The 144,179-nt window shown below is 42.9% G+C and overlaps 1 long non-coding RNA gene across 1 annotated transcript; it reads left to right on the forward strand.

Annotated features, from left to right (window-relative positions):
- The first annotated feature begins 8,255 nt into the window (after positions 1 to 8,255).
- On the forward strand, positions 8,256 to 91,224 carry LOC122939123. The gene is made up of 3 exons (XR_006390090.1): positions 8,256 to 8,327; positions 89,946 to 90,122; positions 90,232 to 91,224. It is a non-coding gene; the product is annotated as an uncharacterized LOC122939123 (long non-coding RNA).
- The last annotated feature ends 52,955 nt before the right edge of the window (positions 91,225 to 144,179 follow it).

The raw sequence follows: 144,179 nt of genomic DNA on the forward strand, positions 1-144,179 counted from the left end.
GATTGCCTTTTTTGAAAAAAAAGAATTCTGTCCGGGTACCTTCCACTGTGGTGTCCCAATAGCGACAAATTTTTTGAATGCCTCAGACTCCACCAGCTGGTATGGTAAAAGCTGGCGGGCTAAGAGTTCCGTGAAGCCAGCTGTCAGACGCCGGGCAAGGGGGTGACTCTGTGACATTGGCTTCTTACACTCAAACATTTCCTTTACAGACACTTGACTGTGGGCAGATGAGATGGAACTGCTGAAGGTGAGAGGCGGAGTGGCCGGTTTTTTGAGAGGGGCAAGGAGGACAGCAGTGGTTGACATGGCTGAAGATGCTGGACCAGGAGGAGGATGGTGGCTTTGAGTTTGTGTGCTGCTTGTACTCATGTGTTGATCCCATTGGCATTTGTGATGTGAGATCATGTGCCTTCGCAAAGCAGTTGTACCGAGGTGGGTGTTGTACTTCCCACGACTCAGTTTCTTTTGGCACAGGTTGCAAATGGCATTGCTGTTATCAGAGGCAGACACACACAAAAAAAATGCCACACTGCTGAGCTTTGCAATGACAGCATTCTGGTGGTGGCAACAGCATGCGTTGATTGGCGTGCTGTCTGGATGACCCCGGGTGCCGATACATGCTGTCTGACTGTGCACTAGCTCCTTGCGACGACTCTCCCCCTGCTTCCAACTCGTCTCCTCCTTCTCTCTGTCTCCCCTTCTGAACTTCCCCCTCTTCTTCTTCTCTTCGAGCAGGCACCCACGTGGCATCCACGGACACATCGTCATCAACCACTTCACTTGTATCTGACACCTCAGCAAAGGAAGCAGCAGCGGCTACAACATCATCATCATCATCACGCTGTACGTCCATGTGTGTAATGCTGCCTGACTGAGACATATCCCTGTTATCTACATCCTCTGGCAATAATGGTTGCACATCACTAATTTCATCCAACTTATGTGTAAATAACTCCTCTGAGGGATCAAGTGAAGCGGCTGTGGTGGTTGTGGTGGTAGTGGTGGTGGTGGCGGCGGGCGGGAGAGTGGTAACTTGAGAGCAGGTGACCAAAGCTGAGCTGGAGGAGGATGGTGCGTCAAGGTTCTTAGCGGAAGCTGTTGAAGATTGGGTGTCCTGTGTAAGCCAGTCAACTATTTTCTCCGAATTTTTTGGGTTCAGGGTACGTGGCCTCTGAACATTGGGCATTATTCCAGGGCCAGTGGAAATCACAGCACCACGACCACGACGGCCCCTGCGGGGTGGCCTGTCTCTGCCTGTCATTTTTTTTTTTTAGATACGTGGTACTATGGGTGCAAGGTACTGTGCCACCCTATATAAGTGGTGGGCAGTGGGCACAGTACAGTCTGTGTGGGCCTGACACACACAGGCTTGCATCTGTGATTATATCACAGAAAAATATTAAATATAATTTTTTTATCTGCAAGGTATTTGAGTGAATGACACCCTGTAACGGGATGAGTGGAGGCCTAGCCACTAGCCAGTTTCCACAATACAGTCTATGTGGGCTTGACACACACGGGCTTGCAACTGTGATTATATCACAGAGAAATATTAAATATATATATTTTTTTTATCTGCAAGGTATTTTCTGCCACACCCTGTATAAATAGTGTGCACACAGTGCTGTCTGTGACTGAGCCTGCAGCCTCTCACACACGGCCGGGCAGCCAGGCAACTGCAATATATATATATATATATATATAATAAAAAAGGAATGTGGGCAGCACCACTATCTGTGTAGTATACTCGGAGTGCCAGCGGCTGAGTAGGCGATCCACCTCCAACGATATAAAATAAAAGAATTCCGCAGCACATCCACGTAGTAAAGAAAATGAAAAAAAAAACTTTATTCACCAAGCATGCGACGTTTCAATCCTCTCAATGGGATTTTCCTCAAGCAGTGACATAGTGGGCAGTGCTCTATGCCTATTTAAGCACAATCTCATAATTGAACAATCCATAGTTAAATTACATTCATTACTAGTAATATATATAAAAAAAATCATAATACAAGCAGTGTCAATAGTATATTAATACAATCAAATCCTATCACAGATATATGTGCAGTGATACAGTGTACATAATACCCCTAACCTGTCTAATATACAATATACAAAGACAATACTTTAATAACGATCATAATTGATTCAGGTGTCGATCATATAAAAAACTAAAATGTGCAGGTGTACCTTCAGTAGAATGATGAACAACATTGTAGAGACGTACGGAGGGGTCAGTACTCGTGGATGCCGGCGTCTCAGGCATACCATTGTGCATGTCTGAAGGACCTTCCTGGGACTTCCAATCACCTGATCTCTCATCTCAGACATGCATTACACTGCGCATGTCTAAGGACCTTCAGGAATGTAGACACTCCCCCGGTCATGTGTTAGAGTATATCACATGATCGGAATAGACAACCAGGAACTCCAAGTGTTTGATAATGATACAGGCATATGTGTGACTCTGTTCATATGTTAATATAGATGTTAAAGATGTGAATATATAAACATATAAACAATGCACACATTAAATTCCTAGGCCGCACTGTCTATATTAAAGATATATAGCCATCCCAAAAAAGATTTTTTTGGGGGGGATCAAGAATACAGGCATAAGGAAAAATATATCAACAATGCGACTTGGCAGAGACTAATCGCACTCCACATTGTGTCGACTCACCCGGAAAGAAACATGTATGAGCTAATGATCTCTCAGGGAGAAATACGTGACCCTATATAACTGGAAGTACCATTATTATATGCGGTAAGGCTTTATGTGATAAGCGAAAAATTTCGCCGCTTCTCCAATGCAATCTTAGATTCAGTATAGTTATTATTCAGTGGTCCCCTAGTCTAATCGAGGAGTTCAGTACATGTGACTGATGTTGTCATCATACAGTCACAAGCTGAGTTACCCCCCTGTTTGTTGGATACCATTCCTGGAATTCCAACATGGCAGATCGGGATCATCCTCTAGATTACGGGGTACACTATCTATATCCACTATCTATATCCGTAAAAATTGTCACTTCTCTCCCCGAGATCAGTCACTCAAAGGGTCAATCCATATGTGAATCTAAACTTGTGGATGTATCGATCAGATAACCCCAAGTCACATAGCTCCTTCACATATACCCATATGCATGTATATAGATCCAAAAGAACGCATAACTGGACAAAGCAGCCAAGGAAATAATCGATCAATTTGTAAGGATAACCTGTTTATATATTAGATCAAGTCATAAGTAGTGCCACGTGCAAAGCATGTTCACGTGTCTTGCTGTGCTCAGAGCACAACTCTATAAGTGTTTGTAAACAAAATTTGTTCTTGAAAACAATGTTGTTCATCATTCTACTGAAGGTACACCTGCACATTTTAGTTTTTTATATGATCGACACCTGAATCAATTATGATCGTTATTAAAGTATTGTCTTTGTATATTGTATATTAGACAGGTTAGGGGTATTATGTACACTGTATCACTGCACATATATCTGTGATAGGATTTGATTGTATTAATATACTATTGACACTGCTTGTATTATGATTTTTTTTATATATATTACTAGTAATGAATGTAATTTAACTATGGATTGTTCAATTATGAGATTGTGCTTAAATAGGCATAGAGCACTGCCCACTATGTCACTGCTTGAGGAAAATCCCATTGAGAGGATTGAAACGTCGCATGCTTGGTGAATAAAGTTTTTTTTTTCATTTTCTTTACTACGTGGATGTGCTGCGGAATTATTTTATTTTATATCGTTGGAGGTGGATCGCCTACTCAGCCGCTGGCACTCCGAGTATACTACACAGATAGTGGTGCTGCCCACATTCCTTTTTTATTGTTATTGAATCTAGTGGAGCTGAGCACACCAAGATTTACCAGATGACTTCGGATACAAATCTTCCCACTGAGGACTTTTCTACACCAGGCGTCTTTTCTTATTCCCAGGAGCAGGCAAGCAGAATCCTTGGTGCACACAAAGGAGATGCAGAGTTTTTGTCCACTCCCAATATTACGGATACGAAACGGGACTTTGAAAGAATTACCAAAAAATTGGTGAGTTTGGATTTGCACCTCACTACATTGAGTGAGTATTTTAAAACCGGCAGGATACCTCGTGGTTTAAGGACACATTCTCAACCAACCATGTACATGCATGAAAATGAATTTCGTTTGAAGTATGAATCCATTGCGAACAAATTTGCATTGGATCTCATATTATTAAATATGGAATTTTTGCAAAAGGATTTGGCCGACACTACAGAAAAACATGATTCTTTACAAGGTACACTGAGTTCGTTATTATCCACAGATGAATATCGGGATTATTTGTCCAAGTTACAGCCACACCTGGATAAATTAAAAGTTGAAATTCAGGATACCAAACGCAGCAAATGGCAACGTGATGCGTTGGATTATAACTCAGGGAATGTGTATAATTGGACAATTAACCATCAGTCACAACAACGCACTCAAAAGATTGGAAAGAAAAATCTGAAAAGGGACTTGACTCAAACTCAAAATTCACAGAATAATGCCTCTACAGAACCTTTTTTAGAGGATACAATGAACTTGTTAGGAAGAAGCGAACGAGACGTGGAGGAAGGAAACGCCACCGCTTCCGACACAAAAACAAGGAGCAAAAGAATATTGACCAAAAAACGCAATTAAATGATAACAACACTGTGGTAAATATCTCCTCCCATGTTTTATCAGACACACAGTTGGATGTCTTGGCCAAGGGTCTAAGCTTCTGTCCCAACAGTAACACTGATTGGTTACAACTAGAAGCTGATTTACATCAGTTTTTCCGTAGACTGAGGCTTAGGACCTGGTTTTCAACACATCCTTCTGTGGGTAACATGTGTAGTAATACTGAATTGAAATTGAGTGATTATAAATTGTTTAACAAAAGTGACTTTATTCCACCTGTGTCATCTCCTGCTATTGATTTATTTGCTGAAGCGGTAATGAAAGACATTAACATGTTGAAATTGAAGGAAAGGAAAGGGTTTTTGCATCCAAACATCACACAGACGGAGTGGCGTGCTATTGATGAGTTGGTCCATGACCACAGTCTTACCATCAAGCCTGCTGATAAGGGCGGGGCGACTGTGGTCATGGACACTCACCAATACATTGCAGAGGCCAACAGACAGCTGAATGATTGTGAGGTGTACCAGAGGTTGCACACGGATCCAAAATGGGACATTGAACGGAGGATTCAGAGCTTGCTACAGGAAGCCAGCACAGCTGGCATCATTGATGACAAGCTCAGAACCTTCCTTTCTATTTCACATCCTGTTACACCTCTTTTGTACTTATTACCCAAGATCCATAAATGTCTTAATAACCCTCCCGGAAGGCCCATTGTGTCTGGCCGGGGATCCCTTTTGTCCAACATTTCTATCTTTCTTGATAGAGTGTTGAGACAATATGCATTGTCGGCTCAGTCATACATTCAAGACACCTCAGATTTCTTAAAGAAATTACAAGAGATTACTTTAACATCAGATATTATTTTAGCATCGCTTGATATTACTAGTCTGTATACCTCGATTCGACATGAATTTGGGATTGAGGTAGTAACTAAGGCCTTATCCCAGTCCACCTTCTCAGCTGAATGTCAAGATTTTTTACTACAGCTTTTACATGTGGTATTAACTTGTAACTATTTTCTGTTTGGAGACCATTTTTATCTCCAGAGAAAGGGGACCGCCATGGGGTCCAATGTGGCCCCGACTTACGCCAACATGGCGGTCTCCTTCCTCGAGGAGACATACATCTATGTATCGCCCCACTTCCGACAAGTTCTGAGGTGGTGGCGATACATAGATGATATTTTTTTGATCTGGACGGGGTCGGAGGATGCACTTATGGAATTTTTTCAATTTCTCAACACCATTGATCCTGATATCAAATTTACGTCGGAACACTCGTGTGAAAAAATACATTTTTTGGACACGGTTGTTTCCTTACATGATCGTGTGCTATCAACGAGCTTATATACTAAGCCTACCGATCGTAATACATTATTGAGATACAACAGTGCACACCCCAGAGCCATGGTCAAATCCCTTCCGTTGAGTCAATTTTACCGCGCAAAACGTATAGTGAGCAATAATGATGAATTATCAGGGGTTTTAAAAGATATGACACAGTCCTTTCTAGACAGGGACTATCCAGTATCCCTATTGGAACAACATCTCATTTCTATTCAGGACAAATCACGTGCCGACCTCCTGACTAAAAGGGACAACAACATTAACAAACAAAACAAGAGAATTCCTCTAGTGACGGTATACACAGAAGAAAGTACACACATTCGACAAATCATTTTAAAACATTGGTCGGTCTTGAAGAGTGGACATGAGGGGATTGAGGAATTCCACCTTCCTCCCCTCATGTCATATAAAAGAACCAAGAACCTTAAGGATAGATTAATCCACACTGATATAGGTCCACAAAAAGAGCTGGGCCAAACTTTTTTGCGTAAGCCCAAATTGGGAAGTTTTCCATGTTTAAACTGCATTAATTGTAGATACATGCAAAAAGGCGGTGTTTTTGTACATCCGCAGACACAGAAAAAATACTACATAAAGCACTTTTTGACATGTGAATCCTCATTTGTTATATACATCCTTTGGTGCCCATGTCAATTATTATATATTGGAGAGACCTCATGGGACTTCAAAAGTAGAATTAACCAGCACCGCTACACCATCCGTAAAAAACGGATGGATCTTCCAGTCCCAAAACATTTTACTGATATGGGCCACAAGGAGAGGGACCTTAAATGCATGTTAGTCGATCATATTCCTACTCCACGGAGGGGTGGGGATAGACATGCTCTTCTCAAAAAATGTGAGATGCAATGGATTGCTAAACTCAATACAGTAAGACCACAGGGATTAAATGTGGACTATAGGCCCTGGTTATTGTCCTAGGTGATTGCACCCATGATTCTGCTTGTCTGCTCTTGAATGGAATAATATGTGGTTGTGCCCCCTGCTCATTGAACAGGGAGATCTTATGTTTTACATATTGTTTTTATTACCCTCAGGACTATGGTGAACATTATGCGCATTTACAGTAGAGACGAACGATGGAAGGTCTACTCATTGGACTATCATGGGACTCATGTATACAGATTTTTTTATTTTCCCTGTTTTCAAGAACAAATTTTGTTTACAAACACTTATAGAGTTGTGCTCTGAGCACAGCAAGACACGTGAACATGCTTTGCACGTGGCACTACTTATGACTTGATCTAATATATAAACAGGTTATCCTTACAAATTGATCGATTATTTCCTTGGCTGCTTTGTCCAGTTATGCGTTCTTTTGGATCTATATACATGCATATGGGTATATGTGAAGGAGCTATGTGACTTGGGGTTATCTGATCGATACATCCACAAGTTTAGATTCACATATGGATTGACCCTTTGAGTGACTGATCTCGGGGAGAGAAGTGACAATTTTTACGGATATAGATAGTGGATATAGATAGTGTACCCCGTAATCTAGAGGATGATCCCGATCTGCCATGTTGGAATTCCAGGAATGGTATCCAACAAACAGGGGGGTAACTCAGCTTGTGACTGTATGATGACAACATCAGTCACATGTACTGAACTCCTCGATTAGACTAGGGGACCACTGAATAATAACTATACTGAATCTAAGATTGCATTGGAGAAGCGGCGAAATTTTTCGCTTATCACATAAAGCCTCTCCGCATATAATAATGGTACTTCCAGTTATATAGGGTCACGTATTTCTCCCTGAGAGATCATTAGCTCATACATGTTTCTTTCCGGGTGAGTCGACACAATGTGGAGTGCGATTAGTCTCTGCCAAGTCGCATTGTTGATATATTTTTCCTTATGCCTGTATTCTTGATCCCCCCCAAAAAAATCTTTTTTGGGATGGCTATATATCTTTAATATAGACAGTGCGGCCTAGGAATTTAATGTGTGCATTGTTTATATGTTTATATATTCACATCTTTAACATCTATATTAACATATGAACAGAGTCACACATATGCCTGTATCATTATCAAACACTTGGAGTTCCTGGTTGTCTATTCCGATCATGTGATATACTCTAACACATGACCGGGGGAGTGTCTACATTCCTGAAGGTCCTTAGACATGCGCAGTGTAATGCATGTCTGAGATGAGAGATCAGGTGATTGGAAGTCCCAGGAAGGTCCTTCAGACATGCGCAATGGTATGCCTGAGACGCCGGCATCCACAAGTACTGACCCCTCCGTACGTCTCTACAATGTTGTTCATCATTCTACTGAAGGTACACCTGCACATTTTAGTTTTTTATATGATCGACACCTGAATCAATTATGATCGTTATTAAAGTATTGTCTTTGTATATTGTATATTAGACAGGTTAGGGGTATTATGTACACTGTATCACTGCACATATATGTGTGATAGGATTTGATTGTATTAATATACTATTGACACTGCTTGTATTATGATTTTTTTTATATATATTACTAGTAATGAATGTAATTTAACTATGGATTGTTCAATTATGAGATTGTGCTTAAATAGGCATAGAGCACTGCCCACTATGTCACTGCTTGAGGAAAATCCCATTGAGAGGATTGAAACATCGCATGCTTGGTGAATAAAGTTTTTTTTCATTTTCTTTACTACGTGGATGTGCTGCGGAATTCTTTTATTTTATATATATATATATATATATATATATATATATAGTAATATGGGGGAAGATCGCTCCAATAAACCAGGTGCATGAGCCAGCCCAGGGTTAAGGAAAACAGATATTTATTTTTCAAAATGAAAATAGGTACAGCTTCCAGCAGCCAAGGTCCAAACAAACCCAACTTAAAGTCCGCTTAGTTCAGTACAACATAATCAATAGAACAGTCCGCTCAAAATAAAGGTATTTTTACCCTGGGTTCTTTTTAGTCCGTGGTAGATTCCAGTCGGCTTTCTTGCCAAACTTTCCACATGTCCTCAGTTTCCAGCTCTGTTCACAGCCAGCCACAGTAGTGTGTCCACCACACCACACCACCCTCACTCACTTCCTTTTCCTTTTATCAGGAGAGTGAGTTAACCCTGTGGTTACCGGATCCTAGGTAGTGCCTCTTAAAGGCACCACAACCCAAATAATGGTGATACATATCTGTCACTGAGGACCCAACCTTGGCGTCCTTTACAATATATATATATATATATATATATATATACATTTATATATATAAAATAAATTTAAAAAAAGCACACTGATGTACCAGCCCTGAAAAGGGCTTTTTGGGGTGCTGTCTGGACGCTGTCCTTACAGCAGATGAGTCTGTGGACACAGAACAATGCCCTAGCTAACGCTTTCCCTATTGAATCAGCAGCAGCAGCACTCTCCCTCCTCTCACTGAGAATGCAGCTTCCGAATGAATCTAAAATGGATGCTGTCCTGGAGGTGGGAGGGTCTGGGAGGGAGGGTCTGCTGCTGATTGGCTGGAATGTGTCTGCTGACTGTGAGGTACAGGGTCAAAGTTTACTCAATGATGATGTATAGGGGGCGGACCGAACATCCATATGTGACCGCAAACAAGCTATGTTCGCCGGGAACTGTTCGCCAGCGAATAGTTCGGGACATCACTAATGCTGGAGCCATTATGTTGAATAATAATGAAATAGATGAATGTTGACACTCAATGAGGATACTCCTTGCACCTGTTGTGGAGGAGGTAGTGTGCTGAAGGAATGGGGTTGTAAACTGATTGGGTTGTAAACATGTGACCGTTTTATGAATGAAAAATGTGGATACATTGGTATTAATAGAAACGAAGGAGTAATTTTGTGACTTTTACTGTGGATCTTATTGTGGATTTTATGGGTTCAGATAAGAGGGTGGGTCAGATGGCTGCTTAAGTGTTTTAGATTTTGTTTTATATTGTTCTATATTGTAATGGCAGGTGGGGGAGGGGGGTGGGGGTTTAAAAGGACATGCCTCCGAATGTCCATAGATTTCGCCCCGACAAAGCTTGAGTGTGAAACCCGGGTCAGGCAGCAGATTGTTACTACCAGGATTTTATATATGCTATATATTTTAGCTCATTTGTGAGTATAATAAACCACAAGTTGTTTCACCTGTATCCAAAGTGCTTCACTATGGTGTGATTTTTTTGGTGCCCTGCAGAGGAATCCAGGAGGTGTGTTTGGAATCCAAAGCTGGGAGGCACTGTTATCCTGTATCAACTCGGTGGGCTTAGAGCACAGTTGGAAAAATTCCTTTTTAAGGCAGCGCGGTTCTTTACTTTAACACATTGTAAACTGGTGTGAATTGACCCACAACACTACAGGGACCTGCAGTGCAAGTACTCAATATTATCTAAAAGAACTACGTGACTGACTTTCTTTTACTAGACATCAATTAAACAAGGTGGGCACCCCAATAAAAGTAGAAGTAGACCATTCAGTGATAAATTAGCTCTTTTTCGCGGGTCATTCTCACAATTTTCTCCACAACAGCCGGTTTGCAACTCCAAACATCAGGTTTATTTTCACAACAGCCAAACAAAAATATAACAAAACAAACTCCTTACCCATCTGGGCTCAAACTAAACAGAAATAATTCTACCTCACTTGTACCACCCATTCACACAAGGTACCAACATACAGCTTTTCCAGCCTATACTCCAGCACTTCCAGGCTGTAAAAAAGTCCAGTACGTTTGGGGGATTGTGGCCCAGAAGTCTGCCTGACTCTGGTCTAGCGACTGTCGATTCCCAGACCTTGCGGAGCCCCCCTAAGTTCAGGCTAACACCTAGCCCCATGGCCCCTCAACCAGCCTGTCGTAGACCACCCTTACAGAGCCTCTAGCAGGGCCTCTGTTGCATCAAGACTCTCTCTCTCTTGACTAACAGTCTGGGTTGGGCTCTTATCCCAGACTGATTGTGGCACCTGGTGCTGCCTCAGAATTGATGACTGACGGGGAAGACATGGAAACTCCTGACATGAATCTCCCCTAGCAGCCATGAGTTTATTACAGAGCTGAAAAGACCAATGAGATTGTCTTGCCCATCTCATGAGCCGGTACTCTCTTTCTAGATTTCCTGGCTTCTCCACATGCTTGTCACGTCCTTTTTTGGACTGCTGCAGCTCTGGACCTAACAGGTCCCTTATCTGCACTCGCTTCTTTTACGTGGCTCGGATTCACGTCTTCCTTCTTTCCAGCAGTTGTTTCTCCCGCTTTGGCGGCAGTTTTAGAGACCTCTGCTTCTTTAGTGGTCTATTCCACTTTCTCACCGAGATAGGAGGTACTGGGGATGCCAGGAACTTCACCAGACTTGTCGACTTATGGCATTTTCTCCAGAGGCTCACTTAGGACATAGTTCTCCTTTCGGGAAGCATTCAGGAGAGTCAGCCCATCGTAGTAAACAGGATCCACATACTGGTCGTCCATCTCCTCGTTCTTCTTCTCCAGCATTCTGCTAGCTACTTGGAAGGCCTTATAGGGGGAGGGGACGCCTTTCCTTACCAGGTCCTGGCTACACACTGCCATGAGCCTCTTGGCCTCTGCATCCATGTTAGCGACATCAACGGGCTCAGCAGAAAGCTCTTCCATCTTCTCTGACTTGGCCGACACTGCAATGCCACCATCTCCAGACCCATTCTTAACAGGGTCTGGCTTAGACTTCTCCAGCTCATAGACGTTCTTACCGACATCATCGTTTGAGCTTATGAGACCCTCCATCTCTGCTCTAAGTTGCTTGTTCAGCCTCTCAAACTCTTCTCATTCCTCAAACGCTTCTTCAAGTGCTCTAGCCAAGGAAAGAGCCTTGATCTCCTTTCCCCTAGCACCAGCCTCCGCTCGGTCACATTCTTCGGCATATCAAGCCAAGATGTATTTCTCTTCAGCCAGGAGCTGGTCAAACTTCTTCTGTTTCTTCTCTATCTTAGACACAATTTGTCTCTGGTGGTCCAGGTCCACCATTCGATCACATAACTCTTGGTTAAGTTGAGCAATCCTGGCTTCCAAAAGTCTTGCTGTTTGAGACCTCATCAGCCAGCTCATACATTTCCGAGTCCGCATGACATCTGGATCACTCAGAAGCTGCAAGTTCTTCTTGAAGTTGGAGAATTTCCGCTTCAATTTGTGACTCTAGATCCTCCAGTTTATTCAACTCTTTCTGAATCTCCTCCTTTGACTCCTCTGGAGCTTTCTCCAGTTGCTCTGCGAGGCAAGCTAGTCCCTCTAGTGTATCTAGGGACTGTGTGGAGTGAGTGAAAACATCTTTAAGTTTGTAGCTGTACTAACGTGGCAGGTCATTTACCACGTCCTGGGTAGGAATCTCAGACACTAGGCTGACATCTCCCCACTTAACTCTCATCATGTCAGATACAACTGTTATCTGGTCGCTACTAGCAACCACCTCAACTTTGCAAGACTTCAACCTTGTAGCTTCTCTCTCGGAGTTGCTAATGGTAACAGTACATACATCACCTATGCCGCTCATGTCATTAACTATGACCTCTAGGGGCACTGACGAGTTAATCCCTACCTGGGACATTACCTTATTGACCATAGAACACTGTGGAGACTGCATATCCACCTCTGGCACGTGTGGCACACCCTCCAGGACTGCCCCCCTTTTTTGCTCTTTCACTAGAGTAGGATTGCTCCGCTCTGTGCTTACAATATTTATCAACCCTTCTGCCTTTATTTTTATTTTTTTCTCCAAGGGGCGCTATTCCCCCGACCACATCCTGCAACGGAAAAGGCATGTCATTATCATCACCTATTTCACAAGTTGTCACATTTTCATTTTGCACTTTATCAGCACCATTGTTTCTAATGGTCACTTCATTTAAAGGGCTAGACACCACTTCTGCAGGAGTTTCACCACTAGCTGCAGAAGTGTTTCCCCACAGTCCCCATCCCAAAAGGAAACCACGGCCCCACTTCACCTCATGTACGAGCACCTTAACATCAAGTTCACATCTTTTGCAAAAAACCATTGCATCTTATCTGCACCCTTGTTCTCAATGTGCAGCTCCTTCACATTATCATTTAAAGGGACAGGTACAGGTTCTGCAGGAGTTTTGTCTCTCAAAACCTCCAAACATAAGGGAAAATTACGGCCCACCATTCCCTCATGTATGAGTGTATTTGTAACATCAGGTTCACAAGTCCCAGTTCTCGCTGGAGACTCCCCCTCAGTGAGAACCACCTGATAGTCCGTATTATCCACATAATTATCCCTAACATTTAACATTCTATCAGTCTCTCAGGAGGCTATCATGCTACCTCTTACCCGGGCTAGCATGGGATGTCTGACTTTCACCACCCCAAATCTAGCTTTGATCACAGGCTCTTACAGCCTATATAAATAACAGATAAATTACACAGCTTATTCAATTTGCGAATCAAAGCCTAATAGAGTTGTTTATATAATAAACAAGGTGGGCACCCCAATAACAGTTAAATAAAACAGCTTAGGGTACTTTCACACTTGTGGCAGTGTGATCCGGTGGGCAGTTCCGTCGTCGGAACTGCCCGTTGGATCCACCGATCTGCCGCTGACTGAAAGCATTTGTGAGACGGATCTGGATCCATTGTAAGGACAGATCTGTCTCTCCGCTTGACATGCGGAAAAACGGATCTGTCTTGTACATTTTTTCACATTTGCGCATGCTGGAATGACGGATCCGGCACTCCGGTATTCTGAATGCCGGATCCGGCGCTAATACATTCCTATGGGAAAAAAATGCCGGATCCGGCGTTCAGGCAAGTCTTCAGTTTATTTCGGCGGAGAGAAAACCGTAGCATGCTGCGGTTTTCTCTTTTGCCTGATCAGTCAAAACGACTAAACTGAAGACATCCTGATGCAAACTGAGCAGATTACTCTCCATTCAGAATGTATGGGGATAAAACTAATCAGTTCTTTTCCGGTAGCCCCTGTGACGGAACTCTATACCGGAAAAGAAAAACACAAGTGTGAAAGTACCCTTATTCACCACAATTTGAGAACCAAGGCCTAATAGAATTGCTTACCTATTTAACAAGGAGCACACCCCAATAACATTTAAAATAGCTTATTCACTCCAATTTGACAACTAAGGCCTAATAGAATTGCTTAGCTATGAAACAAGATGAACAACCCAATAACAGTAAAATTTGCTTATTCACACCAATTTGAGACTCAAGGCATAATCAAATTACTTATCTAAGAAACAAGATGCACACCCCAATAATAGTTAAATTGCACAGCTTATTCACCCCAATTTGAGAATCAAGGCCTAATGGAATTGCTTATCTATTAAAAAGGTGGACACTGTTCGGTTAGGGATTGATGCAAAGTGGGCTGTGTCCTATGGATCCCTTCAGCTTCAGATTACATAGCATGCACCGTCCCTGCAATCTCCTATGCTCACCCTACAGTGTGTAAAAACTCTCCCTACAATCTCACTGCATTCTCCCTATCCAATATTCCAAAATTAAAGACTTCTTGTACAATGTCCTTAGTGCATGAGCGCTTGCCATGTCTCTCCTATGCTGATCACAGTGACATGGTGGATACTGCTTGGGATGAGGCTTTTAAAAGGTTGTGATATCATAGGTGATGGCCATCTGCTGATTGGCTGGATGCATAGCATTGTGGGTCATATTGCGTTTCCAGGCTTGTTACTTTCACTTTGCAACAAGCGTAGCTGCCATTTTAGGGGGAAAAAAATATATGATTTGTTACCAAGAACCTCAAGGACATTTTGTTTCATTGCAAATCAAATTTTTCCTAAACTTTGGATTGAAATCCACTTTAGGTGCTAACACTAGTTATAATTATATAGCCTCATATAAAGGTTTAAGATGGCAATTGTTTAACAAGGATATCCCACAGATATGGTATATACCTTAAAATTAAAGGTAGCATTTGTGAGACGGATCTGGATCCATTGTAAGGACAGATCTGTCTCTCCGCTTGACATGCGGAAAAACGGATCTGTCTTGTACATTTTTTCACATTTGCGCATGCTGGAATGACGTATTACTTTACTGAGAGGGTAGTGGATGCATGGAATAGCCTTCCTGCAGAAGTGGTAGCTGCAAATACAGTGAAGGAGTTTAAGCATGCATGGGATAGGCATAAGGCCATCCTTCATATAAGATAGGGCCGGGGCTATTCATAGGATTCAGATATATTGGGCAGACTAGATGGGCCAAATGGTTCTTATCTGCCGACACATTCTATGTTTCTATGTTTCTATGTATAACCCCAATGAAATAACGTTGTGGAAAAGCTATCAAAGAAATGGAATCACCGTAATAATTAAACAATGGAATAAAAAAAAAAATCCATGCCAACTGTCTTGCTGCCAGGAACTGAGGCTGTAGTATTGATGACAACCTAAAAGTGTCATATACAACATTAAAGCATAATCCTGACACATGTATTGGTTCAAGGGACAGAACCCTATAAGCTATCACTATTTATTTGTTTAATCAAATAAGACCAGCATTAAGGTATTTCCCAACTCCCCCATACACATACATGTGTGGCTGAGCATGTGCCCCCCCCCATCATATGTGTAAAGTGAAACATTGCCATGCCATTATAAAGCTGATCAGCCTGTGCAAGAGTAGCCACACAGCAGATCATTTGCTAAAGTGCATAAAGCAGCAAACATCTGGCTGTCTGTCTTCACGCCAACTCAACTGGGCAATGTGATGACAGGAACATTGTAGCCACACTGCATTTCGGGTAAGTCCATGCTACCTACATGGCACACATGCTAAATTGCAACACTTGCAGAGGGTGCTGGCTATGTCCAAGAAACCATCCTCACATTTCAGCTAATCTTATGTGGCAAGAAACTCCCTACAGGACTTGCAGCGACTTAACAGTCTGCCATTGTACCATCTGAACAGCAACAGTCCAACTTTCTTGAATTCCATCTTGCATACGATAGAGGTACAGATTTTGGCATGCACCAGACCACCTCAGCAGGAAGCATGCGTTGTTTTGAGGCCAGGCAGTGGCAGCTCAAAGACACGTGTTGTGTACTCAGACTCTTCAAAGAGGCCACCATATTTGTCAGTAGGGACAACTGTGGCATCAAAGATGTATCTCCCCTGATATTTATCTTAGAGCAGACTCTCATGTTGATGCAACAAGGGTCAGAGGAAGGAAAACAGCTTCCACGTCTTGCTGGCTGCCCTGTAACTGTTGGGGGACCTACACAGAGAAAGTCTGATAGAGAAGGAAGTAGAGGAAGAGGAGCTACCATTGGAGGATGAGCAGGAGGAAGTGGAGTTGCTTTTGCAGGAGGAGGATGCTGATGATGATGATGATGACAACAACACTGGTCGTGATGACCAATCATTTCAGCGCTGGAGCTGGAAAGGACTGGGTCATTAGGCACAGTTATGAGCATGGCAAGGTGTATGCTGTCTTCTTTACTTACTGACAGGCTTATTGATATCATGGCGCAATCTGATGATCACTGGAAAGCCATACTTTGAGACCCTCGCTATCAAAGTAAAATGGGGGAATGATTTCCTGTTGGCGAAATGATATTGCTTTATTTCCAGGAAACACTGTATGCAGCTTGCCACAGATTTCATCGATCAGACGCTTAATGCTCATGTTTATAACAAGGAAACCCCTCTACACCACCTGCCATGTCACCTACCCTCCACTATCTCTGCTACCAGAAGCAGCAGAAACCATAGCAGCCAGTTCAGGCTGATGCAAATCAGCAAATGGAGACATACCACCTGAACAACCTAGTTCAGCCCTACCTGTACTGCAGCCTTTCTTTCTTTTGGAACAGTGTCCATAACTTGCCCAGATTGCTCTATTATACTATCTTGCACAGCCTCCAATGTCATCAATGAATCAGACTTGGATCTTTGAGGAATTTCACATGCCTCTGACTGAGGCCAATAAATAGTTCTACCATTGCTGGTTGTGTGTGCACCATCACGCCACTGCAGCTGTCTGCCTGCCTACCATCATGTTCTATACCATATGGCTAATTCTGCCACCACTGCCTCAGCTGCTAATCTCTGCTGCTAATCCAGCTACTGTCCCTTCCATTACAACTACTGCCACTGCCGCTTACAGCTACATAGCTGGCATTACTAGTGCCATTACCCCAACAGAGCTGCACACACATCTACTTGCAGCCTTGTCGGTTCCATGCTGTGTTTCTACTGCTGCTGCTACTATTGATGCCAATTAATACCCCTACAGAATCTACCATTTCCGCATACCCACTGTGCTGCTGCTCCCAAATAAAAGATTTGTTCAACTTTAGAACAAGCCACAGATTATTATTTTTTTCTGACAAATAACACCTGTGTGTATAAATATGAGCAGGTTTTTGGCCCTGTTAATGCATAATTTTTTGGACGCTTGTGCAGCAGAACAAGCCAATGTTTCCTTTGTCACAAACATATGTGTATAAACAGAGGCAGAGACCCTGTTAAGGTATACATTTTTAACGTTTATCCCCAACAAGTCACAGTTTTTTTTTTTTTTAGCACCATAATATCACTATCTTCCCAATAATGGTCAATATTTGATGATTTCTAGCATTAAAAAGCATAACAAATGCAATGGTGCAGTGTGTTTTTTGGCAACAGTGTCAACCATGTATTCACCCATAGCTATATATGTCAGTATCACTGTAATATTATTTGCCATTGTTGTCATTGTGTTAAAGAGTTTAAAAGGGGGAGGGAGAAAGAGCAAAAATAGATTAAAAAAATAACAAAAACAGATAACATCTTTTCATTAAAAACATCCTTAAAGTTTTAAAGAGACTAGACCAATTTTCAGGACCATTTGAACTTTGATTTGTGTACAAGTTCATTATTTTTTTTAATTGATTTATTATACAAATCAGACAAAATGAAATTCAAAAGGTTTGTTGATCTTGAACATATTAGATAGATAGATCAAGATGGCAATCCCCATAACTATTTTCAATGCATAGAATAAAAAAAAAATTATCTAATATCAGAAAGTTAAAATATTAGAAAAAGATGTCACTATCTGGTTTTAACTGGCTTACCCTTTAAAGGTGTATGTTTTCATTTGAACACAGTTTGATATCTAATATTATTCTAAATGGCAAGCTTCACAATTATCTAAACACATTGCATTACTTGTACTACTCCTAAATTGCACAACTTCGCTGCTTCAGACCTCAATGTCTACACATAGCTTGCCCTGGTAGCTTATATTGTGGAAATTGTAGTTTTTGCATTGTGGACTGTAATAATATGAAATATATAAGAGCTGAATTAATTTGTAGAGAAATCAGTAGGTAAATGTAAGACTACTTTCACACTAGCGTTCGATCGGATCCGTTCTGAACGGATCCGATCATATTAATGCAGATGGTGGCTCAGTTCAGAACGGATCCGTCTGCATTATATTGGCAAAAAAAAGCTAAGTGTGAAATTAGCCTGAGCGGATCCGTCCAGACTTTTACATTGAAAGTCAATGGGGGACGGATCCGTTTGAAGATTGAGCCATATTGTGGCATCTTCAAATGGATCCATCCCCATTGACTTACATTGTAAGTCTGGACGGATCCGCACGCCTCCGCACGGCCAGGCGGACACCCGAACGCTGCAAGCAGCGTTCAGGTGTCCGCCTGCTGAGCGGAGCGGAGGCTGAACGCTGCCAGACTGATGCAGTCTGAACGGATCCGCATCCATTCAGACTGCATCAGGGCTGGACGGATGCGTTCGGGTCCGCTCGTGAGCCCCTTCAAACGGAGCTCACGAGCGGACAAGCCGAACGCTAGTGTGAAACTAGCCTAACCCTGTGCTATAAGGGTTAGTGTTGAGCGAACCCAAACGGTAATGTTCGGGTCCGTAACAAACTTTGCCAGAAAAGTTCAGGTTTGAGTTTTGTGTTCAGGCATTTAATAAAGCTTTTGAAAGGCTGCAGGGCAGCCAATCAACAAGCTTTGGGCTGTGGGCAATTAGAAGCCATCATAGCCATGCCTAGCAATGGAATAGCTGTAATTGGCCGATGCATCATGTGACCCAGCCTCTATACAAGCTGGATCACGTGTTCACCGCCCATCAGCTCTGAGTAGTGCAGGGACAGGAAGCAGGCAGCTGAAGCGTGGGAGAGTGTTAGGAATCTGGCTATTTGTTCTGTGGGTGACCTATAATGATTTTTTTGTGGGTGCAATAGACAAGCTTTCCACCCCTGACACAAAAATATAATAGTTAATCTGTCTGTTAGGTCAAGGGGTGACATATACCCATTTTTGGTGTGACTTTATACGTGACAGGGAAATTAATATAGTTAATCCGTCTGTTCTTTTGGTGGGTGACATATTCCCATTTTTGGTGTGAGGTACACCTGCACTGCATACGCGACAGGGAAATTAATATAGTTAATCCGTCTGTTAGTTCGTTGGGTGACATATGCCCATTTTTGGTGTGAGATATACATGCACTTTATACATGACAGGGAAATTAATATAGTTATTCTGACTGTTCGGTCGGTAACATATACCCATTTTTGGAGTGAGATACACGTGCACTGCATATGTGATAGAAAAAATGTATATAGCTAATCAGTCTGTTAGTTCGGTGGGTGACACATACCCATTTTTGGTGTGAGGTACAACTGCACTGCATAAGTGACAGGGGAATTAATATAGTTAATCTGGCTGTTATTTCTGTGGGTGACATATACCCATTTTTGGTGTGAGGTGCACCTGCACTGCATACGTGACAGGTAAATTTAATATAGTTATAGTTATATATCTGTCTGTTAGTTCGGTGGGTGACATCAAAGAATGAGGGGATCATCAAATAATGGACGTGACCCTGGTCGAGGTGCTGCTGGTGGAGCTCCTGTTGCAGGGAGAGGACGTGGTCAATCTGTACCAGCTACAAGCCCAAATAAAACACCTTCCGCAGGTGCATGTAGGCGACAGGACGTTATGCGTCATTTTGTAGGCCTGAATACCGGTGTATGAATGGTGAGGCCAGCACAAGTAGAGGCGGTGGTAGATTGGATGGCTGACAGTGCCTCCACTTCCTTCAAATTGTCTCCCACCCGGTCCTCTGCTGAAACCACAGAGTTGGCACCTGCAGCTCATGGGCATCTGTCTTTTACCTCACCCCCTTGCAAATCAGCCAAGCAGTCTGAGCCCCAAGTCATGCAGCAGTCTCTTATGATTTTTGATGACTCTGCTGGTGGGGTTTCTGTGGGCCATCCACCTAGCCCTGCCCCAGAAGTGGAAGAGATTGAGTGCACCGATGCCCAACCACTTATGTTTTAGGATGGGGACATGGGAGGACCACCGCAGCACATCTCTGATGACAAAACACAGGTGCCAATGACTGAGGCTTTCTGCTGTAAGCAGAACGGCAAGGAGTGCAGGGGTGAAGAGTGGGTGGAAGATGATGTGGAGGATGATGAGGTCCTAGACCCCACATGGAATCAAGGTCATGCAAGTGATGTGTGCAGTTCAGAGGAAGAGGTGGTGGCCACACAGCACCAGCCGCACAGAAAAAAAGGGAGCAGAGTGCAAAAGCAGAGTGGCCATCCCCTAGCCTTTATGCATGCTACTGCCCACCATACCCAGGAACTGAGCACATCAAAGCCAGCCCCAAGAAGTTGCCTGGTGTTGTAGTTCTTCAGAAAATGTGCTGATGACGAGATGTGAGTGGTTTGCACGCTGTGCAATCAGAACCTGAAGTGAGGCATAAATGTTATAAACCTGAGTACCACCTGCATGACCAGGCATCTAAATGCAAAGTACGAGCTGCAGTGGAGTACATACCTGAAAAACCACAAAAGATTTTTTAGAAGGTCAGATCAGCAGCAGCCCCTCACCCCAATGTTTTAGATGGTCAGCTCAGAAGTAGATCCTCGGCACCAATTTTTTAGATGGTCAGATCAGCAGCAGACCCTCACCCCTAAATTTTGAGATGGTTAGATCAGCAGTAGGCCCTCACCCCTAATGTTTTAGAGGGTCACCAGCAGGCCATCGATCATAATTTTTCAAGGGTGTGTATGATGCCCTCTTTTATGTGCAATAAAGGGTGTATTGGAGTGCTGATTCCTTGTAATTTTTGGCAGCCCTTTCACTTAGTGCATAAGCTTTATAAGTGTAGGAGTCCCACTATCTGAACAATTGTACCACTATGTGAATGAGGCCCTCCTTTATGTCATATGCAGGTTGTATTGGAGTGCCTCTTCCTTGTAATTTAAAACTATGTCCCCTATAGCAGTTTTTCTTCTTTTCAATATTCTCTCCTCTTTTACTGTGTTGATTCCCTTTATGTATTTCAAAGTTTCTATCATATCCCCTCTGTCTCGTATTTCTTCCAATATATACATGTTAAGGTCATTTAACCTTTCCTGGTAAGTTTTATCCTGCAATCCATGTACTAGTTTAGTAGCTCTTCTCTGAACTCTCTCCAAAGTATCAATATCCTTCTGGAGATATGGTCTCTAGAACTGTGCACAATACTCCAAACAAGGTCTCACTAGTGCTCTGTAGAAGATCATGAGCACCTCCCTCTTTCTACTGTTAATGCCTCTCCCTATACACCCAAGCATTCTGCTAGCATTTCCTGCTGCTCTATCACATTTTCTGTCTACCTTTTAAGTCTTCTGAAATAATAACCTCAAAATCCCATTCCTCAGATACTGAGGTTAGGACTGTATCACTGATTTTATATTCGGCTCTTGGGTTTTTACCCCCAGGTGCATTATCTTGAACTTATCAACATTAAATTTTAGTTGCCAGATTTTTGACCATTCCTCTAGTTTTCCTAAATCCTTTTACATTTTGTGTATCCCTCCAGGAACATCAACCCTGTTACAAATCTTTGCGTCATCAGCAAAAAGACACACCTTACCATCGAGGCCTTCTGCAATTTCGCTGATAAAGATATTAAACAATATGGGTCCCATAACAGATCCCTGAGGTATCCCGCTGGTAACAAGACCATGGTCTGAATATACTCCATTGACTACAATCCTCTGTTTTCTGTCCCTCAGCCACTACCTAATCCATTCAACAATAAGGGAGTACAAGCTCAAAAACTGCAGTTTATTGATAAGCCTTCTATGTGTGACAGTATTAAAAGCCTTACTAAAGTCTAGATAAGCAATGTCTACTGCAACTCTGCCATCTATTATTTTAGTCACCCAATCAAAAAAATCAATAAGATTAGTTTGACATGATCTCCCTGAAGTAAATCCATGGTGTTTTTCATCTTTCAGTCCATGGGATTTTAGATGTTCCACAATCCTCTCCTTAAGTATGGTTCCCATTAATTTCCCCACTATTGATGTCAGGCTTACTGGCCTATAGTTGCCCGATTCCTCCCTACTACCTTTCTTGTGAATTGGCACAACATTTGCTAATTTCCAATCTTCTGGGACGACTCCTGTTACCAGTGAATGGTTAAAAAAATCTGTTAATTGTTTTGCTAGTACATTGTTAAGCTCTTTTAATAGCTTTGGGTGTATCCCATCAGGCCCCTGTGACTTATTTGTATTAATTTTAGACAGCTGACTTAGAACCTCTTCCTCTGTAAAACACTTGCATAAAAAGATTCATTAGTCTTCCTCCCTAAGGTCATTTTCCTTCATTTTCCTTTGTAAAAACTGAACAGAAGTATTCATTGAGGCAGTCAGTTAGTTCTTTATCTTCTTCCCTATACCTTCCTTCTTTTGTTTTTAATTTGGTAATTCCTGTTTTAATTTCCTTTTTTTCATTTATGTATCTGAAGAATGTCTTATAACCTTATTCACTGACTGAGCTAATTTCTCTTCCAGAAGTGGAACAGTGAGTGAGCCACCATTTTTTTCTAATTTCTCTTCTGCCTGAGCTTTAGAAGCTCTTATAACTTGCTTGGCCTCTCTCTGCCTAATCTTATAAATTTCCCTGTCACCCTCTTTTTTTATATTTATAATTACTAAATGCTATCTTTTTGTTTTTAATTATTTTGGCCAATTCTGCTGAGTACCACAGTGGTCTCTTCCTTTTTTTGCTTTTACTGACAAGCCTAATGCAATTATCTGTTGCCTTCAATAGTGCCACTTTTAAGTAGTTCCATTTCTCCTGTACTCCATTGCAACTGTTACAGTCTGATAGGGACTCATATACCACTAATCTTATTTTAGAAAAGTCAGTTTTTCTAAAATCTAAATCTTTTGTTTTTCTGTGGTGTCATTCAGTCACAGTATTTATAGTAAACCACACTGACTGGTGATCACTAGATCCAAAGCTTTCCCCCACAGTAATATCAGATGCCAAATTCCCATTTGTGAATACTATATCTAAAATGGACTCCTTCCGGGTTGGCTCCTCAACCAATTTCTGCATCCCAAAGTGTTCTACTCGAGCACCCGAGCACTTTGGTGCTCGATCAACACTAATTTGCACATTTTATACCCCTTAAAAAATCTTCTGGAGCTTGTAGTGAATATAGAGATTGCCATCTAAAGTCAGTCTAATACACAAAATAGCTCTCCAACTAATGCTTATTTAGCCATCTACTATTTCCACTAACTCTACTATAATCATGCCCACTTGACTTGGAAGAGCATGCATGTTTACTTTAATGGGAATAGGGAATTAATTACTGCTAGAAGGAACAAAGCATGGGCATATTGACATCCAACATCCCTCTTTCCGCTATCTGCTGCCATCAAGAGATAGTTGACAAATTTACATGCACATGAGCTTGTTGGCTAATCTCATAGATCATGAGTCAGCAACCTCCAGCACTCAAGCTGTTGAGAAACTACAACTCATGCTCCATTTATTTCTATGGAAATTCTGAGAACAGCAAAGCAAGTGTTCATGCAAGAAGTCAAAGTTTCACCACAGCTAGATTATTGAAGGTTGCTGATCCCTCCCATAGATAGTGGCAGATTCAGCCATTCCTTTTTATCATGTGTGTTGCCACATTAGCAATAAAAATGTTTATTCAGGATGCATACTAAGAAATTGTATTATTAAATGCAGTCCTAGAATCTAGGCCCTTATTGAGTTTACAGCTACATCTGCAGTATGTTGATCAAGGACAGGAGTGATACTTACAAAAGTGGTTACACATGTCGTCATTCTTGAATATTGAAAAAAACACTTTACCAAACTCTGCCAAATTCTAGCTGTGTGGTTCTGGTCCAAGAAGTGGAAAAGTACCTTACACATGAAACATCAGTGACTATTGGATCCCTTTAAATTGGATACATTTGCCAACATAACAAAAATCAGTTTTCAGTCCCGTTGTCATTGTCTAAAATAATCACATTTTATTTATCTAAAAGTTCTGATCATTTTTATTTTTTCTGAAACAAAACTACACATAATAAAGATTCTTTCAAAGTACCCAGTGAAAGCTATTGACTATCTGTATGGATGAGCCAGGTTCATCATAACTAAGGGGTACCCCTTTTTTGTGATGATATTTTATGGTATAAATACCACATGTCTCTTTTTAGCATGTATTCTTTTAGGTTTCACAGTAACCTACTTTATCTTTCATTTATCTACCAAACATATTAATGACCATTTTCCTTGCTTCTATTCATTGGCTAAATCACCAGGTGTCTCCAGGGAGAATGCCTTGCCATTTTAATGTGTTACATTTTAAAATGCAGTCAGTAGTGTATCCAACTTTTTTTTTTTTTTTACCCCATAGGTCCCCTTAAATAAATCTCAAGAGTGGCCTTTTCCTCTTCATTACAAAGTGACCTTTTGCTCTTTATTATAGTAAACCATCCACTTATGCTTCCTACTGAAAGCTTATTTTGACCAACATACAGTTGGAGATTCTTGTATTCAGTAAGTCAGGGAAGAATCAAAGGATGGCAATGCCTAGGCAAACTGCTATGTTTCCGTGAAAATAGTCTCTTAAAAAAGGAAATGTCACACAAGAGTGTGAGGTAAACAGAGGTATATCGTTAGAGCAGCATGCTGGGACTGTGGAAACACTGTCTGCAAATGACTTTGATTCCCTGGTGTGATGAATCATGGAGTCGCAAATCCTTTTTAGCTAATTGCTATCAGCTTGTGAGTTTTTCCTTCCATGTTCAATATCAATTTTCAGGGCCATAGGAGATAGCACTTTTCCCATGAGCATGCTGGCGACTTGCTGATAAAGCCTGCAGTTGCACCACTTAAAGGTTTAAAAAAGAGATCTATCTTTTATGCAGGTCCTAGCATTAAATGAGGGAAATGATGAGGCAACTACTACATCATGACTGAATCTGGCTCTGGCCAATTGTGGTCCCTTAGCACAAATATTTTAGATGTCTCATAAGCTTCTAACCTATTGTTGATCTAGCAGGCACATAAATAACAGGTTAAATAAAAAAATAAAAATAAAAAAAAATATATAAAAAAAAGAGGCTGAGTTTAACTGCTACTTTAATAACACCTTCAAAACCAGGCCTATTTTCATATTTACATTTTTGATTTTTCCTCCTCATGTTCCTAAAGCCATAACTTTTTTATTTTTCTGTTCACATAGCTTAAGGGCTTATTTTTTGCTGGAGAAGATGCATTTTTTAATGTCACCATTTAATTTACCAGGTCTTGTATTACATAAAAATAGAAAAATTATTTGTGTGGCAAAATTGAAAAAAAAATATATATTCCACCAAGCTTTTTGGGGTTTTGACATCACAGCGTTCACTATGTGCGATCGCCACTTCCTGTCAGTGCGGCCGGATGCTGGCTGTATCATACAACTGGTACATAGCGTATGGAGCGGTCTCACTGCAGGGGCCCGCTCCATACATCCCCTGGCACGCAATGACGTACATGTATATCAAAATGCTGTTGAACAACGAGTGTTTTATATAACCCCTTCCCGATACATGACGTACTATTACACGCGATCACTGCAGAGGCCCGGCAGTCGCTGGTATCTGGGCCTCTGCTGTATCCGCCGTAAAAGCTGATGCCAGCGGATTAACCCCTTCTATGCCACGGTCCTCGCTGACCGCAATATAGAAGGGGTTTGTGTCGGGTGAGGGAGAGCATCAAGTCCCCGCGCTGCTGTGGCAGGAGAACTTTATGTGTCAGAAGGCAGCTTGATGCTGTGCAGAGTCTTCCCAATGCCTTACACGGCATCGGGACTTGCCTTCTACAGGTGCCGAGGAGATCCAGCCTCAGGCTGGGTCTCCTAGGCTACCTGTTTGTGTACTACTCACTGTAGTATACGAACAGTCAATGCATTACAATACAGATGTATTGTAATGCATTACAGAGGGGATCAGACCTCCAAAAGTGAACATCAGAAATAAGGTAGAGAAAAAAAAGTAAAAAAAAAAGGGTTTTTAATAAAATTAATAAAGTAATAAAATAAATTAAGACAAAAACACCCCTTTCCCCTTATTTTATAATAAAAAACAGAAAAAAAAACAAACACACATATTAGGTATCACCGCGTCTGTAATGACCAGCTCTATGAATATATCACATGATCTACCCTGTCCGATAAACAACATAAAAAAATTAAAACGGTGTAAAAAAAATGCTATTTTGTCACCTTAACCACCTCCGGACCGCCTAACGCACATGTGCGTTCCGGAGGTGGCAGCGCTGCGCACAGTCACGCATATACGTGTCATCTCGCGAGACGCGAGATGACGCGAATATGCGCGCGCGCATGCGCAGTTCGCCCCGGCATTTCACACAGCAGTATTTCGTCAGCAACCTGCCAGCCAATGATCGTGGCTGGCAGGTTGCTGATTTTTAAAAAATCCAATCAAAGTGCCAGATAGCAGATCATATTAGTAAATATGATCTGTTATATGGCTGCCTGCTCCTCTGCTGGTTCTTTTCGTCGGTTGGATCCAGCAGAGGAGCAGGCTTCACAGTGAGTACACCAAACACTACACTATAGCCCCTGATCACCCCCCTGAACCCCAATTAACCCTTTGATCACCCCTTTGATCACCCCTGTCAATCACAAGTGAAAAGAAAAAAGTGATCAGTGCAAATTGTCACTTTTTTTTTTCACTGTTATTGACCGTTAGGTTTTAGGTATAGTTTAGGTCCCTTGGTTAGGTAGTTAGCGATCAGTTAGCGCCCAGCCCACCGCACCGCAGTCCGTTATTCGCTGATTAGCGTATCGCTAATCAGCATTTGTACTTTTATAGTATCTGGAAGTGATCAAAACTGATCACGGTCAGATCTATAATTGTATTAGTGTCACTTTAGTTCGCCCTCCACCCAAAACGCAGTGTTTGCCCGATCAGGCCTGATCGGTCGCCCACACGTGCGTTCGCCCACACCCGCCCCACCGCAGTGACAAAAAAAAAATATTTTTTTGATCACTGCACATTCACTTTACACGCACTGCGGCGATAAAAAAATCAGTTTTGATATTTTTTATCAACCGCAGCGGCCTCCGGTACTTCGCTAGCCTCCCCTTTGTAAGACAGGCTTGCTTTTTTTTTCTTGGGTAGTCTCAGGGAATACCCCTAAATTTAGTTGCCCACATGTCTAACAGGGGGTATTCCTCTGAAGAGGCCTACAGGCTTCTGACCCAGTCGGATGAGGAGTGGGAACCCTCATCTGATGAATCCAGCGGGTCAGAATACGAACCTGTAGAAAGCAGTGGCTCTCTGACCCAAAGTTCGGACGAGGAGGCTGAGGTCCCTGATACCACCAGGCGTACCCGGCCCCGTGTCGCTAGACCGCAGGTTGCGCAGGATCCGCTTCAAGAGCAGCAGAGTGGGGCTGGTGCTGTCGGATTACGTGGTGAGGCATACACCAGCAGCCCAGCCCTCCCTGGACCTAGTACCAGCACTGCCGTACAACCTGGTGAAGTAGCGAGCACCAGAAGGGCAGTTGAAGCTGGTACGGTGGCACGTGCAGTAGTGACCCCGTCGCAGCCACCGCAAAGACGTGCCCGTAGAGCCCCTAGAATCCCAGAGGTGCTGGCAAACCCTGATTGGCAGTCCCCAACTTCAGCCGCACCTGTAGTTTTCCCTTTCACTGCCCAGTCTGGAGTTTGGGTTGAGACGGCTCAGATCGGTTCGGCCCTGGGATTTTTTGAGCTGTTCTTGACTGCGGAGCTTTTAGACATAGTTGTGGCCGAAACAAACAGGTATGCCACACAATTTATCACCGCTAACCCGGGAAGCTTTTATGCCCAGCCTTTCCGGTGGAAACCAGTCCAAGTTTCCGAACTTAAAACTTTTCTGGGCCTCCTCCTCAACATGGGCCTGACAAAAAAGCATGAATTGCGGTCATATTGGTCCACGAACCCGATTCATCACATGCCCATGTTCTCTGCTGCCATGTCCAGGGCACGTTTTGAGGCCATCCTGCGGTTCGTGCACTTTAGTGACAACACCGCCTCCCGTCCCAGGGGCCACCCTGCTTTTGACCGGCTCCACAAAATTCGGCCCCTCATAGACCATTTCAACCAGAAATTTGCAGATATTTATACCCCAGAGCAAAACATCTGCATAGACGAGTCCCTGATACATTTTACCGGGCGCCTTGGCTTCAAACAATACATCCCAAGCAAGCGCGCCCGGTATGGGGTCAAATTGTATAAGCTCTGTGAAAGGGCCACAGGCTATACCCACAAATTTCGGGTCTATGAGGGAAAAGATCAGACCCTGGAGCCGGTCGGTTGCCCTGACTACCTGGGGAGCAGTGGGAAGACAGTTTGGGACTTGGTGTCACCCTTATTCGGCAAGGGGTACCATCTTTATGTGGACAATTTTTACACAAGTGTGGCCCTCTTTAGGCATTTGTTTCTAGAACGGATTGGCGCCTGTGGTACCGCGCGAACTAGTCGCACGGGCTTCCCCCAACGGCTCGTTACCAAAATTTTACAGCTGAAAGTGAAAAATGTCATTTTTTTGCAAAAAAATCGTTACATTTTGATTAATAACAAAAAAAGTAAAAATGCCAGCAGCAATGAAATACCACCAGATGAAAGCTCTATTAGTGAGAAGAAAAGGAGGTAAAATTCATTTGTATGGTAAGTTGCATGACCGAGCGATAAACGGTGAAATTAGTGTAGTGCCGAAGTGTAAAAAGTGCTCTGGTCATGAAGGGGGTTTCACCTAGCGGGGCTGAAGTGGTTAAATCACAAAAAGTGCAACACCAAGTGATCAAAAAGGCGTATGTCCTAAAAATGGTATCAATAAGACCGTCACCTTATCCCACAAATAATGAGCCCCTACCTAAGACAATCGTCCAAAAAATAAAACTATAGCTCTCACAACATGGAGACACTAAAACATTTTTTTGTTTCAAAACTGCTATTATTGTGCTAAAGTGAAATACATTGAAAAAAATTTACTTATTAGGCATCGCCATGTCCATAACAACCAGCTCTATAAAAATATCATATCACCTTACATCACAAAAGTTGCAACAGCAAGTGATCAGAAAGGCGTATGTCCTCCAAAATAGTACCAAACCGTCACCTCATCCCGCAAAAAATGAGACCTATTGGTCAAAAAAATATAAAAGCTAGCACTCTCAGACAATAGAGACACTAAAATATGATTATTTTTGGCTTCAAAACTGCTATTATTGTGCTCAAGTTAAATAAATAAAAAAGTAAACATATTAGGTATCGCCACGTTCATAACAACCAGCTCTATAAAAATATCACATGACCTAACCCCTCAGGTGAACACTGCAAAACAAAAACAAAACAAAAAAAGTGTAAAAAAAAAAAAAAAGCTATTTTACAACTTACATCACGTAAATTGCAACACCAATCAAAAAGGCATATACCGATCAAAATAGTACCAATTAAACCATCACCTCCTCCCGCTAAAAATTTGTCCTTACCTAAGACAATTGGTCAAAAAATATAAAAGCTATGGCTCTCAGACTATGGATATGTTGGTCTCAGACTATGGATACACTAAAATATCTTTATTTTGGTTTCAAAAATGCTATTATTGTGTAAAACTTAAATAAATAAGGAAAAGTAGACATATTCGGTATTGCCACGTCCATAACGATCTTCTATATAAAAAAGTCACATGAGCTAATCCCTCAGGTAAACTCTGTAAAAATAAATAAATAAAAACGTGGCAAAACAACCAATTTTTGGTCACCTTGCCCTATAAAGTGTAATAATGACTGATCAAAAAATCATATGTACCCAAAAATGATAGCAATAAAAACGTCAACTCTTCCTGCAAAAAACGAGCCCTTGCACAAGACGATTGGCAGAAAAATAAATAATAGGGCGTTCAGAAAATGGAGATACAAAAACCTAATTTTTGTTTTAAAAAATGCTTTATTACCTAAAACTGACAAACATCATAGAAAGTAGACATTTTTGATTTCATTGCATCTGTAACAACCTGCTCTATGCAAATAGCACATGATTTAACCTGTCAGATGAATGCTGTTAAAATAAAAACTTTAAACGGTGCCAAAACATAATTTTTTTGGTTATCTTGCCTCACAAACGTAATATAGAGCAATTAAAAATCATATGTACCCCAAAATAGTACCAATAAGGCCTCTTTCACACGACAGTATGTCCATTTCAGTGTTTTGCGGTCCGTTTTTCACGGATCCGTTGTTCCGTTTTTTGCTTCCGTTGTGGTTCCGTTTCCGTTCCGTTGTTCCGTTCCGTTTTTCCGTATGGCAAATACAGTATACAGTAATTTCATATAAAAAATTGGGCTGGGCATAACATTTTCAATAGATGGTTCCGCAAAAAACGGAACGGATACGGAAGACATACGGATGCATTTCCGTATGCATTCCGTTTTTTTGCGGACCCATAGACTTTAATGGAGCCACGGAACGTGATTTGCGGCCAAATATAGGACATGTTCTATCCTTAAACGGAACGGAAAAACGGAAATACGGAAACGGAATGCACACGGAGTACATTCAGTTTTTTTTGCGGAACCATTGAAATGAATGGTTCCGTATACGGACCGTATACGGACCGCAAAAAACGGCCCGCAAAACGGAAAAAAAAAACGGTCGTGTGAAAGAGGCCTAAAACTGTCACCTTATCCTGTAGTTTTCAAAATGTGGTCCCATTTTTAGTTTCTACTGTAATGGTGCATCCCCCTGATGCACCCTTACAGTAGAAACTAAAAAAGGGACCACATTTTGAAAACTACACTTACTATTATTCCTTCCGGGGCGCTGCTCCATTCTCCCGCTATGTCCTTCGGTATTTTCGCTGACTTGGTAACACTGGGAGGATTTCTCCTGGGCGTTCCTTCTCCTAGGCTGTGAGCTCTGTGCTGCGATTGGACAGCGCTACGGCCAGGGAGAAGGAATGCCCAGGGAGAAACAGGGCAGACTTCTTCCAGTTTTACCAAGTCAGTGAAAATACTGGGGGACATAGTAGGAGCTCTACACAGCCTGATAGTTATCTTACAATGTTTGGATCGATGAAAGGTCCTCTAAGTTGTGAGGTGGGGCCTCCATGAGACTTCAAGATGACTACGTTTACAGCATCTAAAGCAGGGGCGCACAACCTTTTCTGGTTGGGGGCCACATTGTCAACCTGAACCAATTCCAAGTGCCGACAATAAACTTTAAAGGGGTATTACCAAGTGAAATACTATATTTATGTCATATTGAACTTACAGTATATATCATAAATGCCTAGTTGCACTTATAGTACTCCCATCTAATGGGACAATACATGAAAGATTCATGTGAGCAGCCACAAGACATAGACATACATGTCTGCTACCAGATGTTTGGGGGCCGCATAGAATAGTATTGAGGGCCGCATATGGCCCCCGGGCCGCAGGTTGTGCACCCCTGATCTAAAGGATTCATAAATCTGGCCCAATGTCTATAAGTGGGTTTACACGGGTGAGCTAACACTCCCTTCCCAACAGTTGTGTGCTCATTTAGTGAAAGAGATTGCTGCCTTTACATCCAGTGATCTCCTTCACACTATGAGGAGAAGGGATCACAATTGCAATCTCTCTTCATCGTACACCTGCACTGTTTCTGGGCAGCAGATCACTGTTTAGACCACACAATCTGCTGCCCAGAAATTATAATTGATATGCCTGTATAAATGGAAGGAACACCTGATAAGCATGCATTTTGCTTGTTCATCAGGTGATCGGCAAATTTAGACATGCAGATTTTCAGGAATGAGTGTTTGCAGGAACATTCATTACCGATGATTTGCCCGACTATAGGGGCATGTAAATCCACTTTATTGGTCTCACAAAGAAAACAAAGCACATTCTTGGTTGTCTCTATCAGTCCCATATTGAATCAAACAGCAAGACACATACTGTACATAACCACTGTTCTCATGATGGCTAGAGGCCCTCAATAAGGAAGTTATGGCATATCCTGTTGATAGAAGACAAATATGTTTGTGGGTTTATCCCTTTCATGAGATTATTCCATTATAAACATTGATGATGATGACTTCAATAAGACAGCAATAACTTATCTTTTGGAGACCACCTACTGTGAACCATAAAACATCTTAAAACAAGGGGCCATAGTTATTTTTCACTTTCTAAAACAGTGCTATTTGTGTTGCACATTTTCTAACAATTTCATTCAAGGAAGTTTAAGGTGTTCAAAGGTTCTAATACACATAAGATTATTGTCAGCAGACCCAATCTTTTCAATGGGATTAGCAGTCAATCTAATGTGTTTGGGCCTCCTGAGTCTCTCAAGACAGATGCTAATGATAAATTTCAACAACAAATCCTTTTGATATCTGGGAGACAAGTCACTACTACAGGTGTCTGGCAGTGATTTCTTTCTTCGTTGAAAATATAAACATGCTGAGACAAGTCAAGTGTGTTTGATTATGTGCTACATGGAAGAGATAACTGGCTGCTGAATGAGCATTTGACCGACAGGTATTGAAGGTGTATGGGCACCTTAACTCTGTTTTCCCTTTATTGAGTACTATAATATGGTCTCCATCAAGACCAGATTGAGATTGATGAAGTTACTGAAGCTACAAAAATAAAAAATAAAAATAGTAGCCATACTTTACATGTATAAACAAGCAATAACATGAACCTGAAATAACATGCACCTCTCCACTTGAAGACAACTCAGGGTACAATTTCTTTAGATTTCAGTCAACCATATGCAGAGCCATCTATTATAGTCTGGATAAAATGATAACATAGCCATCATATAGTATTGGTGTTTGAGGTCCCCTAGGTCCCTAAACTAGTGGAACCACCAGGGCATTTGCTTTTCCTATAACCTGACCTGGTTTTCATAGTGTAGCAGATAGTCGCTGTTATCTCCATTACACTTTTCTAGCTGTACCAGGAAATGTGTCAAACATATGTTAAAGGGGTTGTCCCATGAAAAATATTCTACAGTTTTCAAACCAGCACCTGGATCTGAATACTTTTGTAATTGCATGTAATTAAAGATTTAGCATAGCCGCTGAGTTCTTCAATAAAATGTACCTGTATAGCGCCACCTGCTGTTTTTTTATTTTATCTATTTCTTTGATTTGCTCCCTGAGAATGCCACACATGCTCATATTTATCCTTCAACTGCCTCGTGAGCTGTGATTGGGAGAGCATGGACACACCCCCTTTGCTTCAGCAGAAAAGACACTCCCCTTGAGCTGTCAGCTTGATATAACTCTAGTACAGCAATTAATGGAGAGATCTCTGGATCCATGTGAGGTACCAAGCTGGTTCTAGCTTCTTTAGAAAGAGGTTCACATTTACTAGATGATGTCCGATTTTCATATTTTAAATTAATCATAACTCCTTTAAATACTTTAATCTTTTGTTACCTTTTCTTATACAGGTGTCAGTTGGCAGGTGCACATAACCATGGGACAGCAAAGCTATGTCTAGAATGCTTCATTCACATGTCAGGATTTTGTTCAGTGATTTGCATCAGTGATTGTGAGCTAAAACCAGGTGTGGCTCTAAACACAGAAAAGGGTCAGATATTTCCCTTATACCTTATGTCTGTGGAGGTTCCAATCCTGGTTTTGGCTAACAATCACTGATGGAAATCACTGACCAAAACAGTGACATGTGAATAAGGTTTAAGAAAGTTTTAAAATGGCAGATGAATATGATTCATATAAAATTGAAAATATGCTGTTTAGAAATCTCCATACTACAACTAAAAAGTTTAATGTTATATAGAGTTTTATGAATGTATTGAATTTTGTGAAGCTTTATTTGGAGAAGGTCCATTACAATATGGAACCTACAAAGTGTACAGTCTGTCTCTATACCTTATTAGTATTGACGTATGGTCATTTTTAATTTACCCGTGACCCCTAACCCTTGTCTGGTAACTCTCCTTATTGATTCGCAATGACCTTTGAGTCAAGCTATGCCTAGAACCATTCCCTGTATCGTGAACACTGTCATTTTATTTAACAACTTGATCAATGTATTCACTCCAATAGAAATAGATCCCACTTTGGTGGTCGTGGTGAAAATCACCTTCTTCCAGTTATTATTATTTCTGAATGTTAACCTGGGAGCTCTCTATCTCCCATAAAACCTTTAGTTCAAAGATTTTTATTTTATTTACTACCAGAATTACCTCTTTTTATATGGGTCTATTTTGTTTGTGTGGGGTTAAAATATATTCCCAGTAAGGTCTCATGCAAATGACTGTTGTTGTTTTGCAGCCTGTTTTTCATGGATCCGTTGTTCCATATCTGAAGTTTTTTTTTTCTCTGATTTAAGTCTTCTTCTGTTCCATTATTCCACAAAACATATCCGTATGGTTTCCGTATGTGATCCGTTTTTTTGTGAAACGGAAACAGTAACTTATTAATGACTAAACACATAAGCAATATGGGATGGACATAGCATTTCTACAGTATGGATCCGCAAAATACGGATGACATATGGATGTGTTCCGTGTGCGTTTCATATTTTTTGTTGACCCATTGACTTGAATGGGGCCTTGGACCATGATTTGCGGACAATAATAGGACATGCACCATTTTTTTGCGGAACGGAAATCTGGAAATGGAAAGCACACGGAGTACCTTCTGTTGTTTTCGTGGACCCATTGAAGTGAATAGTTACGCATATGGTCCGCAAAAAAACGGAATGGAAGCAGAAAGAAAATACATTTGCGTGCATGAGCCCTAAGAATAAGCAAATTGATTCTACTGATTTGGAATTCATACAGAATTTCACAAAAAAACTTTGGAATCTAACAAAGAAAGAAACAGAGACTCTTTCTCATTATAGAGAGATTATAGTATGCGTAGTACATGTATGAAGTATTGTAATCCAGGCGATGCTACTCTGGTTTCTGGGCAAAATATTCAAATTAGCTTTACTAAGCCTATCTGATGCCAGCAGATATGAGATGTGCTAATTTTCACATATCTTCCCAGAAACCCAGAGGAACATTGACTGGCTGATGATACTACTCATGCATACTCAATGCCCTCCATAAGGATAACTAATACCCCAACCAAGGCCTTTCAGGCAGCAAAATAAACTTTCTTTGTTAAGCAATATTAAATGATAGTTATCCAGAATAAACTGGATTTCTGTTATAAGACACTCATTGTTCCTTTAGAAACCTAGCTCGTGTGTCTTTTTTTTTTTTTTTTTTCCTGAGAAGCATTTTGTTGAGATACAATCACAGTAATAAAAAATAAATAAATAAATAAATAAAAAAAAAGGAAAATACACTAACTGAACAGTTTTAGGCTACCACCAAAAAGTTAGTGTAAAAAAGAGAAAACATTGATCTTTTAGGCACAAAGAAGTATGCATAAATACAGGTACTAGAGATAAACAAATCAAGTCTATCAATTTAGAAGTCATCATGAATTTTCAGAAAAAAATTGTATTCTGAAAAGCCCAAACATTTTGAAATTCATTTCAGGAGAAAAATCTACTTTTGAAACAGCATGTGAAATTCATCTCTCTTTAGTAAATAATAATGAGCTGAGTACTTCATAACTATAGCACAGACTTGATAGAATAAGCAGGATAACAGCTCTTCCAGGACAAATGCCCTTTTTTCAAAATGGAACAATTAGCATGTGCTTTTCAAGTTGAGGCCATGGGAAAACCTCTGTCTCTATTATGGAAACCCCTTAGTATATGTGATGGCTATTCTAGACTAGACAATGCTCCACCTGGTTTCTTGTAAAAAATAAAATAAAAATAATAATAAATAAAAATATGCAAAATAATAAATCCTTGCCTGGATAGACACTCACTATACAGAGGTTTTCTCTAACTCACCTCTAGCTCAGTGTTCACACTGGTATTCAGCTTCACTCAGGCATTTGATCCAACAGCTTCCTAGCTGTGACCAATAAAACCCTTTGGGGTCTTGGTCCATCCTCCTGAAGGTGACCACACAATACCTTGGGGGATATGGTCCAGCAGTCCTCCCGACTCTGACCATGTGACACCTCTTTTCCTCCAGCGTCGCTGGGCCCCTCCTGGTTGGGACCACACTCTCACACACTAATGCCTCATTCACACAGTCAGTGTTTGGTCAGTGATTTCCATCAGTGACTGTGAGCCAAAACCAGGTGTGACTCTAAACACAGAACAAGTGCAGATCTTTCCCTTATACCTTATGTCTGTGGAGGCTCTACTCCTGGTTTTGGCTCACAATCACTGATGGAAATCACTGACCAAACACTGACATGTGAATGAGGCTTAAGGATTGTTTTATCCATCAGTGATTAATCACAGCTGGCCTCACCTATGCCAGGGGAACCTGTAGTGGACTAGGGGTGTGGACTAAGATATACATCCCCACCAGACCTCTACCGTGTACTTCACATATATATAATTAGTATGCTGACGTTAGTTGGCATCAGAAAGAATTCCTTAATTTTTTTGCGTAGCTTTGGATTTTTTAGGTAAATATCCAAATGATCTTTTCTGACAAAAAGGACAAGAAAGATACTTCTTTCTGACACCAGCTCATGTTAAGAAAAGGGGGTTAGTCAGCACATCCCAATGCGCAGGTGCACGCTGCCATGGCAAAAAACATAGAAAAAAAAAGACAATGCAATAGCACCCTGCATACCAGATAAAGTACAATAATGCCAAAGTCACAAAAAATATTATAGTGCTAATGCTATTCTTATTTATAAAGTGAGATGCTTGGCAAATGCATTTTGTACAAAACCATCTGAGCCGGTCTGCTGAATGTCAAGGCGATCTCTGTAAGACGGTTCCTAACCCTAAATACTACCTGTTATGTGCCATAATGGCCACCATAAAGTTCAGGAAGTGTTGGATCCACTCCATACCTTTCCTTGTGCCAGACAGCTTCCAATGAATGTAGTGAGAGCAGGCTACAGCTTTATACTGAGACTAATTAAAATCAGCCTATGGGGCAGACAGGCTAATCAGGAGTGCACGACTCGCTGGATTGCCACATCTCCAGCACTGTAAATCTGCAAAAAAAAGGGGTTAGTCAGCACATCCCAATGCGCAGGTGCACGCTGCCATGGCAAAAACATAGAGAAAAAAAGACAATGCAACAGCACCCTGCATACCAGATAAAATACAATAATGCCATAGTCACAAAATAATATTATAGTGCTAATGCTACGCTTATTTATAAAGTGAGATGCTTGGCAAATGCATTTTGTACAAAACAGACAGCTTCCAATGAATGATTAGCCCCATAGGCTGATTTTAATTAGTCTCAGTATAAAGCTGAGAATAATTAAATGTTGCATCCACTATACAAAGCATCCTCACTTGGAATACGCTGTTCAGTTCTGGGCATCCATAAAAAGGATGCCCCGGTGTTAGAGAAAGTGCAAAGGAGAGCAACTTAACTCATAAAGGGCCTGGAAGGTCTTAGCTATGAGCAAAGAGTCAACAAACTGAATTTGTTTAGCCTTGAAAAAAAGACATCTAAGAGGGGACATGATTCATCTGTACAAATATATTTTGTACAAACAAAAAATATCAAGGGAAGCTATTCTGTGTTAAAACCCCTTAAAAAACAAAGGGCCACTGCCTACGCCTGGAAAAAAAAAAGAAAAAGATTCAGTCAAAAGAGGCAACAAGTATTCTTTACAGTAAGGTTTGTGAATCTCTAGACTAGCCTGCCATACAAGCTGGTCACAGCAAATACAGTAGATGGGTTAAAAAAGGTTTAGATGACTTTTTAATTCAAAATAACATTGAAGCTAATGAAAATGTGTAGAATTCATGTTCTACACACCCTTTCCCTTTTTAAAAAGAATATGGACATTGATCCAAGGATTTGTTCCGTGGATCCATATAGCATGATTAAAGGTTGGACTTAAAGGATTTTTGTCTTTTTCCAACCTTAACAAATATATAGTTGGGAGCTGGAAAAAAAAAATCCAAATGGAGTGAAATTGGAAACAAAATGCAATTCTGTAACAGTTTTATTGGTTTGAATTTTAAGGCATTTCCTATATGGTAAAACTGATCAGTTACTTTGATTCTTCAAGTTAGTATGATTATGGCAAGACAACATATGTATAGTTTTTCTTATGTTTTTATACTGAAAAAATAATAATAATAAAAAACTTGAAAAATTTTTTTTTTTTCTTTTCATTGCCATATTTGGACCCCTATAACTTTTTTGTAGTTATGTGTATGGAGCTGTATGAGGGCAAATTTTTTATTGATAGCATTTTGGGGTGTGTACAACTTGTTCACTTTTTATTAAATTTTTTGTGGGAGGAGAAGCTGCCAAAAAAAAACAGTGAAACGTTTTGAACATTTTATACTTTCCCCATTTTCTTTATGGAATAAATATTTTTATATTTTATTAGTGCAGGGGGATTTTGCATGCGGCGATACACATGATGTATATTTTTTTAATTTTATTTTTATTTTTTTTAATTTTTATTTTGGGAAAAGGGGGTGATTTTAATTTTTAGATTTTTTTTTATTTTTAACAATATTTTTTTTTAGAGATCCTATAGGGAAATTTATTTTCTCATTTCAAATATATATCCCTGTGTTTCATAGACCAATTATTTCCAATACATTTTTGATGCTAGCCTCAAACTGTTCAATAAGCATTATATTTATTTATAATACTTCTCTGAAAAAGAAATATGCAAGCTAATTTACTCTCCAAAAAGAAAGGAATCTAGCTCTTTCTGGGTAAGCTAAGTGACAAAGGTTTTCTTGGCTGCATGAGAGGCCATGGTTCAGGTATTATTTCAACTTATGGAGGCTGCAGAGCATGCATAAGGAGTATTATTTGTCGTAAGCCAGTCAAAACTCCTCTGGGTTTCTGTGAAAAATATATGAAAATCAGCCTATTTTATGTCTGCTGGCATGAGATGGTCTTAGGAAAGTATCTTATTAGAGAAGCTAATTTGAATATGTTTCCCAGAAAGCTAAGAGGCATTGTCTGACGTGCAATACTACACACACATATTATGCATACTAGGCAGTTTCCATAATTAGAAAAAGTACCCCCTAGACCAGGGATCAGCAACCTTCCACACTCCAGCGGCATGCTCCATTCATTTCTATTTGAGTTCTTAGAAGAGCAGAGCAAGTATGCATGCTGGAAGTTGTAGTTTCTCAACAGCTGGAGTGCCGGAGGTTGCCTACCCCTGCCCTAGACAATGCATATACAGTGTATTGCCAAGAAACTCAGAACAGCATATTAGGTTCTCTATTGAAATCCACAGTTTGTTATTTAAACCTGGTCAAAAACAATGGGGGTTATTTATTAAGTCTGGTGTTTTAGACGCTGATCTTGATACCTCTTTAGCTGGCAGTAGAAGCACCGGCCTCTACATAACTTTGCCATATCCACTGTCTGTCTAAATCTACACAAGATTCCTTGCTGGTGTGGATTTTGACCATTTTCTACGCCTAAAACAAGAGTAAAAAATGATAAATGAGACGGGCCTGCTGGCCTTCCCCTTTCTCCATCCATGCTACTCCCCCTTTTTTAAACCTGGTGTGAGTGGGGAAAAGTTGAAAATTGCAGCTAATATGGGTGATTGTGCCATATTTGCTTTATATTATGATTTTGTGTGTGTATCTCAAGAACGGTAGGTCCTAGAGAGCTGAAACCCAGTCTAAAAGCTCCAGAAACAACTTACCTTATTTACCTGTATGCCAAATTAGGTGCAGATTGGGCTTCATATGGCCATAAATAAAGAACAGTCAACGGACACCAAATAAATTAAGTGTAAAAATAAAGTGCACAAATACAGATGGAACTTAGGAGTACAATAACATTTACCAATAACTATGTAGCCGAAAAATGAAAATTAGAACTTATATCTTATACCTCTATGTTAGACAATTCTTTTGACAATTAATATATTAATATATCTGCTCTTGCAGAGTACATATGCTTTATTTCATTTGCCGTTATGACTTCATATTATTCATATCATATCATATTATTATTAAGTGACTCTCCAGTAAAAAAAAATAATATGTGTCAACGGATCCGCAAAACACAGACACCGGCAATGTGCGTTCCACATTTGTGCGTTCTAATTTGTACAAAATTCTGTCCGCATTTCCGGATCCGGACAGCACATTGTGCGGCCCCATAGAAATGAATAGGTCCCCAATTCCGTTCTGCAAAATGCGGAACAGAATTGCGGACGTGTGAATGGACCCTAACTGGGGAAAGAGCAGAACACGGTCACCTACTTTTCATCTTTTTAGCTGCAGAACTGCTAATTCTCAGGCTCCTCTTCTGCTATTCAAGATGGCGAACTGATGCACGCTGTGCATTTGAATCCCATGACACTTCCTATTTGTCCAGCCCACAAGTACAGTGCTGGCCCATACAAGGGCAGCAGCAAGCATCTTCTGCTTATAAATGCACAGTATGCATCAGACAGTTTGATAAGTGGTGCAATCATCTTGGATGCCAGAAAGAAGCCAATAATTGATGCATGTCCAGCCATAAAGATTAAAAGGAGGGAAACATGTACGGCTAGGTTCTCATAACCATTTAATTTTCTGAGGACTCTTTTCCTGTATGAAATAACGGATCTCAGATGGAAATGGCTAAAACAGTTGCAAAATGAGCATAACTGAGCATAACGGATGTTTAGAATTAAGGATCCATTTTATTTTCTGTTCTTTTGATCAGAAGAATGGAAAACAAAATGGTGACATAGCCTAGCCAAAAGTCTTCTTTTCTTTATCCAGTTAATGTGAATTTCGTTTTTTTCTGGAGCTAAAGTTTGCTTTAATTATGATGTTCTGTGTTTTTCAAAATTATATATCTGACTCACAAAATATGCAACCTCCAAATAATACTTTTTTATACGAATCAATATCAAATAGCCAAATTTAAAAACAGTCTCTGGTACGTTGCCTTGACTTTCACTGCTGCAGGTCCCAGAAGTGACGTGGGTCAATTCACGCTATAGTTGAATGTGTTTACATATAGGACCGAGCTGCAAGTTTTCTTGGAATCCTTTCCTCCAACCAAGGCTCTCCTCAGTCTGTCCGTACATGGAAAACACACAATTTCCTCAGGTAACCTCCCCTCCTCCAACAGAAACCTGCAGGATATCAAGGGGTTGCACTGATATTTCCTACGTCTTAAATAAAATAATTTATTGTACTCACAATGACTTGTAAAAGGCATATCACAAATTCAAATCCTCACATTGCCCGACCCGGGTTTCGTTCATGCGCTTCGTCAGGGGCGTCTCCTACGAGGCTGCCTTTAATCCACAACTCAATCCCACTCTCCCCAAGTCCCACCCATACATCAACAAAAATGCGGACATGGGAACAAGGACTTAAATCCACCAGAACTCATTCCCCCAATCCACACAACCTATAGGATAATAAGGGGTTTGCAAGATAGTAAAGCACTGCCTAGATAAAAATGGTTTATTATACTCACAAGTATCTACTTGTAACAGGCATATCACAAAGGTAAAAGATAAAAGATCTCCAAGCTGCCCAATCCGGGTTTCGCAATTAAGCTTCGTCATTGTCAGACACGTGTGCGATCCTAACCAATCCCTATTTGGACTCCACCTACCACAAAGGTCCTACAGTCTATTCAAGCTACATGAGTGATAACCTCAATCTTAGTATGTAACCTTATCCTAGACTAGACATTGCTTAATATTGCATTCTATATTTAATCCATGTGGTTGGAGGGTGTCCAATTTATACATCCATTCCACCTCACATCTATTGATCTTCACCATGGGATCCCCACCTCCTATGATTGCCTTCTCAACCTCCACCCCCACCAACCGCAACCCTCTAGGATTCTTTTGGTGAACCTGTTTAAAGTGTAAGGACACTGCCTGAGTCCTTACAGTCTACAGTCTAGTCTAGGATAAGGTTACATACAAAGATTGAGGTTATTGCTCACGTAGCTTGGATAGACTGTAGGACCTTTGTGTCAGGTGGAGTCTGAATAGGGATTGGTTAGGATCGCACACGTGTCTGACAACACGTGATATGTGACATTGGGGATATGATAGAAACTTTTAAATACATAAAGGGAATCAACAAGGTAAAAGAGGAGAGAATATTTAAAAGAAGAAAAACTGCTACAAGAGGACATAGTTTTAAATTAGAGGGGCAAGGGTTTAAAAGTAATATCAGGAAGTATAATTTTACTGAGAGAGTACTGGATGCATGGAATAGCCTTCCTGCAGAAGTGGTAGCTGCAAATACAGTGAAGGAGTTTAAGCATGCATGGGATAGGCATAAGGCCATCCTTCATATAAGATAGGGCCAAGGGCTATTCATAGTATTCAGTATATAGGGTAGACTAGATAAAACATTTTATCTAAAACGGACAAGGCGGTGCTTCACTATCTTGCGAACCCCTTGTTATCCTACAGGTTGTGTGGATTGGGGAGTGAGTTCTGGTGGATTTAAGTCCTTGTTCCCATGTCCAGGTTACCAGAAATGAGCATTATGGTTTAAAGAGGAATCGGATGAGAGAAATTTGGCAGTGCGGTCCTATACAAGATTCACAAGGAATGACATGGTGACTTTGACTCACGTCACTTTTTAGGATCAGCAGCACCAAGAATCCAAGCAATGTATCAGAGACTTCTGTTTTGTGACTTTTACTTACAAGAATACGGACAGCACGGCATCAAAACCACATAAAACAATCTAAAAATGAATTAATAAAGCATGATCCATTCCACCAATATTTAATTAAGACATTGTTTTACTAATATCCCCCCTACAATCACTTCAAAGATACTCCCCATCATCATTCATAAAACTCTTACCCTACGTCACAAGTCAGGTGATTTCTTCAGGGTTTACTACCAATCACTAGCCCAATTCCATCTGCCCAAGGTCCTCCAACCACCAGTCATATGTGAACAGGGTTTACAGATATTGTGCTTATCGCGAATTTGTTTTAAACAATACATGGCTTGATGTCACATTCTATATTCAATCCCTGAGGTTGGAGGGTCCCCAACTTAAACATCCATTCCACCTCTTGCTTGTTAATGTTAGCAATAGGGTCACCACCACGTACATGAGCTTTCACAAATTTGACGACCCCTATAAACCGCAACCCACTAGGGTTTTTCCGTAGACGGTGTCCACTTCTGACAGTGATCTAACCAGGACCACATCTGCAGTATAACGTGTGTGCTTCAAAATTTTATCTGTAGTGTACTATGTCAATAGACAGTGTCTGCTTCTGACAGTGACATTACCAGAGCCACATCTGCAGTGTAACATGTATGCTTCAAAAATGTATCTGTGTCATACAGTGTACTTTTTCCATAGACAGTGTCCGCTTCTGACAGTGACCTTACCAGCGCCACATCTGCAGTGTAACGTGTGCGCTTCAAAAATGTATCTGTGACATATAGTGTACTTTTTGCGAAGATGCTGTGGACAGTGACATTACCGGTGGTACCTCTACTGTATAAGGTTTCCTCATCCCAAAGACCTGTGACATTCCCTGTAATATTTCATTAGCCACTGGTGACAGCATTGACATTATCTGCGGGATATCTCCTGTGGGACCTTTCCACATTCAAAATACCTTTTTAAATTTGTTTGCGCATACACTTCCAAATCCTACGCTACTGTAAGTGTGACATACTTTCGATCATCTATAACATTTAATATGAAGAAGGCAAGCAGTAAAAAACGGGGCAGTGGCCGTGATGCTGATGGTGCATGCAAAGGCCGTGGACACTGGGCGTGGTGAAACTGTGCCTACTGCAAGAGCACAAGGAAAACAATAATTCACGATACATAACTTCATTTCCCAGTTTGCAGGGCTGCGCAGGACACCACTCTTGAAGTCAGACCAGTGCGACCAGGTGCCGGTTTAATAGCAGCAGATAATGATTCTGTAACACCCCAGAGTATGTCACTAGACTCTGTCTCCCTGCTACAATATGTCAAGTGTATATTTATTGTCATTTTGTGTAGTCAAACTTTGCATTTTCCTGCATATGTACTTTCCAGGCTTGTATTATGTATTTGCTGTAATTTCCCTGTTAGGTGGCAGCAATATGTAAGCAGACCATGGTTAGTTAGTATATCTAGTCTGGAATAGTCCATTCCAGTCTAGCCACCCCTGTGTGAGCAGAAGTGGGACGTTCCCATGTCCTGTTTCATGAGGAGGAGAGGAAGTTTAGTGAGTGTACCAGCCACCCCTGCCAGGGGCAGGCTGTGTTGGTAGGAGCTCCCAGAACCAGGGATCCCAACCCTGGATCCCGCCTCGACTGAGGCAAGGATCCATTTTCCCAGCCTGAGTCGTCTATCTCAGCTGGTGACAAGCAAGCAACAAGCTCCAGAACTTCAGATCTCCAGAACGACATCATTCCCTGCGAGCAGTGCTGTAAGTACATATCCAGAGTCCAGGAGAAGCCAAATTCCTCCTCAGCTAGTCAGGCCCACTACCAGCAGAAGACAGACAGAGCAGAAGATAAATACCTGCCAGATTCACTAGGCATATGATCAGAAACAGAATATATATAAATTCCTGCCACATATTGCCAATACCTGCTGGGACCCAAAAAGACTATTGCTGTAACTCGTACGGATATCTGTTGCCATTAAGTAAAGACAAGTTGGATTATATCTCCTGTCTGGTTCTCAATCATTCCTCCATAACTCCTACTGACTACACTCAATTTATTGCAAGTGAGCCAGGATCCAGGCATGGTAGGAGACACAGTTGACACTACCATATCTGCTATACAGAGACATTATCCCCCTCTGGCATTCCTCACCTGGTACGTGAGTTATAAGTGAGTTATCTTAAAGGGCCCTGCTACAATACCTGCACAAGCTGCAATTGGCGTCACAAACTACTACACATATATACTGACCCACTGCATAGCTGACCCACTGTACCAGTGTCCTGCTCATTGCATAAGTGGCGTCACTGGGAACAGGATCGGATTGAATTGTGTGCCTACCCCTGTCCAACAGAACCGGATCCAAACGTGTGTGTGAACAGATCCCATTGCATGTTTCACAGTATTGCAAGCGCTACCGCTTGTGAAAAGACCTTGAAAAGTGACTTTATTACTGTATTGCTGTGCCAGAAAGCGCTGGACGTGCACTCCAGCATTCAAAGAGTTCATCTTCATGCCCAGAAGCGTGGAAAGAAAGGAACGCCCTCTCAGGAGCGCGAAAATGCCGAGTACGCGCCCCAGAAGCGGGAAAACTTAGTGACTCCCCCTCAAGAGCGCAAAGATATCGAATACGCCCCTCTGGGAGACGGAAAAATAGAGACTGCCTTCCATGAACTTGTTACTGAGACCCGAGGTGATAAAGACTCCTCCCTCTACGCCCCACCTTTAGTCCTGGCAGTTTGTGTGCTCCAGAAAGACACAGCCATGGCGTATCCATGTCCCAATTGGAGTCAGATGATGATTGGCGATGAACTGGCGCACGAGGAGTACCCTTTGGAGATCCAGGTCTCCCAACTAATAACGCAAAGGGGTCCCTCGGTATTCACTATAATGCCGGAGGCTGTGGATTCCTCCCTGCAACAAAAAGCCAAGCCGCCTACCTTATCCAGCATCCTGGAGGTTCCGGAGAAGGCCACTGCTGAGGTCCCAGTACCTGCTCCAAAAGATCCGGACTTGATGGAGTTCCCGGAGGCAGTGGATCCCTCCGCCACGTCAAGTGCCCCAGCGGAAGGCGACGCGCCTATGAGAATGGAGGTAGACATCAAGCCAGCACCAGCTACTCACGCCGTGGACGAGCCAGCGAACCAGATGGCACCCGAAGTCCATAATGGCATCCAGGAGGCACCGGAACCGGTCCATTTCCGCCCTGCACTGCGTCCTGCGACCCCAGACAACATTACCAGACCCGAGCCTGCCACGCAGAAGGCTGCTCTGCCTTCTTTTCTCTTTACTCCTCCCCAGCCTCTTCCTTTGCCCTATCGATGAGGCAAGAGACTTGGAGGGCGGACAAAGGCAGAGACTGGGGAGGAGTAAAGAGAAAAGAAGGCAGAGCAGCCTGGGCACTTACACACTGAACTCCTCCCCTGGGCACTTGCGAGTGCTCATTTGCATATTAATTAAACTTCGTTTTTCCTGCTTGTGCAAGTCTAAAGAAAAGAACAAAGGTACTGTTACAATTCTAAGAAAAAATATGGGGGATTCAGCCCACACAACCCCTAGCAGGTGCAGATTGCTATGGCGAAATACAGATACAAACGCAAAAACACAAAATGCAATCACACACTGCAACCAGCACTCTGCCCTGCCTTTATGCTGGATGTTGATGATGTACATTTTGGCCAAAGCGTAATAAGCCACTCGCCACGTCAAGGTCGCCTTAATGAGTGGTCCCTAACACTAGTTCCTACCTTTTATGGGCCATGACAGCCAAACAAAGTCCAGGGAGCACAGGTACAGCATGCATGCCAAGCACAATCTGCTTTAAACCCCGTCCGGTGCCATTACAGCTTTCATCGGATCCAGGGATGCAAGTACCAACATGCATGCTGAGCCCACTATATACGTCTCCTGGAGCCTAATGGCTACTGGTAGGTGCTATATAAGCAGACTCAGTTTTATACTGACTTTAAAACCAGCCTTCAGGGCATACTAGCTGGTCAGGTGTGCATGACTGCTTGGAGATCGCCACGCCTCCAATATATACTACAAAGAAAAAATATGGGGGATTCAGCCCGCACAACCCCTAGCAGGTGCAGATTGCTATGGCAAAATACAGATACAAACGCAAAAACACAAAATGCAATCACACACTGCAACCAGCACTCTGCCCTGCCTTTATGCTGGATGTTGAAAAAGGCATTGGTGTACATTTTGGCCAAAGCGTAATAAGCCACTCACCACGTCAAGGTCGCCTTAATGAGTGGTCCCTAACACTAGTTCCTACCTTTTATGGGCCATGACAGCCACACAAAGTCCAGGGAGCGCAGGTACAGCATGCACGCCAAGCACAATCTGCTTTTAACCCCGTCCGGTGCCATTACAGCTTTCATCGGATCCAGGGATGCAAGTACCAACATGCATGCTGAGCCCACTATATACTTCTCCTGGAGCCTAATGGCTACTGGTAGGTGCTATATAAGCAGACTCAGAATCCTGTATAGGTGTGCTACAGAGCCATGTAAGCACTGTATATGGCCATATGGAGGTGACAGACTCCCTTTAAGCACCACCCTCTCCTCCACCAAGTCCAGTCTCAGAAGCCTAGAGTCTGCTCAACCCAATCCTCACCCTGATCCTCCCACCATGGAGAGTCTGGGCAAACAAGTTGTCCCACACTCGAATATTCCGAGGAGCTCTTTTCAGCGCCATTCCTTGATTTGGCCCTCTCACCAAGCATGCTTGAAGAGGGACAGATCTTGGGCCCTGATTCCCAAACTCTTGAGCATCCACAGTCACAAGAAGATGACAGCGGGGAACGGCAATTACTGTTTAATGAGGTGGATGATGATGAGACACAGTTCCCAATAACTCAACGGCAATTACTGTCTCAAAAGGTTGATGAGACACAGTTGTCGATCACTGAGGTAGTGGTTAGGTCAACAAGTCAGGAAGATGAGCAGAGTGAGGAAGTGGAAGAGGAGGTGGTCGACGATGAAGTCACTGACCCAACCTGGGAAGGTGGAAAACCGAGTGAGGACAGCAGTATAGAGGGGCAGGGATCTGCTTCACCGCAACAGGCTGGAAGAGGCAGTGGCGTGGCAAAATGGAGAAGGCGGGCCACACCAAACAGGCCCACAACTGTTCCACGGAGGACACCCTTGCGGAAATCTCCCTTGCCAAGGGGTAGGTGTTCCGCAGTCTGGCGCTTTTTTGAGGAAAGTGCGGACGACAAAAGAATTGTAATTTGCAACCTCTGCCATACAAAAATGAGCTGGGGCATGAACACTAGCAACCTCACCACCACCAGCATGATCCGCCACATGGGTCCACAATCTGTGTTTGCAGGTCACACCATTGCCTCCTCTTTCCCTGTGTTACGTGCTGGCCAATCCACTGTCGAGAGGCAGGCCCGGATGCCTCCCGCCCTGCACCTGGACCTTCGCAAGCACCATCAGTGACCACATCCACTTCCGTGTCCCAGTGCAGTGTACAAATGTCCTTACCCCGGGCATTTGAACGCTAGCGCAAATACCCAGCCACCCACCCACAGGCCATAGCACTAAATGCACAGCTTTCCAAATTACTAGCCATTTAGGCTTGTTGACACTGAGGCCTTCACTGCGGTGCTCGATTAACATTACTAATGACCTTTACAACAAAACAATAATTCCTCATATTAACTAATTGTTATCCAAATGGGTTATCCAAATGTGACCATAATCTTTTTTAAAAAAAATAAGATCTGCCACTCTTTTATTTTGTTACCTTATTTCACACCTGCCTGCCTCCAAACATGCAAAACAAAGAGAAACCCATTGGATGTAGAAAACAGCTAGAGCTTCATTCTTTTATCTATTTTAAGATGCATCACATGATTATTCTGTAAATGTAGCAATTTTATTGTGAGTCGCCAATGGAGCTTTACTTAAATACCTTAGAACTGCCATCCTGCTGCCACGTGGACACAAATGAAATCCTGCGCTTCACTTGAAACATCATTTCAATGAGGCAGTGTTAAATAACCATAAAAGCTAGGAAAGCGTAAAGCTTTAGTGGATTCAGCACAGTTAGATCTCCCTGAATTAAATAAGAGTCAAGATGCAATTCCTAAGCATCAAGACATAGGGCCGCATTTATCAACTCTAACAGGAAAACTGTATTAGTTGCCCATAGCAACCAATCAGAGCTCAGCTTTCTTTTTTCCAGAACACTTTAAGAAATGAATGGAGAACTCTGGTTGCTATGAGCAACTAAGACAGTTTTTTTTTTTTAGAGAGTTTTGATAAATGAGGCTCATAGTCCCTTTAAATATGACCTGTCACCTCTCTTGACGTGTCTCTTTTAGTAACAACTGCTTTCATTCCCCATGTAATAACAACTGGAGCTTTTATTCTTATGGTTCTATGTTGTGCCATTCCCATATTATTACTGCTAAATTGCCAGCAGTCAGCATTTAAGGTACTATTGGGTGTTACCAGTAGCTGGTGTGTATTTCTCGTTCCAATCAGTGATGCTGGTGTCAGACTGTGCAGAGACACAGTGGTAACAGCCATGTGTACCTTTACTGCAAGCTGCTGACCGTTCACAAACGTTTAGTAACAATAATAGAGGAATGACAAAACATAGAGTGATAAGAATAGAAGCTCCAGAATTGTTATTTCATGGGCGATGGCAAGTATTACTACTACAGACATGTCGGGAGAGGAGACATTTCCTCTTTCACAGGCTTAACTTTGCTATTCAGTCCTACTGTATGCATATTAAACAATGCCTGCTGTCTATCTACCCTGCTTGCATGAGAACAAAAGCCAGAAGTAAAATAGAAATTGACCTTTTTACATTTTACTGTATATACTTTGAAATGTGTAGATTTGTAATTTGTCAGCTAGCTCAGTTCATAATGTGAGCTAGGACTTCATGCAATGCACTTTGTATCACATTAAGAAGCACTATTTCAATAGTGGAATAAGAAAGACTATGCTTATTTTCACATGTGAACTATGGCTACATATTTCACCTAGTGCCAGTTAATTAAAGAGGACCTTTCACTACAGCATAAACTACAAACTAACTAGATCAGCTGGCAGAGCGGACCTTTCACTTTATGCTGTAGTAAAAGGTCCTCTTTAAGTTAAAAATGATCATGCACATTCTGCAAAACACGAATACCTGCAGTGTGCATTCCTCATTTTGCAGAACGGAATGGCTAATAGAACAGTCTGTTGACGTCTGTGCCGTGGACAATAATAGGACAAACCTCAACATTTATTTATCTATTTTCAAAATAATTTTGTGGGGGGATTTTATAAATCAACAGTACAAAATAATACTGCTACAAGTCTAATTTCAATATTTTTACTCTGACATATTTACCACATCCTTATGTAGGTTCTAGTGGGTACTGAAATGTCATAAATAGTGTTGAGCATGAATATTCGAAAAGCAAATTTTGATCTCGAATATCGCCACTTCAAGAATTTGTGAATATTAAGAATATAGTGCTACATATTCATTATATTGGATATTCGTCATTTTTTCCATCTGAACACATGATTCCTCCCTGCTGCTTGCTTGAGGGCCAATGAGTCATTGGCCCACAAGCAACTTAAGCAGGGAGGAATCATGACTTCAGATGAAAAAAATGACGAATATTCTAAAAAACAAATATATAGCACTATATTGAATATAGTGCTATATACATTAACCTAAAGAATTATTAGGAACACCATACTAATACGGTGTTGGACCCCCTTTTGCCTTCAGAACCTCCTTAATTCTACGTGGCATTGATTCAACAAGGTGCTGATAGCATTCTTTTGAAATGTTGGCCCATATTGATAGGATAGCATCTTGCAGTTGATGGAGATTTGAGGGATGCACATCCAGGGCATAAAGCTCCCGTTCCACCACATCCCAAAGATGCTCTATTGGGTTGAAATCTGGTGACTGTGGGGGCCATTTTAGTACAGTGAACTCATTGTCATGTTCAAGAAACCAATTTGAAATTATTCAAGCTTTGTGACATGGTGCATTATCCTGCTGGAAGTAGCCATCAGAGGATGGGTACATGGTGGTCATGAAGCGATAGACATGGTCAGAAACAATGCTCAGGTAGCCCGTGGCATTTAAACGATGGCCAATTGGCACTGAGGGGCCTAAACTGTGCCCAGAAAACATCCCCCACACCATTACACCACCAGCCTGCATAGTGGTAACAAGGCATGATGGATACATGTTTTCATTCTGTTTACGCCAAATTCGGACTCTACCATTTGAATGTCTTAACAAAAATCGAGACTCATCAGACCAGGCAACATTTTTCCAGTCTTCAACAGTCCAATTTTGGTGAGCCTATGCAAATTGTAGCCTCTTTTTCCTATTTGTAGTGGAGATGAGTGGTACCCGGTGGGGTCTTCTGCTGTTGTAGCCCATCCGCCTCAAGGTTGTGCATGTTGTGGCTTCACAAATGCTTTGCTGCATACCTCGGTTGTAACGAGTGGTTATTTCAGTAAACGTTGCTCTTCTATGAGCTTGAATCAGTCGACCCATTCTCCTCTGACCTCTAGCATCAACAAGGCATTTTCGCCCCACAGGACTGCCGCATACTGGATGTTTTTCCCTTTTCACACCATTCTTTGTAAACCCTAGAAATGGTTGTGCGTGAAAATCCCAGTAACTGAGCAGATTAATAAATACTCAGACCGGCCCGTCTGGCACCAACAACCATGCCACGCTCAAAATTGCTTAAGTCACCTTTCTTTCCCATTCTGACATTCAGTTTGGAGTTCAGGAGATTGTCTTGACCAGGACCACAACCCTACATGCATTGAAGCAACTCCCATGTGATTGGCTGACTAGATAATCGCATTAATGAGAAATAGAACAGGTGTTCCTAATAATTCTTTAGGTGAGTGTATTTGTATTGTAGAATATTCGTAATTTTTTTCCATCTGAATTGAAGACTGAACATTGTTCACTTAAGATGGAAAAAAATGCTGAATATTCTAAAATACAAACATATAGCACTATATTGAATATTGTGGTATATATATGTTCTTTTGAATATTCGTCAATTTTTTTACATCTGAAGTCATGATTCCTCCGTGCTTAAGTTGCTTGTGGGCCAATGACTCATTGGCCCACAAGCAAGAAGCAGGGAAGGAATCATGTGTTCAGATGGAAAAAATGACGACTCTTCAATATAACGAATATATAGCACTATATTCTATAGTGCTATATATTCGTTTTTGACCCACGCCTGTATCGACTGCATATTATTCGCATATTACGCAATAACTACCTTGCCGATTTTCGAGTAAAAAGAATGTAGAGTATAACAAATATCATAAACTGCTGTTTTGGTTCAGGGTTCAGAAGGGGAAGACCACCTTTTGGCTTTTGCAGTATACATTTTGATGGATTGGTTTAGAGCGCCTATGTTGCATTTGACCAGCCTCTGGAGTAGTAGTACAACCATTTTCTGAGAACCATACATTATTTAAATTTTTTCTCTTGTGAGGGCTTTTTTTTTTACATGAGGCGTTACCATTATGATTGGTACTATTTTAGAGTACATACAATGTATTTGATTGTTTTTTTGGCTTTTCTTATTAAGACACAATAAGCAAAACATATTGAAAAAAAAAAAAAAAAAACATGTTTTACAACCCCATTTTCTGGAAGACATCACTTTTTTATTTTTCTGTCAATGATCTTGTGTGAGGGCTTAGGCAATATTGTCACTGGTACCTTTTTCGGGTACATATATATATATATATATATATATATATATATATATACTTGATATGATTTTTGGGAGGCAAGGTTGGCAAGGCTGTACTGGCATAATTCTTATTTACTTATTAATTTACAGCGTTCACCTGATGGGTTAGGTCATTGTGATATTTTTATAGAGCTGGTTTTTACAGATGCTGCAATATCAAGTATGTTTTTTTGGGGGGTTGTAAAAAATGTAAATAATAAAAAAAAAAAAAAACATTTCTGGGGATGGTCTTATGTGAGGTTTTTTTGTGGGATGAGATAGTGGTTTTCATTGCCCCCATGTTAGGGTACATGCAGGGGAGGACACAGACAGCAGAGGGCCCCTGTGTAAAGAATGTGACTGGGACCCCCCCCCCCCCATGCCAAATCCTCAAACTAACCTATTCTCTCCTAATATTACATACAGCAATACAAAACATACAGGGTAAGGATACTTTAACACCTAAGGCACTACGATCCGGCCACCTGATCCAGCAGAGAATGCAAGGAATCGGCCAGACACAAACTGCAGCATGCAGCAGTTTGTGTCCCACTGATTCTCTGCATTTTTGCCAGATTGTGGCCGGATCTCTGCCAGACCCATTATAGTTAATGGGGTCGGCTGGCATTTCATCTGCATCCAACAGTGATCCAATGAATCTCTGACGCAGATGTGAAGGTAGCCTAATACAGCACCACATACCTCTTTTATCCAATGACATCTTCTTTGATGTAGATGTTCTCTTTAATTATCTTCTCCATTCAGACCACTGTGATGAATTCTTTCAGCCATCTTTTAGAGTTTGACAAACATACATCTTAGTTTCTTACTTTTCCATCAGTCTCCCCACCTTCTTAGTATCCCATCATGCACCCCAAATACTGTGCCCACTGTGCTCCCCAATACTATGCTGCAGAAACAGATACAACCCCTGAAAATATTAGTACCTCACACAGGGCCGGCCTTAGGCCTTTAGGCGCCCTGTGCGAGAAAGCTTTACAGCGCCCCATAGTGACCACACCCCTCAGTAACCACACCCTTTCAGTGGTCACACCCACAGTGTAGAGGTATACTGTGTGTCACAGTGTAGAGGTATACTGTGTGGCACAGTGTAGAGGTATACTGTATATTGTGTGGCACAGTGTAGCGGTATACTGTATATTGTGGGGCACAGTGTATGTTATATGTGTATAACATAAACATATTTCACATGAACACTTACAGTTACTTGGCTTGGCCCTTAGGGATCTCGGACGCCACTTACACACTTTGGCCGGGGGCTCGGCGGAGCTGATGTTGTGCTTTATCCTAATGAGAAAGATTTCATAATAAGGATTTGGAGAAGGGGCAGAGGGATAGCAGAGCAGAGAGAGACTGGTGCTGCTACTAGGGGGTCATATCATGGGGGGGTAATAAAGCCCACCATTATGCCCCCCAGTAGAAATAATTCTCCTTATAATGTGACAATGCAAAAAATACCCCCTTATGCCCCCAGTTGAGCTCATGCCCCCCATAATGTGCCAGTATAAAATACCCCTATATAGTGCCCCCATAGTGCTCCTCTCCCCCTTCCTCCTTGTGCCCCCCATAATGTACCAGTATAAAATGCCCCAGTAGATGCCCTCAGTGTCCCCCATAATTTGCAAGTATAAATTACCCCTTCTTAGTGCCCCCGTAGATGACTCCATAGTACTCCTCTCCCCCCTTCCCCATAGTACCCACCATAATGTGTCCCAGTATAAAATGCTACTGTACAGAGCCCCCCATATAAAACACCCCTTCTTTGTGTTGCCTCAGTAGATGCCCCTATAGTGCCCACCAATAATGTACCAGTAATAAGCCCCCCATTACGTGCCAGTAATAAGCCCCCCATTACGTGCCAGTAATAAGCCCCCCATCATCTGTCAGTATTAAGCCCCCCCATCATGTGCCAGTATTAAGGACCCCCCATCATGTGCCAGTATTAAGGACCCCCCATCATATGCCAGTATTAAGGACCCCCCATCATGTGCCAGTATTAAGGGCCCCCATCATGTGCCAGTATTAAGTAAGTCCCCCCATCATGTGCCATTATTAAGTCCCCCCCAATGTGCCATTAATAAGTCCCCCCATCATGTGCCATTATTAAGTAATTCCCCCCCATCATGTGCCATTATTAAGTAAGTCCCCCCCATCATGTGCCATTATTAAGTAAGTCCCCCCCCATCATGTGCCATTATTAAGTAAGTCCCCCCCCATCATGTGCCATTATTTAGTCCCCCCCCATCATGTGCCATTATTAAGTAAGTCCCCCCCATCATGTGCCATTATTAAGTAAGTCGTCCCCCCATCATGTGCCATTATTAAGTAAGTCCCCCCCATCATGTGCCATTATTAAGTAAGTCCCCCCCATCATGTGCCATTATTAAGTAAGTCCCCCCATCATGTGCCATTATTAAGTAAGTCGTCCCCCCATCATGTGCCATTATTAAGTAAGTCCCCCCATCATGTGCCATTATTAAGTAAGTCCCCCCCATCATGTGCCATTATTAAGTAAGTCGTCCCCCCATCATGTGCCATTATTAAGTAAGTCGTCCCCCCATCATGTGCCATTATTAAGTAAGTCGTCCCCCCATCATGTGCCATTATTAAGTAAGTCGCCCCCCCCCCATCATGTGCCATTATTAAGTAAGTCGTCCCCCCCCGTATCACTATTGTAAAGAAAAATTAAAAAAAATAACACATACTTACCTCAAACCTCAGTGTCAGCGATGCGATGCAAGCCTCTTCTGGCCTGTGTCCCACGCTGTATGGCTCAGGCAGCGCGATGACGTCATCGCGCCGCCTGCGCCGGCCTCTGATAGGCTGCCGGCCTAGTGCCTGCAGCCTATCAGAGCAAGGGGAAGGGACACGCCTCTCCCTCCCCTGCACCGCCGCTGGCACAGGCATTTTAGTTGGCGGGGCACATGAAGTAGACTGACTTCACTTAGAGTTCGGCGGGCTGTGTCGGCCGCCCGGCGCCCCTGTTGCTATGGCGCCCTGTGCAGCCGCACAGCCCGCACACCCCAAAGGCCGGCCCTGACCTCACAGATAGTGCTCCTTCAATAATTATTGGCAGAAAGTGCCCTAAAAAATAACTGCACCCAGAAAATAGTTTCCCTGACACAAAAATAATTGTGCAATGCTGACACTGTGCCAGAGTATCCCCCACATTAATACTGCTCCCAAAGTCCCAATAATAGTAATAATTCTCTGCCAGAGTGAACTTAGTAGTAATAGTGCTCCTACAGTGCCCCCAAAAGTAATAATGCCCCAAGGTGTCCTAGAAATAATAATGCAACCATAGTGCCCATACTAGTATTCATGTTCCCCACAGTCCCCCTGGTTGTAAAAATTCTCTTTATAATGTGTGATAGTAGAACAATGTCCCCTATAATGTGCTCCAAGTACAAAAAATGCCCACTTATAATGTTTGCCAGTACAAAAAAAAACAAAAAAAACACAGAGGTGTGGCAGTAAAAAAACATATCTCCTATTAGTGCCCCCTGTAGAGCCAATGTCCCCATAGTGACCTCATGTGTGCCAATGCCCCTTACTATGTGCCAGTAAAAAAAAGCTTTTCTTAGTGCCCCTAGTTGAGCTTAGTGCCTATAGTGCCCCTATAATTTGTGCCAGTATAAAACACTCCTATATAGTGCCCCCAGTAAATGCCCCATAGTGCTTCCCCATCCCATAGTGCCCCCCATAATTCGCCAGTATAAAATGCCCCTATAGAGTGCCCTGAGTAGATGCCTCCAAAATGTTCCTTCTCCCCAACTTCTCCATAGAGCCCTTCATAATGTGTGCCAGTATATAATGCCTTCCAGTAGATGCCCCAAAAGTGCTCCTCCCACCTATTTCTCCAAAGTGCCACCCATTAAGTGTGCCAGTATATAGGGCCCCCAGAAAATGCACCCATAGTGCTCCTCTCCCCCCTTCCCCATACTGGGCAAAAGCATAGTGTAAAAAGAATGAAAAAAATAATAATAAACTGCAGGCCTGGAGATCTTTCTAAGGCTTCTCGGTGCTAGAGAAACTATTGGCACCTTGTGATTGCATCACGAGGAGATGTCATAGAGAGGGAGCTCCCTTTCTTTGTATACCTTTAACATTCCGCAGTCAGCATTGACAGCTGCATCTAAGGGGTTAATCCACAGGGATGCCAGCAGATGCAGCAGAGGCCTGTTTGTCAGTAACAGCCAGACCCCTGTACTAATTGAGTGAGCACAGTTTCTGTGTCCGTTCGATCAGTGCACCGCACATGTATGGGAAGTCACTTCCTGCTGCACTATACATGTATGCCGCATGTCGGGAAGGGTTTACTCACCAGTTGTCTATTTTTTATTGCAAAAATGTCCCCTTTTTGATTGCAGCATTCTATTGAAGGTGGTATTTAAGTTCAGTTAAAGCATAGTTTAAGATGGAAATTTGGGAACCCAAATGTTGGCACAACATTGTGTTACAAATTTAGCCATCCAATAGGTGGTATATTGGGAAGAGTGTCTGTGATGAATTGAATTCATCTTTAGATGGGTCAGTAAATAGAATGGGAAAGAGGGTGTATCTAAACCATGCAAAATGAAAACTGCTTGCCTCCGGAAAAGAAACTGTCTTAAAATAAAAATACCACAACAAGCCCTGGCAAATCTGTGAAAGTTTCTTGCTAAAAAAACTGAGCATAAATTCAGTGGGAGATGACAGATTACTTCATATACCATGCAAGCAAGCTCAGACAATAGCTTTAGCCATGACTGATTGCCTTGCTGTAACCCACTTTATGTTAAATGCATTCTTGCTGTTCAATTCCACAACTGTAATTTTGTTCTTCTGCATCACTCGGCCCTCTATGGACTAACTAGGTTCCTTCAGTAATGATTTCTTTTCTATTGTATTGTTTTCTGCATAATCAAGTTGGTAGGCAGGGGTTTAGGTGACACGGCCATCTGTCAAGTTCATTTGCTCTGAAAATACAAGAAATAATGGCATCTACAACTCGGGGCTATCGGTTATGAAAGGAGAATATCAGTTTTAACCTTGCTCCATATTCTCATCTTTTTAAATTACGATTTGACCAGCACACTGCTGTATTGGGCATATGGATCCCTTGATGCGGTCATGTTAAAATAAACAGGATCAACATCTATCAAATGTCCACAAGCTCCACAATTTATGCAAGTAATCCAATTAAGGTGAAACGTTTAACACTGTTGCAAAAATATGCCTGTCATAAAAAGAAAAGAGGCAGCGGGAGCAGGCTTCATCGGTTTAAGACTTTCTTTTCCCATTCCCCTCTATAGCATTTGTCAATGCAATATTTTAGAGAAGTGTACATTTTGTGTATGTAAAATGTATTTTCTGTGTATAGATTTGTAATAAAGCATATTTTAAAATATTAAAGGAAGGTACACAGCTACAGAGAAAATTGCAATAATAAATCTATTGTAAGAAATGAAACTGGCACATATTATAAGGCCTCATGCACACAACTGTAGTTTCCTACAGTGTGCTATTCACATTAATTGCAGATAGCACACTGACCCATTTATTTCTATGGGGCCAAGCATATATCCATATTTTTGGTGGATTCATGTGGCCTTTATGCACATTATATAACATATCTAACATTCTTGACAAGAATACCCCTTTCTATTAAGGCTATGCACATTATAAGCACCAAAGTATGGACACAGCCTTGTGCATAAGGGCTCATAGAAAACAGATATCGGCTGTGTTCTGCATTTTACGGAATCAACAAGAATAGGACATGTTTTATTTTTTTCTCCCTGACTGCCGTTTACAAGATGCAGGCACTTTTTTGCAAGATTTTTTTCTTGGTAAAAAGTGTGTCTTATAAAGGAACAAATGTGGCATATAATGTTATGGGGGGAAAAAATCATTATAGTAATTTATTCATTTTTCTGAACTCAGTGGGCAACTGGGTGGTCCTGCTGAGTGATTGAGAGATATGTCTGTATACAAGGTGCCAATCACTTATAACTAGAGTTGAGCGAACACCTGGATGTTCGGGTTCGAGAAGTTCGGCCGAACTTCCCGAAAATGTTCGGGTTCGGGATCCGAACCCGATCCGAACTTCGTCCCGAAACCGAACCCCATTGAAGTCAATGGGGACCCGAACTTTTCGGCACTAAAAAGGCTGTAAAACAGCCCAGGAAAGGGCTAGAGGGCTGCAAAAGGCAGCAACATGTAGGAAAATCCCCTGCAAACAAATGTGGATAGGGAAATGAATTAAAATAAAAATTAAATAAATAAAATTAACCAAAATCAATTGGAGAGTGGGCCCATAGCAGAGAATCTGGCTTCCCGTCACCCACCACTGGAACAGTCCATTCTCAGATATTTAGGCCCCGGAACCCAGGCAGAGGAGAGAGGTCCCGTAACAGAGAATCTGGCTTCATGTCAGCAGAGAATTAGTCTACATGCCATAGCAGAGAATGAGGCTTCACGTCAGCCACCACTGCAACAGTCCATTGGCATATATTTAGGCCCAGCACCCAGGCAGAGGAGAGAGGTCCCGTAACAGACAATCTGGCTTCATGTCAGCAGAGAATTAGTCTGCATGTCATAGCAGAGAATGAGGCTTCATGTCAGCCACCACTGCAACAGTCCATTGGCATATATTTAGGCCCAGAACCCAGGCAGAGGAGAGAGGTCCCGTAACAGACAATCTGGCTTCATGTCAGCAGAGAATCAGTCTTCATGTCATAGCAGAGAATCTGGCTTCCCGTCACCCACCACTGGAACAGTCCATTCTCAGATATTTAGGCCCCGGAACCCAGGCAGAGGAGAGAGGTCCCGTAACAGACAATCTGGCTTCATGTCAGCAGAGAATTAGTCTGCATGTCATAGCAGAGAATGAGGCTTCACGTCAGCCACCACTGCAACAGTCCATTGGCATATATTTAGGCCCAGCACCCAGGCAGAGGAGAGAGGTCCCGTAACAGACTATCTGGCTTCATGTCAGCAGAGAATCAGTCTTCATGTCATAGCAGAGAATCAGGCTTCACGTCAGCCACCACTGTAAGAGTCCATTTTCATAAGTTTAGGCCCAGCACCCAGGCAGAGGAGAGAGGTCCCGTAACAGACAATCTGGCTTCATGTCAGCAGAGAATCAGTCTGCATGTCATAGCAGAGAATCAGGCTTCACGTCACCCAACATTGGAACAGTCCATTGGCATATATTTAGGCCCCGGCACCCAGACAGAGGAGAGGTTCATTCAACTTTGGGTAGCCTCGCAATATAATGGTAAAATGAAAATAAAAATAGGATTGAATGAGGAAGTGCCCTGGAGTCCAATAATATATGGTTAAGGGGAGGTAGTTAATGTCTAATCTGGACAAGGGACGGACAGATCCTGTGGGATCCATGCCTGGTTCATTTTCATGAACGTCAGCTTGTCCACATTGGCTGTAGACAGGCGGCTGCGTTTGTCTGTAATGACGCCCCCTGCCGTGCTGAATACACGTTCAGACAAAACGCTGGTCGCCGGGCAGGCCAGCACCTCCAAGGCATAAAAGGCTAGCTCTGGCCACGTGGACAATTTAGAGACCCAGAAGTTGAATGGGGCCGAACCATCAGTCAGTACGTGGAGGGGTGTGCACATGTACTGTTCCACCATGTTAGTGAAATGTGACAGAATTAGACTTGGAAATGCACAGTAGTGTGTGTGTGAAGTTATTCTGAATGACCCTATGTGCACCTTGAATATTATATACCCTTTTAGGGATAGATTTCAAATAGCTCTGATATAGCAGAAACCACTAAATTATGAAATTGCTAAATTGGGAATTGTATTTCAACCCAGAACAAGAAATGTGCTTTGACGGACACTAAATAACTTTCCCAGCCACAACAGGACAGCGGTAACGAGAGATTTAGCGGGATATAAATTTGAGGCCTAGTATTTAGGCGCTGGGTGACTGGTATGGATTTACTAACAGAATTAGACTTGGAAATGCACAGTAGCGTGTGTGTGAAGTTATTCTGAATGACCCTATGTGCACCTTGAATATTATATACCCTTTTAGGGATAGATTTCAAATAGCTCTGATATAGCAGGAACCACTAAATTATGAAATTGCTAAATTGGGAATTGTATTTCAACCCAGAACAAAAAATGTGCTTTGACGGACACTAAATAACTTTCCCAGCCACAACAGTACAGCGGTAACGAGAGATTTAGCGGGATATAAATTTGAGGCCTAGTATTTAGGCGCTGGGTGACCGGTATGGATTTACTAACACAATTGGACTTGGAAATGCACAGTAGCGTGTGTGTGAAGTTATTCTGAATGACCCTATGTGCACCTTGAATATTTTATACCCTTTTAGGGATAGATTTCAAATAGCTCTGATACAGCAGAAACCACTAAATTAGGAAATTGCTAAATTGGGAATTGTATTTCAACCCAGAACAAAAAATGTGCTTTGACGGACACTAAATAACTTTCCCGCTGGGTGACCGGTATGGATTTAGTGACAGAATTAGACTGGGATATGGCCAAAAAATAACCACACTATTGCTGGTTAAATGCACTTGGTGACGGGCGCAGCTTGCCCCTGATGTAGTATATGGCCAAAAAATGAACAGACTATTGCTGGTTAAATGCGCTTGGTGTCACAGCTTCACCCTGATGTAGGCTTTAGCCAAAAAACAACCACACCATTGAGGGTTAAATGCACTTGGTGACGGGCGCAGCTTGCCCCTGATGTGGTATATGGCCAAAAAATAAACAGACTATTGCTGGTTAAATGCACTTGGTGTGACAGCTTCACCCTGATGTAGGCTTTAGCCAAAAAACAACCACACCATTGAGGGTTAAATGCACTTGGTGACAGGCGCAGCTTGCCCCTGATGTAGTATATGGCCAAAAAATAAACAGACTATTGCTGGTTAAATGCACTTGGTGTGACAGCTTCACCCTGATGTAGGCTTTAGCCAAAAAACAACCACACCATTGAGGGTTAAATGCACTTGGTGACAGGCGCAGCTTGCCCCTGATGTAGTATATGGCCAAAAAATAAACAGACTATTGCTGGTTAAATGCACTTGGTGTGACAGCTTCACCCTGATGTAGGCTTTAGCCAAAAAACAACCACACCATTGAGGGTTAAATGCACTTGGTGACAGGCGCAGCTTGCCCCTGATGTAGTATATGGCCAAAAAATAAACAGACTATTGCTGGTTAAATGCACTTGGTGTGACAGCTTCACCCTGATGTAGGCTTTAGCCAAAAAACAACCACACCATTGAGGGTTAAATGCACTTGGTCACAGCTTGTGCTGGCGCACCACAAGACACAAAATGGCCGCCGATCACCCCAGAAAAATGTGACTGACAAACGGTCTGGGCAGCCTAAAAACAGTGAGCAATTGAGTATCAGCAGCTCAATGACCCACAGCTGCAGATCGATCAATAATCAAGTCCTTTGGAGGAGTTAATCTGCCTAATCTCGCCCTACTGTCGCAGCCGCAACCTCACCCTACGCAAATCAGAGCAAAGTGACGGGCGGCGCTATGTGACTCCAGCTTAAATAGAGGCTGGGTCACATGGTGCTCTGGCCAATCACAGCCATGCCAATAGTAGGCATGGCTGTGACGGCCTCTTGGGGCAAGTAGTATGACGCTTGTTGATTGGCTGCTTTGCAGCCTTTCAAAAAGCGTCAAGAAAGCGTCACAAAAGCGCCAAGAAAGCGACGAACACCGAACCCGAACCCGGACTTTTACGAAAATGTCCGGGTTCGGGTCCGTGTCACGGACACCCCAAAAATTCGGTACGAACCCGAACTATACAGTTCGAGTTCGCTCATCCCTACTTATAACACCTCCCACATGACTCCTAAGCAAAGAATGAGCACAGGTTTAAATTAATAAATTGCAAGTTAATTTGAGTAATATCACACAAAACTATATATCAATCTTCCCAGCTTATCTTGCTTTATCACCGGGGTAGGCAACCTCCAGCACTTCAGCTGTTGTTGAAACTACAACTCCTAGCATGCATACTTGCTCTGTTCTTGCTGATAGTATTGGCATACAATTGGTTACATTCAGTGGTCTGCTTCCATCTAACAACTGTGAAATGTACTATGAACCTGGCCTTATATTGGTCTTTTTAACTTTAGCAGCTGTGTAGATTTAAATGATTTCTGCAAATATTCTGCTGCATGAATAAACATTTCAAAGTAGACATAATTATGCATGGGGCAAACAACATATTAGATGGTTGGTAGATGATTAATAATTGTTTGATTTGGCCATATATTTCTTTCTAGACTTTCTTTATTGTCCCTTTCTTAGATTTGTAAAAAATGCCATGGTGTTTATTTTTCACATACATTTTTTCAGGTGTTTTATCCTCTGCTGAAAAGTCTATGGGAAAATGGAAAAATAAATAAATAAAAAAACACATACCTAGAGGATGCTGTGTTTTGAAAAATATGCCATGAATCCAGAAAAACTCAACAAGTGAGGAAAAATGCCACAAAAAACCTGCACTGCATTTGGTCATTGATTTTATTGCTGCAAAAATGCCCACAAAAATATACTTATTTTTTTCAAGAAAGTACATGCCAAACCGGTTTTAACTAAGTATTAATTCCCTAGATATTTGCTATTTCACTCCTTACAAAAGGGTATATTTACCGCACCCGGCATATGGTAGTACTAAGGGCATTAACAGCAGTAATCAAAACTAGTCTTTTTCCTGTTGAATGAATATGTTCAAGAGCAAGGTGAAGGGATTAGGGTAGAAAGCAGGACTGTGTCTTAAATAGGATACTATGCTTGCCTGCATTCATTGCGCAAAAAATGGAGTGATGTTGTGAATGGTATTAAGGAAGCATCTGTCACTTCCATATTATTTTCTAACTTCTATAGTTGTAAAGGATTAGAAGGCTAAATATTTATGCAGCAGAGGGGACTTGACTAATTTAGTGCCTACTAGCAATATCAGTCTAAATAGAGTAGTTTACATGTGTACATTGTCCGACCACATCCTCAGATGTTGAGTGACAGAATAAATGTTCAGTTCAGCAGCATACTCCAACAGCGTTCATAAGACAAGATTCAGCCATATACTGTAACTGCTTTGATTATATAGAGTAGATCAGTGCAAGCTTTTCTGCATCTTTTCATATGAAATAAATGGCCCCATAACATAAGCACTGTACACATACCTTCAAATACCCAACTCATAGAAACTCTATGTGATCTTTAAAGTCTTATCTAGAGATGAGTAAAGTTTTGAATAATTCAACTTGGCCGATTCGCCAAAGTTCGCCAAGAAATGTTATTAGTTCTGAATGAATTCATCATGAATTGCTATACATCAAGTATACCCAGGTCATTCTGCCTAATCATATTCTTCCTACTTAATGTCCCAATATCAGTGTAAAGGCTTGGAAGTTAACCCTTTCCCGACCGCCGACCGTCGGCAGTCTGGCATTTAAAAATGGCACCTGCTGGCACATGCAGCAGGTGCCATGGCCGCCAGGTGTCTGCTGTTTTAAAGAGCGGTAATGCCAGTCATGGACTTTTAACCATCCCCCAGTGGGGAAGGGTGAAGCTGGAGCATGTATGCAGCAGCCCCTGTCCTCCTGTGTGATGGTATCAGAGATGGTACACAGCATTGAGGAGGGAAAACCTTCCACAAAGCAAAACAAATTGAGGGATTCACAACAGGGATTACCAGGTTGTTCAGTGGTTAGCACTGATGCTTTGCAGCGCTGAAGTCCTAATTTTCAAATCGGACCACGGACAATATCTGCATAGAGTTTATATGCTCTCACTTTGTTTGTGTTGGTTTCCTCCGTGAACTCCGGTTTCCTCCCACACTCCAAAGATTTACTGATAGAGACCTTAGATTGTGAGCTCCATTAGGGACAGTGTGATGCCAATGTCTGTGAAGCACTGCGGAATATAGCAGTGCTATATAAGGGAAAAATTTTAAAAAAAATAAGATCTGGGCTCCCTCCTTACTCTGAACCCAGTGGTATTTTTCTTTTAAAATTATTAGGTATAAGACCAGATAGCTGAACATGGTGGATGGATCAAACATGGCTGCAGGATTATTGCAGCAACACTGTTCCTAGTGCATGAGTGCTTGCCATATCTCTCTCTATGCTCAGCTCACAGGGCAATGCTGCCGACTGTGCAGGATCAGGGTTTTATAGGGCTGTGACATCACAGTGGATGGCTACCAGCGGATTGCCTGGCTGCATTGAATTGTGGGTCATATTGTGTTCCCTGGCTTTTTGCTTTCACTTTGTAACACGTGCAGCTGCCATTTTAGGAAAAACTGATTCATTACCACAAAGGAGTGACAGACTGCTAAAATTACCGGGTCAGTCACTACACTATTCTGCCCTCATTAAAGACAACACAGGGATGCAGCTGAGCATTGTGGCCAGATGACAACTGGTAAACATAAGGAGTAGAGTTGAGCGGACACCTGGATGTTCAGGTTCGACGGGTTCAGACGAACTTGAGAAAAAAGTTTGGGACCCAAACTTGACCCCGAACCCGAAATATCCAAAATACAAGAATGAGCATTTGTGCTGCAGTATAACAATGGCTGCTTAGTGCCGGTATACATGTCTTTTCTGCGCAAGGTACGGACAAGTCCTGAGGGATCCATGCCTGGTTCATTTTAATGAACGTGAGCTTGTTCACATTGGCTTTCGACAGGCGGATGCACATGTCTGTGATGACGCCCCCTGCTGTGCTAAACACACGTTCAGACAATACACTGGCTGCAGGGCAGGCCAGCACCTCTAAGGCGTAAAGGGCAAGCTCAGGCCATGTGCCCAATTTATCCTAATTTATCCTAAGCCTTTCTGAGGTGCTGGTGGTGCATCAGCTGCGTTGGTGACCTCTTCCTCATCCTCTGCCTTCACCTTGTGCTTCCACTGTGCCCCCTCTGTCAGGTGGGAATGCCACCAGCAGCGCATCTACCAGCGTGCGCTTGTACTCGCACATCTTACGATCATGCTTCAGTGAGGGAATTAAGGACGGTACGTTGTCCTTGTAACGGGGATCCATCAGCGTAGCCACCCAGTAATCAGCACGGGACACTGCAGTATGTAATCGCTCATGTGTGCCAGGCTGCCCAGAAGCAACGAAAAGCTGTCCTCTGTGGGAGGTGTATCGTCTGTGTCCTCTGTATCCTCCCATCCACGCACCAGTGATGGCCATGAGCTGGTCTGTGTGCCACCCTGCTGTGAACATGGTTCCTCCTCCTCCATATCCTCCTCCTCATCCTCCACCTCGTCATCCTCCAGAACTGTGCCCTGTCTGGACAATTGTATGGCGTTTGTGTGTGCAGGTAACCACCCTTTGAGCCACTTGGGAATGACTGGCTGGAAACCCTACGAAATGAACCCCTCTTCCTCCTCCTCCTCCTGTGCCACATCCTCTTCCATCATCGCCAGAAGCGTTTTTTTAAGGAGGCATAGAAGTGGGATAGTAACTCTGAGAACGGCGTTATCGGCACTGGCCATGTTGGTGGAGTACTTGAAACAGCACAACAAGGAACACAGGTCTCGCATGGAGGCCCAGTCATTGGTGGTGCAGTGGTACTGTTCCGCCGAGTGACTCACCTGTGCGTGCTGCAGCTGAAACTCCACTATCGCCTGCTGCTGCTCGCACAGTCTGTCCAGAATGTGCAAGGTGGAGTTCCACCTTGTGGGCACGTCGCCTATGAGGCGGTGAGCGGGAAGGCCAAAGTTACGCTGCAGTGCTGACAGGCGAGCAACAGCAGGGTGAGAATGCTGAAAGCATGCACAGACGGCCCGCAGCTCTGACATATTGGGGTAATTTTTAAGGAATCTCTGTACCACCAAATTCAGCATATGCACCAGGCAAGGGATGTGCGTCAAACCGGCTAGTCCCAGAGCTGCTACGAGATTTCACACATTATCGCACACCACCAGGCCGGGCTTGAGGCTGACTGGCACAAACCACTCATCGGTCTGTTGTTCAAGGCCCATCCACAGCTCCTGCGCGGTGTGGGGTTTGTCCCCCAAACAGATACATTTTAAAATTGCCTGCTGTCATTTTCCCCTGGCTGTGCTGAAGTTGGTAGTGAAGGTGTTACACTGACCGGATGAGGAGCTGGTAGAGGATGAGGAAGCAGAGTAGGAGAAGGAAGCAACAGGAGACAAACTGAAGCACCCTGCAATCCTCGGTGGTGGAAGGACATGCGCCAAACTGCTATCCGCCTCAGGCCCAGCCGCCACTACATTTACCCAGTGTGCTGTTATGGAGATGTAACGTCCCTGACCATGCTTACTGGTCCACGTATCCGTAATGAGGTGCAGCTTGGCACAGATGGCAGTTGCTCGGTGCACACCTGATTTTGTCCCCTACTTGGTTGTGCAGGGAAGGGATGGCTCACCTTGAAAAGTAGTGGCAGCTGGGCACGACGTACAGTGGGACAGCCACCACCATAAGGCCTTTAAAACTATCAGTCTCCACCAGACGGAATGACAGCATTTTAAAGGCCAGTAATTTAGAAATGCTAGCATTCAGGGCTAGGGATCGCGGGTGGGTAGGGGGGTACTTCCTCTTCCTCTCCAGGGTTTGGGAGATAGTAAGCTGAACCCTTCCTTGGGACATTGTGAAGATGCTTGGTGACCCAGGTGTTGGTGTTGCTGGCAGATCCTCTGTTGTTGAGGTGACAGGTTGCACTGTCACTCCAGAGGTGGCCGAGACTGCAGCAGAAGAGGGACCAGGAGGAGCTAGAGACCTTTTTTGGTTTTTGAGGTGTCTACTCAACTGCAGCTCATGCTTTGCACTTAAATGCCTGGTCATGCAGGTTGTGCTTAGGTTGAGAACGTTTATGCCTCGCTTCAGGCTCTGATTGCACAGCGTGCAAACCACTTGTGTCTTGTCGTCAGCACATTGTCTGAAGAACTGCCAAGCCAGGGAACTCCTTAAAGGTGGCTTTGGTGTGCTTGGTTCCTTGCTGCGGTGAGCAGTAGCAGGCGTACTGTCAAGAGGACGGCCGCTCCGCTTTTGCGCCCTACTCCCTCTTATGCTGTGCTGGTCGCTCTGTGCCACCACCGCCTCTTACTCCGAACTACATAGGTCACTCGCATGACCTTGATTCCATGTGGGGTCAAGGACCTCATCGTCCTCCACATCATCTTCCACCCAGTCTTCACCCCTGCCTTCCTTGTCGGTCTGCACACTTTCGAAAGCCCCAGCAGTTGGCACCTGTGTTTCGTCATCATCCGAGACGTGCTGCGATGGTCCTCCCTTGTACTTATCTTTTTTTTTTTTTTTTTTTTATTGTAAATTTTTATAACAAGAAACCAAGGTAAAGGCTCGCAGGCCAAGCAAATGCAAGACATCGATATGAGACATGGATATGAGACATGGATATGAGACATGGAGTAGGCATACATCAATAATTAGCAGAGAGGCACTGGGCGTTATTTGGGGTAAAGTCGACACACAATCGAGACATAGCTAAGCCAAGTAAAGAAGTGGTGGGGAGAGGTCAGCATCTGATCCCAAGAAGGCAGGTAAGGCCTGAAGGGAGACGTGGAGGTACGCACAACGAGGCTAGGAGATTACCCCTAAAGAGTATGACACATGATGGTCAAAAATGTAAGAAAACTACCCACATGGGCTACACTCAGAAAAGATAAATTACGGCTTGGGAGACCTAAATTTGGACCATAAGGACCATTTCTTGAGGAAAGACCCATGAACGCGTGCTTCCCAGGCTGACAACTCCTCAAATCTATGTATCTGGTCAATTTTTAGAAGCCACTGTTCCAGGGTTGGAACATCAGGGCGGAGCCAGAATTTAGGAATGAGAAGACGGGCCGCTATCAACATCTGAGTGAATACGAATGGAGGTTTAGCATCCTCTTTAGATTGAGGGAGGGACAGAAGGGCTATTTGAGGTGACAGAGTGATCGAGGTGCTGCAAACTTTGTTAGCGAGTGAGAAGACCTCACTCCACCATGTATGGATAAGGGGACAAGTCCACCATATGTGTAGGAAAGTCCCTCTCTCCCCAAGGCATCTCCAGCAAGCGTCAGAAGCAGATCTGGCGTACCTTGATGTTTTATCTGGCGTGTTGTACCATCTAGTAAGGATTTTGTAACCATTTTCTTGGATTCTGACGCAGCGAGAGGTCCCGTGGGGAGATTCCAGCAAAGTAGGCAGTAAATCAAATGGGATTGTAGTGTTTAGATCCAACTCCCAATGTGCAATAAATGATGGTTTAGCTAGCATAGGGGGTGAGCGGAGTTTGCTATAGATCCGCGAGATTAGTTTCTTTGGTATCTGACACTGAGATATCAGAGATTCAAGCCAAACCCACGGACGCGTAAGGTCTCCTAGGGTGACATGTTGTTTCAGGTAGGATCTAATGTAGGTAACAGAGAAAAAATCACGCGGATGAGGATTCAGAAGGGCAATCATGTCCTTAAAATCCATCCATTCTCCAGACTGAAGTGCTAGAGAAATTATATGGGTCTTGGATGACGAGAGCTCCGAAGAGGTCGCCCTCCTCAGTTCCGAGGGGGCCGTGTTTAATATATCAGATACGGACAGGAGTGGAGAGGGGAAAGGAATAGAGCAATGCGTGGAGGACAGCCATTTCCAAGCCTCTAAGGTGGCTTTAAGTATTGGGTAATAGGTCATGGGGCAAGGAGGGACTTGTTTGTGGCCTAGAAGGAGCGCCCTGGCTGGGCTATTCAGAACGTCTAGTTCCATCTGAACCACTATGGGTGGTGGAGAAGGGCGTAACCAAGCCAAGGCCCGTGAGATTTGGATGGCTCTTCCGTATAGTTCAGGATTTGGCAGACCAATTCCCCCTGCCTGTCTAGGCTTGGTGAGGAGAGTACTGGATAGTCTCGCCTTTTTTCCATTCCAAATAAAGAACCTGAATTTCTGCATTATGGAATCATAATAATGTTTAGAGACCGATATGGGCAGAACTTGTTGCAAATATGTGAGTCGTGGAAGTATTAGGGACATGATTAGGTTTTTGCGACCAAACCAAGACAGTGTGGGATTGTTTCGAGCTAGGTGATCAATGGCTTCAAAGAGTGACTGCTTCAGTGGAGTGTAGTTGAGGGAGAATAGGTCCGATACGTTAGAGCTAATCTTGACTCCAAGATAGGTAATAGAGGGGGAAGACCAGTTAAAAGGGGAGTTTATCATCAACTGATGTTTAGTTGTTAGTGGGACGCCTAGGCAGAGAACTAGTGATTTATTAGAATTGATTTTGAAGTCCGAAAGGTTGCTATATTCATTTAGATGGAACTGAATTCGGGGTAGGGAAGTCTTGGGGTTGACCGTCATCACAAGGACGTCGTCAGCAAAGGCAGCTAACTTCTGTTCCCTGCCTCCCAAACATAGACCCATTACCTCCCGGTCCAATCTTATGGTGGCCAGTAGGGGCTCCAGGGCCAAGATAAAGAGAAGGGGTGATAGGGGGCAACCCTGACGCGTTCCATTTCTAATGGAAAATGGAGAGGATATTGTGCCATTGACTAGGACAGCTGCTGATGCACACTCATACATCGCTTGAGAAAAAGAGTCAGGAATGCCAAAGATCCGTAATACGTGTCTTAGATATGACCAATTGACCCTATCGAATGCTTTTTCGGCATCTGTGCTAAGTAAAAGTAACGGGGAGGACACTCGTTTGGCATGGCACAAGATATTAATCACTCTTGTAGTGTTGTCTTTGCCTTCCCTATTGCGGATGAAACCAACCTGGTCTCCATGGATCAAATGAGGCAGGAGGATAGCTAACCTATTGGCCAGCATCTTGGCCAGGAGTTTGAGGTCTATGTTTAGGAGGGAAATAGGCCTATAATTGGCACAAATTTTAGCATCTTTCCCTTCTTTGGGTATGAGAGTGATGTTGGCCGCGGTCATGTCCCTGGACAAGGGGATTCCTCGCAGGGTCTGGTTACATACTTTCAGGAGATGAGGTAGGAGAATTTCATGAAATGTTTTGTAATAGGCCAGCGGGAGACCATCAGGGCCTGGGCTTTTCCCTAGTGGCATTTGATTCATTGCTGTTTTAAGCTCAGTAAGGGAAAAAGGGGCCTCAAGACACGATTTCTGTTCTGGGGAAACGCTAGGGAGGTTAGCAGCCTCTAGGAAAGAGGATATAGCCGAGGAGCGGGGTTCCGCAGCCATTTTTGGGGGGAGATTATATAAATCTTTGTAGAAGGATCGAAATTGGGCCGCAATTTGGGATGCAGAATATATGGGAGTCCCATCTTGAGAGGAGAGCTGGTGAACATAATTCTCGGATCTTCTCCCTTTGATCCTGTTCATGACAAATTTGGTGGCCTTATCGCCATGCGCAAAGAATTTATGTTGGGAGCTCATGTAAAACTTGGCTGCTCTAGCGTTTAGGAGGAGTTTGAGTTCGGCTCTATATTTTGAAAGTTCACTAAATTGGGGGTCAGTCGGTTTAATTTTGTGGGCGGACTCAAGCCTTTGGATGTTTTTCAGAGTCATATCTATTTCCTTTTCCCTGTTTTTCTTTTGGAAGGAGCCAATGTTGATGAACTGTCCCCTAATTACCGGTTTGTGGGCATCCCAGATAGTATTAATTTGGAGTTCCGGACTGTCATTTAGGGAGAAATACTCCTTGATGTGTTTAGCTATCCTCTCGGACTTGGTGGCTTAAAAGGGATTCATTTAAGCGCCAATTGAAGCACGAGGGGGATTCATTGGGAGCCCTAACAGTTACAAAGATTGGGGAATGGTCTGACAAATGAATTGAGCCAATTGAAGATTTCTGACACAGGTGTAGATGTTCCTTGGAAACAAACAAGTAATCGATCCTGTGATATGTACCATGTAGGGACGAGTAAAACGTATAGTCTAAGTCATTGGGATGTTGGGTACGCCACACGTCAATCAGATGTAGATCCCACAAGGAGCTCCTAATTGCCTTCATAGATCTATTGGAGTGAGAAGATTTATGCGTGGAGACATCAAGTTGCGGCCATAGAGCCACATTTAAGTCCCCTCCTGCGATCACAATGCCCTCCTTGAAGGACTCTATTAAAGGGAATATAGTAAAGAGCCAGCGGGCCTGGTGAGAATTTGGGGCGTATAAATTGATAAAGGTATCGGTCTGTGGTCCTATTGTACCTTTGAGTAGCAAATATCTCTCATCTGGATCTATAACCTGATCAACAAATTTAAAGGGGATTCTCCTCTGTAGCCCTATACTGACCCCACTGGAAGCTGAGGAGCTTCCGCCACAGTGATACCAGTTGGAGTAGTGTGAAAACCTCATGTCAGGATAGTGGTTGAAGCGGTAATGTGTCTCCTGTAGGAAGATCACCCCGGCTCCGGTTTTTCTTAGAATGGCAAAGATTTGGCTCCTTTTTGAAGGGGAGTGGAAGCCTTTGACATTGTAAGAAGCTATTGATAAATCAGCCATTAGGTGTGGTGTAGGTGGAATTACCTCGACGCCGGTGTGACCTTCCCCAGAGTAGCACTTCAAAGTTATGCGAAACCTTTGTCCCAAATGTTGTAGGGGTCGTGCAGGATAGAGGCTTATTCCATGTCAATGCAAGAGACAGGTACCTTGGAGTAGGGGAAAAAAGGGAAAACATAACATAAACGGAAGAACATTCATAAAACAGGAACATGGACATATTGGGATATGTCATAATCGAAGGGGGGTAGTTTGGTCAGTAGACCAATTTAGGAGACCGTTTAACGCCTCGGGAATGGCCTTAGATAGACAAGAAGAGGGAAAGAGACCTCATAAGAAATAGGATTCCACAAAGTCCTAGTAGTAATGGGACTCCAACTATTGCCGCGACCACACTATAGAAGTATCGCAAGAGTCCACAACTGCAGACAGAGATCTCATGAGTCCAATCAGTGTTCCTGTGACAGACTTCTTGGGGTGAGATGCTGGCCCCTTTTCTTTGAACGGGAGGTCTTCGGCGTACGAAGCAATTCAAAAGGGACCACCTTGGGGACATCCGGCAGAATACTTAAATCTTGGAAAAGTTCCCAGTTTTCGATCGGCATAGGAGGCACATTCAGTAGCTCGTAAACTGCTATAAGATCCGAAAATGATGAGACGTTCACTCTCTTGCCCATATATGAAAAAGACAGGCCAAACGGGTATGACCAGCGGTACAGTACCTTGTGGGACCGAAGCCAATCAGTCAATGGCTTGAGAGCTCTGCGTTTCTTCAATGTGGGGGGTGCCAGGTCCTGGTATATGTCTATCTTGGAATCTTCGTATCTCAGATCTTGACGAGAGCGTGCAGCTTCCAGGATGGCCATTTTCACTTGAAAGTTGAGGAACCTGCAAATGACATCTCTGGGGGGTTCGGCGGGTTTAGGCTTGGGTCTCAGAGCTCTATGTGCTCGTTCTATAACAATGTCATGCGGGTGATCGGGTCCCAGCAGGGATCCGCATAACTCAATGATGGCAGCAGGGATTTCACCCGGAGCAACAGACTCTGGCATTCCCCTAAATCTCAAATTGTTCCTGTGCCCCCTGTTTTCCTGGTCCTCTAGGGAGTTATGCAGGTCGTTCAGATACAGGGCGCACCGGCGAAAGGAGTCTGAAACTGCTGACTGGTGGTTCAGGATTTCCACCTGGTGTGTTTCAAGGGCCTCCACGCGCTCCCCCACCTGCCTCACCTCGTGTCTGCACGCCGACAGTTCCGCAAGCATCGGCTCCAGTACCCTGTTCAGAGCACGGTCGAGGTATTTCCTAGTGATCGGGAGTTCAGCGCTGGGCTGGCAGGCCTCTGAGTCGCTCTCCCCGTCTGAGTCTGCTGAGGCACGCTTCGGAGCTTTAGGCTGTGGCGTCAGCGCCATCTTGGATTCTTTTGCAGCGATCGTGCCAGCAGCTTTTTTCAGAAACTTCTCCATTTCTCCGCTTGAGACTTGATTTTTAGAGGGAGCAGGAGGGTCACCGTGTCTAGCGTTCCCGATCTTGACCATTCTTGCCTATATTAGCTTAAGTTAGCTGGCGTTAGGGACGGTTCTCCTTACAGAGCAGAGCGCTATGCCACCATTCTCATCCGGTGCTAGCTCCGCCCCCCCCCCTTGTACTTATCTTGAAAGATAAGTGATTGGGCATCGGTGCAATCAATCTCTTCCACTTCTGGGGCAGGGCTAGGTGGATAGCCCTGAGAAACCCTGATAACAGAGTCATCAAAAAGCAGAAGAGACTGCTGCATGACTTGGGCTCAGACTGCTTGCTGTACCAGTGTAGGCAGAAATTCAATATTTCTTTGCCCAAAATGGTTGTATTTCAAATGGCTGTATTTCAAATGCCTGAAACAAATCCCTGGATGTAGAGGGTGTATCTCACAGGGCCTGCACCAGTGTAGGCCTGAATTAAATATTTATTTGCCCAAAATGGTTGTATTTCAAATGGCTGTATTTCAAATGCCTGAATCAAACCCCTGTATGTAGAAGGTGTATGTCACAGGGCCTGAACCAGTGTAGGCCTAAATTAAGGATTTATTTGCCCAAAATGGCTTTATTTCAAAAAGCTGTATTTCAAATGCCTGAATCTAACCCCTGTATGTGGAGAGTGTATTTCACATGGTCTGAACCATACTAGGCCTTAATTCAAGATTTCTTTGCCCAAAATGGTTGTATTTCAAATGGCTGTATTTCAAATGCCTGAATCAAATCCCTGAATGTAGATGGTGTATCTCACAGGGCCTGCACCAGTGTAGACCTGAATTAAAGATTTCTTTGCCCAAAATGGCTGTATTTCAAATGCCTGAATCAAACCCTTGTATGTAGAGGGTGCATCTCACACGGCCTGAATCAGTGTAGGCCTGAATTAAATATTTCTTTGCCCAAAATGGCTGTATTTCAAATGCCTGAATCAAAAACCCTGTATGTAGAGGGTGTATCTCACACTGTCTGAACCAGTGTAGGCCTGAATTAAAGATTTCTTTGCCCAAACGGGTGTAATTCAAATGACTGTATTTCAAATGCCTGAATCAAACCCCTGAATGTTGAGGGTGTATCACAAATGACCTGAATCAGTGTAGGCCGGAATTAAATATTTCTTTGCCCAAAAGGGCTTTATTTAAAATGGCTGTATTTCAAATGTCTGAATCAAACCCCTGTATGTAGAGGGTGTATCTCACATGGCCTGAACCAGTGCAGGCCTAAATTAACGTTTTATTTGCCCAAAATGGCTGTATTTCAAATGCCTGAATCTAACCTCTGTATGTAGAGGGTGTATCTCACATGGTCTGAACCAGTGTAGGCCTGAATTAAATATTTCTTTGCCCAAAATGGCTGCATTTCAAATGGCTCTATTTCAAATGCCTGAATCAAACCCCTGTATGTTGAGGGTGTATCCCACAGGGCCGGAACCAGTGTAGGCCTAAATTAAAGATTTCTTGGCCCAAAATGGCTGTATTTCAAATGGCTGTATTTTAAATGCCTGAATCAAACCCCTGTATTTAGAGGGTGTATCTCACACGGCCTGAACCAGACTAGGCCTCGATTAAGGATTTCTTTGCCCAAAATGGCTGTATTTCAAATGGATGTATTTCAAATGCCTGAATCAAACCCCTGTATGTAGAGGGTGTATCTCATAGGGCCTGAACCAGTGTAGGCCTAAATTAAAGATTTCTTTGCCCAAAATGGCTTTATTTCAAAATTAATTATTTCAAATGCCTGAATCAAACTACTGTATGTAGAGGGTGTATCTCACAGGGCCTGAACTTGTGTAGGCCTAAATAAAAGATTTATTTGCCTAAAATGGCTTTATTTCAAATGCCTGAATTAAACCCCTATTTGTAGAGGGTGTATCTCACACGGCCTGAAATAGTGTAGGTCCGAATTAAAGATTTATTTGCCAAAAATAGCCATATTTCAAATACCTGAATCAAACCCCTGTATGTAGAGGGTGTATCTCACAGGGCCTGAACCAGTGTAGGCCTAAATTAAAGATTTATTTGTCCAAAATGGCTGTATTTCAAATGCCTGAATCAAACCCCTGTATGTAGAGGGTGTAGGTCACATGACCTGAACCAGTGTAGGCCTGAATTAAAGATTTCTTTGCCCAAAATGGCTGTATTTTCAAATGCCTGAATCAAACCCCTGGATGTATAGGGTGTATCTCTTATGGCCTGAATCAGTGCAGGCCTGGATTAAAGATTTCTTTGCCCAAAATGGCTGTATTTCAAATGACTAAATCAAACCCCTGTATGTAGAGGTTGTAGCTCATAGTGCCTGAACCAGTGTAGGGCTAAATTAAAGATTTGTTTGCCAAAAATGTCTGTATTTTAAATGGCTATATTTCAAATGCCTGAATAATACCCCTGTATGTAGAGTGGGTATCTCACATGGCCTGAACCAGTGTAGGCCTGAAATAAATATTTCTTTGCCCAAAATGGCTGTATTTCAAATGTCTGAATCAAACCCCTGGATGTAGAGGGTGTATCTCACACGGCCTGAACCTGTGTAGTCCTGAATTCAATATTGGTGCACCAAATGGCAGTATGCCAACTTTCTGAATCTAACCCAAATGTATATGGCCATATACAGCGCTTACATGGCTCTGTAGCACACCTATACAGGATTGTAACGGTACCTTTGTCTTTAGACTTGCACCAGCAGGAAAAACAGAGTTGAATTCATATGCAAATGAGCACTCGCAAGTGCCCAGGGAGGAGTTCAGTGTGTAAGAGCCCAGGCTGCTCTGCCTTCTTTTCACTTTACTCCTCCCCAGCCTCTTCCTTTGCCCGCCCTCAAGTCCGGACCTATCAATGAGGCAAGAGACTTGGAAGGCGGGCAAAGGCAGAGGCTGGGGAGGAGTAAAGTGAAAAGAAGGCAGAGCAGCCTGGGCTCCTACACACTGAACTCCTCCCTGGGCACTTGCAAGTGCTCATTTGCATATGAATTAAACTCAGTTTTTCCTGCCGGTGCAAGTCTAAAGACAAAGACAAAGGTACCATTACAATCCCGTGTATGTGTGCTACAGAGCCATGTAAGCACTGTATATGGCCATATATGGAGGTGACAATGATTGGTGTATTTCTAGCTGGGTGTATTTCTAGCTTAAATTGCACACTGACTAATTCAGCTGTTGTAGATTGCCGAAAAATTGTTTTTTTGGTAACAAAATATGAAAGCTGTATATTTTAAACTTGAATTCAACACTTGCAGATCAGGAAAATACAGATTTTTAGCAAAAAGTATGTTTTTAAAATCACAGAAAATGATGGCTGTATTTCTAGCTTAAATTGCACACTAACTAATCCAGATGTTGTAGATTGCCAAAGCATTGTTTTCTTGATAACATAATATGAAAGTTGTATATATTAAACTTGAATTTAACACTTGCAGATCAGGAAAATACAGTTGTTGTTTGTTTGTTTTTGTGGGCAAAAAAAGTGTGTTTTTAAATCCCCGGAAAATGATGGGTGTATTTCTAGCTTAAATTGCACACTGACTAATCCAGATGTTGTAGATTGCAAAAAAAGTGTTTTTTGTTTTTTTGGGTAACAGAATATGAAAGCTGTATATATTAAACTTGAATTTGACACTTGCAGATCAGGAAGATACAGCTTTTTGGCAAAAAAGTGTGTTTTTAAAACCCTACAAAATGATGGGTGTATTTCTAGCTTAAATTGCACACTGACTAATCCAGATGTTGTAGATTTCCAAAACAGTGTTTTTTTTTGGTAACAGAATGTGAAAGCTGTATATATTAAACTTAAATTTAACACTTGCAGATCAGGAAAATACAGTTTTTTGGAGGGCAAAAAAGTGTGTTTTTAAAACCTCAGAAAATGATGGGTGTATTTCTACCTTAAATTGCACACTGACTAATCCAGATGTTGTAGATTGCCAAACAAATGTTGATTTGCAATGTCCCAAAAGCTCAGATGCAGTGCTGGTGCACTGAGCTTGCATAAAATGGCCGCCGCCGCCCACCGAACTAACAGAATTATAAAAGTTTTTTTTTTTGTCAATGGGCTGAGGGCATGGTAAAACGATTGTGCCCTGCGCCCACACAACTATTTCTCTGTAGATCGCTGAGTTAGATTCTCTCCTATTATCTCTCTGAAATCACAAGTCCAGCAGCATACTCTCCCTACACTTGTAACAGCAGAGTCATGTGCAGCTCTATGTGACTCAAGCTTATATAGAGCCTGGGTCACATGCTGCTCTGGCCAATAACAGCCATGCCATTAGTAGGCATGGCTGTGAGGGCTTCTAAGGTCAGACAGTTAACTGCTTGTTGATTGGCTGCTCTGCAGCCTTTAAAAAAGCGCCAAGAAAGCGGCGAACATCGAACCTGAACTTTTACTGAAATGCTCGGGTTCGGGTCTGGGGTCCAAAATTCCTAAAGTTCGGTACGAACCCGAACTTTACAGTTCGGGATCACTCAACCCTAATAAGGATGAAGATGCACAGAGGGTCTTAAAGGGGTTGTGCCATAAACTACTTTTCACTCTAAAGTTTATATTCATCAATGCTCCCTTTCCTCCTTGAATTGTTAACACACACACCAATTTGCCTCATTTGCAGTTTTCTCTTATTCCCCATGCTTGAATTCGATTTCTTAGTTTGTCATGTTTGTCACATGGGCAGTGACAGATGTTCTGACATCAGCAGATCATGTGACACTAACACCACCCCTTGTTCTTATCAACGAGGCTTCTTTTGTCCTGCATTAGCGTCTGAATCAAAACTGATTTGCCACAGGTGGTATGTTAAACTAATAACCTTTGAATAATCTGCTTTTATAAATTTTGGTATTTTGGGAAAGTAATATAACAGTGATAACTAGGGATGAGCTAATCGACTGAAAACTTAGTTTGAATACTGTATGGAGTGAGCGGTCCGTACAGTATTAGAATGTATTGGTCCCTATGAGCCAAAGTTATTACTTCACGAAGTCTTGCGAGACTTCGGGTTAATAACTTCATAAATTGATTTCTACTGTAAAAAACTATTTCCCGAACTTGGGTTTGGTTCCAAGGGGTACTGCTCACCCCTAGTGATAACCGTTGGGCAGGATACATTTAAATTAGTGGCACAACCCCCTTAAGTTGAACTAAGTTGAATGTATAAGATCAATGGAACTTTGCAACTGTGCATAGAGAAATATAGGTATACATACACACACATACACACAGTCACATGGCTGAGAGTCACTCAGTAAGTTCCAACTCCTGGTCCTTATGGTGATAATCTGCTCCACTGTAGCGTGTCAATCCACTGTTATGGACTATTGAAACAATACGGATACTTGCTTGTTTTATACACTTGCGTCAAACTGCTCAGACACCGCTTAGTAGAAAAATCCTGCTTCCTGGATGTACCACCAGGCACACAGCTTTTCCACTATGTTGAAGATGGGAGGCGGAAAGGAGCGAATTCCAAAGCCCTATGTACATGTCAGTGAGAAGGGGTTGCGGAGCTGCGATGTGAAGCTAATGTCTTAAATCAGCCTGATGGAAAAGAAGTGTAAGATTAACCCAATAAATGCTTGCTATTATTTCCCAGTAACCAATAAAATGCACCACATTTAGTCACTTCCCACGGGTATATTCTGTGTGAACACTCACAATAAAATAGCGATTTGCTTTAACTCCACTCGGGTGCATCAGAGTTTGATTTCTCTGTGCACGTTAAGATAATTTACTATTAATTTGGAGCAGTACATCAACCTACCTGGTATCCTGACCAGATCCAAAACATTGCCAAGGATTGCATGCAGGTCTGCCTCTTCTTCTTCTACTCTATCCTCAGTCTCCTCCTCAGCTGACATCTCATTTTCCACTGCTACTGCCTCTTCCGTGCACCCCCCAAGCTCCCCAGTACCTATTCGACATGCCAGGTGAGACGTATGCCATGCTGTGCTGCGGCTATTCTGCCTGGAAGCCAAGAGCCACACCGGTCCTGCACTTATTTCAGGTCCGAGGTCACAGGCCGATCATTGGCTAACCCTGCTCAATTTGAAAATTGGTAACGTGGTGTGCAACAACGGTGCCAATATGCTGAGCGCGCTGAAACAGGGCAAAATGACACACGTGCCATGCAAGGCACACGTCCTAAACCTAGTCGTGCAGCGATTAGTTGCCAAATACCCCGGGCTCCAGGATGTCTTGCAGCAGGCCAGGAAAATCTTTGGCCATTTTAGAAGATATTAAACGACCATGGCTCGCCTTGCTGACATTCAGCGGCGACACAAAGTGCCCATCAGACGTTTGATTAGTGACAGCACGACGCGCTGAAACTCCACCTTATATATCAGGGATCAGCAACCTTCGGCACTCAAGCTGTGGTGAAACTATGACTCCCAGCATGCACACTGGCTTAGCTATTTTCAGAACTCCCATAAAAGTGAATGGAGCATGCTGGGAGTCGTAGTTTCAACACATCTGGAGTGCTGAAGGTTGCTGACTGCTGTTATATATGCTTGATAGGCTGCTCCAGCAGCAACATGCCATTAATGACTACCTGTACAAACTCTGCAGCAGGACAGGTTTTATGGAACTTAGTTTCTTTTCACTGCTCCAGTGGCTGCTCATGCGCGACACATGCAGACTTTGCAGCCATTTGATGAGATCACCAAACTGTTCCGTCACAGCCAGAGCACCATCAGTGAAATTGTACCTTACGCCTTCTTTCTGGAGCATGCATTGCGTTGTGTCATTGATCAAGCCATCGAGGAGCAGGAGCTGGAAGATGAGTAATTTGCAATGCTGAATGAATTCCCAGGGCAGGTTACTCCATCTGAGACAAGTCAGCAGGAGTCTGAAGAGGAGTCAGAGGAGGATGGTGGCTGGAAGGAGGAGGAGGAGCAAGAAGAGTAAACTTTGAGGGGGACTTTAAACCTTTTTGGGATCCCTGGTGTTGTCCATGGCTGGGGGGAGGAGACCGAGGACGAAATTCTCCTGGGTGATGTGCAGGAGCCAGGGTGATCCACCGCTTCCAATTAAGTACAAAGAGGGGCCTTCATGCTCCAGTGTTTAAAGAGGGACCCACATATAAAAAGCTTAAAGGGCAAGGACCAGTACTGGGTGGCAACGTACTTAGAGCCCCAGTACAAACACATCACAGAGGGCTGGCAGAATGCAACATTTCCAGGTCTTGCTGCGAGAGATGCTGCATTCTGCTGTTGCCGATTCTGGTAGAGGAATTTCCACCCACAGCAAAACAGGTGCGGGTACCAATCCTACATGTGTTGGTCACTTCTGATATGAGATAATTCTTGCAGCTAACCCATTGACAGCTGCCCTCCATAGCCAGCCTGAAGGAAGGCCTATACTGACAGGTGTCTGACTACATCGGGTTAACAGCCAATGTGGACGCTCTGAGAAGCGAGGAAGCCCTGGACTACTAGGTGTGCAGGCTTGACCAGAGTGGAAACAATTTGCCATGAAACTCTTGGCTTGCCCCTCGTCGAGTGTCCTGTCGGAAAGGACGTTCAGCGCAGCAACGGGTATAGCGACCGATAAGCGCACTCGCCTAGCTCACGACAGTGTGGAATACCTCACATTTCTAAAAATGCAAGAGACATGGATCCCAGCCCACACATATCTGCCACTACCCAGAACAAAGAAAGTTCCTTGTATTATGTATATAAATTGGCATAAAAGGCCTTTTCTGTTAGGTGAATGCCTAACGGGCCCTCTACTGCAGTGGTGCACAGTAAAATTGTTATCCTGTGACCGCCTAATGTACCCCCAGCCACATAATAACTTGTTATTTTCCGCCAAGTGAATGCCAATTTTTTTTGGGCTGTACTGGCCTAAAGTAAAATTGTTATCCAGTGACCATCTAATATACGTCCAGCCACATAATCACTTGTTCTTTTCTTCCGGAAAATGCCTAATGTTTGGGCCCTGTACTCCACTGGCGTGCAGTAAAATTGTTATCAACTAACCGTCTAATATACCTCCAGCCACATAATCACTTGATATTTTCTATCCAGTGAATGCATAATTTTTAGGGCCTGTACTCCACTGTCCTACAGAAAAATTGTTATCCACTGACTGCCTAATATACCTCCACCCACATAATCACTTGTTCTTTTCTGTCTACTGAATGAATAATTTGAGGGGCCTGTACTCCACTGGCCTACACTAACATTGTTATCCACTGACCACCTAATATACCTCCAGCCACATAATTGCTTGTTATTTTCTGTCTGGTGAATGCCTAATGTTTGGGCCCTGTACTCCACTGGCCTGCAGAAAAATTGTTATCCTCTGACCATCTAAAATACCTCCAGCCACATAATCACTTTTTTCTTTTCTGTCCTGTGAATGCCTAATGTTTGGGGCCTGTACTCTACTGGCCTGCAGAAAAATTGTTATCCAGTGACCGTCTAAAATACCTCCAGCCACATAATCACTTTTTTCTTTTCTGTTCGGTGAATGCCTAATGTTTGGGGCCTGTACTCTACTGGCCTGCAGTAAAATTTGTATCCTTTGACCGTCTAATATAAATCCAGCAAGATAATCACTTGTTCATTTCTGTCCAGTGAATGCCTAATTTTTGTGGCCTGTTTGCCACTGGCCTGCAGCAAAATTGCTATTCACTGACTGCCTAATATACCTCCAGCCACATAATCACTTGTTCTTTTCTGCCCTGTGAATGCATAATTTGTGAGGCCTGTACTCCACTGACCTACAGTAAAATTGTTATCCAATGACCACCTAATGTACCTCCAGCCACATAATCACTTTTTATTTTCTGTCCGGTGAATGCCTAATGTTTGGGGCCTGTACTCCACTGGCCTGCATTAAAACTGTTATCCAGAGACCGTCTAATATACCTACAGCCACATAATCGCTTGATCTTTTCTATTCAGTGAATGCTTAATTTTTGGGGCCTGTACTCCACTGGACTGTAGTAAAATTGTTATCCACTTACCGTCTAATATACCTCCAGCCACATAATCACTTGTTCTTTTCTCTCCAGTGAATAGCTAATGTTTGTGGCCTGTTCGCCACTGGCCTGCAGTAAAATTGTTATCAACTGACCGCCTAATAATATACCTCCAGCCACATAATCACTTTTTCTTTTCTATCAATTGAATGCATAATTTTTTGGGGCCTGTACTCCACTGGCCTACAGTAAAATTGTTATTTACTGACCACCTAATATACCTCCAGCCACGTAATCACTTGTTCTTTTCTGTCAGGTGAATGCCTAATTTTTGGGGCCCGTACTCCCGTGACCTAAAATAAAAAATTTCTAGGCTCCAGCAGTGCACATTTTTCAGAGTTTCCCTTTAAGACGCATACAAATTTCCCCTGATTAAAATACATATTTTTTGTGGGAATTTTTGCCATTGATCTCCCTCTGGTATGTCACTGTCCATGTTGTGGGACTATTTGTGCACTCTTTGTAAGTATTTGGTGGCTGCAAATATGACCTGAAGGTTATTCAGTTTTGCCTGCCATTAAAGTGAATGGGGCCCGCCACAAACGCGCGGTTCGCGGATATTTGATCTTGCGTTTGCGAAACGTCCCGGCCGATGTTTATCCATCACTAATTTTCAATACTGTTAGAAATAGCATCCAGATGTTAACTTGGCAGATGTTTGCCCTATAACTTTGTAACTTTGTGTACATCAATGGAGACATTTAGATTACATCAGATAAAGCACATAAATATTGTGTGAACAGAGTCTAGCAATGAGTATAGGTATGCTGTTGTGATAATGCACCTTTACACCTCTTTAATTTGATTAATTTCATTAAAAAAATACTGGTAAGTCTCTGGACTCCTGGCCCTGAGAATAATTTATATTCCACGCTCATAAATAACAATTCAGAATTCACTAGTTACAGTCCATCAGAAAAATAAAACAGTGTTGAGAAGTATGAAGTAGACTATTTTTCACCCTCTAGGACGCACCGGCCCATAAGACGTACATAGATTTTAGAGGAGGACAATAAGAAAAAATATAATTTTCATTAGACCTCAGGTCATACAACCAGTCATACCCCCAGTGCTAATCAGACCTTAGATGGCAGCCATAATCAGACCTCCAATGTTAATAAGGCCCCAATAAGACCTGAGATTAGACTTCCAATCAGACCTCAGCTCAGACCGCGATGTGAATGACCCCCAATCAGACCTCAGATAAGAGCCCCCTGCCTCTCTTGAGCCCTCATATCAGCCCCCATGCCTCCGATCAGCCCCCATATGCCTCTCATCAGCCCCCATTTCAGCCACCATTGCCATATTTCACCCCCATAATAGACCCCATTGCCATATTTTAGCCCCATGGCCATATTTCAGCCCACATCACCATATTTCTGCCCCTATGGCCATATGTCAGTCCCCATTGCCAAATTTTAGCCCTCATTATCAGGCCCCATGGCCATATTTCTGCCCCCATATCAGCATCCATTGTCATGTTTCAGCCTCCATCGCGATATTTCAGCTCCCATGCCTCTCATCAGTCAGAGAACACAAAACAAAACAAAAAACACTTACCTCTCCTGCTCCCAGACGTGTCTGCTCCTCTCCTCCAGCGTAATCCTCTTATTCTTATTCCTGCTGTCGGCTGTGCTGTGAACTGGCGCACACAGGTGAGGTCACAGAGCGCCCTCACATTGTGCGTACCCCCTGCACAGCCGACAGCTGAGGACCAGGAAGTGTTGAGTACAGAGCCTTCACCTCTTCCCGGTCCTCTGGTACTAATGAGCAGTGATGGCCAGTTTGCATTGTTCACCTGCGAACATATGCGGGCTGCCATCTTTTTTCACAAGTCCGGGGAGGCACAGGTAAGCCCTTAACTGTGCCTGTGCCGTGAGCCGGTCTGAAAACAAATGCGGTCACCGGGAGCAGGCAGTTCCGAGAACAGCCACCGAGGACCTTCATCGGGCTGTTCTGGGAACTGCCTGCTCCCGCTGACTGCACTTGTCTTCAGACCGGCTCGCGCACAGGCCTCCCCGGACTTATGAAAAAAGATGGCAGCCCGCATATGTTCGCAGGTGAACAATGCGAACTGACCATCACTTCTAATGAGCGCTTCCAAGATAGAAGTGCTCATTAGTATTCACCCCATAAGATGCAGGGGGGGCGAAAAATATGGTAGTCTCCCTTTTCAGCCAAATAACATATTTCTGCACTACTTTGATGCGTAGATTTTCATCAGACACGCTTTTAAAGTCCAGGTGAGTAAGCTGTTCCACGCCTATGCTTTAAGGAAAGAAAAGAAGGCAGGTTTTGCATGATAAAGGTGGGAAGGTCACACAGTTAACAGTAGGAGATGCAATTGATTCTCATGTTAAAGGAAAGAGAGAGGAAAATGATCACTGTATTGTATTCAGCGTCTACTCCTCCCATGTCACCTATTCATTCTACAATGGAATTCTTTACACAAGCCTTGTGTCTTATACCAGGATATCACACGCCTGTCATGAGCCAACCTGCAAACAATGAAGACAGGCAATTGCTGGAGAGGATGAGTCTATGGCAGAGAGAGATGTGATCCTCACATTAAAAGGCCTGTAGATGTAAGGAAAAGCAATAGATGTGATATAGAAATATAAATCCCTATATCACCAACTTTTATGGATGTCAGAAAGGTGTTTGGAAATGCTACACAAAGCAAAGCTGCACATTAGTCTGACATACTCCTAGCAGTTGAGAAACATAGTATGTGTTATGAACAGTTCTATGATCAAGCCAGTAGCTATGTAGCACACTTATAAATAGAGAACATCATATTCAATTATTTGTATATGACACTGCACAAGCTTTGTAAGATGTGTTCACAAATATGTGCATAATGCATTGTAATAATGTAAGCATATATATCTTCATTCACTGTGATAAAAAATACTTGCTTAATTAAAATAGATATTAAAATGGTATCTCACCTAAGCAGCAATAGTAACTTGAATCTGATAACTAAAGGTCATTTGATTAGTCACAAATCCAAATTTCTTGGTTCTTCGTGGTACTGAATCAACTTTTCCTGAAATGGTGGTAAATAAAAATGCATACTTACCTCATCACTAATGATATCAATGCGCCTGCCCAGTGTGATGATTTGGTGACATCACACGTCAGGAAACACAAGAGTCAATTTTCTTCAATCAAGCTGGCTCCAATGGCCTCTCCGCGATCAAATTGATGAAGTATTTAGTTGTTTTAACCCCTGATTAACCGCCTGATAGGCTGAATGTGACACTCAGATGAAACGACCAGTGTTGAACGCGGCATCTGAGGAGTTAAATGGTGGGAAGTGGCGTGATCGCCGATACCTGTCATTGCACTCACCCCAAACAATATGATTTGTTACAGAGTAATTTGTAACAAATCAAATTTCTTGTTTAAGTTCGGCAAAGCAGCTGAATCAAACTTTTGAAAACGTATTAACAAGTTATCTAACTTATCTCTAGTTATTAGTGTTGATCGAGCACTAAAGTGCTCCGGTATTCGGGTGATCGAGTAGAATATCTCGGGATTCTTGAGTGCTCTACTGAGCACCCGGGCATAATGGAAGTCAATGGGAGAACCTAAGCATTAAACCAGGCACCCCTGCTCTGAAGAGGAGAGGGTGTCTGATTCACAGGGAAAAAAGGTCAGAAATTGATGGAAACACCACTGAAATGGTTTGGGAACAGCACGGGGAGGATGTCTGGATGCATCTTGGACTCCCAGGTTGCTGCTGGGAATGATGTTGTCCGAGTAGTATGCCACTTTTACGGACTGACAATAATACGCACCAAACCAAAGATAAAATAGATTTTAGATGAAAAATTGTTAGGAAACATTCTTTGTTGTATTTTTACTTGTATATAAAGTGCAAATGCTGTCAAAAATTGCAAGGAAGAGACACTCCAATACAACCTGTATATCACATAAAGGAAGGCATCATTCACACGGTTGAAAATTATGATTGATGGCCTGCTGGTGACCCTCAAAAACATTAGGAGCAAGGGCCTGCTAGTGACCATCTAAAACATTACAGGCGTGGGCTTGCTGCTGATCTGCCCATTTAAAACATTAGGGGTGAGGGTCTGCTGCTGAGCTGACCCTCTAAAACATTAAGGGAGAGGGCCTGCTGCTGATCTGACCATCTAAAACATTATGGGTAAGGGCCTGCTGCTGATCTGACCATGGAAAAAATTATCGTTGAGGGCCTGCTGCTGAGCTGACCATCGGAAAAATTATGGTTGAGAGCCTGCTGCTGAGATGACCATCAAAAAAATTATGATTGAGGGTCTCCTGCTGAGCTGATCATAAAAAAAAAAAACTATGGTTGAGGGCCTGCTGCTGAGCTGACCCTCTGAAACTTTAGGAGTGAGGGCAGCCTAATAAGCATGTTGATATGATGAAGGAGGAGGAAAAGAAAAGGAATATTGAACCATATACCCTTTTTTGTGGTGGAAGGGATGCATGGGAATAAAGTGTATTCAATACACCATAAAAGCCACGTTTAAAGTGCCTTTATGTTCAGCCGCTTTCCTCTGGTGGAGTAGAGTATTATGCCACAAGCAACACTAAATAACTGCTGACTAAAACGCTGGCTGCAGGGCAGGTCAGCACCTCCAAGGTGTAGAGCGCCAGTTTGTGCCATGTGTCCAGCTTGGACACCCAATAGTTGTAAAGCACAGAGGTATCATTGAGGACGCTGACATGGTCTGCTACGTACTCCTTCACCATCTTCCAAAACTTTTCTCTCCAATTGAGACTAGGCCGCGCATTAGGGTGAGGTTGCTGGTGGGGTGTCATGAAACTTTCCCAGGCCTTGGAGAGTGTTGCATTACCGCTGTTGGAACTGCTGTGTGTTCCCCTCGTCTCCCCTCCTCGGTTGCCCAGGGAACTACGTACTCTACTGCCAGCGTTGTCAGTTGGAAATTTTTGAAGCAATTTTTCCACAAGGACCTTCTGGCATTGCACCTTTTTGCTAGTCCTCTCCACCACAAGAATGAAAGATGAGAAGTTCTCTTTGTAGCTTGGGTTGAAAAGCGTAAACAACCAGTAATCGGTGTTGGCCAAAATGTATATAACGCGAGGGAAAGTCAGCATAACATAAAGTCAGCCATGTGTGCCAGAGTACCAACAGACAAGACTTTGCTGTCCTTATCAGGAGGATGACTCTCAATCTCCTCATCATCTTCCTCCTCTTCTGTCCATCCATGCTGAACAGATGGAATAATCCTGCTGTAGGTATTAGCCTCTGAAGCGGAAGCAACCGTTTCCTCCTCCTCCTCCTCATCATCCAATTTGCGCTGAGAAGAGGAACTAAGGGTGGTCTGGCTATCACCCATTTTTTTGTCTTCACCCATTTCCACCTCTTCCAAATGCAAATTATCCGCCTTCATTGTGAGCAGCGAGCGTTTCAGTAGACACAGAAGTGGGATGGTTACTCTAATAATGTGGCAATTTTGAGGCACAAACATGCCTGGTTGTAGGTTGAGTGGCGAGAGCCACAGCTCAGTCTGGTCCCTTAGACCCTGCCACAGCTCTGCGATGGTGTGCAGTTTGTCACCTAAACATATTAGTTTTAGCACGGCCTGTTGCTGCTTCCCCACTACAGTGATACACTGCTTCCAGCTACTGACTGATGGCTGACAGGTGCTGCAAGATATGAATTCAGAGGTGGAAGTGGAGGAGGAGAAGGGGGGGTTGCAGCCACTAATGTAGGTTGTGGTGGAAATCCTGATGAAAGTATGGTTCGCAATCCTTGGCATCAGAAGCACCTGTGCCATCCCAGGGTATTATTGGATGGGCCCTAGTAGAAACCCTCGGGAGGTTAAACCTCAAAAACAACACTGGTCACTGGACCAAAAAATCCCTGTAGGGGTACTACTAATTGAAAATTAAGACATAAACTTTATTTGATCCTTTAAAATAGGGTTATAAATACCCCAATACCCACACACTTAAAACTATCAGACGATGGTACTGGATTATGTTGAGTTGCTGATTGAAACTATTTCTCTCAAATTAGAGAGAGGAGATTAAATGTAGTGATTTATGGTGTGCAGTTGGATACACAGAACAAGGACATAACCCTATTTAGGGAATACCAGGACCTGGGCCCAGGTCCTAGCTATAAATCCTAACACCTATTAGATGGATCTGCGTGTCACTTATCACTGCCACTCATAACACAACATTTTCATACACTCAAAAGATAAATATCATATTTCTGAGACCATATAACTTGGTGAAACTCCTGCAGTACTGACGTCTGCCTAAAATCAAACTGCGCCTAACACTAGTCCCCACCCGACATGTTTCGCCGCGATGCCGCATCGCGGCGAAACATGTCGGGTGGGGACTAGTGTTAGGCGCAGTTTGACTCTGACATCACAACACTATGTCTGTAGCATGTATGTATGGCTAGCAGACAAATATCTCTAATATGCACATTGCACATCCATTTTTCTGCCTCACACTATATACCCGACACTATATCCCACACACTATATACCCCCATACCCCCACACCCACACACACTGTCTATAGATTCTAATTTATGTCCTGTCAGGAGAAGTAACGTTTGACTGCCAGTATTTTCTGGTTAATTAAGCGTTACCCAGGGTGCACCACGGGGAGGTGAACCAGCTCTACACCCCATACCGTACCGTCACTTCACTAGACAGGTACACCTCTTCTCAGATGGCCAATACCCGATTGCTAATACCACACACACATACAATTTCAATACAATCAGATGTTATAATGGTAACCTTAAATCTAATATTTACCTTTCAAACACAAATGTATTAATTTTTTGGGTTGAGATGATGACATTGAAGGGGTTCTCCGGGATTTTTCAGATTGGCAGGGTCTGACACCCGGGACACCCCCACCAATCATGAGACGGCACACGCATTGCGCACGTGCCATCTCTCTTCTCCCTTCTCTCTTCCTTCACTGCTGTATGTCTATGGGACAGCAGCAGCATGCAGGAAGAGTGTCGGGAGATGGATGTACACACTACGGGTGCCATCTTCTCACTGATCGGTGGGGGTGCCGGGTGTCGGACCCTGAGGATAGGTCATCAATAGAAAACGCCAGGAGAACCCCTTTAATTTATAATACTTGTATTTTAAAAATTTGGGATTCTATTCTTGCTTTTTTTATCCTGCATCACACGTTGGAGCAGGGGTATGAAAAGACCCCGTCCCACACTGACAAGCATCGTATAGTGCAGAGGATCAGGTATGAGCTGTGGAGGGATCACAATGGCCAGCACAAGAGGATGTCCATCTTGAAGAAATGTCAGATCTCAAGAGGTGGCATTCAGATCGGAAAAGAGAGATCTGTGACAGAATATGCCCAGGTACAATGCTTACATAACTTTTGTATCTTTCACCAACACTCTGTAATGTATATGTACAGTTATGATTTAAGAGTTGCTTTTATAAATTATGAAAATTGTGTCATTATAGATGTTCCTGTTCCCTCCGTCCGCTGCAGGCCTTCCAGAAAGGCAGTGGTGGAGGTCTCTGCGTCAGAAGAGGGGGAGGAGCATGCCTGACTTTCTGGGCAGCAGAATGCCCCTACCCCATCTGATGTGGGTGAAGTGATGGAGTCTGAAGAGGCCATACCCTCACACCACCCTCTTTACCACCCCCCCCAGCTTCTCAGGAGGAGGACAAGGACGAGGATGAGGTTGTGACCACCCCCCACCAGGAGGGTATATATGTGCTGTGGGTGTTTTAACTCAGTCACTATTCACACACACACACACACACACAGGTGTCAGTTTAGTCTTCACCACAGGCATAGTTTATTGCAGCAAACAATAATAAGCATGTTTAAGCTTTACCTTTAATTTTCTTCAGCCCACACATATTGGATAACATAAAGTCCCACACTTTGAGTTCAGTCCAAGCAGGGTAACAATACAGTAGTATCTCAACACTCTTTACAGCCTTTCAGAGATCAGGTTCCCCTCTCAGATTGTTCAGCGTTCAGATCACCTGTCCACACTTTATCTCCCCAGCCTTTTTAACCACACCTTTATGAAAACCCTGGATGGGGTACATGAGTGACCTGTCCCACCCATTGTCTCTAATCACTCCTAAAACCCGAACCCAAAATACACTTTAATGATAATTCCTGGGAATCAGTAACATAAGGTTACTTCATTTAGGAATACATTCTCATTGAGACATACTGACCATCCATGATTCTCCCCTTTGGGCTACTACAGTGCACACAGCAATATTAATCTTTATCTATAAAATAGTATAAATGGCATAAAAACACACACAAAAAGGGCAATGATAAAGGTATAACAAACACTCCAGTAATAGAAAACAGCAACACTATAGACAAATTTATTAATCTACAGAAAAACCATTAACTTAACAACACTAGACTCTAATGAACTATTCCTAACTAAACAACTATATAACAAATTGATATGTAAATTGTCTATTGCTTTATACACTAATCCATAATTGGCTTTTAATCTGATTAGCAATCAATTATTACAATTTTTTTTAAACAGTACTAATACAACTGAAAAATAGAAAATCTTAGAGCTGTAGCGGGAGCACCACAAACATATAAAGGAGCTACGGGAGCACCACAAACATATAAAGGAGCTACGGGAGTACCAGCTGCGAAAGTTGCGGGAGCTGAAGCTCCAGTTTTCCCACGAAATTATGAAGCTGGAGGAGAAGCACAATAAGGCTATGGAGGTGCTGTTAAACCTCCATGACAAACTTAAAGCTTTGCCATTGTTTTAAATGTAAATATAAAGCTTTTTCATAATGTTAATATAAAGGTTTTCTAGTTAACTTATAACGTATGTTTTAAAGAAAAAAAAAATATATAGTTTCTGTTTTATTTTAACTAATAGGGCTACAGTAAGGCCCTTTTAGTCCAGCCCAAACTCATCCATATCATGACAGGTACATAGAAATGGGGGAGTAGAAGGCCTACACATAACTCAGAAGGATCAGGATAATAGCAGTAGTCATTGGTAACAGTGGAGTATAAGGCCTACACATAACTCTGAAGGATCAGGATAATAGCAGCAGTCATTGGTCATGGTGTAGTATAAGGCCTACACATAACGCTAAAGGATCAGGATAATAGCAACAGTCATTGGTAACTGTGTAGTGTAATGCCTACACATAGCTCAGAACGATCAGGACAAGAGCAGCATGCAGCATGTTTGTTCTTCGCTTACATCAAGAGTGTTCTTTCATGCATAAGAACTTCAATATTTTCAACATAAACTTTTTAATTTATTTATTATTATTTTTTTAAGATTGCAAAGGCCAATATAAAATAGTCCAATATATCAGATAACAAAAAACAAATGCCCCAAATGTTCTGACAGAAATTGTGTGTTTATTAAGTAACTTTTTGGTCAACACAATGGGACCTTTCTCAAGTAGTGACCAAAGTAAATAGTGCCAAGTACAAGAGTAAATACCAAATGTTGTGATTTTTAACAGAAAAATATTAGATGGGCAGACTAGATGGGCCAAATGGTTCTTATCTGCCGACACATTCTATGTTTCTATGTTATGTTTCTATTATAAGGTGCATCAACGAAAATTAACATGATAATACAATTTTTGGGGTTGGGACCATCAGTTGTGTTGTGGAGAAGTCAGGTGGATACACAGCTGATAGTCCTACTGAATAGACTGTTAGAACTTGTATTATGGCAAGAAAAAAGCAGCTAAGTAAAGAAAAACGAGTGGCCATCATTACTTTAAGAAATGAAGGTCAGTCAGTCTGAAAAATTGGGAAAACTTTAAAAGTGTCCCCAAGTGCAGTCACAAAAACTATCAAGTGCTACAAAGAAACTGGCTCACATGCGGACCGCCCCAGGAAAGGAAGACCAAGAGTCACCTCTGCTGTGGAGGATAAGTTCATCCGAGTCACCAGCCTCAGAAATCGCAGGTTAACAGCAGCTCAGATTAGTGACCAGGTCAATGCCACACAGAGTTCTAGCAGCAGACACATCTCTAGAACAACTGTTAAGAGGAGACTGTGTGAATCAGGCCTTCGTGGTAGAATATCTGCTAGGAAACCACTGCTAAGGACAGGCAACAAGCAAAAGAGACTTGTTTGGGCTAAAGAACACAAAGAATGGACATTAGACTAGTGGAAATCTGTGCTTTGGTCTGATGAGTCAAAATTTTAGATCTTTGGTTCCAACCACCGTGTCTTTGTGCGACGCAGAAAAGCTCAACGGATGGAATCTACATGCCTGGTTCCCACCGTGAAGCATAGAGGAGGAGGTGTGATGATGTGGGGGTGCTTTGCTGGTGACACTGTTGGGGATTTATTCAAAATTGAAGGCATACTGAACCAGCATGGCTACCACAGCATCTTGCAGTGGCATGCTATTCCATCCGATTTGCGTTTAGTTGGACCATGATTTATTTTTCAACAGGACAATGACCCCAAACACACCTCCAGGCTGTGTAAGGGCTATTTGACCATGAAGGAGAGTGATGGGGTGCTGCACCAGATGACCTGGCCTCCACAGTCACTGGACCTGAACCCAATCGCGATGGTTTGGGGTGAGCTGGACCGCAGAGTGAAGGCAAAGGGGCCAAAAAGTGCTAAGCATTCTCTGGGAACTCCTTCAAGACTGTTGGAAGACCATTTCAGGTTACTACCTCGTGAAGCTCAACAAGAGAATGCCAAGAGTGTGCAAAGCAGTAATCAAAGCAATAGGTGGCTACTTTGAAGAACCTAGAATATGACATATTTTCAGTTGTTTCACACTTTTTTGTTATGTATATAATTCCACATGTGTTAATTCGTAGTTTTGATGCCTTCAGTGCGAATCTACAATTTTCATAGTAATGAAAATAAAGAAAACTCTTTGTATGAGAAGGTGTGTCCAAACTTTTGGTCTGTACTGTATATATATATTTATGTAACACTATATAAATATTTACAATATACGATGACTAGAGCACATGCACAAATATTAAACATGCACACCAGTTTACGAGAATTATAATACTCAATACTTGTCATAGTCCGAGGGTGAATAAGTGGTCCATGCTGGTTGACCTCAGCATGATCTGGACAAACAGCATCAACAGTTAATTGATAACACTGTACTATAATGGAAACACATAACTTGGCAGGATTAGACCAGACAGTAGCAGGTAAATAGTAAAGCAACAGTATAAGGACTACAAATCGAATTTCTCAAACCCTGCAGGATCATGACAGACAGTAACATGTAAATGGAAACTCTGCAGTATAAGGGCCACACATTGCTTACCTCAACTCTGCAGGATCAGGACAGACCAAAGCAGGTAAATGGAAACACCATAGTATAAGGTCTACACATAGCTTGCCTAACTTAGCAGGACAGGCAGCAGCATCAGAAACTAAAGTTAATGGTTTAGTATAAGGCCTGAAAAAATCACAGCATTGTCAGGACAGAGAGCAGCAGGTATATGATAACGGTCTAGTATAATGCCTACACAGATCTCGGCCTAACTCATCAAGACAGACAGACACCAGTGGGGGCGGAGCCAACACCCACACTGTGAAGACATGCTTGGCTGAGCTCCATATACTTCCTTGCTAAAGGGACAAGCTAACAATAGCCACTAGACTTCAGAATGGTAAAAATTGAGGGACAGAAACCCACTGAATCCGCTGTAATCCTCAAAGATCCAAATCCGGGATCAGGAATGGCAAAATACCTGAAAAAGCAAGCAGCAGCGCCTGTGACAAAAAAATCCAAGATGGCACCGGCAGACGAGAGTGCTGTAGCGGTCTCAGAGAAAGGCTGGTCCGAAAGCGACAGCGATGGGGGTGAGTCAGAATACTCCCATACACTGCCGGTATCCAGGAAATGTATCAAACAGGCAATAGCAGAGGCCCTGTCACCTCTCAAGCACGAGATCTCGTTGCTAACACACGAGATACAACATATAGGCCACAAAGTTGAATCCCTGGAGACCACGCAACAGGCCACCCTAGAACACAGCTCAGCAGTCTCCAACTCTCTCGCCTCATGTCAACACCACATAAACCTTCTCCATGCTGCAATGGAAGATCATATAAATCGAGGAAGGAGGAATAATCTCCGGTTCTGAGGCATACCTGAATCGGTACCTAATGGCGATCTTAAGGACACTATCATACAGATTGCTGAATCCCTCCTGAATAATAGTGAACCCTCCCAGATGATTATAGAAAGAGCTCATAGACTCCACACATACACAAGACCCAGAGGGCAGATACATTATTTTAAAAGGCAGTATCAGAAATAAGATGTATACCTTTGTCAACATATATGCTCCCAATAATGATCAGACCACCTGGCTAATTTCTGTCTTAATCTTGGTAGAATCTATGCAAGAGGGAACACTCAACCTCTAGTTGACACTTCCTCTAAAAGATCTTATTTTTCAGCAAGAAACCTGAAAATGCTTAATTCTAAACTCTACGACTTAGGTCTTGTGGACATATGGAGATGCCTCAATCCCTCTTGCATAGATTATTCCTTTTACTCAGCTCCAGGAAAATTCCTATAGTAGGATTGACTATATTTTCACTCCCAAAGACCAAATACAACGAGGACCACAAGAAGCATTTCTCATCTCTCCTAGATGAATATTTCACCACCAACAACACACCAGACATTTCTCCTCAAACCTTATGGGATGCTCACAAAGTGTTCATCAGGGGCCACTTTATTAGCAAATGCTCCTTGTTAAAGAAACAATCTGACAAACACATTTCCTCCTTATTAGACAATATTCACAATATATAATCCCTTCATAAAAGCAGCCCAACATCTGTCTAAACTGACAGCCTTTAGAACAAAACTTAAAAACCATTTAAATGCAAAATCAGAAAATATTATTTATCCTCAACAACAAAAAAATTGCCCATGGCAATAAAGCATCTAAATTCATGATGTAGCACATAAGATGTAGATGTCTAGCGAGATACGTAACTTCCATCAAATCCCCTCTGGGCCATCAACTCTTTTCATCTGAGGCTATCGCCAAGCAATTCAGACTGTTCTACGAAGCCCTGTACAACCTATCACAAAAGAAAGGAGTTGAAGGTGAACTAGACAGGGACTCTACTATCAACACATTTCTAGACTCTTTAAATCTCCCTACCTTGTCCAAAACCCAACAAGATGCTTTGGCCAAACCTTTTTTACTCTTAGAGTTTAAAAATGCTTTCAAATCAACCCCCAAAGACAAGTGCCCTGGCCATCAGGGCCATGTATCAGGTTAGGAAGCAAAGATTGAAGTCTAATGGCCAACATTTTAGCAAGTATTTTTAAATCTATATTTAATAAGGATATGGGGTGGTAATTTGCACATGATGTTAGATCTTTCCCATTTTTGGGGATTATTGTAATTAGTGTGCTGGTCATATCAGATGACAAGGGCTGGTCTTTTAATGCTAGGTTACATACAGAAAGTAAGTGAGGGAGCAGGGTTTCTTGGAAATAAGGAATAATATGTAGTCAGGAAGCCATCTTTCTTACCTTTCTTGGTTCAGTAGGAAGAATATGGTGATGTCCCTGGTGATCCCCAGACTCACTTATCTCCTACAAATCCTCCTTATTGCCATTCCGAGATCTTTCTTTAGATCTTTAAACTCCCACTTCCGCCAATTCATTTGGCAGAAAAAGAGACCTAGACTCTCTTTCTCAGCTTTAACTAAGCCCAGTCATCTAGGTGGCTTAGGCCTACCAGATCCAGAACTATATATGAAAGCTATTCACCTAAGTAGGGTGGTAGATTGGCTCAGACCTACTACCCACAAGCAATGGCTTTCAATAGAAACTGAGTTTCTTCCTTATCCCTTCACCCCCCACTAGCTTCTCTATCCCAAACCCTATTATTCGTACCACCTTAAAAGTGTGGGGGTGGTTCTCCTCCAATCATCGAGCCTTGACCCTACCATCACCCCTCCTTCAAGTCAGAGACATCATATCCATCACCCCCAATGAAATAAGAGAGTCCTGTCCCTCAGAAGACAAATATTCTCCGCTCTTAACAACTGAATTACTGGACGCTGATGGGTGCATTCTACCAGAAATCTCACTAAGAGCTCACTTTAACATCCCTAGCCCACATGTTTTACTCCTTAACTTTCTCAAAAAAGAGATTGCTTTCTTGTCTAAAACATTGAGTGCTGGATCTCCTCAACAGTGGTTCGAGAAACTTATATCTAATACTAAATACCCCCCCGTCCCCCAAACTGATTTCCACTTAGTATAAAAAACTAAACCTCCCCTCCATGGATGCCAAAACAGCAATAATAGGTCTATGGGAAAAAGATCTGGGAAGACAATTTTCTCAACAAGAAATTACTAAACTTTTTACCATTCCTCATAAACTTTCAATCTGGGTCCTGGTGCAAGAAAACAGATACAAAGTGCTGTCTAGATGGTATAGAACCCCAGACAAGTTAGCACTTTTCTACCCAATGTTTCAGACCAATGTTGTAGATGCAGAAAAAAGTAGAGGCACATTCCTCCATATTTGGTAGAGTTGTCCATTGATACTCATCTGGTGGAAAAACATTTTCCGCATAAGTAACGATATCTGTATATCTAAGTTTCCCTGTACTCCTGAGATAGATTTCTTATCCTTTGGCATCTGCTGAGGAGACTCCCATAAGGTTTCCCTCTTCTCCTTCATGATATCCACAACTCACATCCTGATTCCCACTATGTGGCGTTCACCAGAGACCCCCACTATAGAACAATGGACCAACAAAGTGGATCAATTTTATAGATTAGAGGAGCTTTCCCATTGGAAACTCAAAACTAGAAGCACCTTCATTCATATCTGGTCTCTCTGGAAAAACTACAGACAATTTACTTAAAGATATGTACATATGTTTTACATCCTATTGTACTTACCCATATTCTACTCTTGCCAAACTTTTACACATGTTTCTGTATTAGTTATCCAAGCAATGTATCTGTGATATACCTGCTTCGTGTTTATCCTTTCAACACTGTATACATGAGACCTTCATCTCAAGCGATAAGTTGTATTATCAACAAAATTTACATTGCTTTTATTCCTAAAAATAATACAACATGTTTAGTACAAAATGACAGACACCAGCAGCAGCAGGTAATGGTGTAGTATAAGGCCTAGACATATCTCAGCATGATCCGGACAGGCAGTAGCAGGTATATGATAACGGTCTAGTATAAGGCCTACACAGAGCTCGGCCAAACTCAGCAAGACCGACGGCAGCAGCAGGTAATGGTGTGGTGTAAGGCCTAGACATATCTCAGCATGATAATGACAGAAAGCAGCAGCAGGTATGTGATAACGGTGTAGTTTAAGGCCTACACAGAGCTTGCCCAAACTCTGCAATACAGATAGCAGCAGATTCTAAGTTTGCAGCAGGAATGTGTTCCCAGGTATGGGACCCCCGCCAGACCGGGGCAACACAAAAATAAAATAAAACACAAGTAACAACAGCAGGTTCATTATGTATAGCAGTAATGTGATAACATGGATAATGCAATGTGAATGCAATGTTTTAGTTGAAATTATTTTAGGCAAAGTTATTTAACATTTTGAACGCACTATACAAATGAGTAACAAATAAGCTATACATGCCATCCGCACCCTTCTGCTCTCAGTTTCCATATCAGGCACATCTAGTCTGTAGCAGAACACTGCGGTAACGCAGCCTGCCTCACGCTGTGCTGATTCCTCTGAGCCAGAATGCAACAGGAGTGGCAAGGTTTTAGCAGCGCTCTGTCGTCCTCCTTTTGTCTGTGAAGAGGCATGGTTACCGCAGATCACACGGCCCATACACAATCAACACCACAGACACACTGGGCTCTGGCCCTCAACGATGCCTTCCGAACAGATTCCAAACTCCGCTCTGCTGGATGACAGTGTAGGTGCTCCCCTGTGCCTGTCAGCCTCTTCCTGGTGAAGTGTGCTCCGGGCTGTGTGAAACTACTCCCTGTGTGTAGCCAAGCCTCGCAGCTAAAGGCTTATTCTGCAGCATGACCTGTGATAGATGAACCAGGCTGCGCACTTAAGGCAGCCACCGAGGACCCTGCCAGTAGCCAGGGACCGCGACAGAGTCAGGACCGAGGAGAAGGTTAACTGTCCCCGGCGTCAGAGCCGGGGACACTTCCACACCTGGGCCAAGGCAAGCAAGTTCTTCACTGGATTCTAGACTCTGACGGGCAGAGGGCGGCTGGGTGGCGCCTCAGAGGGACACTAAATGGGCTGTAAAACTGATGTATCGCACCACCCATGTCTGCTGGTCCAGGCATCCATTGTCAGATGCACCCTGTCGCTGACAGTGTGATTCAGTGACAGGAATACATTCTGCACAATGTGCTGGTGTAGGGAAGGGACACCAGTCCTGGAAGAGAAATGGTGGCTGGGTACACGCCATCTGGGTTGGGCCTGTTCCAACATCAGCCTGAATGGATTGCTGTCCACAAGATTGAAGGGCAGCAGATGTTGGGCGATAACCCTTTCCAGGAGCCCATTGAGTGAACGCACGCGTCAGTTTCCGGGGGCGTAGGGCACGGTGTGTTCAAATGCGTCAACAACCGACAGCTGGTGCCGGACGGCAGAGGAGGGTGCAGTGGAGGCAGAGGTCTGGATGCTGGTACCAGTACCTCTAGGAGAGGGAGTGGGGGAGTGGGAATGAATCAGTGGAAGGGGTTGGGGTGGCTGCAGTACAGTGGCAGGAGCTACTGTCCCCTGCACACTGCTGGTGGTACTGCTACGACCACCCTGCATCAGTTCCCACTCCCACCAGCGGTTGACTCGCATGTGCTGGGTAAGAGCAGTGGTACCCAGCCGAGCTACAGACCTCCCTCCACTCACCCTGCTGCCAGGGTGAAGTAAGCCCAAACAAGCGACCTACTGTCAGATGGGTTGGTGCTGACTTTCACCTGTTCAGGCTCAGTGCACACAGGTGGAGCTGGCTGCCGCTGCTGCTGCCTACTCCTGCTGCCATTACCAGTGGAGCCTCTGACACTGGGCTCCCTGGTGCCCTGTCGCACCATTTGCCTCGTTTGTCTACCTTCATCAGTGCTGCTGTGACCTGACAAAGGAGGTGGCACCCATTCTGGGTCACCCTCCTCTTCATCCCCTATAATGTCAGACTCAGGGCCAACCAGTGGTGGACTGAGGGGAACAGCAGACGTGGAGCCCCTGACCGGGATCCGCTGTCCCCTGGCTGATGCCTGGGTCTGACTAGGTGCAGGGGTTTTGTGGCTGACACCACCCGCACTAGTTAAAAGGGATGTCACTGGGGTATTGACAGGTGTTACCCACTCCTCCTCCTCCATCCCTTTCAAAAGGTCCTGCCCATCATGAGGACAAAATTGCCATTCTGCCTGCTGCATTGCCTCCCCCAAGATATCCCTCTCTGTTTTGCTGTCGTCAAACAGGAGCAAGGTAGATTCTTGGGGGCTGGGGATTGGTTCTGAAGGCAACGGATTGCTGCAGATTCTGCTGCTGCTGCTGGGAGCAGTGGCAGAGGGCTCCATGGCACTGGAATGAGCCATGAGAGCCAACACTGCCTCGGCGTCTTGGGAACTAATGGGGTGGTTGCCACGCCCGAAGAACTCATGGATCAGGTAGACGCCGCTGACACCTGCGCCCGCCTGTCCATGGCTAGAGGAGCGGCCCCTTGCTAGCAGCGGAACCATCTCCTCTAGTACACCTACCACGACCACGGCTGCCTGCACGGCCCGGTGCACTCATGCTGCTGATATATTCCCCTCCCCCCAAAAAATATAAATAAAAAGTTAATTTGGCCAAACTTTATTGGGGCGGGGACGATGGGGAAAAAATTAAATGAAATATGCAAAAAAAAAATAATATATAGATATATATTTATTTACAGTTAAACTAAACTGTAGTTAAAGAGACACATACACTAACTAAAAGACTAAAATAACTGAAACTAAAACACTATTTTTGGTTTAGTTTTTTCACTAACAGCTACACAAAACACAGAAAAACTAAGACTAGAAAACTAAACTAGATGCTAAAATAGATTTTTTTTTGTTTCTTTTTCACTAACAGAAGACAAAAACGCTACACAAAATGCAGACAGACACTAACTAAATAATAAAACAATGAGACTAAAATACTTTTTTTTACTAACAAAAAATAAAAAAAATAATCACAGTCAATACACGAACTGGACGGACACTAAAATACTAACACTAAAGAGACTTTTTTTTTTTTGCAGACAGACAAAACAGACTGCTATACCCTACACTATCCTATATCCCTATCTAACCTAAAGTACACCCTGCCCTAAAAAATATCAGCTAAACTATTCCCTAACTCTCACTAACTAATATATATATTTAAGCTAACTAACTCTATAACCTACACTACACCCTGTACTGAACCCTATCAGCTAAGCTACACTATTCCTCTAGCCTAAATCCCTAATCTACAATATCAAGCACTATCTGTATTATATAGTACAGCTACCTAAGGCCCCTTGCAGACAAGAGTGTCCGGATTAGGTCCGGATGCATTGCGTCTGCAATCAGGGAAAATCGTGCGAGTAGGTACACAATTGCAGTCAGTTTTGACTGTGATTGCGTTCTGATGTTCAGCTTTTATTGTGCGGGTTTGGGTTAGGTGTTCTGTATATTTTATTATTTTCCCTTATAACATGGTTATAAGGGAAAATATTAGCATTCTTAATACATAATTATTACTAAAATGTGGCTTTAGGGGATAAAAATAAAAAATTAAATAACTCACCTCATCTTCTATCTTTATTCAACAGGACCTCTGCTGACGTCACCGCGCTCACCACGTGGTTTGATTACGTCATCAAAGGTCCTTTGGCAGGTCCTGAAAGAAGAAGAAATAAGAAGATGTCGGCTGTGTGAACAACAGATTGAGGTGAGTTATTTTTTATTTATTTTTGAACCCCTTAATCCACATTTTAGTAAGCATTCTGTATTAAGAATGCTATTATTTTCCCTTATAACCATGTTATAAGGGAAAATAATACAGTAAATTGACTTTTATCAATTTACTTACATCATCTACTAACAACCATGCGGCAAAATCGCACCGCATCCGTACTTGCTTGCGAATGCTTGTGATTTTCATGCAGCCCCGTTAATTTCCATGGGGCCTGCGTTGCGTGAAAAACGCAGAATATAGAACATGCTGCGATTTTCACTCAATGCACAATTGATGCATGAAAATCACCGCTCATTTGAACAGCCCCATTGAAGTGAATGGATCCGGATTCAGTGTGGGTACAATGCGTTCACCTCACGCATTGCACCCGCACAGAATTCTCGCCCATGTGAAAGGGGCTTAACTCTATGACCTACACTAAACCCTGCACTGCACCCTATCTGCTACACTATGCCCCAACACTAACTATAAGTATTATATATTTCAGCTAACTAAACTATCTCTATAACCTACACCCTGCACTAGACCCTATCAGCTATTCAACTACACTATTCCCTACTACATAACGCTAACTAGCCAGATTATTTAGATATGAATTCAGATTATTTTATACAAAGCAAGCACACAATCACAATACAGATCCTCTTTCTCTCACATTAAACTCCACAAAATGGCTGCTGAGGAGTGTCTTCATTTATATAGCGAAGGGGTAGGCTAGTTTCCGATTGGTTGCTAGGGATGTTGCTAAGCTGTGACAAAGCCTTCTCATTGGCTATTCAAGCTAGGAGAAGGGAGGGATAATGAGTCACCTCGTCCTGTTGAAAAAGAAAAAAAAAACTATATTTGTTATTACAAATATAGCGCTATATTATACATATTCACAAATTCTATCAAGCCAACCCAATAGGAAAGTTGCCTATAACCCGCCATTAGGCCTCATGCACATAACCGTTTTTCGGGTCTGTATCCGAGCCTCAGTTTTTGTGGCTCGGGTGCGGACCCATTCACTTCAATGGGGCCGCAAAAGATGCGAACAGATGGGCCATTACCTGCCTGCTTCTTGCTTGTGGGCCAATTTAAGAAGGTTGCAATATCTTTGTATGTAGTGAATTAGAATATTTTTCATTATTTAATTTATTTTATCATATGCGAAAAATCAGCAATGTAATATGCACATTAATCGAGTAAGGGCGGGTTATAGGCAACTTTCCTATTGGGTTGGCTTGATAGAATTTGCGAATGTGTAGAATATAGTGTCATATATTCTTGAAAACAAATATTAATCTTTTTTTTTTTTTCATCTGAACCCATTACATTTACCAATGGATTCAGTTGAAAAATTCGTTTTTACAAATATATATCACAGTATATTCTACATATTTGCGAATTTGAGCAAGCCAACCCAATAGGAAAGTTGTCTATAACTCGCCCTTACTCGATTAACGTGCATATTACATTGCCGATTTTTCACATAAGATAAAATAAATTAAATAATGAACAATATTCTAATTCACTACAGACTAAGATATTGCAGCCTTCTCACATTGGCCCACAAGCAGGAAGCAGGCAGGTAATAAGTTCAGATGAAAAAAAAATTAAAAAAGAATATTTGCTTTTACGAATATATATCATTATATTCTAAATATTTTCAAATTCTCGAACAGCCGATATTTGTTAATAAAAATTGCTATTAGAATATTTGCGCTCAACACTACAGAAAATGTAGCACAGGTAATGTCACTGTCCGCAGCATCTACGGAAAAAGTACACAATATGTCACAGATATTTTTAGGATGCACAAACGTTATACAGGAGATGTAGCGCAGATAATGTTGCTGTCTGCAGCGGCCAAACAATTGCAAGCTATTTAGAACAGGTTGCGCTAAAAATATATATTGCTGCCAGATGCAAAAATAGTCCTTAAAAGGACTTTGGGTCTCTAACAATTGCACGCAATTTAGTGCAGGTTGCACTAAAAATATATATTGCAGCCAGACACAACAATAGTCCTTAAAAGGACTTTTGGGTCTCTAATACCAACCCTGCCTAACAAAAATATAAAATTTGATTCCCTACACTATCTGTTCCTTCTACAGCAAAGCTCTCTCTGACTAAGACTGGCCGAACCATGTGTCATTGGGTGCTTTATAGCACCTGATGACGCGTTCCAGCCAGCCAATCACTGTAATGTCAGTAACCAACATAGCTACGGCATTAAAGTGAGTAGAAGTACTTACCTGCATGTTTATTGGCTGCATAGCAGCCAACAAACATGCGGGGAGGAGACTCGAGCATTGCGCTCGAGCATACGCTGTATTAGGCTGAACAACGCGATGTGCCGAGCATCGCGATGCTCAAACCGTACTGGTGTTCAGCCGAGCATGCTCGATCAACACTACTAGTTAGATAGAAAATATTTCTTTAAAAATTGCTTTGAGTCTTGAGCAATGCTGGCAAAACTATATTTCATGGACAAATTGCACAAAGGAAAGAAATTATTGCCTTAGAGTGCTGCCACACTTTTTTTTGTTATGCTTTTTTATTTATTTATATAATATAAAAAAAAATGGTGGCATATTTTAGTTAAATATTTTACTTCAGACACTTTTCAGACTTCAGACCCCCCCCCCCCCCCTTCATAGAGAGGTCAAGGCCTCTACAAGGGCACACCTAGAGCATAATGCGATAAAAAAAAAAAAGAAAAGACAGAAAACCTTTTTAAAACATCACTACTAGAGATGAGCGAATCAAAGCTGATGGAGTGAAATTTAATCCAAATTTCAGGAAAAATTTGATTTGCAATGAATGCAAAATTCCCTGCGCTTAGTAGTACAAATCGCAATTTTTCCTAAAATGGCAGCAAAAATTATGGCTACGTGTGTGAGGACATGGGGCAAGGAACTCTGTTAAGGAGGGATGACCTATAATGCCACGCTTGCAGCCAATCAGCAGCCAGCCAGCCCGGTGATGTCACAGCCCTCTAAATACACTGGCCATATTGGATTCAGACATTTTCCAGTATTTGGAGTGCAGAGACAGATATGAGAAGGCACTAGGGACAGCAATAGGAAAAACCTCATTGTGACAATAAAAAAAAAACTATTTATAAGTGCAGGGAAAGGATAGGGAGGAATAATTTCACAGCATCTTAGTGCAGGGAGAGACATCAGAAGCCACTAGGGACAGTGTAGAAAAGCTATTTACAAGTGTAAGGAAAAAAAAATTGGGGGATCTAAATAGCCATTATACAGCTCTGTTATTCCAACAATTTGTACCAGGGGTGCAAGTGTTATGTTGAAAAGCCTTTAGTGGCTTAAATCTGTGGAAAAAGAAAAATATATAGGCAGTTCACTTTTGTAGTTATTTCATTACAAAAAGAAAAGTATATTCTCAGTTCACTCCTGCAGCTGTGTGTAGTTAAAGCGTTTAGTGGCGTATTTATACAAAAAGAAAAAAAATATATGCGGTTCACTTCTGCAGTTATATGTGGTCAAAGCATTTAGTGACGTATTTCAGTAGTAAAAGAAAAATATATACTCAGTTCACTGTTGCAGTTATTTGCAGTAAAAGCATTTAGTGGTCTATTTCAGTACAAAAAGAAAAATATATTCTCAGTTCACTTCTGCAGTTATGTGTTTAAAGCGTTTTGTGGCCTATTACAGTACAAGAAAGAAATATATATATGCATTTCACTGTTGAAGTTATTTGTGGTTAAAGCATTTAGTGACCTATTACAGTACAAAAAGAAAAAAAATATTCTCAGTTAATTGCTGCAGTTATATGTGTTGAAAGCTTTTAGTGACCTATTTCAGTAGAAAAAGAAAAATATATATGCAATTCATGGTTACAATTATTTGTGGAGGGGGGCGGAGCTAGCGCCTGTGCTGAATGGCTGCATCCGGCTGAAGCTCCTGCTTACAACCTGCTGTGAGGACAGCAATCTTTAGCATATAGAGCACAGAATGGTCAAGTACGGTGGACAGAAGCAAGGGGATCCTGCCCCGCAAGCTAAATCTTCTCCCGCTGTGTCAGACATGACAAAATACTTGAAAAAACTGCAAGCAGCCGGGCCGGCCAAAGATTTCAAGATGGCCGCGGCTCCCTTCAGCATTGCACGCTGCCGTGCATCGAGTCAATACGAATGTGATTTCACGCCACTTTATTAAACAAGCCCTGGAAGAGGCTTTGCACCCCATTTACTCCAAGCTGCAGGAGGTGGCCCACGAAGTTCAGCAGATAGGCCATAGAGTGGACTCGCTGGAGACTACACAAGCAGCGGCATTAGACCACAGCACTGCAGTCACACAATCCCTATCTGCTTGCCAGAATCATTTAAATCAATTATACGTATCCCTAGAAGACCAGGAAAATCGCGGCAAGCGGAATAATCTCCGGTTCAGAGGGGTCCCAGAATCGGTCTCAGCCTCCGACATACCTAACGCTATCATGAAGATAGTTGCCTCTCTTCTGGGGGACTGACCCTGCTATGCTTATAATCAAATGGGCTTATAGAGCTTTATGCCCACGTCCTAAGGACAGTGACCCTCCAAGGGACATTATTTGCCGATTCCTGAACTTTTAAAAGCGGCTAGAATCGCTCCCTCAATTCTCCTGGACGAGGCCTCTATACAAATATACCAGGACTTATCTCCATCTACTCTGCAAAAGCGCAGACAATTAAGGCCTCTTACATTGCTTCTCAAGGAAAAGAAGATCCTTTACAGGTGGAACTTTCCTTTTGGGCTTTCCTTCATGGTCTCTGGAAGAAGGATCAACATCACCTCCTTCTTTGACCTATCAGAGGCATATACCTCCTTCTCTGGACATTCCTGACTTGGATAAAGTTTAGGATATTTCATCTCTTCCTCCTCTCCCCATTCTTGTGTGAGAGAACACTGTGGGAACTTTCTACAATGCCGAAGAAACAAAGGTCCAAGAAGATTAAGGACTCAACAACGCCTAAGAAAACCCACTCCTCCCAAGATGGTTCCCGAAGGCCCTGTATCTGGACCAACACTTTCTATTAAAATAACACTCTAATCTATTTTCTCCCGTATTTAGCTCACTTCCTCTATATATCGTGTATAGGTATATTCCTCTATATATCGTGTATAGGTATATTAGATGTTCTCCCCACCATCACCTCTACTGCTCTCCCCACCTTATCTTTACATCTATCCCTTTTAATCATGCTCTTCCTCATGTACTTCCACTTATTTTCACCTGTGCTTTATTTCTGCCTTTTTGTTAACCCACATTTTGTGCTTTAAGGTATTTTTTCTTATCTACTTCTGCTCTTGCTTCTACCCACCAGGATGCAGGTTACAAGTGAATTAACATTCACTCTCCCCCTATTTGTTTTTGGTTGATAACCATACAATCATTGATTATGTTGTTTAACCACTATTTGTGGTCCCGAGTTTTAGTTCCTTTTTTATTTTGTTTTAGTGTTGGGCTAAAGAATCGGATAAAAAGATAAACTTTCTCCTTTCCCGGATCAATTCCTTAGAAAAAAAACCACAACATTTCCTTGCTCCAACTTCACCTAACTGAACTGCTAGCTCTTAAAACTGAGTTAAAAAACCTGCTAAACGAGCGCTCCGCTAAATTCATATCCTCTCAAAATGTATGCACATGGGGACAAAGCTACAAAGTACCAAATGCAGAGAATTAAACTTAGAAAATTAGCACGTTTTGTGCAAAGCATTAATTCCCCTTCAGGCTCCATATTATTCCGAACTGAAGAAATAGCAGAACAATTTAAACTCTATTATGAATCTCTTTATAACCTTCTCTCCCCACCCCTCCCAAATCCCACTTATGACAAAATACATAATATTTCCTCCTTCCTTAGTACACTAAATTTCCCAGCTCTTTCTGTCGAACAGCATGACTTTCTTGCGGCTCCCTTCACCTTGTCTGACATTCAGGCAGCACTAAAATCCTCCGCAAAAGGGAAATGCCCAGGTCCAGATTTATCTTGCTACAGAGCTTTTTCTGATATTCTACTTCCCCAGCTTCTCCCAATTTGTTATATTGCTCTACTCAACACCCCTATTTCAATGGACATGTCTAGAGCTACAATAACGATTATCCCGAAACCGGGTAAAGACCCTTCATTATGCTCAAACTATCGCCCCATCTCTTTGGTTAACGCGGACCTTAAATTACTAGCTAAAATGTTAGCTAATAGATTACAAAACTTTATTCCCTCTTTAATCCATCCAGATCAGGTAGGATTTATAAAAGGAAGGGAGGGGAAGGATAATGTTATGAAAATACTGAACTCTCTATATTTCTCCTCTCTCAAAGAGATCCCTATCGTCCTTTTAGGTACTGATGCTGAGAAAGCCTTTGATAGAATTGATTGGGTTATATTAAACTCACTCTTTCTAAATGTAACATTCCGGAGAAATTCTCTAATGCGGTCTCAGCTATGTATCACTCTCCCTCAGCATCAGTATCTGTTCATGGCACTTTATCCCCTAGCTTTCGCAAAAAAAATATGGAACTAGACAGGGCTGCCCACTTTCCCCCCTTATATTTGTCCTAGTCATGGAAACATTACTTCAGACCTTAAGAAAGCAGAAGGACATGAAATTAAATTGGCTGCCTTTGCTGACGACCTTTTAATTCTCACAACTAACCTGAACAAATCTCTCCCATCCATCTTATCCTTATTGGAACTATTTGGCTCCCTATCTAACTTTAAAGTCAATCCCGCTAAGTCCCAACTCCTTCATAGAGGCTTTTCCCCCTCAGCAATTAATTCCCTCAAACTCCAGTCACCATTTAATTGGTCCACACAATTACTATCATACTTGGGTGTGAAAATTTCCCTTAACACCGCGGACCGATTTAAACTTAACTTTATTCCACTCCTACAATCTATTATTTCTCAGATGGACTCATTGGACCTCCCTTACCTCTCTTGGTTTAGCAGAAAAAAATATGGTCTCTGCACTGGTTTTACCCAGACTAACTTATGTCATGCAAACTCTCCCCATTAAAATACCAAAATCCTTTTTCAATAAATTTAATAAAATAGTCTGCAAGTTTATCTGGAAAGGACGGAGGTCTATAATCTCCTTTGACACCCTCACTAAACCTAAGCATCTAGGAGGTATAAATCTCCCTGACCCTGAATTGTATATGAAGGCCATACATCTAGCCAGAGTAGTGGACTGGATCAGAGCCCCTTCACATAAGATTTGGGTACATATGGAAAAATGTTTTCTCCCCTCCTCCCCCAGAGCACTATTATTAGCAGGGAAACCCTTCCCCTTAGCTCATCAAATCCCGAATCCCTTGATAAGATGTACGGTAGTTCACTGTACTAAAATGGCCCCCACAGTCACCAGATCTCAACCCAATAGAGCATCTTTGGGAAGTGGTGGAACGGGAGCTTTGTTCCCTGGATGTGCATCCCTCAAACTCCATCAATTGCAAGATGCTATCCTATCAATATGGGCCAACATTTATAAAGAATGCTATCAGCACCTTGTTGAATCAATGCCACGTAGAATTAAGGCAGTTCTGAAGGCAAAAGGGGGTCCAACACCAAATTAGTATGGTGTTCCTAATAATTCTTTAGGTGAGTGTATACACACTTCACTGTTGAAGTTATTTGTGTTGAAAGCGTTTAGTGACCTATTTCAGTACATAAAAAAAATATATATGCGCACTTTACTGTTGCAGTTATTTGTGGTGAAATCGTTTAGTGGCCTATTACAGTTCAAAAATAAAAATATATTTATATTTTCTCAGTTCACTTCTGCAGTTATATGTGTTGAAAGCATTTAGTGGCCTATTTCAGTGCAGAAATACAAATATATAAGTATTTCACTGTTTCAGTTATTTGTGGTGAAAGCGTATAGTGGCCTATTTCAGAACAAAAATAAAAAATATTTATTTTCAGTTCACTTCTGCAGTTATATGTGTTGAAAGCATTTAGTGCCCTACTTTAGCACGAAACATAACAAAATATAAACACTTCACTGTTGCAGTTATTTGTAATAAAACCATTTAGTGGACTATTTCAGTACAAAAAGAAAAATATATACACACTTTACTGTTGCAGTTATTTGTGTGAAAACGTTCAATGGACCATTTCAGTACAAAAATAAAAATATATACACACTTCACTATCGCAGATATTTGTGGTTTAAGCATTTAGCGACCTATTTCAGTACAAAAAGAAAAATATATACGCATTTCACTGTTGTAGTTATTGTGACCTTTTTCTGTTCAAAAATAAAAATATATTTTCTCAGTTCACTTCTGCAGTTATATGTGTTGAATGCTTTTAGTGGCCTATTTCAGTACAAAAAGAAATATATATACACACACTTCACTGTTGCAGTTATTTGTGGTGAAAGCGTTTAGTGACCTATTTCAGCACAAAAATAAAAATATATACACACTTCACTGTTGCAGTTATTTGTGGTGAAAGCGTTTAGTACAAAAATATAAATATATTCTCAGTTCAGTTCCGTAGTTATATGTGTTGAAAGCGTTTAGTGGCCTATTTCAGTACAAAAAGAAATATATATACACACACTTCACTGTTGCAGTTATTTGTGGTGAAAGCGTTTAGTGACCTATTTCAGCACAAAAATAAAAATATATACACACTTCACTGTTGCAGTTATTTGTGGTGAAAGCGTTTAGTACAAAAATATAAATATATTCTCAGTTCAGTTCCGTAGTTATATGTGTTGAAAGCGTTTAGTGGCCTATTTCATTACAAAAAGAAAAATATATATGCACTTCACAGTTGCAGTTATTTGTGGTGAAAGCATTTAGTGACCTTTTTCAGCACAAAAATAAAAATATATACGCACTTTGCTGTTGCAGTTATTTGTGGTGAAAGCGTTTAGTACAAAAATAAAAATAAATTCTCAGTTCACTTCTGTAGTTATATGTGTTGAAAGCGTTTAATGGCCTATTTCAGTACAAAAAGAAAAATGTATATGCACTTCATAGTTGCAGTTATTTGTGGTGAAAGCATTTAGTGACCTATTTCAGCACAAAAAGAAAAATATATACGCACTTCACTGTTGCAGATATTTGTGGTGAAAGCGTTTAGTGGCCTATTTTAGTGCAAAAATAAAAATATATTCTCAGTTCATATCTGTAGTTATATGTGTTGAAAGCGTTTAGTGGCCTATTTCAGTACAAAAAGAAAAAGATGACAGTTACTCTTACCGGTAATTTGATTTCCCGTAGCCTCCAAAACTGCACTGTTAGGAGCTTGATCCCTCCTCCCAGGGAAAGGAAACAGCAGCAGAAGCCCAAATAAAAAGACACCCCCTCTTATACACTCCAGTTAATAACAGAGAACCGTAGATAATTCATAACAGCAGAACATCTTATAAGTATACCCATAGGCGTGCAAAGCCTATTGCATTAGGGTGTGCACCCTAAAGCACAAACACACACGCCGCGCACTTGTGTATGTATGTATATATATACATTATATCCACAGATCCTCCATAACAGTGTGTCCATTTTTTTTTTGTACTAACCTAATACTTAAAAGACAAGCTTTCAAGAGTTTTCCTTTCTTCCTCGGGACGCTTGAGTATTCAGAAACTATTACTTCACATCTGTGTTATGCCATTCCGTTAAAGGTTCAGTATCAAACTGAATATAACGGAATGGCCTGCCCACATACATGATGCCACACTGCCCAGCACTGGTTAGTAGCGATTAAATACCCACAAATTGATCCCACAGCCCAGAAGCCCCCCAATAAGCATCCTCATCGGTGCGGTTTACACATTAGAGACAAGACTTATTTTATGAAGAACACTCCAACAGCAACAGGGCAAAACAAAGAAGGCACATGGGGGATTAGCAAGGATGTATGTGTGTGTGTATAAAATATAGAAATGTCTCTGTAACGCTGTTATGGTACTTATTGGTGCTGCGGATCCACCGTGTGATGTGGGTGAAGTTCACTTGAATATCCAAAATAAAATAAAGGTGTCCGCACCACCAGAAATTGTCAAGTCCAATCAGGAATCGGTTCTCCAGGTGAAGAGTTCCTCACAATGCAGCCACACAATCAGAATCCAGAAGTAGGGCACTCTTTCAAATGCCCAAATCCTGGAAGGAAGTTAGGTGCACAATAGGGAAGTTCCACAAGGGAGCGATTCCAAAACGTGTTTATTGTACTTACAAGATGGACTATTAAACAGCATATGAAAATCTATTTCGTCCAGCATCCACCCGAAACATACTTGTTTTGTCACGTGACGTAGCAGATGTGCGTCACGCACGTCCACTACCCAGGAAGCCCCTGCACTAGCCTTAAAGGACCCTGTCACCCTGACCCTGCACTGGTGAGCGAGCGGACTGGTGAATAAATTGTATCAGTGAATAAATTGAGCTGACACCGGCGGGATGAAGGGGGGGCACGTGCGGACTCACGAAACGCTTGCAGTGGGTCGTCTTGGGAAAACATCAACAACAAAAAGGGCCTTAACCTCTTTAGGACACATGACGTACCAGTAAGGCATGTTGTCCCGGTACTTAAGGACGTCATGTGTATTTCCAATCCTTGAGCAGGCACCTTGGCTCATTGCGCGGGGGGGTCCTGTGACCCCCCCCCTCCCCCCGTGTCAGCGATCTCCGCAAACCGCAGGTCAATTCAGACCTGTTGTTTGCGGCTTTTTAATGGTGCGGCGGTGGGCGCAGGTGCCATCGGGTCCCGGTGGGGCTGTAGGGGAACCCGATGACATGGAAGGCAGCGCCATGCCTAAGGAAGGCATCGAGCTGCCTTCTGGTGACGAGCCTGTGAGATCCAGCCCCCTGGAGCTCACAGGCCAGAAGCTGTATGAGTAATACACACAGTATTACTCATACAACCAATGCATTCCAATACAGAAGTATTGGAATGCATTGTACAGGATTAGACCCCCAAAAGTTTAAGTCCCAAAGTGGGGGGGAGTAGACATTTTTATAGAGCAGGTTGATACGGACGCGGCAATATCGTGCTAATCAAACCGTCATCTCATGCCGCAAAAATCTTACCCTACGCAACATAATTACCAAAAAACTATGGCTCTCAGACTATGGAAACACTAAAACATGATTTTTTTTGTTTCAAAAATGAAAACATTGTGTAAATCTTACATTAAAAAAAGTATACATATTAGGTATTGCCGCGTCCTTGACAACCTGGTCTATAAAGATACCACATGATCTAACCTGTCAGATGAATGTTGTAAGTAACACAAAATAAAAAACAGTGCCAAAACAGCTATTTCTTGTTACCTTGCCTCACAAAAAGTGTAATATAGAGCAACCAAAAATCATATGTACCGTAAAATAGTACCAACAAAACTGCCACCCTATCCCGTAGTTTCTAAAATGGGGTCAATTTTTTTGAGTTTCTACTCTAGGGGTGCATCAGGAGGGCTTCAAATGGGACATGGTGTCAAAAAACAGTCCAGCAAAATCTGCCTTCCAAAAACTGTACGGCATTCCTTTCCTTCTGTGCCCTGCCGTGTCGCCGTACAGCAACGGTTTACGACCACATATGGGGTGTTTCTGTAAACTACAGGGATCTGTTCTGGGACCCATAATAATATCTTTATCAGCAAAATTGCAGAAGGCCTCGATGGTAAGGTGTGTCTTTTTGCTGATGACACAAAGATTTGTAACAGGGTTGATGTTCCTGAAGGGATACACAAAATGGAAAAGGATTTAGGAAAACTAGAGGAATGGTCAAAAATCTGGCAAATAAAATTTAATGTTGATAAGTGCAAGATAATCGTAAAAACCCAAGAGCGAAATATAAAATCATTGATACAGTCATTATTTCAGAAGACTTAAAGGTAGGCAGACAATGGCATTATTGCACTTTATTTGATTTAGTACATGGCTAGACATAAAAACCTGGAACCTATCTGGAAAACTACACCTTCATAAACAGTGAATAATTAGTATAGAGGATTTTGGCGAACTGTTTTTTTTTCCCACTGGAAATCAATCTAATTTATCTCAAACTATATGTCATTTATAATAGTTGTTATGTGTGCTACAATTAAAATGGTGTTATTAAACAGTGTGTAAAAATTATTTAGAAAATGTTAATGCCAACTTGATTATTATCTATTATGTAAAGTATATAATTGGTTTGGTGTATTAATGTAAATTAGGGAACATCCAAATTATTTCAGATTAATTGCACAGCTCATACATTATAATGATAGTGTCTAAAGAAAACATATAATAGGTTGCCATACAGGTTGTTCACAAACCTGCAATTAATTATAATATAATACTGTGTGCCTTGTCTACATTTTGCAGCATGCTAAGCTTCTGTTTGTAATGAATCAACATTCATGAAGAGGAATTACCATTATATTTAGAATAATTGATAATAAGGGTTCAGACATATGGTCAGGTTTCCTGATGCAGTTTTGGGAACCAAAACCAGTAGTGAATTCTAAGAAAGAGGAATTGCATTTGTCTTTTATACTTTCTCTTCTTTTCCACTAGTCCAATAGTGAATTTGGCTTCCAAAACGGCATCAGGTTTGTGGCCATACCCAAATAACTTTTTTAAATAAAAGACTGTGATTTTTATAACAGTAACTACACTTCAAGGGAGTATTCCCATCTGGGGGTCCCTGAAGTAAGTTAGAGCATGTAGGACCACCCTACATTCACCACTGTGGGAGTTCTGAAAGTAGCCAAGCTCTGGCTTGACTATGTCCAATAGTCTCCTAGCGGTGAATGAAAAGGTTGCTGTACATGCTCCTCCTGGACTTCAAGGGCTCACTATTGCATTCTATGAGAATTTCACTCTTTGTAGGGATTAAAAAGGACCTAAACCTTTGATGAAACTACAATTGTGCAGCAGCACTATTCAGTTTATCAGCTATGCTTGGATTTTCGAGCATGTGGTGTACAGATCGACAATATATTGAATTTGTACTCCACATGCTCAAAAAGTTAAGCAGAACAGATGCAACCTGATGTTGCAGGGTTCTATGAGAAGAGCTGCTGGACAAACATATTTTCACCAAAGATGAAAAAAGGAAATTAACTATGCCAGGGCTTCAGAAGTCCCCAGGCTGCGATAACAACCAAACTTCTAAATCTTCTAATAGAGGTGGAAGCATTTGGTCACTAGGAGCAGCCCACTCAGATGCCACGGTCACAATTCACAATTAGAGATGAGCAATTTATTTTTTTTATTCGATTCGCCGGTTTGCCGATTTTTTGGGGGAAATAAATACATTTGCATCAAATTACGTAAAAAAAAATGGCTGCAGAGAGCCTTTATAGTGGTGTAGAACACTGTCCCTTGCAGTAACACGCATAGGGAGTCTGCTTTGGTAGTGAAATAATACTGTGAGTTCGTATGACATGCAGATGACAGGTGTCACTCTTAGAATTACTGCACACTTCAATTATTTGGGCAGTCACGGGGCCAAAACTGACCAAATAACTCAAGTATGAACTCAGCTTTACAGGTCAATCTTAGCGCCAAGAAGAAGCACACTTATTTTACACCGTCGCCAGCTGATTCCACATAGATGTCTACAGACCCTGTTCTATTAAACGTTTATAAAAGTATAGCCCCCCGACAGAGTAGAGAGGGTACCACAAGAAAATTTTGATTAGAACCTTCAGAATCACAGGTGCATATCCATGAAGCAAGCATGATTATAAAAAAGAAAATGGCTGCACACCATTATACATACAAACAACAGAGCTAAGAAATGGGGATCATTCTAAATAAAAGTGGTATAATACTTACTATAAATGAGTCAATGGAAGCTCTTAGCACACATATTTGATCAAACGTGTGTCGGGCCCATTTACCAGGCGTCAAGGTGGCTTCCGCAGATGGGTCCCTAACACTAGTATACTGCCTCTCTTTGGACTTACCTAAGCCTACAATATTCAGGACAGTGTAGGAACCAGCTACATAAGTACTCTGCTCAGAAGTCCCAGGTAGATGGGCGTGTTCAGTCTAAAAGAGGTGCTATTCTCAATTAATACTACAAGAATATTTAGACTAGGCCCTTCAGAATCACAGGTGCATATCCATGAGGCAAATATGATTATAAAAAAGAAAATGGCTGCACAGCATTATACATACAAACAATAGAGCTAAAAAATGGGGATCATTCTAAATAAAAGTGGTATAATACTTACTATAAATTAGTCAATGGAAGCTCTTACCGCACATATTCTGCAGATCGGTCCCTAACACTAGTGTCAGGGACCCATCTGCGGAAGCCACCTTGACGCCTGATAGATGGACCTGACACACGCTTGATCAAATATGTGCGCTAAGAGCTTCCATTGACTCATTTATAGTAGGTATTATACTACTTTTATTTAGTCTGTCGGTAATCACCTAGGGGCAGGGGGTAAACCCCCCTTAACACTTCTTGCCCCTCCCATGCTAACCCAACAATAAATGACACTGACACCAAATCTCTCTTTATGTTCTTTTATTGTTGTTGTTGTATGGTAGTCGGCCACAGCTGTTTATTAATGGCATAAACATAAACCAAACCATGCAATCTGCCAGCCTCTGGCCTCCCAGTGGGCAGTAAAGCCAATTTTGTCTCCAACACCTTCATTTTCTTTACCTGCCGCCATGAAGGAGACTCGTTCTCAAACGGGGCTCCGACCACCACCCAACAAGTACATGGCCTGTTCTACCCCATCTTGGAGACCAGAAAGGAAAATGTCAAAACCGATATCGGACAGGTGGACACCGTCTGGCCTCATTAGTGAATGGTTATCGCCCTACAGCTGCCGGTGGCGAACGACCACACATCCGCGGGAACTAACAAAGCTGGATATACAAGCATTCACTGTGCGTCTGCCTTTTTCGACCGCTTCACCATCCCTACCACTTTGCCATATCACCTTTGGAACAATCTCAGACCATACCAATACCACTTCTCTGTAAAGGACGGAAACCGCTCTAGATTGGACTGCATCAGGGTCAAAAGCTCCATCAATGGCATGATCCAATATCGTTACCACCGGCATGGACAACCAGAATCACTGGACCACTTGCTTGCAATCCGATCTCGACCACTTGTGAAAGGAGTTGAGATCATCTGAGGCCATAAATCCCCCTCCATGACACCTTTACGTCATGGAAACCGAGGAATATCCTGCCAGGTCTGCACTCAGCTCGCTGTGTGGCCCAAAAAATGTATGAATGGCTGACCATCCATGCGGTCGACATTACTGAACCATCGGAGCAGGCAAGCCCTTCATAACAAAACAAGAAATGAACTCAACATGTGAATCACCCACCCTTAACTGAATGTCATGAACGATATGAGTAAGACTCTTTTGTGAGAGAGGGGAGGCATCAATAGCAAACACTGGTATCTCTTTATCTAATGTGCTAGTTCTAAAACCAAGATTTTGGAAGAAAAGAAAATCAATAAGGTGTACCCCTGCACCACTGTCAACAAATACCTCAAAATCAAAATTTCCTGAGTCTAGCGCCACCATGGCAGGCAGGAGGAAATGTGTATTGCAGTGAGAATGCATATTTGCTTGCTCAGACTCCCCATTCACACTACCAAGGGTCAGGGAATTTTTTTCTTTATCTTTATATGAATACCTCCGTAGTTTTTCATTACCCCTTTGAGATTTAACAAAAATCCCTATCACCTGAGCGAAAGGAAATCTTGCCCAATTGCATAGGCTCCTCTCTTGCCCCAGATTCCAATTTCATATTACCCCGGGGAATAGGTGGGACGGACCCACTTTCAGATGGGACCCCCCGCTCGAGAGGAATCTCATACCTCTCTCTAAGACGTCTATAAAGCAGCACTGCCAAAGACATGGCCGTCTCCAATGAATCAGGATACTCATGAAAAGCAAGGGCATCTTTCAACCTCTCAGATAGCCCGGACAAAACTGACTCTGGAGTGCAGGATCAGGCCCATCTTCTAAATTCTGCACAATACGACTCCGCAGTACGTTCTCCCTGTAACAAAGTGCGCAACTTAGATTCAGCCATAGAGACCCGGTCTGGGTCATCATAAATCAAGCCCAAGGCTCTTAAAAATTCATCCACCGACAGGAGCTATGGTGAATCGGTCGTCAGAGAAAAAGCCCAGGACTGCACGTCCCCTTTGAGCAGAGATATAATGATCCCCACTCTTTGATTCTCCTCACCAGATGAAATTGTCGAAAGACGAAAATACAACCTGCAGGACTCCCAGAACCGAATAAAGTCATCACCACCCCCGGAGAACCTATTAGGGAGAACGACTTTATGGTTTTAAGCAGACCTGATTTCCTCCAACAGCGCCAAATGCCAGAGAATTCTGACACCATGCAACAGAACTGCGGAGGTCAGCAACCTCCAGCGATAATCCCTGCATGTGATCATTGGGAAATAAGCATGAGCATGGGGAAATAACCAAACACAGGAAAACAAACAGAGCAAATGACTAGGCCAAAAAGCTAGGGAGAAAAGGGTCACCTCCTAGTGATCCCTAAAAGTTTTCCCTAAACTGCTGTGCCCATGTCCATACCCTAATGGTGGATATGCACATGCCCTCATGCCTAAACCTATACACCTTGGAAAAACCCTAAGCTGTAGGGAAAAGGGAAGAGGCAACCTGCTTCTTCAAACCCAGAGGAAGCAAGCGTCTCCCTAGAGGCCTAGATAAAAGACGCAAAGGGAAATAACGAAGAGGACTTATCTAGAGAAGAACTGGAGCAGATGATCCACCACACATCCAGAGCTCACAGGAAATAACTATAACCCACACAGGCCACTGGGGGAAGGAGGGATAAATAGCCTCACTAAAAATCAAACCCAGTACACCTGAGGGAAGGTCGAGCCAGCTCAAACCCAAATCAAACCAAACATGTGCAGCCAGTCTGACAGACCTCCGTACATTCACAGGGCCAGACGAGACTGCCACTGAGTGGCACAATGACACAGTCTGGATTTGGCAGCATCAGGAGAAGGCCACCAAGTGGCAAAATAACAGAGTCTGGAGGTAGTGATAGCAGCAGCATCAGGAGGATACCACAGAGTGGCAAGGTTACATAGAGTGGCGATGGCAGCAACAGCATCATCAGGATACCACAGAGTGGCAAGGTGACATAGTGTGGAGATGGCAGCAGCAGCATCAGGATACCACAGAGTGGCAAGGTGACATAGTGTGTAGATGGCAGCAGCAGCATCAGGATACCACAGAGTGGCAAGGTGATATAGTGTGGATATGGCAACAGCAGTAGCATCATCAGGATACCACAGAGTGGCAAGGTGACATAGTGTGGAGATGGCAGCAGCAGCAGCATCAGGATACCACAGAGTAGCAAGGTAACATGGTGTGGAGATGGCAGCAGCAGGATACCATAGAGTGTGAAGGTGACACAGTGTGGAGATGGCAACAGCAGTATCAGGAGACTACAAAGTGACCCGGTGACAGAGTAGGGCAGTGGGTGGCAATACCAGTACACGCTGACGAAGGTGGGTGAAAGAAGGAGCCCTTGGCATCAGATGTGTGGCATCAGGCGGGTGCAGCATCAGAGTAGTAGCTGAGGCAGGTAGCCAGAAGAAACCGGTCTCTTTTTTCAAGTTTTGGGTGAGGCGGCATGGATGATCTAATCAGATGCATCAGGCATTAGTGTGTGGAAATCCTGGCTAATCCACGCCTGATTCATCTTTACAAAGGTCTGTCTCTCCACATTTTGGGTGGACAGGCGAGTTCTCCTTGGGGCAACTATGGCCCCCGCCGCACTAAGCACCCGCTCTGATGGTATGGGATGCTCCTCCCCGTTGACTTCCTGAGACAGTACAGCACCAAGGCCTACTTCGGAGGCATTGGTCTGTACTATAAATTCCTATTTGAAGTCGTGAAGTCGGATGTCACCAAAACTGGGGACTTGATCAGGGCCGACTTCAAAGCGGAAAAAGCCTATTCCGCCTGATCATCCCAGGAAACAATCACTGACTTGCATCCCTTCAAGAGCCCTGTCAATGGCACGGCCACCGTAGCAAAGTGGGGGACAAACCTCATGTAATAGCCCACCATTCCCAAGAATGACTTGACTTGCCTAATAGTGACAGGTCGCTATATTTTGTTCACTTGGGGTTTAATGACTCCGCACCCAATGACATACCCCAGGTATTTAGTCTCCTCTAAACCTATCACACATTTTTTTGTGTTAGTGGTTAGTCAAGCCTTCTGAAGGGAGTCCACTACGGCCTAGGTGGCTTTCCCAGTCGGTACTGTGGATTACACTATTGTCCAGGTAAGCCGAAGCGTACCGATGATGTGGACAAAGCACAATGTCCATAAGACATTGAAAAGTTGCTGGGAGCGCCATGCAGACCAAAGAGTAACACCTTATATTGGAACCGCCCCTCTGGTGTGATGAAGACAGTTTTCTCTTTACCTGCCAGAACCCTTTGGTGAGGTCCAAAACAGAAAAATATCAGGCTTGTCGTAACCTCTAGATAAGCTCATCCACCCGGGGCATGGGATACACATAGAATTTGGAAATCTCATTTAGTTTACGAAAATCATTACAGAACCGTAACTTCCCGTTCGGTTAGGGTATTAAAACTATAGGACTGGCCCAATCACTTTTAGATTCCTCAATATTGTCTAGTTGCAGCATTAGCTGCACTTCATCAGAGATGGCTTGTCGCCGGTCCTCAGTTACCCGATATGGTTTTAACTAGTAATAATCGAGCACCAAAGTATTCGGTTGTTCAGGTGTTCGGCCCGAACACATTGCTATATTCGTGTGCTCGGCCAAGCACCCGAGTATAATGGAAGTCAATGGGAGACAACCATTCACCTCCGGCTCTGAAGAGGGGAGGGTGCCTGGTACATTGGAAAAGGTCAGAATATGACAGAAACACCACCAAAATGGATCGGGAACACCATGGGGACGATGTCTGGATGCATCTTGGACTCCGAGGTAGCTGCTGGGAACCATGTTGTCCAAGTTATATGGCACTTTTACAGACTGACAAAAATATGCACAAAACCCCCCCAAAAATCTATTTTACACGAAAAATTGTTCGGAAACATTCTTTTCTGTATATTCAAACTATATATAAAATGCAAGAGGCACTCCAAAACATAAATATCACAAAAAGGAGGGCCTCATTCACATTGCGGTACAATTGTTCAGGTAGTGAGACACAGAATATGGACACTATATTAGGCCCTGATTATTGGAATTTGCCCTAAAGAAAGAGTTTTCAGATGCAGGACAGTATATGTCACAGAGACACACAGAATATGGACACTATATTAGGCCCTGATTATTGGAATTTGCCCTAAAGTAATAGTTTTTGGATGCAGGGCAGTATATGTCACAGAAACACACAGATTATGGACACTATATTAGGCCAAGATTATTGGAATTTGCCTTTAAGAAAGAGTTTTCGGATGCAGGACCGTATATGTCACAGAAACACACAGAATACGGACACTATATTGGGCCCAGATTTTTGGAATTTGTCCTAAAGAAAGAGTTTTCAGATGCAAAATAGTATATGTCACAGAAACACACAGATTATGGACACTATAATAGGCACTGATTATTGCAATTTGCCGTAAAGAAAGAGTTTTCGGATGTGGGACAGTATATGTCACAGAAACACACAGATTATGGACACAATATTAGGCCAATATTTTTGGAATTTGCCGTAAAGAAAGAGTTTTCGGATGCAGTACAGTATATGTCACAGAAACACTCAGAATATGGAAATTATATTAAGCTCTGATTATTGGAATTTGCCATAAAGAGAGAGTTTTCGGATGCAGGACAGTATATGTCACAGAAACACACAGAATATGGAAATTATATTAAGCTCTGATTATTGGAATTTGCCATAAAGAGAGAGTTTTCGGATTCAGGACAGTATATGTCACAGAAACACACAGAATATGGACACTATATTAGGTCCTGATTATTGAAATTTGCGATGAAGAGAGAGTTTTTGGATTCAGGACAGTATATGTCACAGAAACACACAGAATATGGACACTATATTAGGTCCTGATTATTGAAATTCACCCTAAAGAAAGAGTTTTCAGATGTGCAATAGAGCAAGGACACTAGTACGGTGGCCAAATATGCAGTGGGTCAGGATAGATGTGTATAAGTCTATGAGTTGTTTGTGACGCCAATTGCAATGTGCGCAGGGTACTGTAGCAGGGCCCTTTAAGATGTAATAACTCACGTACCAGGTGAGGAATGCCAGAGGGGGATAATGTATCTGTGTAATGTCAGCAATGTCTCCTACCTGGGTACAGCTGGACTCCTGGTTCCTGGCTCAGTTGCAATAAAATGAGTGTTGTTAATAGAAGTATTTGAGGAACTTTGATAGCAGTAAATGAGATCCAGACTAGAGATATAATCCAACCTGTCTTTACTGAATGACATCATAAATCCACACGAGTTACAGCAATAGTCTTTTAGGTCCCAGCAGGTATAGGCAATGTATGGCAGGGATAAATATCTCTTATGCTCCTATACTATGTGCCTGGAGAATCTGGCAGGTATTTATCTTCTGCTCTGTCTGTCTTCTGCTTGTAATGGGCCTGGCTAGCTGAGGAGGAATTTGGCTTCTCCTGGACTCTGGATATGTACTCACAGTTTGGCTCACAGGGGATGCTTCTTCCTGGAGGCTGGAGGTGGCTGCTTTTCTTGCCAACCAGCTGAGGCTGATGGCTCAGGCTGGGAAGGTTCTCTGGTCTCAACCGAGACAGGGTCCTGACTTGGGATCCCTATTTTCTGAGAGCTCCTACTTACACAGCCTTCCCCTAGCTGGGGTGGCTGGTACACTAACTAAACTTCCTTCTCTTCCACATGAGACAAGACATGGGACCAGCCCACTTCTGCTCACAGAGGGGGGAGCTAAAACTGGAATGAACTATTCCTGTCTAGCAATACTAAACTGGCTAAGTTCCTGCTGAACACATTGCTGCCACCTGCTGGTGTACATGGAAGTTACAGCATAATTTATGAAACAGACCTAGAAATACATAAAATAACATTAATGACAATACATTTACACAAGATGACAATTTACATACACCTAACATGTTGTAGCGGGGAGAAAGAGTTTGGTAACATACTCCGGGATGTTACAGATGCAAAACAGTATATGAAACAGAAACACACAAAATATGAACACTATTAGGCCCTTATTATAGAAAATCACACTAAAGAAAGAGTTTTCGGATGCAGGACAGTATATGTCATAGAAACACACAGAATATGGACACTATATTAGGCCCTGATTATTGGAATTTTCACTAAAGAAATAGTTTTCAAATGCAGGAGAGTATATGTCACAGAAATACACAGAATATGGACACTATATTAGGCCCTGATTATTGGAATTTGCCATAAAGAGAGAGTTTCCGGATTCAATACAATATATTTCACAGAAACACACAGAATATGGACACTATATTAGGCCCTGATTATTGGAATTTGCCGTAAAGAAAGAGTTTTCGGATTCGAGACAGTATATGTCACAGAAACACACAGAATATGGAAACTATGTTAGACCCTGATTATTGGAATTTGCCCTAAAGAAAGAGTTTTCGGATGCAGGACAGTATATGTCACAGAAAAACACAGAATATGGACACTATATAACGCCCTGATTATTGGAATTCACCCTAAAGAAAGATTTTTTGAATGCAGGACAGTATATGTCACAGATACACACAGAATATGGACACTATATTAGGTCATGATTATTGAAATTCGCACTAAAGATAGAGTTTTCGGATGCAGGACAGTATATGTCACAGAAACACACAGATTATGGGCACTATATTAGGCCAATATTTTGGGAATTTGCCATAAAGAAAGAGTTTTTGGATGCAGTACAGTATATGTCACAGAGACACACAGAATATGGACACTATATTAGCCCTAATTATTGGAATTTTCACTAAAGAAAGAGTTTTCAAATGCAGGAGAGAATATGTCACAGAAACACATAGAATATGAACACTATAAGGCACTTATTTTTGGATTTTGCCCTAAAGAAAGAGTTTTCGGATGCAGGACAGTATATGTCACAGAAACACACATAATATGGACACTATATTAGGCCCTGATTATTGGAATTTGGCCTAAAGAAAGAGTTTTCGGATGCAGGACAGTATAGGTCACAGAAACACACATAATATGGACACTATATTATGCCCAGATTTTTGGAATTTGCCTTAAAAATAGAGTTTTCAGATGCAAAATAGCATATGTCACAGAAACACACAGATTATGGACACTATATTAGGCCAAGATTTTTGCAATCTGCGGTATAGAAAGAGTTTTAGGATGCAGGACAGTATATGTCACAAATACACACAGATTATGGACTCTATTTTAGGCTTTGATTATTGTAATTTGCCATAAAGTGAGAGTTTTCGAATTCAAGACAGTATATGTCACAGAAACACATAGAATATGGACACTATAGTAGGCTTTGTTTATTGGAATTTGCACTAAAGAAAGAGTTTTCGTATGAGGGACAGTATATGTCAAACAGACAGAAAATGGACACTATATTAGGCCCTTATTATCGGAATTCGCCCTAAAGAAAGATTTTTCGGATGCAGGACAGAATATGTCACAGAAACACACATAATATGGACACTATATTAGGCCCTGATTATTGGAATTTGGCCTAAAGAAAGAGTTTCCGGATGCAGGACAGTATATGTCACAGTAACACACATAATATGGACACTATATTATGCCCAGATTTTTGGAATTTGCCTTAAAAATTGAGTTTTCAGATGCAAAATAGTATATGTCACCGAAACACACAGATTATGGACACTATATTAGGCCAAGATTTTTAGAATCTGCGGTATAGAGAGAGTTTTTGGATGCAGGACAGTATATGTCACAGAAACACACAGAATATGGACACTATATTTTGCCCAGATTATTGGAATTTGTCCTAAAGTAACAGCTTTCGGATGGCATACTGTATATGTCACATAAAGCCACACACTATGGACACTAAATTAGGTTCAGATTTTTGGAATTTTCAATACAAACTCAGTTTTCATATGCAGTACACTACATGTCACAGAAACACATAAAAAATGGACACTAGATTAGGCCCAGATTATTTGAATTTGACCTCAAGAAACAGTTTTCAGAAGCCGTACAGTATAAGTCACAAAAAGCCACACACTATGGACTCTAGATTAGGCCCAGATTATTGGAATTTTCAATACAAACTCCTTTTTGGATGGAGTACTTTATATGTCACAGAAATCAACACAGATATAAAAATCACGTGTTGATCACGGCACTCTATCTAAGGCTGATAGATTTAGGGTGCACGTCTAGGTGCGTTCCTTGCTCCACCTCTCGGAACTAGTAAGTATTTTGAATAATTTAGACAGCACTCCAGTATGCTATTAATGCTTTTTATTTGCCGGACATAAAGGTCCTTTTTGGAACTGAGGCAACGTTTCGGGCAAAACACATGCCCTTCATCAGGCTGATGTAAAAAAAGGGGGAAATAAATATGTATAAATACATATAATATTTGCAATTAACATGATTACAAATTTATAAGGTTCTATGACCACATGATTCAAACAGGTAATTAGTATCAATACAATCAATAACATGACTCAGAAAAACATGATTCAAAAAAACATGATTCAAAAAAATTGCTTCAAAAAACTTGATTCCGCAATTCAAATTAACATGATTCAAGGAAAAGTGCACGATTATTATTGAAAATTCATATGTTCCATGAAACAGGTATCCAGCCATATAGCTGACGAATATCATGTACCGAAAGTATGCAGTATTAGTTACATCAGGCATCAGAACAAAAATGGACCACTGAATAGAGTGTACAACAGTGGAGGCACAGAAAAGAAAGGATGAGAAAGAAGATAAGAGAAGAGAATATGAGAAGTAAGGCCAGAGGGTATATGCATATTACATGCTAAATGCGCATGTATATATGCAGAGGGAAGAAAAGTTCCCTCTGGGGATGAAGTAACAGCACAGACAGAAAGGTGGTATAAAATGGTTGAGGAAAGAAGTCCGCTGAGCTTACCTAGTTGCGTGCATAGATGCATGGAGGGCCGGCATGTCTGGGGTATGTTTGAGAGTGCTTTAAATAGGTGGGTTCCCGCCTTTTAGGTGACGCTCACAATCACGTGATATTGGGGGAGTCATGGCTGAGCGCCGGCCTGGTAGAATGACGTGTTGTCAATTAGCGCATGCGCATAATTGTCGGAAGGTACGCACATGCGCACAAGGGCCGAGAGGTAAAGGTCGGCCATTTTGGTTATGGAAATGTCTCAAATCTAGGCGCATGCGCGCGGCAAATGGACGGCAAAGCGACAGTCGATATAATATGGGAGGAGTGATGAGAATGTGTGTGTGTTGAATGGACAAATGACCGGTGGCGACTATATTAGGATCGAAGGCTGATACATGGTAGAATAAATCAGCATGCACCACTAATAAGAAAGTGTGATAACTAATATGTGTTAAAGGGCACATCTGGTGAGTCCAACAAATATAGGAGAGACTAATTCCTAAAGTAGAATAGGATAGAGCCCTAGAAAGAGGTCAGTAGATATGTGTGATGTCATGCATTAGTAGTGGGATGGATACAGTACAATGGCTGAGGCATGAGTAAAGTATAGATATCACATAAGACATATACCAACGGCTAGGGCGTGCTTCACGGATGTCACCACCCATTATTAGACGGCTCTGGCCCTGTGTGTTTTTCTTTTTCAACGTGCACCATCTCCGATACCTCTTTTCCATCAACCGTTCTAATGTCATTTCTTAACACTACTTCACAAAGTGTCAACAGTGGACTTTTTTTTCATTTTCCAAAGAGGATGCACGACGGATTACATCACCCATAACTGCGTCCAATGAATTCTTATCCAGTACTAACCAGAGAGTGTCTCTGGACTCGCTGGAAAAAATCTATAAAAAGACGATTTCACTGGAACTACATATTGCCACCTTAGTGGAATACCACAATAAGAAGATTATCCTAAGGGGACTACGGTGTAACTTGCGCCCAACCTTATTCTCAGAAGACTCATACTTATTTTCATAATCAGTTTGAAAGAATTCTAAACAAAGCGTCCCTGGACATCATTCTTCTTACCGTGGAACGCACAAGCTTAGAATTGAGACAAACAAAAGAAGAAATTAATTCTTTAGAACAACGGCTTTTCCAGGAAGTTTCCGGAGAAGAAGCTGCTTCTATTAAAAATAATATTATACAAAAAAACAACTTTTTCAGACGGAACTTAGAGGACTGTAAAAGGTCAAAATACCAAAGAGACGTCCAAGATTACGCGACAAACCAAGTTTATCGTACAGTGACCCGCAACTATCCAACTTCTGGTCCATCCACCACTCAAGTATCGGCTTCATCCAGCACTAGTGGTGAGTTTAATTTTTTTAGAGAGAGGGTCACCAAGAATCAGAGGAGGAGGCCGCTGAGGAGGTCAGGCAGGAAACACCAGAGGAAGAAGACATGTCTACTATCAACAGCAGCGGGAACCAATCCGCACGAGATCCACCTACCAACCATGACCACCCAGATCGAGGAATCTACCCCACACGATCTAATCATCAATTTATCACATAAAACCCTGTCGACCAATGAGATCTCCACACTGAGCCTGGGACTTGGATTTGTCCCCACGAATTTTACAGACCCTTATCTCCTAGACAAAGAAATGTCAAAATTCTTCAGGGCCATTAGGTTACGGGCCTACATCAATATCGAAAGACCAACATGGACTTTAACAAATCAAAACGTCCTTCCACCATTTTAAGATCGCTTCAAAGGATGTAAACCTCCAAGTAAATTCACCCCCCCCCCCCACTAGGTATGAGGTGGTTGAGGATTACATCTCACACGTTCTACAAGACCTCAGATCCTTGGAGAAAAAATCCCCTACCATCAAGGTAAGACATAACATAACCAAACAGCAATCTCTTGTCTTAAAAAACCTGCGTGATGATAAGAACATAATCATCAAGCCGGCTGACAAAGGCTCAGGTATTGTCGTGATGGACAGAATGGACTATAGACAGGAGATCCTTCGGCAACTTGGCGATCGAGGGATTTACTCACCTATAGATTTTGATCCCACCAGAGAGTGCCTTAATGAACTCTCTGCTATAGTTGAGACCGCTCTCAACAATGGGATTATTAACAAAAAAGCAGCAGATTATCTTGTTCCGACTTATCCTCGTATTCCGGTCATCTACGTGTTGCCCAAAATTCATAAAAGTATGGATCACCCTCCCGGCAGACCAATAGTCTCTGGTTGCGAGTCGGTTTTCCAACCAGCTGCCAAAATGCTAGACAACCTTTTAAGGACCTATGCGCAACAGGGTGCCTCCTTTATCCAGGACACCACTGACTTTTTAAATAAAATCCAATGCCTGAACCTGGAGGGTGATAATATCTTTTTGGCAACAATGGATGTCAGTAGTCTTTATACTAACATCCCCACCGATGCCGGCATAGAATGTGTTAGAGAAACCATCTGCCAACAAGCAGAATTCTCTATTCCAGAACAAGAATTCATTCTTTCTCTTTTAACATTTGTACTCAAAAGGAATTATTTTCTGTTTGAAGATCAATTCTATTTTCAAATCTCTGGGACAGCCATGGGCTGTAATGTAGCACCAACTTTTGCAGTTCGTTACATGAACCACTTTGAACACTCCCATGTATACACAAATGAACTTTTTTCTAAACATGTGAAATGTTGGTATAGATACATTGATGATATCTTTTGCGTTTGGCAGGGTCCAGTGGAAGACTTGTACACATTCCATAAAACAATCGACTCGGCCACAGACTCTATCTCTCTCTCCTTGACCTGCAGTAACCCCGAGATTTCGTTTCTGGATGTCCTAGTAATGGTAAGCAATAATACATTGCAAACTGATCTCTATACCAAACCCACAGACAGGAACCGTCTCCTCAGACACAACTCATTCCATCCCCCTGGGCTCATCCACTCCTTACCGTGCTCACAACTCATGCGAGTTAAACGGATTGTATCTGATCCGGATACCACTAATTCTCGACTCGTAGAAATGTCAAATAAATTTCTCAGTAGAGGTTTCCCCAAACATGTTCTAGATGAACATATTGAAAAAAACACTCATTTGTCCAGGACCGATTTACTCAAACCTACACATCCTAGATCCAACCATACACAGAAACGCATTCCGTGTGTCACTACATTCTCCCATTTAAGCTCAGACATTAAACGGATCATATACAAACACTGGTCCGTATTATCTAACAATTTCCCCAACATCTTCCCAGACAAACCACTGATATCATACAAAAGGGCCAAAAATATCAGGGACAATATTGTACAGTCTGACCTTGGTTCCAATAAAGCACACAGCATACAAAGTACTATTACTGGCTCCGCCATTAAAGGTACATACCCTTGCCTATCCTGCGCCCAATGCGGGAATGTTACGAAAGGTTCGACCTTCACCCACCCATCCACTGGGAAAAAATACAACATCAATGGCCACTACTCTTGTGTTTTCATGTAGTATATGTTTTTTTGAATCATGTTTTTCTGAGTCATGTTATTGATTGTATTGATACTAATTACCAGTTTGAATCATGTGGTCATAGAACCTTATAAATTTGTTATCATGTTAATTGCAAATATTATATGTATTTATACATATTTATTTTCCCCTTTTTTTTACATCAGCCTGATGAAGGGCATGTGTTTTGCCCGAAACGTTGCCTCAGTTCCAAAAAGGACCTTTATGTCCGGCAAATAAAAAGCATTAATCGCATACTGGAGTGCTGTCTAAATTATTCAAAATACAGAAAACAACACACTATGTACACTAGATTAGGCCCAGTTTTGGGGAATTTTCAACACAAACTCAGTTTTCGGATGCATGACAGTATATGTCACAGAAACACACAGAATATGGATACTATAGTGGCCCAGATTAGTTAAATGTGCCCTAAAGAAACAGTTTTCGGATGCAGGACAGTATTTCACAGATACAAACTGAATATGAACACTAGATTTGGCCCAGATTATTGGAATTTGCTCTTAATAAACAGTTTTCGGATGGAGTACTGTATATGTCACAGAAAGCCACACACTATGTGCTGTCCTGTCAGGTCGTCTACAACTGTCTGTATATGGGCTTCAGACACTAGGCTGACGTCACCCAACTTAATTCTCATCTCGTCAAGTATAACTGTCTGGTCGCTACTAATAACCACCTTAGTTTCGCAGGACCTTGACATGGTAGCTTCATTCTCTGAGTTGCTATTGGTCACAGCACATGCGTCACATATACTGTTCACGTCATTATTAATTCTAGGGGCACCGATGAGATAATCCCCACCTGGGACACTTCCTTAGTAACCATAAAACACTGTGGAGACTGCATATCCATCTCTGGTACGTGTGGTACACCCTCTAGCCCTAACATATTTTCCTGGACATTCAAACACTGAGTTGGAGCTGTGCTTTGCTCCACACTACTTACAGGGACAATCTAGTGTCCATAGTGTGTGGCTTTATGTGACATATACAGTATGCCATCCAAAAGATGTTTCTTTAGGACAAATTCCAATAATCTGGGCAAAATATAGTGTCCATATTCTGTGTGTTTCTGTGACATATAATGTCCTGGATCCTAAAACTGAGTTTGTATTTCAAAGTAAAAAAATATGGGCCTCATCTAGTGTCCATAGTTTGTGGCTTTCTGTGACATATGCAGTAAGCTATCTGAAAACTGCTTCTTTAGGGCAAATTTAACTAATCTGGGCCAATATAGTGCCCATATTCTGTGTGTTTCTGTGACATATACTGTCCTGCATCCGAAAAATGAGTTTGTATTGCAAATTCCAAAAATATGGACCTAATCTAGTGTCCATAGTGTGTTGTTTTCTGTGACATATACAGTACTCCATCCAAAACTGTTTCTTTAGGGCAAATTCCAAAAATCTGGGCCAAATCTAGTGTCCATAGTGTGTGGCTTTCTGTGAAATATACAGTACTCCATCCGAAAACTGTTTCTTTAGTGCAAATTTCAATAATCTGGGCCTAATCTAGTATCCATATTCTGTGTGTTTATGTGACATATACTGTCCTGCATCCGAAAACTGAGTTTGTATTGCAAATTCGAAAAATCTGGGCCTCATCTAGTGTCCATAGTGTGTGGCTTTCTGTGACATATACAGTACGCCATCCGAAAACTTTTTCTTTAGGGCAAATTTAACTAATCTGAACCACTATAGTGTCCATATTCTGTGTGTTTCTGTGACATATACTGTCCTGCTGTCATGGCCATGGTCATAGTCGTGACTCCTGGATCCGCATGCAGTTGCCTGTGGTTTGGTTTATTGTCAACCACATGGTGAGGGCGGATGGTATGTTGCCTCACATGTGGTTTCCGCTGGCAACATGTTTGTACTTGGCAGTATAGCTGCGCAGCTTGCTGCCAAGTGCATGTGGTTACTCCTGGCAACCTCTCCTTGTATGTATGCACTTTGTATGTCTGGTGTGCACGAGGTTTATGTAGGTGTGCACTGTGACACTTCCTTTCACTTGTGGCTGCCCGTGGCAACGTGTTGCATTGTGTACATGTGGTGGCAGTGTCTCGGCCTTCTGGCTGACTCCCAGGACATGGTTGCCACGCATGCCGTTGCCTGCGGTAACAACTGTAGTGTAATTGTTTATTGTACACTTCTCCTTTTAGTGACACTTACCTGGTTTGGTGATGGAAGGGTTAACTCCTTTCCCAGTGTGTGTGTGGGTGTGGCCACTTGGGCTATTTAGCTTCCTGCTGGATGGCAGAAGCTTGAGGGGTACTCTAGGCATGTTGCTGGAGTCGTTCTCCTGGTATCCTGTTTCCATCCTTCCAGTAAGGGCCACCCTTCCAGTCATAAAACCGAATCCCTGATGTCCTATGCTTTTGGTTTTTATTGCAGTTATGGATGTCCTGGTTCCTGTGTGTTCTTATGTGTGTGCTGTCTTCTTAATGTTTGTGTGGACAGCGTATCTGAGCACCGGTTCCAGTCAGCAAGGCTGTGGCAGGTTAGCGTGGAACTGTTTGGTTCACCTGTCATATTCATAGGTCTGTTCATGTTCGGCTTCTCCATGCTGCTTGGCCAGTGAGACTCCTGTTCCTCCGTGCCTAGGAGGAATAGGTCGTCTTACCCTGCTCCTAGTTCAGGGCCACCCTGAGGGCTTGTAGGGACTATTAGGTTCCAGAGTATGAGCCCTCCTACCACCAGGATCGGCTCATATGGCTAGGAGACAGGGTCAGTGTTAGGGATGCAATAGGAGATGACCAGCTCCCTAATTCTGTCGTCCTGGCTGAGTAGCGACCGGACATCTTCTGATGTCGCACGACTGAGGGTTTTCCCCATCCTCAGCCGTGACAGTATGACTGGAATGGCTCTTTGCTTGGATCCCACCTTCGGAAGAGGGTGCAGCATGCATCGCCATATTTTGTGGGGTGCATGCGCGTTCTCCAGAGGTAGAGCGTTTTGGGGATCACCGTTTACGGCGCGGATGGTGGCTTATTCCCCACTACCTTACCTTCCGTGTCCGTGTTGGTGATCCCTCGTCCCTCTCTATGTTCCTATCTCTGGTCGTCTGCTGGTAGCATTCTGTTAGTGTTCCAGCTGTGTGCTGGGTAGGAGTGTCTGTTGGCAGTGACTGGAGTGGGGACGTTAATAGAGAGTGACACAGTGTCAGTGCGGTCTCCCCGGGCTGTTTCTTTGCTGGTCTCCGGTTCCTGTGTGTTGCTCCGGAGCCTGGCAGTCGGCTCCTGGTTCCCGTGTGTTGCTCCAGGGGCCGGCAGCAGTCCTGTGGAGACTCAAATGTATGATGCTGTTTCCCCTATTTTCCCCTTCTCCTATCCCCTTGTTGGGTCCTTCACCAATTTCCCTTTTTTTTTGGTGGGGGGGCTTTGAGGGGTGGGAGTGTCACGACCATGGTCATGGTCGTGACTCCTGGATCCGCATGCAGTTGCCTGCGGTTTGGTTTATTGTCAACCACATGGTGAGGGCGGCTGGTATGTTGCCTCACATGTGGTTGCCACTGGCAACATGTTTGTACTTGGCAGTATAGCAGCCGGAGCTGTTGCTGCGCAGCTTGCTGTCAAGTGCATGCGGTTACTCCTGGCAACATCTCCTTGTATGTATGCACTTTGTATGTCTGGTGTGCACAAGATTTATGTAGGTGTGCATTATGACACTTCCCTTCACTTGTGGCTGCCTGTGGCAACGTGTTGTATTGTGTACATGTGGTGGCAGTGTCTCGGCCTTCTGGCTGGCTCCCAGGACATGGTTGCCACGCATGCCGTTGCCTGCGGTAACAACTGTAGTGTAATTGTTAATTGTACACTTCCCCTTTTAGTGACACTTACCTGGTTTGGTGATGGAAGGGTTAACTCCTTTCCCAGTGTGTGTATGGGTGTGGCCGCTTGGGCTCTGTAGCTTCCTGCTGGATGGCAGAAGCTTGAGGGGTACTCCAGGGATGTTGCTGGAGTCGTTCTCCTGGTATCCTGTTAACATCCTTCCAGTAAGGGCCACCCTTCCAGTCATAAAACCAAATCCCAGATGTTAAGTTGATGTCCTATGCTTTTGGTTTTTATTGCAGTTATGGATGTCCTGGTTCCTGTGTGTTCTTATGTGTGTGCTGTCTTCTTAATGTTTGTGTGGACAGCGTATCTGAGCACCGGTTCCAGTCAGCAAGGCTGTGGCAGGTTAGCGTGGAACTGTTTGGTTCACCTGTCATATTCATAGGTCTGTTCATGTTCGGCTTCTCCATGCTGCTTGGCCAGTGAGACTCCTGTTCCTCCGTGCCTAGGAGGAATAGGTCGTCTTACCCTGCTCCTAGTTCAGGGCCACCCTGAGGGCTTGTAGGGACTATTAGGTTCCAGAGTATGAGCCCTCCTACCACCAGGATCGGCTCATATGGCTAGGAGACAGGGTCAGTGTTAGGGATGCAATAGGAGATGACCAGCTCCCTAATTCTGTCGTCCTGGCTGAGTAGCGACCGGACATCTTCTGATGTCGCACGACTGAGGGTTTTCCCCATCCTCAGCCGTGACAGTATGACTGGAATGGCTCTTTGCTTGGATCCCACCTTCGGAAGAGGGTGCAGCATGCATCGCCATATTTTGTGGGGTGCATGCGCGTTCTCCAGAGGTAGAGCGTTTTGGGGATCACCGTTTACGGCGCGGATGGTGGCTTATTCCCCACTACCTTACCTTCCGTGTCCGTGTTGGTGATCCCTCGTCCCTCTCTATGTTCCTATCTCTGGTCGTCTGCTGGTAGCATTCTGTTAGTGTTCCAGCTGTGTGCTGGGTAGGAGTGTCTGTTGGCAGTGACTGGAGTGGGGACGTTAATAGAGAGTGACACAGTGTCAGTGCGGTCTCCCCGGGCTGTTTCTTTGCTGGTCTCCGGTTCCTGTGTGTTGCTCCGGAGCCTGGCAGTCGGCTCCTGGTTCCCGTGTGTTGCTCCAGGGGCCGGCAGCAGTCCTGTGGAGACTCAAATGTATGATGCTGTTTCCCCTATTTTCCCCTTCTCCTATCCCCTTGTTGGGTCCTTCACCAATTTCCCTTTTTTTTTGGTGGGGGGGCTTTGAGGGGTGGGAGTGTCACGACCATGGTCATGGTCGTGACTCCTGGATCCGCATGCAGTTGCCTGCGGTTTGGTTTATTGTCAACCACATGGTGAGGGCGGCTGGTATGTTGCCTCACATGTGGTTGCCACTGGCAACATGTTTGTACTTGGCAGTATAGCAGCCGGAGCTGTTGCTGCGCAGCTTGCTGTCAAGTGCATGCGCTTACTCCTGGCAACATCTCCTTGTATGTATGCACTTTGTATGTCTGGTGTGCACAAGATTTATGTAGGTGTGCATTATGACACTTCCCTTCACTTGTGGCTGCCTGTGGCAACGTGTTGTATTGTGTACATGTGGTGGCAGTGTCTCGGCCTTCTGGCTGGCTCCCAGGACATGGTTGCCACGCATGCCGTTGCCTGCGGTAACAACTGTAGTGTAATTGTTAATTGTACACTTCCCCTTTTAGTGACACTTACCTGGTTTGGTGATGGAAGGGTTAACTCCTTTCCCAGTGTGTGTATGGGTGTGGCCGCTTGGGCTCTGTAGCTTCCTGCTGGATGGCAGAAGCTTGAGGGGTACTCCAGGGATGTTGCTGGAGTCGTTCTCCTGGTATCCTGTTAACATCCTTCCAGTAAGGGCCACCCTTCCAGTCATAAAACCAAATCCCAGATGTTAAGTTGATGTCCTATGCTTTTGGTTTTTATTGCAGTTATGGATGTCCTGGTTCCTGTGTGTTCTTATGTGTGTGCTGTCTTCTTAATGTTTGTGTGGACAGCATATCTGAGCACGGGTTCCAGTCAGCAAGGCTGTGGCAGGTTAGTGTGGAATTGTTTGGTTCACCTGTCATATTCATAGGTCTGTTCATGTCCCCCTTCTCCATGCTGCTTGGCCAGTGAGACTCCTGTTCCTCCGTGCCTAGGAGGAATAGGTCGTCTTACCCTGCTCCTAGTTCAGGGCCACCCTGAGGGCTTGTAAGGACTATTAGGTTCCAGAGTATGAGCCCTCCTACCATCAGGGTTGGCTCATACGGCTAGGAGACAGGGTCAGTGTTAGGGATGCAATAGGAGGTGACCAGCTCCCTAATTCTGTCGTCCTGGCCGAGTAGCGACTGTACATCTTCTGACATCGCACGGCTGAGGGTTTTTCCCATCCTCAGCCGCAACACCTGCATCTGAAAACTGAGTTTGTATTGCAAATTCCAAAAATCTGCAGCTAATCTAGTGTACATCGTGTGTGGCTTTCTGTGACATTTGCAGTAGGTCATCTAAAAACTGTTTCCTTATGGCAAATTTTACTAGTCTGGGCCACTATAGTGTCCATATTCTGTGTGTTTCTGTAACATATACTGTTCTGCATCCAAAAACTAAGGGTGTATTGCAAATTCCCAAAATCTGGGACTAATTTAGTGTTCATAGTGTATGGCTTTCTGTGACATATACAGTACACCATCCGAAAACTGTTTCTTTAGGGAAAATATAACTTATCTGGGCCTATTCTAGTGTCCATTTTCTGTGGGTTTCTGTGACATATACTGTCCTGCATCCAAAACCTGAGTTTGTATTGCAAATTACCAAAATCTGGGCCTAATCTAGTTTCCATAGTGTGCGGCTTTCTGTGACATATACAGTACGGCTTCTGAAAACAGTTTCTTTAGGGCAAATTCAAATAATCTGGGACTAATCTAGTGTCCATATTCTGTGGGTTTCTGTGACATATACTGTCTTGCATCCGAAAACTCTTTCTTTACGGCAAATTCTAATAATAAGGGCCTAATGGTGTTCATATTCTGTGTGTTTCTGTGATATATACTGTTCTGCATCTGAAAACTGTTTCTTTAGGGCAAATTCCAAAAATCTGAGCCTAATCTAGTGTCTATATTCTGTGGGTTTCTGTGACATACAGGTGAAACTCGATAAATTTGAATATTGTGCAAAAGTCAATTTATTTTAGTAATTCAAATGAAAAGGAATTTCATTAATGCAGCTTAAAATTTGAATTTTGTGAAAAGGTTTAATATTCTAGGTTCAAAGTCTCACACTCTAGTCAGCTAATTAATCCATACCCCCAAAGCAATAAGTACCTCTAAATTGTGACTTTGGGGTTTCATAAGCTGTAAGCCATAATCATCCAAATTATAACAAATAAAGGCTTGAAATATCTCGCCGTGCATGTAGCGAGTCTATCTCATATGTTAGTTTAACCTTTTAAGTTGCATTACTGAAATAAATGAACTTTACACAATATTCAAATTTTTCGAGTTTTGCCTGGATACTGTCCTGAATAAGAAATCTGTGTCTTTAGAAGACTGTATTGCAAATTCCAAAAATATGGGCCTAATCTAGTCTCCATAGTGTTTGGCTTTCTGTGACATATACAGTACGGCTTCTGAAAACTGTTTCCTTAGAGAAAATTCTAATAATCTGGCCATACTTTAGTGTCCATATTCTGTGTGTTTCTGTGACATATACCGTCCTGCATCTGAAAACTCTTTCTTTAGTGCAAATTCTAATAATAAGGGCCTAATGGTGTTCATATTCTGTGTTTTTCTGTGACATATACTGTACGGCTTATGAAAACAGTTTCTTTAGGGCAATTTCCCAAAATCTGGGCCTAATATAGTGTCCATATTCTGTGTGTTTCTGTGACATATACTGTCCATAGTGTTGTTGTTTTCTATGACATATACAGTATTCCATCCGAAAACAGTTCCTTTACGGCAAATTCCAATAATCTGGGCTTAATCTAGTGTCTATATTCTGTGGGTTTCTGTGACATACAGGTGAAACTCGAAAAATTAGAATATTGTGCAAAAGTCCATTTATTTCAGCAATTCAAATGAAAAAGAATTTCATTAATGCAGCCATAATCATCCAAATTATAACAAATAAAGGCTTGAAATATCTCGCCGTGCATGTAGCGAGTCTATCTCATATGTTAGTTTAACCTTTTAAGTTGCATTACTGAAATAAATGAACTTTACACAATATTCAAATTTTTCGAGTTTTGCCTGGATACTGTCCTGAATAAGAAATCTGTGTCTTTAGAAGACTGTATTGCAAATTCCAAAAATATGGGCCTAATCTAGTCTCCATAGTGTTTGGCTTTCTGTGACATATACAGTACGGCTTCTGAAAACTGTTTCCTTAGAGAAAATTCTAATAATCTGGCCATACTTTAGTGTCCATATTCTGTGTGTTTCTGTGACATATACCGTCCTGCATCTGAAAACTCTTTCTTTAGTGCAAATTCTAATAATAAGGGCCTAATGGTGTTCATATTCTGTGTTTTTCTGTGACATATACTGTACGGCTTATGAAAACAGTTTCTTTAGGGCAATTTCCCAAAATCTGGGCCTAATATAGTGTCCATATTCTGTGTGTTTCTGTGACATATACTGTCCATAGTGTTGTTGTTTTCTATGACATATACAGTATTCCATCCGAAAACAGTTCCTTTACGGCAAATTCCAATAATCTGGGCTTAATCTAGTGTCTATATTCTGTGGGTTTCTGTGACATACAGGTGAAACTCGAAAAATTAGAATATTGTGCAAAAGTCCATTTATTTCAGCAATTCAAATGAAAAAGAATTTCATTAATGCAGCTTACAATTAGAATTTTGTGAAAAGGTTAAATATTCTAGGTTTAAAGTCTCACACTCTAGTCAGCTAATTAATCCATACCCCCTAAGCAATGGGTACCTCAAAACTGTGACTTTGGGGTTTCATAAACTGTAAGCCATAATCATCCAAATTATAACAAATAAAGTCTTAAAATCTCTAGCTGTGCATGTAACGAGTCTATCTCTGTCATGGTCTTACCTTCTCACTGTTCTCCTTCGTTTGACATGTGCTGGCGGCCATCTTGGTTTCTGGGTTTCTTGTAGCCTCCCACCCTGCGGCTCCTCCTTCCCACTGGGAGGAGCTGGATGCCTAGCTTATATATATAGAAGGTCTGTGGCTTCAGTTCCTTGCTTGGTCCTCCTGTGTGCACATGCTTCAAAGACTGCTGCTGCTTCTGGTTCCTGATCCTGGCCTCGTCTGACTACCCCGTTGGTTCCCGATCCTGGTTTCGTCTGACTACCCCGTTGGTTCCTGATCCTGGCTACGTCTGACTACCCTCCTGGTTCCTGACCTCCGTCTACGCAAGACCCTGCTTCAGTTTAGCCATCCGTTTGGACTTTAGCTACGGCTTGATTTTCAATAAAGCCTTCTTATTCCACCTATCTCTGTTGTACGTCTGGTTCATGGTTCCATGACATTAGGACCAAGCCATGAATTCTGACGGTACAGGGCCATCCTCGCTACCTACGCTGGTTGCCAGACTTGATCAGCAGGATCACCTGTTGGGTCGGTTCGCTTTGGCGTTACAAACCCTGCTTGAACGCACGGCTCATTTAGCTTCCGTTGCCGATGGGTCGGTTGTCGCTCCTGGGCCCGCTCCTACTGCCGCTCCGGTTGTTGCGCCAGAGTCTACCCCGACACCTGTTGCTGCACCTGCGGTGTTTCGGGGTATGACCGGTTCTGCCCCCCTTCCACAGCGCTTTGGGGGAGAGCCAACTCAGTGCCGAGGTTTCCTTAACCAGGTGGCCATTTATTTCGAGTTGCTGCCACATGCCTTTCCTACTGAGAGATCAAAGGTGGGCTTCTTGATCTCGCTGCTCTCGGACAAGGCCTTGGCCTGGGCCAGCCCTTTATGGGAGAACAACAATCCGGTGGTTGCCGAGTTTTCCGGTTTTGTTGCTTCTCTTCGGAAGGTATTCGATGTGCCGGCTCGTGCTGCCTCTGCTGCGAAGCTCCTTATGTCCATCAGACAGGGTTCACGATCCGTAGCTGAATACGCCATTGAGTTTCGTACCCTGGCAGCAGAGGTGGGCTGGAATAATGAGGCTCTGGTCGCTGCTTTCTCTCATGGTCTCTCGGATGCCTTGAAGGATGAGATTGCAGCCAAGGACCTACCAGTGGAGCTCGAGTCCCTTATTTCTTTCCTGATTTTGATTGACACCAGACTCAGGGAGAGACCTTCCTTTAAGGAGAGCCTGCGGAGGCCTTCTAACAGATTGGCGCCTACGTTTGCTGTCCCACCCGTGCCTCCCTCTCCTCCCACGCCTCCTGGGGATGACTGGTCTGGGGGTCAACCCATGCAGCTGGGGGTTGCTCGCCTGTCCGAGGGGGAGAGGGTACTCCGGAGACACGAGGGCCGATGCATGTACTGTGGTCTCGGTGGGCATTTTCGGTTGGCATGCCCGAACCGTCCGGGAAACGCTCGCACCTGAGATCCTGTCGGGGGCAGATCTTGGGTGGAGTCTCCTCGTCCCCGGTTTCCCGTGTTGACAAACCACTGATTACTGTTGTCCTCTCCTGGGTCGGGGGCTCGGTGACGACCCAGGCGTTGGTGGACTCTGGTGCTGGTGGCTTGTTCATTGATAGTGTGTTCGCCGCCGCCAATTCCATTCCTCTGCAGCCTCGAGGTTCCCCACTGGCTCTTGAGGCGATAGACGGCAGACCCCTTCTGCCGGCACACGTGACTCAGGAGACCCTTCCAGTGGGGATGGCCATTGGTGCCGTTCACAGAGAGTCGGTCTGTCTCCAGGTTATTTCGTCTCCACACTACTCGGTGGTCTTGGGGTACCCCTGGCTCCAGAAGCATAATCCGACTTTCGATTGGAGATCGGCCGAGATCCTCTCGTGGTCACCGCAGTGTGGGGCTAGTTGCATCCATGGGCCTGTCAAGTTGCTGTGTACTTCCTCGGACTCTCTGTTGCCTCCTGAATACGAGGAGTACCGGGATGTATTCGATAAGGTGCGTGCGGTTGCCCTACCTCCGCACCGCCCATACGATTGTGCCATAGAGTTACAATCTGGTGCCGTTCCTCCTCGTGGCAAAGTCTATCCACTGTCGGTAGCGGAGAATGAGGCCATGGAGGAGTACGTGAGGGAGGCGCTTTCACGCGGACACATTCGCAAATCCTCGTCCCCGGCAGGGGCTGGATTTTTCTTTGTGAAAAAGAAGGGCGGTGAGTTGAGGCCTTGCATCGACTACAGGGGTCTCAATCGCATCACGATCAAGAACGCTTACCCGATACCCTTGATTTCCGAGCTGTTCGATCGCCTCAAAGGGGCCACGGTCTTTACCAAACTCGACCTGAGGGCGGCATATAACCTGGTAAGGATCAAGGCGGGCGATGAGTGGAAGACCGCGTTTAACACCAGGACCGGTCATTATGAATCCTTGGTTATGCCCTTTGGGTTGTGCAATGCGCCCGCAGTCTTCCAGGAATTCATCAACGATGTTTTCCGTGACCTGTTGCAGCAGTGTGTGGTGGTCTATTTGGATGACATCTTGGTATATTCTGCATCCATGGAGGCCCACATTCTGGATGTCAGACGAGTGTTGCAACGCTTACGAGAGAACAAGCTGTTCGGTAAGCTTGAGAAATGCGAATTTCACCGATCCCAGGTAACCTTCTTAGGTTACATCATTTCCGCTGAGGGGTTCTCCATGGATCCTGAGAAGGTTTCGGCTGTCTTACAGTGGCCCCAGCCCAGTGGGCTTCGTGCCCTGCAGCGCTTTTTGGGCTTCGCCAATTATTATCGGAAGTTCATCAGGGACTTTTCCATGCTAGCCAAGCCTCTCACGGATCTGACCAGGAAGGGCAGTAATCCTCAGGTCTGGCCGCTCGAGGCCATCCGAGCTTTTGAGGCTCTAAAGTCCGCCTTTGTGTCGGCTCCGATTCTGTCGCATCTCAACCCTGGGTTGCCTTTTGTCCTCGAGGTGGACGCGTCTGAGACGGGAGTAGGCGCCCTCCTGTCTCAGCGTAGAACACCAGAGGGTCCTCTGCTTCCTTGTGGGTTTTACTCCCGGAAACTGTCTTCCGCGGAGTGCAACTATCAGATTGGTGACAGGGAGTTATTGGCCATCGTGCAGGCCCTTAAAGAATGGAGGCACTTGCTCGAGGGCTCGGTGGTTCCGGTTCTCATCCTGACGGACCACAAGAATCTGACCTACCTCTCTGAGGCCAAGAGATTGACACCACGTCAGGCCAGATGGGCTCTGTTCTTGTCACGTTTTAATTACGTGGTCTCCTACCTACCCGGCTCCAAGAACATCAGAGCGGATGCCTTACCACGGCAGTACTCCGAGCTGTCCGGGGAGGAGTCGATTCCGACTACGGTCATACCCCCGAATCAGATCCTGGCTGCTATTCGCACCAGCCTGACCTCTCCTCTGGGTGAGCAGATTTTGGCGGCTCAATCTGGTGCTCCCTCTGGGAGACCCAACGGCAGATGTTTTGTGCCTGAGGAGTTGCGCACTCGGTTGTTGCGAACCTACCATAACTCCAAGGCCGCGGGGCACCCTGGAAAGAATCAGCTGTCCTGGGCGGTTTCACGTCTGTTCTGGTGGCCTTCTCTACGTTCCGACATCGCCGCATATGTAGCGGCATGCTCCGTTTGTGCCCAGAGTAAGTCCCCTCGGCACCTTCCGTTGGGCCTTTTGCAACCCATAGCCACCGGGGAGCGTCCATGGTCACACCTGGGGATGGATTTCATTGTGGACCTTCCTGCATCCCGAGGCCATACGGTCATTCTCATGATTGTGGATCGGTTTTCCAAAATGTGCCACTGTGTTCCTCTCAAGAAGTTACCCTCTGCACAAGAGTTGGCCTCGATTTTTGCCAGGGAGGTCTTCCGGTTGCACGGTTTGCCCAAGGAGATTGTGTCGGATCGGGGGAGTCAGTTTGTGTCCAGGTTCTGGCGCGCCTTTTGCTCCCAGTTGGGGATTCATCTCTCTTTCTCCTCGGCCTACCACCCTCAGTCCAATGGGGCCGCAGAACGATCCAATCAGGCCTTGGAGCAATTCCTTCGTTGCTATGTCTCCGATCACCAAGACAATTGGGTTGACCTCCTGCCTTGGGCTGAGTTTGCCAGGAACACGGCGGTGAACTCTTCCTCTGGGACGTCTCCCTTCATGGCCAATTATGGGTTCCAACCTGCCGTGTTACCGGAGGTATTCTCTCCCCAGGATACTCCGGCTGTGGAGGATCACCTTTCCGTCCTACGTACTTCTTGGGTACAGATCCAGAGGTCCCTTGAGGTCTCTGCGCAACGCCAGAGACTCCAGGCTAATCGCAGACGAGCGCCCGCTCCTTCCTACCAGGTCGGAGACCGTGTATGGTTGTCCACCCGCAACCTCAACCTTCGAGTGCCCACTCCCAAGCTGGCGCCTCGCTTTGTTGGTCCCTTCCGAGTGCTTCACAGGGTAAACCCGGTAGCCTATGCCCTTGCGCTTCCTCCTGGCATGCGGATCTCCAACGTGTTTCATGTCTCCCTGTTGAAGCCATTGGTGTGTAATCGTTTCACTTCCTCGGTTCCTCGGCCCCGTCCGGTCCAAGTGGGCAATCGTGAGGAATATGAGGTGAGCAATATCCTGGACTCACGCCTGGTCCGCGGTCGGTTGCAGTTTTTGGTCCATTGGCGTGGTTATGGTCCAGAGGAGCGTTCCTGGGTTCCCTCCACAGATGTCCATGCTCCTGCGTTGCTCCGAGCCTTCCACGCACGCTTCCCTCTGAAACCGTTCCTTACTCCGCGGAGGAGGGGCCCTTGAGGGGGAGGTACTGTCATGGTCTTACCTTCTCACTGTTCTCCTTCGTTTGACATGTGCTGGCGGCCATCTTGGTTTCTGGGTTTCTTGTAGCCTCCCACCCTGCGGCTCCTCCTTCCCACTGGGAGGAGCTGGATGCCTAGCTTATATATATAGAAGGTCTGTGGCTTCAGTTCCTTGCTTGGTCCTCCTGTGTGCACATGCTTCAAAGACTGCTGCTGCTTCTGGTTCCTGATCCTGGCCTCGTCTGACTACCCCGTTGGTTCCCGATCCTGGTTTCGTCTGACTACCCCGTTGGTTCCTGATCCTGGCTACGTCTGACTACCCTCCTGGTTCCTGACCTCCGTCTACGCAAGACCCTGCTTCAGTTTAGCCATCCGTTTGGACTTTAGCTACGGCTTGATTTTCAATAAAGCCTTCTTATTCCACCTATCTCTGTTGTACGTCTGGTTCATGGTTCCATGACAATCTCATATGTTAGTTTCACCTTTAAAGTTGCATTACTGAAATAAATTAACTTTACACAATATTCAATTTTTTCGAGTTTCAACTGTGTACTGTCCTGAATAAGAAAACTGTGTCTTTAGAGGAATGTATTACAAATTTTTAAAATATAGGCCTAATCTAGTGTCCATATTCTGTGTGTTTTTGTGACATATACTGTCCTGCATCTGAAAAAAGGTTTGTATTGCAAAGAGTTTGTATTGCAAATTTAAAAAATCTGGGCCTAATCTAGTTTCCATAGTGTGTGGCTTTCTGTGATATATACAGTGTGGCTTCTTATAATCTGTGCCTGATCTAGTGTCCATATGCTGTGTGTTTCTGTGACATATACTGTCCTGCATCCGAAAACTGAGTTTGTATTGCAAATTCCAAAAATCTGTGCCTAATCTAGTGTCCATAGTATGTGGCTTTATGGGACAATTACAGTATGCCATCTGAAAACTGTTTTTTTTAGGACAAATTCCAATAATCTGGGCCTAATATAGTGTCCATATTCTGTGTGTTTCTGTGACATATAATGTCCTGGATCCTAAAACTGAGTTTGTATTGCAAATTCCAAAATCTGGGCCTCATCTAGTGTCTATAGTGTGTTGTTTTCTGTGACATATACAGTACTCCATCCGAAACTGTTTCTTTAGGGCAAATTCCAAAAATCTGGGCCTAATCTTGTGTCTATATTCTGTGTG

The sequence above is a fragment of the Bufo gargarizans genome, chromosome 5 (genome assembly GCF_014858855.1).
Source record: "Bufo gargarizans isolate SCDJY-AF-19 chromosome 5, ASM1485885v1, whole genome shotgun sequence".
NCBI classification, from domain to species: domain Eukaryota; kingdom Metazoa; phylum Chordata; class Amphibia; order Anura; family Bufonidae; genus Bufo; species Bufo gargarizans.